At 39.0% G+C, this 144,179-nt stretch overlaps 1 protein-coding gene across 1 annotated transcript; it reads left to right on the top strand.

Moving 5' to 3' along the window:
• Positions 1 to 61,364: 61,364 nt before the first annotated feature.
• On the top strand, positions 61,365 to 126,220 carry LOC132154897 (cadherin-18-like). The gene is made up of 12 exons (XM_059563621.1): positions 61,365 to 61,502; positions 70,423 to 70,899; positions 93,759 to 94,053; positions 95,973 to 96,092; positions 103,965 to 104,132; positions 104,431 to 104,618; positions 104,766 to 105,019; positions 109,403 to 109,539; positions 111,099 to 111,220; positions 115,117 to 115,231; positions 119,788 to 120,039; positions 125,481 to 126,220. The coding sequence occupies exons 2-12, from the start codon at positions 70,669 to 70,671 to the stop codon at positions 125,984 to 125,986; spliced, it is 2,388 nt and encodes a 795-aa protein (XP_059419604.1). The 5' UTR covers positions 61,365 to 61,502; positions 70,423 to 70,668; the 3' UTR covers positions 125,987 to 126,220.
• Positions 126,221 to 144,179: the final 17,959 nt, after the last annotated feature.

Raw genomic sequence — 144,179 nt, 5'->3', positions numbered from 1 at the left:
CAGGCAAATGATACGGCCAACTGCTCACTACTACACCTGGCATAGTCTCTATATGGAGCCGAATGAGATTTGTTCGATCAGGTAGAGGCGAGAACACATCGGCAAACTCTGCCTGCAACTTGACCACATCAGTGAGCTGGGAGGGCAAGTGATGATCTCCTCCCAGGCAAGAGTGAGAGATTGAGATTTTGTCCACCTGCGTGCGTTCTTGTGAATGCCCGGCCAAAAGAAACGGGCCATCAGATGATTTGGTGTTGTAGTTTGACCTAAATGTCCCACCATGGGATTACAATGAGCCGACTGGACAAGCATTTCCCGGCGGAATTTTGGCACTAACAGCTGTGTTGCATCTTCCTTTGTCTGAGCATCTTGGGTCACTCAATACAACCAGTCTTTTATAATTGTGAAATATGGATAGGAAAGCAGACAAGCAGGTTGGAGAGGTTGACTGTCGATATAACGGACCTGTTCAAAAGCATGTTTCAATGATTCATTCTGAGACTGTTCCAGAGGAAAATTATTGCATCCTGAGAGGATCAGCCTCTCAATTTAATTCTGTTTCCCTGGCACAGATATCAGTGGTCCCAGTTCAGCCTCTCCCACCTGCACCTTCCCTGCTTTTTCTTTTCCAAAGAGACATCCGCACATAAGTATTCCAACAATTCCTTAAAAGCATCCCAATTAGTTCCCAGAATTAGTGGATGTCAGAGGTGAGGGTTAACTGTGACCTCCACACTATGATTGTATCCCCTAAATTGAATAACATCAGGCATTAAAGGATATTTCACCATGTGCCTGTGCACACACCGTACCTGAACCAAGCGACCTTTATCCAATGCTTCGGTTTGAATCAGGCTTTGATGGATAGAGGGTAGGTTACATCCTGAATCTACCAGAACCTGATAGGTACCCCCCTTAATACTTACAGGTATTTGGTACCAGCCAGCCTGACTGGGGGCATCCGGGCCTGGATCATTGTCCCCACCCCCATCACTGAACACCTGTCAATAAAATGGTCTGGGTCCCTGCAACGCCAACAAGCCGGTCCAGACCTTCCCACCACCCTAGTGGCAGGTAGTGGGTCAAATGATTGGCATGGAGAGAGCAGGGAAACGGATGTGGCATTGGTCCCAGCCCAGGCAGGGAGAGAAGGAGAAAAATTAAGGGGAAGAGATAAAGAGAAGCTGGAAGAGATTCTCCAACCCCAGGGCATGCCACTGTCTTCTTTGGCAGCCGAGTGATGAACTGCTCCAGTACCACACGGTCGATGATGTGCTCGATGTCACTTCCCTCAGCCAGTAGCCACTTGAAGCATGGGTACCGGAGCCGTTGGGCCATCACGAAGGGTCGGCTCTCACCCAGGTCCAGCAAACGGAATCGCTGGTGATGTTGCTCTGGGCTTCGCCCGACCCACTGGATGATGGCCCTTTTGAGGTGTCAAAGACTGAGCAACCACCTGCACTTCCCCCAATAACAGGGGTATCAGACGCATTGGCCATTGCTCTCTGCAGACAACGCTGAACCACACCCCCTCGTCAAAGAATAGTTGTAATGGTAGCAGAGATAATGTAGCTATTTCTGATTCTATTTGAAGGGTACTCACCACAGGGCATGGGGGACTGACTGGAAAGAAGCTGATGAAATGTCCAGGATTGCCACAGTAAAGAGTCCGGCCGCTAAATGTCGAGCACGCTCAGTGCGAGTGAGTCGGGTAGAATCCACTTGCATGGACTCTGGTAATGAGTGACAGCTGGTGGATGCGGAGGGCTGGTGTGCAGCTTTGTGGGACTGACAGGTTGATAACCTTTGCGAGATGCGAGTGTCAAGTCCACTTGGCTCAATGTAGAGTTGACATAGGGGAGACCACACTGAACTTAGTATTTAATTATAATGCTGGTTTATTAAAGATCGATATACAAAAGTCAGTAAATGGGAAGCCAAAAAGGAGAATGTTCAAGAAGTGCCGACCGCAGCCAGCCTCTCATCGTCAGGCCGGAATAGCAGAAAGAGAGACCCAAATCCACTGAAAGGCAATGATTTTAAAGACACCCTCATCGGTCCACCAATTAGCACGGAACGGCCCATCGCAACAGCTCCACCTAAAAGTGACACAGAACAGCAGCAGTAGGCAATTCAGGCTTGATTACCCACACATGGCCAAGCCAGGGAGAGACACACCCAGCACTGCATAGCCAGGCGTGACATCACTCCCCCCCAAAAAACAGAGGCCCACGTTAGTGGGACTCTGGAGATTGGGAATGTTTAATTATGAATCCAAAGTAACAAATAACTACAAAGCAAATATTAAACTAAACTCAATCACACGGGAATACCCATACACACATTCAATCGTGCACATTCACTCATTTTATCCATGTGGTCACAACTGTTACAACCCATAACCAACACTGACCACTCTCACCCCAGATCTCCACTGTATCTTACCACCCAGCAAAATCCTGGCACCTTGGATAGCTAATTAAGGGAGGACAGAGACAAGACAAAGACAGGGTAGAAAAAGGACAACATCACATCGACTCATCCGGGGCCCGAGAAAGCGCATCTGCTAACACATTGTCAGCGCCACAAATGTGTCTAATAGACAGTCGGTAGGGCTGCAAAAACAGCGCCCACCGCATGAGACGCTGATTAGCATTTTGTAAAGACTGTAGGAATGTGAGCGGATTGTGGTCTGAATAAACCACAACGGGATGTAAACCACCCCCCACATATACCTCGAAATGCTGAAGCGCCCAGATCAACGCTAGAGCCTCCTTTTCGATCATCGTATAATTAAGCTGGTGACGATTACATTTTCGTGAAAAATAACCTACTGGTCGCTCAATTTCTTGCTCATCTTTTTGTATGAGCACTGCGCCAGCCCCCACCTGACTTGCATCCACTTGAAGTTGAAAAGGATCATCTAACTTGGGTGCAGCCAGGACAGGCGCAGAACTCAACAAAAGCTTTGCATTTTCAAATGCACGCTTACAATCATCGGACCACACAAACTTAACCGCTTTTTTTAACAAATTGGTAAGTGGGGCCACAACAGTGGAAAAATTGCAACAAAAAATTCGATAAAACCCAATCATCCCTAGAAAACGCATCACTTCCTTTTGGGTAGTCGGCGAAGGAAACTGGTCAATGGCCAATACTTTAGCCCTAATTGGCCGCACTTGCCCCTGCCCCACCACCTTGCCTAAAAACACCACAGTGGCCTGGGCAAACTCGCATTTCGCAAGATTCACCGTGAGCGCTGCTGCCACCAACCTCTCAAAGAGCGAACGTATGCGCGTCAGATGCATTTCCCAGGTGTCTGCGTAACACACCACGTCGTCTATATAAACTGCACACCCTTCCAACCCCGCAATGACACGATTCATGAGACGTTGGAATGTGCAGGGGGCGTTTCGCAGTCCAAAACTCATACGGGTGTAAGAATACAACCCCGAAGGTGTAATAAATGCAGAAATTTCCTGCGCCCTAGGCGTAGGCGGTACCTGATAATAGCCCTTTAATAAATCAAATTTACTTACATATCGAACACTACCAACCTGATCCACACAATCTTCGATACGTGGTAAAGGAAAGGAATCAGCCTTTGTTACCACATTCACCTTTCTATAGTCTGTACAAAACCTAAATGTGTTGTCAGATTTTTTTACAAGTAAGCATGGTGATGCCCAGCTCGAATATGATGGTTTTGCTAAACCATTATCAAGCAGATATTGCACACTGGCATCCAAGCTTTTTCGTTTGTCCGGAGCAACACGGTAAAATCTCTGTCGAATGGGTTTTGCATCCCCCACGTCAATGTCATGTTCAATAAGATTGGTACAGGTTGGTGTGTCGGAAAATAAAGACGAAAACTCAAAAAGTAAAGATTTTAACTGATCACGTTGTTCCCCATCCAAATGCCCCAAGAGGCTATCCAAGCTAACCAACGTGTCTGAATTGTTTAGCCTAGCCTGCAGGACCGCATCATCCGGATCTCGCACCCCATCCCCAGCTGCCACCTCAGAAGCGTTGTGTGCGCCCTCCCCAATAGCCAGTCCGACAGGTCTATAAGCAGTCTTATCACCCACCACCTGCAATGGTGAGAAATAATATGGTTTGAGTAAATTAACATGAATCCGTTGTGTTTTCCTCCTCCGCTCAGGGGTGGACACCACATAGTTGTTCTCCGATATTTTCCGCACAACAGTATATGGACCAGTATATTTGGCCTCTAATGCAGAACCTGGAATTGGCAGCAACGCAACCACTCGATCACCAGGGCTAAACATTCTTACCTCTGCTTTAAGATCGTACCGTCGCTTCATTTTACTTTGCGCTTCACATAGATTTGCATTAGCCAACTTCCCAGCCAAGAGCAACCTTCGGCGAAAGCCATGCACATAATCAGCCAAATTCCCAGGTATCTCCACGCCACCATCTAAATCACCACTCAACACCGATAGAAAGGTGCGCACTTTGTGCCCAAAAACTAAGTCATTAAGGCTAAACCCCGTGCTCTCCTGTACTACCGCACGGGCCGCCAGTAATAGCCACGGTAAGCCCTCTTCCCAATCTCTCTTAAGTTCTACACAATAAGCGCGCAACAACGATTTCAATGTGGCATGAAAACGTTCCAGAACCCCCTGGCTCTGGGCGTGATATGCGCTACTTAAATTATGTTTTACTCGCAGTTCTTTTAACGCCGCCGCAAATGTCTTGGACGTAAAATTTGATCCACCATCACTTTGGATTACTTTTGGTAGACCAAAAATGGATATAAACTGAGACAAAGCCTTCACAATTGATCTTGTGGTTATAGTCCTTAAAGCATATGCCGCAGGGTAACGTGTCGCTTGGCACATCACTGTGAAAAGATAAACACTGCCAGACTTTGACTGTGGCAAAGGGCCCACACAATCAATAACTAGATGTTCAAATGGAATGCCCACGGACTGAATGGGTTGTAGCGGCGCAGGTTTAATTGAAACATTTGGTTTACCTGCAATTTGACAAGCATGGCAACCTTTTACGAAACTCGCAATATCCCTTTTTATCCGTGGCCAATAGAAATGTCCCAATACATGATTGTAGGTTTTCCTCACCCCAAAATGGCCAGACGCTTCTCCGTGCGCTGCTTTTAACACCAACTCCCGGTATTTTACAGGCATCACCACCTGCAACACCTGATCTGCCACATCATTGTCCGCCCGAGGCGACCACCTGCGCAGCAACAAACCATTTTGGATCAGATAACCATGATCAACATTATCATCACCCGAGGCCAAAGCAAAATACTTCTCAAGAGTACAATCATTCTTTTGCGCCTCAATTACCTCACTAGAAGACAATGGTGCTGGTAAATCTGGTACAAACACTTTTACTGCACTAGCCTTAGATACATCAGATGGTTTCACTGTCTGAGCACGAGCCATTGCTCGCGTCACCGCACAGGCAGTGAACACCTCTGGAAAATCTTTAAGACATTTGTCCGGCTCAACTGATGGCATAGCCACTGTTTTAACCACAGGGGACGGACATGACATCTCCGGCCACACACAACCCCCCGCCAAATTATTTCAAGGATCAGGATATTTCAAGGATATTATCAGGATCAGTTTGAGTTCCATTTAACTTAACATTCCTCAACTGCGCAGCGGGAATCGACGAGGCACAGGCAACATCTTTGACATTGCTTACTTTACTCTTATTACGGGCACTCAAGACTGGACATTCCTTTTTCCAATGACCTAATTCAAAACAGTAATGGCACTTACTGTCGGCATCACGTTCCCATGTTCTATTACGAGGCGCAGGATAAGACCTCCCAGGAAAACCTGCATTTACGCGGACGGGGCGATTTTCCTTGCGATTATCATAACGCGGAGAAAAATCCCGCATATGATTTCTATGCGTCAACACATATCCATCAGCGAGGACAGCAGCCTCGGCAGCGGTCTTCACCTTATGTTCGTTTAAATATGTACCAATCTGTTCGGGCAAAATGTTCTTAAACTGTTCCAAAATAACTAAATCGCACAAATCATTAAACGAATCAATCCCTTCCGCTGTGCGCCAGCGATTAAAAAAAACTACTAAGCTCTCTGGCCACATCAGCGTGAGTTTGTTTTTCCGACTTTCTCCAATTGCGAAAACGTCTATAAGCCTCAGGAATCAATTCGTAACTTTTTAACACAGCCTCTTTTACTGATTGGTAACTCTTTCTTTCGACAAAAGACAGTGCCACAAATGCCTCTTGTGCACGCCCAACTAATACCGTTTGTAAAAGCAACGTCTTATCTTCGTCACTCCAATTCTGGTCGGCAGCAACATTTTCAAACAAAGAGAAAAATATGTCCGGATCTCGTTCGTTGAATTTTGGAAGAAACTTTATCATATTTGCTACACCCGATTTCTGAGTGGAATTTCCACCGGCTCTACCTTCAGCCACCAGCTTAAGCCTGGTGCGTTCAAGTTCACGAGCCCGCTCCTGTTCATACTCCAAATGCTTCAGTTTTTCCCTTTCAAACAAACGATCTTTTTCTCTTTCAATAGATTCCATTCTCTTGCGTTCTAAATCTTGTTCTATTTCCAATTTCTTTTGCTCAAATTCCCATCTCTTTTGATCCAATTGCATCTGCAATAATATTTTTTGTTGCTCATAGGTTAATTCGTTACTTTTAGCCGAGGGACTTGAAACAGGCGGGTTGTCAGGAAACACTTGATTTTCTTTCAAACGATCACGAATAAAATCTATCAATTTATCTTTCTTTGCTGTTTTTGGCAGTGTCAGTTCAATCCCATAAAAATCTGCAACATTCACCAACTGCTCTTTTGTTAGCTCCACCAACAAACTCTCCGAAGGAGCAGCAAATAAATCCTCCAACACACTCATTGTACAGACTATTTTCAATACACTATTAACCAAACTAATTAAATATACCTGTACATTTTCCAATTCCTCTTAAACAACCACAAACAAACAATTTTGCAAAGTGAAAAAGCAGGTCCAGCAGCAGAGCAACTCACGGAGCTCTCCCCCTAAACATTTACCCCCCACTATACAACCCTATCTTCACACTGAGTCCAAGAATCAGGATAATTTCCTCACCAATACCGACAGAGACGTACTGCCCCGACCAAAGCCAATTCAGCCGGTTCTCTACGGCGGTGCCCTGGTCCAGACTCCAGTGACAACAACCTAAATCCCAGCGCGAAAGCGCTCTAACACGGGGATAACGATAGCTCCAAAATTTTAGTCGCCCCACTACGTAAACAGCAATCACACATTACAAACAAAGTGGCTGCACTAAATACTCTAATCTACTAAATAATGCTACCCAATTTACCTCAAATCCAAATTCAAAACCAACAAGATCAGCGCAGATCTCCCCGAAACAAAACATCGCTACACACCGCACTACGCTACCATAGCCGACAGTGGGAATCAAAGTAGACCATACGTACCAATATTCGGGATCAAAACTTATCGGACGAGCCCCCATATGTCAAGTCCACTTGGCTCAATGTAGAGTTGACATAGGGGAGACCACACTGAACTTAGTATTTAATTATAATGCTGGTTTATTAAAGATCGATTTACAAAAGTCAGTAAATGGGAAGCCAAAAAGGAGAATGTTCAAGAAGCGCCGACCGCAGCCAGCCTCTCATCGTCAGGCCGGAATAGCAGAAAGAGAGACCCAAATCCACTGAAAGGCAATGATTTTAAAGACACCCTCATCGGTCCACCAATTAGCACGGCACGGCCCATCGCAACAGCTCCACCTAAAAGTGACACAGAACAGCAGCAGTAGGCAATTCAGGCTTGATTACCCACACATGGCCAAGCCAGGGAGAGACACACCCAGCACTGCATAGCCAGGCGTGACACGAGTGGCTTATGTAGTCCGATGTTATCATCGTAGATGGCCATTTAAGTGCGAATGCGAGAATTCAAATATTGACGGTAGGCACTGGGGAGAGCAGCTTCATTCCATCCACTAGCCGCCGCTAGTGTAGGAAATTGCAATGTGTAATCACTGGTGGTGGATGAGCCTTGACGCAGAAGTTGGTTGGACATGGAAAGTTCTCCAGTAGCAGAGCCAAAAACTTCCTTGAAATGAATAATGAAAGCATCATATTAATTCATTAGGGTACTGTTAGGGTTCCATACTGCTCAGGCCCATTCCAGCGCTTTGCCGTTTAGGAGAGAAAATTAAGGAGGCTACCTTTGAATGTTCTGTAGTAAATTTCTGTGGCTTTATCTCAATAAACAGTGCCACTGGCAGAAGAAATCCACCACAGTGGAAATAACAGGTAATTATTCAGGATAGGAGTTTGGTATTGTTCAGGTAGTGAACGGTAGACCGGACAGTGTGATACTGCATTGGAATATGGAGATGTAGCTGGCTTAATGAGTGACAGGTGCATGCGATTAGAATTCCAGTGATTGGGATTGGGTGAGTGTCAAAGGAGGTGACTGCGCTGTTTTCCTGACAACTTCACTGCCCAGAGCATCCCTGATGGTTTTATAATGATTTACATTTACAATATTTGAATAGACTTTTAAACACATTTTGTCCCATGTGGGTTTTTATACAGTATATTCATGCCATGTTGTCACCACGCATACAGGTACAGAGGTGCATAGATTCAAGCATAAACATTTGCATACAATTCTTCATATTTTCAGACAAAGACATTGCACATGGAATCTGTAAAACATACATTCAGACCCTCAGATTTTGTGCTTACAGCAGAATAATAAAGTAACAATAGTCTGTTATACTGACACTAACATTTTAGACTTCTCACTATACTGTATTTGTATTTACCTATTGGTTTTTAATAATGTATGGTATATTTTGGCATTTTTCACTTTAGTATTACAGATAGTATATGACCATTTTTGTTTATAAAAAAGAACGCTTGCAGGTCATTCATATTTAATGTCTGCATCCACTAATCTTAACTTACCTATTTAAGCTCTATCTGTGTGACTGGGACTTTCGACTCTTTGCTCTCTAAATAGGTATTTCAGCATGAGGAAGGATCGAGGATCGAGTTGAAAGATAGAGAGAAAAAAGAAAACTTAAAGTAAAGTCCTTATAGATCAATTATTTTACCAGTTCATCCATTTCTGTATAGGTGACATTGGTCATGTGTTATGAAAAGCAACATTTTGCACACCCTTTATTTTACCACAAAATATATTTGTCTGGCCACCAAGCAAGAAGCTGAGCTTGACTAGGAAGAACCTGTGTACCATCTTCTCAGTTCTTATAAAAAGATCATGACGATACCTTAAGCTTCTTATCTTTGCTTGCTTCACTGTGGAAGGGAAGATTTCTTGTGTTGAAGATCTCTCACATGTTGAAATCCACATGTTCCATGACAATAATGATCAAGAGAAGTGAAAGAAGAACCAGTCACAATAGAGTAGTCATCCTTGCATGCTGGTGTAGTCACTTGAAACTGGATAAAGCATTTGCATGTTCCCAAGCACCAGTGGCACAAGCTGTCCTGAAGGAATTCTGGACTACTTTCATCTTGGTTGTTTTGTTGCATCAGTGGGAAGATTCGGTTAACTTTAGCACCATCCTTTGTAAGACCAGTACCTGAAACAAGATTTCTCATGCAGTTTACTTTTCTCTGTAATGGCTTGCTTTAATTTTTTTCTTTGAAGAGAGTTCTTTTTCTCCAGGGTTTTCTTGTTTGGATCATTATAATTTATTAGGTCATGCGACTGCACAAAGGTTATCAAGTAACATCAGTATAAACTAAATATTCATGTTCTAAGACTTCCTAAATTTGCTCGTAGGTGCCCAATGTCTGTGTTTTTTTTTTATTATTATTATTATTTTTTTTTTATCAATAGTTTGATTGGTGGACATCCTGAATTGCAGCTCATGTTGTCCTTTGGCTTAACATAACTTTTCTTATAGGCATAGTGATTTATCATCTACCAACTAGCAAATCTCCAACTCATAAGTGAAAATCATGTATGTCTAAAGAGGAGCTTGAAACTGCACTTTTTGGTTAGATTTTAAAAATATTTGGGAGCAACGGCAATTTTATTAAATTAATTTTTAAATATATAAAATGCAAGTAAATTGTTGCTTACCTTCAGCATCCAGGCCATTGAATGTAGACTTGGTAGATTTTCTCTCATGCTAGAGGTCTACACATTCATTGACAAGAACTCACTAGGATAACAGGCTACCATAGCAACAGCAGTATGCAAGCTGCACAGATGATGTAAACTCTTGCAGCATGCTATCAGAATGCACACTGTTCGATCTGGATGAAAACATGTTTGAGTCAGGATGTGTTCCAAGGTCTGACAGTCAAGAACCACTGGTCTATGACAGCCTGCAGTAAAACATTTACCACTGTCACTGATGGATGTGGTGGAGGAATACATTGAAAATGCCAACCTGTTCAGCACAGGAAAAATTTTCATGAAAATTTGAATACCACATGGAAAAATGTGCAACACGATTAAACTAAACCACACATACCCATCTCTACTTCATTCAACCGATGCACATCCATGCACAAAGCAGATGGCAAAGGCCAACAAAGCAATCAGGAGCTGTATTAGTCATAAGACCTTAAGGTTCAAAGTGTACTAAAGTGTGCGTTCATCCGCATTTCTTTCTAACTCGAACCTTCTCTGTTTTTATTGATCACCCCACTGTGGATTTATGGTCATCCAGGCACAGAACTGAAATCTAAGAATGCCTCTGATAGGCCTCTTGTTTAGTAAAATGGCTGTTGTGTAATGGAGAGAGACTACTTCTGCTTACCTTCCCAGGTAATGTGCAGCTCTGATATATCGATGCATATATCGATTATATATCGATGCATTATATATAGATGCATAATTTCCATTTAGAACATATTTAATACAACAAAAGGGTCTATAACAGGCAGTTGTCACTGGTGTATTTTTTTCTACAATTATGCATAATAATTATTAATTTCTTTATAGAAATAAATAATTGATCCTGGATTTAATTGTAAAAAAATAATAAATGCAGAGCAGTTATACCATAAAGGCATTATCCACCCAAACATTTTAATTCTCAAAAAATGAAAGCCGGTGGGGACAAAAAAAATGGACTACAATGACTTTAAGAAGAATCCCTTTAAGAAGAAGAAAAGTAGTGTTTGGTGGGGAAGGAAAATGAGAGCCATCATTCATGCAGTTATATTCAAATTATGGATTTTCCTCCATGGTTCGTTCATATTGTGAGAGACCTGGCTCACCTACATTAGCAATTTAAAAGGCTTTTTATAGTAAAGTTGGGCCTCCCTGACCTGCAATGCAGTGCGTGTGAATACAGTAGTCTTATGCACTCATGGACTCATAGTAGGCATTTTTTTTTTACATTTAACTGCTCAGTATTCTTAGTTATGCTCATAGTTCATATGCACTGACATTTATGCAATATTGTGGGACCTCTTACACCCAATTTAAATTTAAACAAACCCATCTCATCACTATGAAAGCAGCATAAGGGTGCAAAAAGAAAATTATGTCTAATCAATAATGTTTTTGCTGAAACATTATTAATGTTAACACATTATAAACATTTAATAATTCCTTGCATTTAATTCCATACATTTATATAGCACTTTTCTGGGCACTTTACATTTAAAGGGGGACTCTCCTTGACCACCAGCAGTGTGCAGAATCCACCTGGATTATTTAAGAATGTAGAGTGTCATTCTAATCTGAACCAATAATGATACACTACCATTCAAATGTTTTTAACGTATTATATATTTTAATTATGTAATTATGCATAAGTAATTCTTAAGTATGTATATGTAACATGTAACAAGGACACCTTAAATAGTGTTACAGTATTATTATTATTATTATTATTATTATTATTTTACCATATGAATTGCTTTTTAAAGAAATAAGACATTTATAATGTTAGCAAATATTTCAAAGATTTTTTTTTTTTTACTTTCTATTCGCCAAAGAGTTTTGCGATCACATAAATTGTATGTATTTTTAAAATATATAGAAATAGAAAACGTCTCAGGTTACGACTGTAACCTATGTTCCCTGAGAACAGGGAACGAGACACTACGTCAGAATGGTGCTTTGGGGAACGCCTCAGACGTGACAGGTGTCTGAAATCACTATCAAATCACGGCAATCATAATGACCGGCGACAGCCCGTGAATCATTAACGTGAATGATTAACGTGCGACCTGCAAGTATAAAAGGGAGCCTTGCAAACATGACAAACATCCTATCGTCTGAAGGGACTGTTGCAGGCAGGCCCCGAGGCATGGCAGGAAGACGTAGTGTCTCGTTCCCTGTTCTCAGGGAACATAGGTTACAGTCGTAACCTGAGACGTTCCCTTTCGAAAGGGAACTCTACACTACGTCAGAATGACGCTTTGGGGAACGATATACCAACGCCACCATGCTAAGGGGAGTGCCTGCCAAGCGGCAGTGACAACTGACAGAACTAGCAAATTCAAATGAAACGCTAGAACCACTCACCCTCAGGTCACACTGGGCTGTCAGTGACAGCACTCCCTACGGTCATAGCCCAAGCTATATGATACCACAGAAAAACCTCCATAAACATAGTTTTAGTGAAAGGTCTACCTGGGCCTGCTCAAGGGCCTAGGACCACACTTCAACTTCTTAGAAGGGGTCCCTTCTAGGGAATGTGGCTAGGGAACCTGAGGGAACCCCAGCCAGTCACTATTCAGGGGAACGTGCCACCTGAAATGCCACCAGGCAGGCCTGACCTGGTGTCACCATACAAGACACTATAGTCTGGCCACTTCCTGTCTGTCCGAAGACAGAGCCTCTGGACACTTGCCTTTAGGAAGGCATCCAACCCGAGGGACTGCGAAGCAGGCAGTGAACCACTCGGACCGGATCTCAGAGACGGGATATCCTGGAGAGTATGACTCAGCATAGTGCATTACAACCCTTGCCAGCGAGGGGAGTTTCTCTACTCGATCCACGGATCAACCCAGTGTTTGTGTTTCAAAACACTAAGGAGGCCTGTGAGGGCCTAAGGACTGATCTAACTGGGAGGCCTCATGAGAGGCCTACGACCGACTGATCAGACTCAGGAGACCACATACTCATACTGACCCTCAGTGAGGGGAGCATTAGATCTACCTGGTAGGCAACCAGGCTGTAGCAAGATAAAGAGGTTCCAGGAGGGAACCCGTAGCAGAGAATAAAAACTTGAGTCGAGCCAGGGCGCAAGCTCACCTTTGGTAGCTGCCTGATAAGGCCTGCTAAACTGAAAGTAAGCGGCCACTAGCTTACAAAACCCAGCACCACTGTGAAACTACTCAGGGAGACCTGGAGAGGCCTACTACCTGACAACCACAGTATGTGGGAGCTCACCATCAGAGAGGCCTGGTGCAGCCTACTATCTGATAACCATAAAACGTGAGAGCTCACTTTCAGAGAGGCCTGGAGAGGCCTACTACCTGAAAAACCATGCTCAGTGGAACACACAGTAAGTGGGAGCTAACCTTCCAAGGAGGCCTGGAGAGGCCTACTACATGATAACCACAGTATGTGGGAGCTCAACTTCAGGGAGGCCTAGTGAGGCCTACTACCTGATAACCACAGCGCATGGGAGTTCACTTACAGAGAGGCCTGGAGAGGCCTACTACATGACAACCACAAAACCTGGGAGCTCAACTTAAGGGAGGCCTAGTGAAGCCTACCACAGTACATAGGAGTTCGCTTACAGAGAGGCCTAGAGAGGCCTACTACCCATTACCAGAAAACCCACATTAAGTGGAAACTCAAAGTATGTTGGAACTCAACTCCAGGGAGGCCTGGTGAGGCCTACTACCAGAGAACCATGACATGAAGGAGCTTACTTTCAGGGAGGCCTGGAGAGGCCTACTACCTGAAAACCACAGCTGACAGTGGGCCAGACTGGCAGTCCAGTTGACTGTCTATGGGGCTTTGCCTTCAGGGAGGCCTTATGAGGCCTACTACCTGATAGTTCAACCTCAGGGCCACTTAGTACCACAGTATGAGGGATTCAGCCCTCAGGGAGGCCTAGTAAAGCCTACTACCTGATCTCCACAAAAAATGTGGGAGCCCATCTTCAGGGAGGCCTGAAGAGGCCTACTTCCTGAAACGGTCTAATCAGCTGGATGTGTACTGCTGCTGGGGACTCGCCTAACAGGGAGGCCCGGTCGAGCCTACTAGCTGATAGCAAGTCTTTCTGCTACTTTAATGAACACTGCTGGAACCATACTAATAAAAAACTTTCCTAAAGTTTTGACCTAGTGTATGCTCCACAATGTTGTGACCCACCTCCGAGGAGGCCTGTTAAGACCTACTACTCGGTAGTGAGTCTTCTGCCCAAACTACCAGGGCCAACCACCAAAGGTGAGCTGGCCTAGGAGCCCTATCTTAGGGGTTACCCAGTCAAGGAGGCCTGCTGGGGCCTACTACCTAACTGTGCAGCCTTCAAGGCAGAAAAACTGTTACTACAGCGCTTACAGCATCCTGGTACCTAATCACATTGCCAAAGGCAGTGTACTCAGCAAAAAGCAATACCCTCATAGCAGGGGAGTACAACATACGCCACTCTGCCTAGTGGAGGCCCCATTTTAAGGGCCTACCTACTAAACGCAAGGGCATCAGCTCATGGCAATGCTCTGGCTTCAAGGGAGCGGAGTTCAAATACCGGAATGAAATGTAGTTAGAACTCCCTGCTCAACCGGAGCCATCATGGTGTGAGGTAGATAATACAGAGCTGAGAATGGATTACTCAAAACTACCCTGCGTTAGCGGGGGAGTAACACCATATGCCCCTGAAATGTTAGACAGGGAGCGGGCCTGGAAGTGGCTCCAAAGGGTGACAGGGATTTGTCCTGTGCCCAGCCTGGGGGAGCGGAGCTTGCTTGCAAGCCAACCAACTTTCACCCATCGTCCGAGCGGTTCAGCTCAACGGGCTGAGTGGAGCCAGCTCTAGAGGCCTAAAAACAAGTAGCTCTGTTCGGCAGGGTCTGGCAAACTATCACATCGCAGAGCGAAAGACAGCCTGACCCGCCTGAAGGATCATACCTCAACTACCACCCTGCATTACTCTATCACCCCTGAATGCAGTGAAAGGGGCGGGCTTTTGCCAACAACTCCCATTTAAGAGAGGAGGCTGAAATCTCGGGGAGGAAGCCTACACATAATAAAATGCGGCAGCTATACTTAGCAAAACGCCTCCAACATCCCAAACATAGCCTAGGCCAGCTACAGAGGCGGCCCGGGTTAGGGCCGACCTACAAGCATAGATCTACCTGAGGGCTCGGAGGAGCCACAGCCTACTTGATTGAGAGGCTGTGAAACACTCAACCTACTGCCAGGGGAGCGAAGTACTCAGGATACCAATGTCACAAACCGAAAGGTAGGACATAAGATCTATCTGAAGCGCCAGCGTCAGTCTAAACCTAAAGTAAAAAAGTTTTTTTTTTTTTTTTTTTAGGAAGACCAACTACTCTACCCCTAGGCGGCTTAAAGCCCTGAGGCTAACATAGAAATGAGTGGTGGCCCACCACGCATAAAAATGTCATGACAGGAAGGCCATTACCTACTCACAGGGAGTCAAATCTTTTTTTGAGCTTCTCCCTAAATCGTTCTAGCCACAAGCTGGGGGGGGGCTTCAGGGCCCTGAAGTTCCAATACCTTACCTCATTGCTCCTCTAAGAATGACTCCCTAGGTCTATACAGGGAACAAGGTCTGTAGAGAAATACAAATCAGTGTTAGTATACACACAGAAATTATATTAAAAACCAACCAGTTCACCTGCGGCGTGCAGAGTGAAGACTCGCCAGAGAGTTCTCTATGAACCTGGGGGCCATCACTTTACATGCCTGAAAGAGGCGCTCTCACCAACCAAGCCGAGGCGGGCCATCAGGACCTTGTTCTCATCCTAGACCCAGCCCCAGGCCTGGTGTAAGAAACGCCTGGGGAGTCGGGAAAAAGAGGAGAGGGCTAGGATAGTAACAGCCCTCCAGGAGATGATCCATCACTAACGCTGTGATCGTTTGTACTGGATCACCTCCCTCAGATCCTTCTTTTTCCTGCGGGAGTCACGCCTCCTCTGTGACCTGCTCCTACATGGAGGGGGTGCACGAGAGGCGACACTAGCTCTCTGGCCCTGTCTACAGCCCTCAGGTCGTGAAGGGCCAGGCTCTCCCGCCTGTCTGGGCTCGGATCCGGATCTCAGCGGTATACAGGTCCTAAACGCCGCTGAGCGCGCCTTCGCCTCCCTGAACTTTCCAACCACCGCCTCCACGGAGGTGCCAAAAAGTTCAGAGGGCGAAACCGGTGCATCAAGGAGAAAGGCCTTCTCTTTCTCCCCGATGCCAGCCAGGTTCAACCACAGATGCCTCTCCGTGGCCACCATTGCCGCCATCGATCGACCGATCGAAGCGGCAGTCTGTTTAGTGGCCCGGAGAGCAAGATCTGTGGTGCGGCGCAGCTCAGCCACCGCCTCAGGGGACAGCCCTGCCCCCTGGTCGAGATCCCCCAGCAGGTAGGCCTGGTACGCCTGCAACACCGCCATAGTGTGCAGGGCAGCACCGGCCTGACCCGCTGCCGTGTATGCTCTGCCATTCAAACGCGCTGTGGTCTTGAGCGGTTTGGATGGCAGGGCTGGAGCATTCAGTGTCGACGCCCGCCCAGACACGAGATGGTTCGCAAACGTCTCGTCAATGGGCGGCATCGACACATACCCATACTCGCCGATCCCCTCAACATCAGCGAAACTAGCCCGCTGATGTCGGTGGATCCGAGCAGAGTATGGGTTCTTCCATGCCCTCTCGATCTCAGTATGGAGATCAGGAAGAAATGGAAGGCTCGCCTGAGCTGGTGGTCTATGGCCGGGGAGAAATCGATCGTCCAGCCTGCCACGAACAACTTCTCCCCTAACGCGCCGCCATGGCAGTTGCAACCTGTCAGTGGCGCGTTCCATTACATCCAGCAGCTCAGCATACACGGGGCAGGGTGGCTGAGAGGGTTCAGGTTCCACCTGAATGACCTCCTCCTCATCCATCACCTGCCCGTCCTGAAGAGCATCTGTTGCAGGAACAGTAGGAGAAAAATCCTCTTCGTCATCCACCTGCAACTCACCCTCGTCATCCGCCGAATCATCTGAGAGGTTAACACCCCTCTCAAGACGATCGGCGAGATCCCTCTGGGAACCCCATGACGCGAGTCGCCGCTCTGCCTCAGCGCGAGCGGGACCTGAGCCACGAGGTACAGATGGTGAGCCCTCCTCACTCAAGAAGAAGGCTAGACGAGAGCGGAGCGTTTTCAAAGCAAAACGCTCACAGTTTGCACAGACAGCTCCCTCAAGAGCCGCCTGTGCATGCTCTTTGCCCAGACAGAGAACGCACAGTTCGTGTGAATCACCCGGCGTCAAATACCTTGAGCACGGATCCGCACACTTCCTGAAGCTTTCAGCCTTCTCCGTGCGTTTCATTTTCTTTGCCGACTTTTCCAGCGATATCAAACAGACAGTCCCTGAAGACGAAAAGAGGATGTTTGTCATGTTTGCAAGGCTCCCTTTTATACTTGCAGGTCGCACGTTAATCATTCACGTTAATGATTCATGGGCTGTCGCCGGTCATTATGATTGCCGTGATTTGATAGTGATTTCAGACACCTGTCACGCCTGAGGCGTTCCCCAAAGCGTCATTCTGACGTAGTGTAGAGTTCCCTTTCGAAAGGGAACAGTTGTTTTTATTTGTAAAAATATTTGACAATGTTACTATTTTTACTTTGTTTTTAATGTGATCAATTTGTTGTTGAGCATAAGAGACTTTCATATCCTTACTGACCCCAAACTTCTGAACAGAACAGGGTACTGTAAAACTTGTCAATTCAGGTCACCTCTATTTATATAGTGCTTTATGCAATGCAATAAATAGTTTCAAAGCAGCTTTGCAGTGATAAACAAGAAAATAGTGATTCAGTGATGCAAACAAAACTCAATTCTGCTTTAAAAAGAAGCTCTAAAAAGTGTTTATTCAGTGTGATGTCCATCAGTTTTGGAATGAGCTTCATTGATCTATAAAGCAGCTCTGGAGAAAACAGTGATGTCATCATCCGGGTGACAATGGAAACCTTGAGATATGAAAGAAAATGGTCACCTACGAGTGTTTGTTTTCTCTTACAAACTGAAAAAATACATTTTTGCAGTACTGTTTTTGACTAATTTGATTCTTCAAATAAAACTCAACCCCAAACTCTATTTTAATTAACAGTTAAACAGTCTTTTAAAGTCTAAATTATATTCAGTCACATTCCTTCATTCACAATATTTATAAGCAATACTGTCTTGAACAGGCAAGCAGTGTATTGACTTTCATTCATAAAGTGGTCTGACCTATGTGAGAATTGTGACTTTGAATGCATTGTGACGTTATGAGGGAAACAAATATTGCAGGCTGTTTCTTTCTATCTTCTATTTAGCTTTTTGAATATCATTTCAATTACTGAAATACCACTGTTAATATTATTTTCCAATATTTTTTTTCTTGCTTGGCAAGTTGCCTTTGGTCAAACTGACTGACATGAGCTTATCTGATACAATTTTCAAAAGGTGCTATATATATGAGCAAACATTGATTCAAGTATCTGCCAGAGCAAACATATATATGTAAAAGGAAATAATCTTCCAGGTAGTAGTGATGAATAGCATAATTAGATTTTGCTGTGCATTTCTTTAGTATGGAATTAAAAGAGAACAAAAGATGATATAGTGGTTTAGTACTTGACCGCAGGCCATATTGAAATGTTTAAATAATATTCATGTTGCCCTCTGAAAATATAAATATTGTCAGTTTACAATTTATGGCTTTAGAGCAACCAATACACTATTCATAACAACATCAAGGAGTTTAGATGTAAAATGTTCTTGAGAAATAAGGGCTTGATTTGTTACAGAATCCCAAATCACATCAACACAATAGTCACACACCGCCTGTGCTGAGAATTGAAACATTATACCGATGGTTACTTTTGCAAAATAATAAAAAAGGAAGACAAAAATGTTCCCAAGGTTCTCATTAAATTATCTGTACAGAGATTGGACTCTAGGGAGAAAAAAAAAATTGTTTAATAAATACCCAGTTTTAGAATAAGCTCAGCTCCCAGCAGATCAGACTAACCACACAGTTAATTGGCATGTGGATGGAAGGTTGATCCACTGACTCCCATCTCTCCCCACTGACAGCAATCAGTTAATTACTACCACTGCCCTCAACAAAGGTAAATTCTGTATGCAGTTTTTCCTACATTGAAAATTTTTTGGCGTCCGCCAAAACTATTTTTTTGTCCCGCCAAAGCCTTATTTGATCTGTAATTGTTTTTATTTTGTTTTTTTTGAGTGAAGCAGGCTACTGACGTAGTGACGGAGAGAACGAGCACAGCTCCCCTCCCCCGCGCGGGCACTCTGCGTCTTCAGTTCTGTCTTTGCTCTCTCCCTCACATCAAAATCAGCTGATCCCAGGGTCGTCGCTAGTGGGGTGAAAGGTGGTGACGATTATAGGGGCACATGGCTGAGGGGGTGTCCCTGGCGATCTCAACCGTCTGGCTGAGGCCAGCCTAAAAAGACGCTCAGGACAGTTGACAGGCCACTGCTGCTTGTGGTCACAAAAGCTTACCATTTTCACGTGTTTTTAAGCCTTGCCACTTGTCGATTTAAACATTAAAAAGAGTTTAAAGCATTCAAACACAAGACGCGGAAAAGCTAAACTGATAAGCTGTTACTCGCGCACTGTGTTCGATGAGCAGGCGGAGAGAGAGCCGCGTCTCACAGACAGCAACACTGAACCAAGTTCTCCTTTGTGAATTTCTCCTCGAACTTCCTCCTTATGGAATGCCGAAGCTGCCAATTTAAAAAATAAATAAATACATAAATAAATATACAAATAACAGATAGGCTACTCTTTATTCCGGACATGGCCGTAGAACATCGTTTGGTCTGGATTTGTAAAATGTCCGGGGCTAACAAACATGAAACGGGCACTCTGCAGTGCTTAATTTGTAAATTGCGAGGTCCCGAAACAAAGCGGGGTAACGGATGCCGGATGCATGTGATTACAGGAGGGAGAGGTGACGGAGCACTCGCGCAATCACATTGGTCAGCAGTTTAAGTGATTGACTGCATGCATCAGTTGCTTTTAGGGTCTGTATGTTCATGAATAACATGGAAATGCCATGCAATTTTAAAACAACAATTTCCAGGCCTCCAAAAACCCGCTCCAACACAGACTTACTTTATTTTTTATTTTAACACCGGAGAGCACCAGGATGTTTTCCTCTGAGGTGCTCGTGCATCACAGTTGTGCTGCCGTGGTACACCATATCGGTTTTTCAAAGGGAACAAATGGCCATTTTATTTGGCCTCTGTTTGATGTATTCCCATACTTTTGATAACAGGGGTCTCTGTTTTTGTAATATAATGCAACTATCTCCATTCCCAGTATGCCATTACGCGAGATGTAAACAGTGTCGATGCATCGACAGTAGTCGACGTAATCGATGACGTCAACGATGTCGTTGCAGCACAAATTCATTATAATGAATGGTTAAAGCAATTGGTCTGCCCGTCAGTGTCTGAATTGGTGTATAACAAATCATTACTTCTTAGAAGAACATACACATCTGAAATGAGAAAGTAAGTGTGCTTACCCCATTTAGCAAGAGTGTTAAGTAAAATTAAGCCTTAATAATCAAAAGTATGTATAGGCCTATGACAATGTGTAGTAAATTACCTATAAAATAATTTAGTTTAAAGTTAGACTGGAGTGAGATGAAACTAGATCTGTTGCTAGCTAGCTGCAAAATTTATTAAATTTTATATGGTACACTATTACACCTTTTAACGTTACGTTTTTAATTGATATGATTATACTAAAATAATTATCAGGTCTATCAAAAAAGGATTTTATCTTTCTTAACTATGAAAGCCAGTCGTGGAAATATCACAGCTTTTTTTGCAAAGAGGGCAAGAAAAGATGACAGTAACCGTTTTTTCATGAATAGGATAAAAAAACAGTTTCTTTGTATTTGTTTTAAATGTAACATTTATTGTCAATATTGGATTTGTGGATCATGTGGGTACTAGGGTACTCTTTGCTGTGTGTGGATGACCATATCGGTCAGCCACCACCGAAGACCAATTTTGACCCAGGAAAAACCCTGTGTATGACATCACTGAATAATGCAAACATTTCAGATGAGATCACACTATCAGTCTAAAGTTTTAGATGCTCCTGCTTACTGGTTATGTGTGTAAGAAACCTAAACCTTTTTGGGGTTTTTTTCTTTCCCAGGGGCTTTTGCTAGAAAATAAGAATGGTGCATAATTTTACACTTTGTGGTGTTCATTATAAAATTCTTAAAATGTTACACATGAAAGGGAATTATGGGTATTTCACTGTAAGTTATAAGATTTGTACCTCCAGCGGTACACTGAACAGTATTTAAACTGTAAAACTACATGCAATGTATATATATATATATATACATATATATATATATATACATATATATATATATACACATATATATATATATACACATATATATATATATATATATATACATATATATATATATACATGTATATATATATATACATATACATATAGATATATATATATATATATATACATATATAAACCGGTGCATCAAGGAGAAAGGCCTTCTCTTTCTCCCCGATGCCAGCCAGGTTCAACCACAGATGCCTCTCCGTGGCCACCATTGCCGCCATCGATCGACCGATCGAAGCGGCAGTCTGTTTAGTGGCCCGGAGAGCAAGATCTGTGGTGCGGCGCAGCTCAGCCACCGCCTCAGGGGACAGCCCTGCCCCCTGGTCGAGATCCCCCAGCAGGTAGGCCTGGTACGCCTGCAACACCGCCATAGTGTGCAGGGCAGCACCGGCCTGACCCGCTGCCGTGTATGCTCTGCCATTCAAACGCGCTGTGGTCTTGAGCGGTTTGGATGGCAGGGCTGGAGCATTCAGTGTCGACGCCCGCCCAGACACGAGATGGTTCGCAAACGTCTCGTCAATGGGCGGCATCGACACATACCCATACTCGCCGATCCCCTCAACATCAGCGAAACTAGCCCGCTGATGTCGGTGGATCCGAGCAGAGTATGGGTTCTTCCATGCCCTCTCGATCTCAGTATGGAGATCAGGAAGAAATGGAAGGCTCGCCTGAGCTGGTGGTCTATGGCCGGGGAGAAATCGATCGTCCAGCCTGCCACGAACAACTTCTCCCCTAACGCGCCGCCATGGCAGTTGCAACCTGTCAGTGGCGCGTTCCATTACATCCAGCAGCTCAGCATACACGGGGCAGGGTGGCTGAGAGGGTTCAGGTTCCACCTGAATGACCTCCTCCTCATCCATCACCTGCCCGTCCTGAAGAGCATCTGTTGCAGGAACAGTAGGAGAAAAATCCTCTTCGTCATCCACCTGCAACTCACCCTCGTCATCCGCCGAATCATCTGAGAGGTTAACACCCCTCTCAAGACGATCGGCGAGATCCCTCTGGGAACCCCATGACGCGAGTCGCCGCTCTGCCTCAGCGCGAGCGGGACCTGAGCCACGAGGTACAGATGGTGAGCCCTCCTCACTCAAGAAGAAGGCTAGACGAGAGCGGAGCGTTTTCAAAGCAAAACGCTCACAGTTTGCACAGACAGCTCCCTCAAGAGCCGCCTGTGCATGCTCTTTGCCCAGACAGAGAACGCACAGTTCGTGTGAATCACCCGGCGTCAAATACCTTGAGCACGGATCCGCACACTTCCTGAAGCTTTCAGCCTTCTCCGTGCGTTTCATTTTCTTTGCCGACTTTTCCAGCGATATCAAACAGACAGTCCCTGAAGACGAAAAGAGGATGTTTGTCATGTTTGCAAGGCTCCCTTTTATACTTGCAGGTCGCACGTTAATCATTCACGTTAATGATTCATGGGCTGTCGCCGGTCATTATGATTGCCGTGATTTGATAGTGATTTCAGACACCTGTCACGCCTGAGGCGTTCCCCAAAGCGTCATTCTGACGTAGTGGAGTTCCCTTTCGAAAGGGAACAGTTGTTTTTATTTGTAAAAATATTTGACAATGTTACTATTTTTACTTTGTTTTTAATGTGATCAATTTGTTGTTGAGCATAAGAGACTTTCATATCCTTACTGACCCCAAACTTCTGAACAGAACAGGGTACTGTAAAACTTGTCAATTCAGGTCACCTCTATTTATATAGTGCTTTATGCAATGCAATAAATAGTTTCAAAGCAGCTTTGCAGTGATAAACAAGAAAATAGTGATTCAGTGATGCAAACAAAACTCAATTCTGCTTTAAAAAGAAGCTCTAAAAAGTGTTTATTCAGTGTGATGTCCATCAGTTTTGGAATGAGCTTCATTGATCTATAAAGCAGCTCTGGAGAAAACAGTGATGTCATCATCCGGGTGACAATGGAAACCTTGAGATATGAAAGAAAATGGTCACCTACGAGTGTTTGTTTTCTCTTACAAACTGAAAAAATACATTTTTGCAGTACTGTTTTTGACTAATTTGATTCTTCAAATAAAACTCAACCCCAAACTCTATTTTAATTAACAGTTAAACAGTCTTTTAAAGTCTAAATTATATTCAGTCACATTCCTTCATTCACAATATTTATAAGCAATACTGTCTTGAACAGGCAAGCAGTGTATTGACTTTCATTCATAAAGTGGTCTGACCTATGTGAGAATTGTGACTTTGAATGCATTGTGACGTTATGAGGGAAACAAATATTGCAGGCTGTTTCTTTCTATCTTCTATTTAGCTTTTTGAATATCATTTCAATTACTGAAATACCACTGTTAATATTATTTTCCAATATTTTTTTTCTTGCTTGGCAAGTTGCCTTTGGTCAAACTGACTGACATGAGCTTATCTGATACAATTTTCAAAAGGTGCTATATATATGAGCAAACATTGATTCAAGTATCTGCCAGAGCAAACATATATATGTAAAAGGAAATAATCTTCCAGGTAGTAGTGATGAATAGCATAATTAGATTTTGCTGTGCATTTCTTTAGTATGGAATTAAAAGAGAACAAAAGATGATATAGTGGTTTAGTACTTGACCGCAGGCCATATTGAAATGTTTAAATAATATTCATGTTGCCCTCTGAAAATATAAATATTGTCAGTTTACAATTTATGGCTTTAGAGCAACCAATACACTATTCATAACAACATCAAGGAGTTTAGATGTAAAATGTTCTTGAGAAATAAGGGCTTGATTTGTTACAGAATCCCAAATCACATCAACACAATAGTCACACACCGCCTGTGCTGAGAATTGAAACATTATACCGATGGTTACTTTTGCAAAATAATAAAAAAGGAAGACAAAAATGTTCCCAAGGTTCTCATTAAATTATCTGTACAGAGATTGGACTCTAGGGAGAAAAAAAAAATTGTTTAATAAATACCCAGTTTTAGAATAAGCTCAGCTCCCAGCAGATCAGACTAACCACACAGTTAATTGGCATGTGGATGGAAGGTTGATCCACTGACTCCCATCTCTCCCCACTGACAGCAATCAGTTAATTACTACCACTGCCCTCAACAAAGGTAAATTCTGTATGCAGTTTTTCCTACATTGAAAATTTTTTGGCGTCCGCCAAAACTATTTTTTTGTCCCGCCAAAGCCTTATTTGATCTGTAATTGTTTTTATTTTGTTTTTTTTGAGTGAAGCAGGCTACTGACGTAGTGACGGAGAGAACGAGCACAGCTCCCCTCCCCCGCGCGGGCACTCTGCGTCTTCAGTTCTGTCTTTGCTCTCTCCCTCACATCAAAATCAGCTGATCCCAGGGTCGTCGCTAGTGGGGTGAAAGGTGGTGACGATTATAGGGGCACATGGCTGAGGGGGTGTCCCTGGCGATCTCAACCGTCTGGCTGAGGCCAGCCTAAAAAGACGCTCAGGACAGTTGACAGGCCACTGCTGCTTGTGGTCACAAAAGCTTACCATTTTCACGTGTTTTTAAGCCTTGCCACTTGTCGATTTAAACATTAAAAAGAGTTTAAAGCATTTAAACACAAGACGCGGAAAAGCTAAACTGATAAGCTGTTACTCGCGCACTGTGTTCGATGAGCAGGCGGAGAGAGAGCCGCGTCTCACAGACAGCAACACTGAACCAAGTTCTCCTTTGTGAATTTCTCCTCGAACTTCCTCCTTATGGAATGCCGAAGCTGCCAATTTAAAAAATAAATAAATACATAAATAAATATACAAATAACAGATAGGCTACTCTTTATTCCGGACATGGCCGTAGAACATCGTTTGGTCTGGATTTGTAAAATGTCCGGGGCTAACAAACATGAAACGGGCACTCTGCAGTGCTTAATTTGTAAATTGCGAGGTCCCGAAACAAAGCGGGGTAACGGATGCCGGATGCATGTGATTACAGGAGGGAGAGGTGACGGAGCACTCGCGCAATCACATTGGTCAGCAGTTTAAGTGATTGACTGCATGCATCAGTTGCTTTTAGGGTCTGTATGTTCATGAATAACATGGAAATGCCATGCAATTTTAAAACAACAATTTCCAGGCCTCCAAAAACCCGCTCCAACACAGACTTACTTTATTTTTTATTTTAACACCGGAGAGCACCAGGATGTTTTCCTCTGAGGTGCTCGTGCATCACAGTTGTGCTGCCGTGGTACACCATATCGGTTTTTCAAAGGGAACAAATGGCCATTTTATTTGGCCTCTGTTTGATGTATTCCCATACTTTTGATAACAGGGGTCTCTGTTTTTGTAATATAATGCAACTATCTCCATTCCCAGTATGCCATTACGCGAGATGTAAACAGTGTCGATGCATCGACAGTAGTCGACGTAATCGATGACGTCAACGATGTCGTTGCAGCACAAATTCATTATAATGAATGGTTAAAGCAATTGGTCTGCCCGTCAGTGTCTGAATTGGTGTATAACAAATCATTACTTCTTAGAAGAACATACACATCTGAAATGAGAAAGTAAGTGTGCTTACCCCATTTAGCAAGAGTGTTAAGTAAAATTAAGCCTTAATAATCAAAAGTATGTATAGGCCTATGACAATGTGTAGTAAATTACCTATAAAATAATTTAGTTTAAAGTTAGACTGGAGTGAGATGAAACTAGATCTGTTGCTAGCTAGCTGCAAAATTTATTAAATTTTATATGGTACACTATTACACCTTTTAACGTTACGTTTTTAATTGATATGATTATACTAAAATAATTATCAGGTCTATCAAAAAAGGATTTTATCTTTCTTAACTATGAAAGCCAGTCGTGGAAATATCACAGCTTTTTTTGCAAAGAGGGCAAGAAAAGATGACAGTAACCGTTTTTTCATGAATAGGATAAAAAAACAGTTTCTTTGTATTTGTTTTAAATGTAACATTTATTGTCAATATTGGATTTGTGGATCATGTGGGTACTAGGGTACTCTTTGCTGTGTGTGGATGACCATATCGGTCAGCCACCACCGAAGACCAATTTTGACCCAGGAAAAACCCTGTGTATGACATCACTGAATAATGCAAACATTTCAGATGAGATCACACTATCAGTCTAAAGTTTTAGATGCTCCTGCTTACTGGTTATGTGTGTAAGAAACCTAAACCTTTTTGGGGTTTTTTTCTTTCCCAGGGGCTTTTGCTAGAAAATAAGAATGGTGCATAATTTTACACTTTGTGGTGTTCATTATAAAATTCTTAAAATGTTACACATGAAAGGGAATTATGGGTATTTCACTGTAAGTTATAAGATTTGTACCTCCAGCGGTACACTGAACAGTATTTAAACTGTAAAACTACATGCAATGTATATATATATATATATACATATATATATATATATACATATATATATATATACACATATATATATATATACACATATATATATATATATATATATACATATATATATATATACATACATATATATATATATACATGTATATATATATATACATATACATATAGATATATATATATATATATATACATATATATATATATATATATATATATATATATATATATATACATATATATATATATATATATACACAGTGTTGGGGAGTAACTAGTTACATGTAACGGCGTTACGTAATTTAATTACAAAATTATTGTAACTGTAATTAGTTACAGTTACTAAGAAAAAATGAGTAATTAAATTACAGTTACTTATGAAATTTTTAACGATTACAAAGGGGATTACATTTGAATATTTACACACATCCACATAAAGATTTAACTGATTTCTTTCCCAAATTGCACTGACTATTCTGAGACATACCGCCCTAATAATTTCCGGGATGCGGAAATACAGTCTGGTTCGTAGAATCCAGTCATAAAAACGAAATGCCCAACGCGGACGGAATATGCCACATTTTGGATGACTAAATCAAAAGTAAGCCATTACACTTGAATCAAAACATGACATTGACTAGTGTCTGTGAATATAAAGCCCCAAAAATGCAATATATGACTTGCACATTCTGCGTGTCTGTGGAAATCAGGCGCGGACTGGACACCGGGAGAACCGGGACAATTCCCGGTGGCCTGGCAGCCGATTTTGCCCCACTATTTAATATCATTATTGTACAATTGCCTGCCGAATGTACTAAAGCGATCATTTGCGAATCCCCCATTTGATAATTAAATCTCTAATAAGTCATGAATTGTTAGTCATGACTCGCGCGCTCTCCCCGCCTCCGCCAAACGGTTTGGAACAGACTCAGAGTAATCAATGCGAGAGAGAGAGAGAGAGAGAGAGAGAGAGAGAGTAGAGTGGACTGCTGGAGCAGAGAAGCAGAACTACTGTTCAGGGTTTTAGGTCAGTTTCATCTATAAAGATGCTTTTTTGTCTTTGTTTTTTTAATCAATCAGCAGCACGTTGCTCATCAGTCATCACTCAAAATACTATATAAAGGACATCATTATTATCTGTTGTAATGTTACAGTAGGAATTTAGCTGAAAGAAAATCCGATTTTTTATAGGTTTAGGGGGAGCTACGACAGACAACAACACAACCCTTACGAAAATTAACATTTTAATATTTAACTATAAATCCAGAGAAAATGGTTACTATTGTTAAACTGTGATAACCAAAAATGTAAAATTATTTTACAAATGGATTTATTTAAAAAAATAAAAAAATAAATAAAATAAAAACAAGGTTATTTTACTTTTATATAGGCTAATAAAAGCATGGTAATTTTTTGTAAGGGAAAAACATGACTTGTGTACAGTATTAGGATTTTTCTATAAAGAAATTGTAGTATTGTAGAGTATTGTATTGTAAAGTATAGTTTTGTTCAATTTTGAGTATTAAAGTCATAAGAGAGATGGATAACAGGGCAAAATAAAGAGACTGAAGAGAAAAATGGAAGTGAAGGTGCAGTTCAGGAGAGAACTTTTAATTATTTTGCATGTCCCCAAATTAAAGATTTAAACCTTTTTTATGTCAGGTCCATACAAAAAATAGTTTTGTCCATGAATTTGTTTGTATGAGTTTGAATATTTCAGTCTGAATTCTTTTCCCAGTCTGCCCCTCCTGTAAATTAATGGCAAAGACATGGTTTCATTTACCACACATAGGCCTACTGAAACTCGCAGTGTTTTTAACCGCTGCCATCTCAATATAGGAGTACACGAGCACATAAACATAATTTCTAGAACTGCTCTATGTCACTTCATGTGCATTTTACTTATTTTGAGAAAACTATCATCATATACAGAGACAGCAGTTTCAAAAAAACACCAATTTTTCTGGAGTTTATTACACAGGATACGACACATGCTTATTAGATAACTGTATTTAAGTTGATGCATATGCTTTTATTTATTATTCTTTAATTTTTACAAATTTAGAAAAGTAATCAAAAAGTACTCAAAAGTAATTAGTTACATTACTTTAATAAAGTAATTGAAAAAGTTACACTACTATTACATTTTAAACAGGGTAACTTGTAATCTGTAACCTATTACATTTCCAAAGTAACCTTCCCAACACTGTATGTATATATATATATATATATATATATATATATATATATATATATATATATATATATATATATATATATATTAAATGCATCATTTTTGCAATCACTGATCAGTGTGTATAAATAAATAAATAAACCTTATAATAATAAAATAACCTAATGGGGAATTGCAGACTGTGTTCCATTAAAAAAAAAAAAACTATCTTCTAGGATTAGAACAGAGGAACATAAATCAATGAGTGTGTCAGAGGTATTAATTCAAAGAAATGTGCAGCCTATTCATGAAGACTGTGGAAAACGTTTTGAAGTACTGTAGGTGGACAAAAACCTTGACCAGAGCTAAGGAACCTTTGCGCCTCATTTAAGACCACCTGACAGTGTTGTTCTTAGCCAGTGGGAAGTGCTGTTGTGAGAATCACTAAATTGTATTAGCCATGTGACCTCAGCACAGCTATCTGAGTTGGGTCTAATCCAATGCGATATAATAAGTAATGCAGGAGAGCAGAGAGCAGCAGACAGTGTAATGGGCCATTTGACCAGAGGCAGACATTTAGCTCTGAAATTGAAGAGGGCCAAGATGTAACACTGCAGTACTGATAACATGAGAACAACTGTAGGTGGAGGAAACCAAAGACAAATTAACCTGCTATGACTTGCTATATTTTATGGAATTTAAATAAGAATATTTTGAAGAATGTTACAGTGCATACTATGAATTATCTAAAATATTAAATAAAATATACTAAAATATATTATTTTGTGAATGTATTTTTGTGATTTATAATCTGATATGTTATATCAGTGAGGCCATATTAAATAAGAGTTCTGGATAAACCTTTAGCACTGAAGATGATGAAATCATTCTAAATCTAAATTAAATAAAGGTCAACATTGTGTTCATGAACATTGCACATTGACTTTAGTTGCACATGTAAGTAGGTTACATTGCATGTGATTAGAGCTGCTTATCACCTATTTAAGGTTTTCAGAAGTCTGATTTATATACCTTATGTGGGAGAAATGTAGGTATTATATATTGTTAAAAATTTAATTAACTGTAAATATATTTAGTCAAGCAATTTGATAGAACTATGAGATCTCTACTAAAAATACCACTGAATTTCATACCATATAATTAGAGACATTCATGCATTAACATAACATTAGACTAAATATTTACCTAAAGCAGTTGTTCGCCCCAAAAAAAGAAAGTTTGCTGAAAATGTACTCACCCTCAGGCCACCGAAGATGAAGATGAGTTTGTTTCTTCATCAAAACAGATTTGAATAAATGTATCATTACATTACTACAAGTAATGCACACAGCTTGATCATTTAATAACTTGTGAAGTGAATAGAAGTGTCTTTATAATAAACAAATACATCAAGATGTTTTTAGATTCAAACCATTGCTTCTGACTAAGATATCGGTCCTCTATCTAAAATTTCTTTCTCCAGTGAAAAAGTCATCTTGTCTGAATCAGGAGAGAAATCTTGAATATGACTCAGGAACATTGAGTTGTCTCAGCAAGGGAATTGTTCATTTTGTGTTGATATCAAACGCGCAACAGAAATGATTAGTTTACCTCAATAAATCCAGACAAGGTTTTGCAGTCTGTACCAGAAAGAGAACCTCCTGAGTCCTGAGAGCTTACCTCCTGAGTCCTGACTCCCAAGACAGCAGTTTTGGATACATACATTAATATTATGATACACAAATTCCCAACCTTCCTTACAAACACTTGCATAGTCAGATTGTTAACACTTAAAATTATGTGATGTCAGCAAACAGAAGGATAACTTAGAGTAGAGACTTAATAGACTTAGAAAAGGTTTCTTTGCAGGGTTAGGCATAGATGATGATGGCAGATGACTGGGAAGGCTTCAACGAACAGGTAGGTATGACAGGTAAGTAGCCAGTTAAGTTGAAGCATTCTAGTGAACAACCAGACACTGAGATGTGTCAGACACTGACACTGAGATGGGTGCAGAGAGGTGAAGTGCATCAGAATTATGGGAACTCTGAATGAGTGGGTCGAGTTGAAGGATCTGGTGTTGCTGGTGACTCAGCACGTGGTGACACATGATGCATTTCTGGTTTCAAATTGTAGCTTTTTTACTTCTTATTATTTCAATTTATACATTGGTGAATTTCTGTCATGATGATTATTTTCCATAACAGTAAATGTGGTTATAAAGAGTTGGATAATGCTTTAAATTTTACCCGCGTGAATCATTTTGTATTAGCAAAGATATCTACATACTGTATAAAAAGAGCATAGTTAATAATATGTAATGTTTATGGTTGTTACTAAGCCAGGAAGTGGGCACGTGACAAAAGAACCAACCACTCAAACCAGAATACTTGAGAGGTGAACTGTATTCCAACCAAGGCCAAATTATGAGAAACTGAAAAAAAAAAAAAATTTATTCCTTCAGGCTATGCAGGGGTGGCCAACGTTTTGGTAAATTTTGAATAAGTAGATGTGTTGGGGAATTTGGCTATTAACATTTGAATCATATTCTGCTGAAAAGAAATAAATTACTTGAAAAAGATTTGTTAATTTTCATGAATTGAGATTCAAAGTCAACATAATGATCAGAACTTCCCATTACTAATTTTCAGCAGATTTTCATTTTTTTGGATGAAATATTCCTTTGAAGGGGTTGATCACCCTAAAATAAAATTATTAATAAAACATAAATAAAATTGTTATTTTTTCACCCTTACGTCTTTACAGACCTGGATAACAACAATGGACCTCACTGACTTTGTAAAAAAAAAAAAGAAAGAAAGAAATCGACTTTAGTTTTTAAATTTAAATTTATATTTAAAAAAGAGAGCCTCCTATTATCATTGGCAGCTGAAGCAGAAATGAAAATGTATCATTTAAATTTCATCTTCAAGGCCGAGTGTATAGTGCTCGGATGATTCATTGCTATTTGTGTGACTTATCTAATGCATATAAGGCACATATTGGAGTTCCCGTGAATGTAGATTAAACATAACTAAAATTTATCTGGTTCATGATCCTACAGTGTAAAGTAGTTTAATTCAGTGGCATGCGAAGGTTTGGGAACCCCTTTGCAGAATCTGTGAAAATGTGAATAATTTTCATAAAATAAGAGAGATTATAGTAAATGCATGTTATTTTTTATTAAGTACTATCCTGAGTAAGATATTGTACATAAAAGATGTTTACATTTAGTCCTCAACACAAAAAAAAAAAAAAATGCTAAAATTATTAAAATAACCCCGTTCAAAAGTTTGGGAACCCTCTGTTCTTAATACTGTGTGCTGTTACCTGGATGATCCATGACTGTCTTTCTGTTTTGTGATGGTCGTGCATGAGTCCCTTGTTTGTTCTGAACAGTTAAACTGATAACTGTTCTTCAGAAAAATCTTTAAGGTCCTGGAGATTCTTCAGTTTTCCAGCATCTTTGCATATTTGAACAATTTCCAGCCGTGACTGTATGATTTTATGACCCTGTTAAAGTGGAATGCTGTCAAATGAATTTGCCGCTAGCTGATTTGAAGGAATTTTAAGAATCGACGATTCTGAATCGTATGCAGACATTTGACTAGAAACGTGCATATGTATGTTTCATTAGCTTCCAATTAATTTTTTTTTCTTCTTGTCCTTTCGATAGTACTTCACATAAAAGCCAAATAGAAGAATAAAATGTTCATGTTTGAAAGTGTGATAATCACCCACCAGAGCTGACTTAGTAGACTTTATTAAGAGCTTTAAAATGTGTTAAGATATACATAGCCTACACTGCTGGACTTCACGATTTATATACTATTTATAAAGGCTTCTGGGTAATCATCCCTCCATAGCTAATCAAGACAATCTTTGTTGAGTTGCATCTTGCACAATTATATCCAGATTAAAAAGAAGAAGAAAAAAACAAAACAAAAAAAAACCTTAGAACAAAATAATTCTGACATCAACTTTATAAAATCTTGACTTCATAAAATCATATCAGAAATGTGTAGAGACAACGACAACATCCTTAGGTGAGATATCATGGCAGCTTATGAATCTTAACATGGCAGGGTCAGTGAATGGTTCACTGTTGCTGCTCACAGCACAATCTCATTCACCATAGCTTAAGGCGATACTGAGGCACATCCACCAAAACAGACAAAACAATTTAGTGTCTTTAAATGGATTAAACGGGCATTCTGGCACGTGGATCTACCAAACAGCTTTAAAATGTGTTAAAGCTTTTGAAGAATTTCCTTTAAAATTATAGCAATCAAATTACTCTGCACCTAAACACTGCATGGGTCAAAAGACAAATGTAATATATATAAAAAAGTAAAATAAAAAAATATTAAAATTTAAAATTTAATAAAAATAAATAAATAAATAAATAAATAAAATGTAAAACTCTTCTTTGAACACAATAATACAGGCTATTACCTATTCAGCAAAAACGTCTAAGGTTACGTATGTAACCCTGGTTCCTCGAAGGAACGAGACGCTGTGTCGAGAACAAATGGGGAATGCATCCAGCGTGACGTCTCTGAATAACGTGTATAATCAGTCCAATGGAAGGGCGAGACGTCATAGGCGGGTTACGTCAGAGACCAGGAAGCATAATAGCATGAGCGGCGAAGCCGGTAATCAGCCTCAAAGGATGAAGCAAGCGCCGGCCAGATATGCCCGAAGTGTGGCACTGCGACGCAGCGTCTCGTTCCTTCGAGGAACCAGGGTTACATACGTAACCTTAGACGTTCCTCTTCAGGAACTCGAGCTGCGTCGAGAACGAATGGGGAACGAGAATGCCCACTCCACCAGACTTTCAAATCTCTGCCTAGTGTGGAAGAGCACAGCTAAAGCAAGAGAAGGAGAAGGAGCCTGACAGAAATCGGGGACAACCCGTCCAATGGCCAAACTTCAGAAGGAGTGAGTCTTGACCCCCAGGAGGGAGGAGATCAGAGGACTCGAGGCTTAGGATAGAAACCTGATCACCGCTTAGCATAGCTTCTTCTGGCCGGAGGCCTCAGCGCACCATAGAGGAAACATGTAACCAGAGGGTTTCTGCCGACTGACTGGCCACCGAGAGGGGTGCGGTAGGCCACCATGGCCGCCACGTAGACCTTCACGGTGGAGTGGGTCAACCCTGCGGAGTTCCCTGCAGGAACTCCAGCACTGTACCATCTGGGCAGTTAACTGGGTCGAGCTGGCGGTCTCCGCACCAAGAAGTGAAAAGCTTCCACTTCAAGGCATACAGTTTCCTCATTGAGTGAGCTCTGGATTGGAGAACGGTCTTACAACATCGGTTGAGAGACCGGAAGCTAAGAGTTGTGCCTGCTAAGAGAAAACACCTACAGCCACTAAGCTCCATGCGGGGGCACACCCTCCACCTGCGAGAGGAGATCTCTCCTGACCGGAACCTCCCATGGAGTGCCGTCAAAAAGAGAAATCAGGCCCAGGAACCATACCCGGCCCGTCCAGAACGGGGCTACTAACGGCAGGCGGACTCCGTCCCGGCGCACTCTCTCCAGAATCCCCGAGAGCAGAGCAATCGGGGGAAAAATGTACAGATGAAGCCTTGGCCATGTCTGTACCATGGTGTCCAGCCCCAGTGGAGCTGGATGAGTCAGAGGAAGCCAGAGGGGACAGTGCGATGTCTCTCGAGTCGCAAACAGATCCACCCGAGTCTGGCCAACCTCTCCAACTCTGTTTCATCACCTCAGTGTGAAGCCGCCATTCCCCGGGCCTCGGCCCCTGCCTCAACAGGATGTCTGCTCCCATATTAAGATGCCCAGGAATGTGAACCGCTCTGAGCGAGAGGAATTCGTCCTGGGCCCACACAAGGATCTAGTACGTTAGTTGTATAAATGGCGTGAGTGCAGACCTCCTTGGTGGTTGATGTAAGAGACCACCGCTGTGTTGTCGGTGCACACCAACACATGGTGACCTCTTAGGTCTGGGAGAAAATAACGAAGTGCACGAAGCACGGCTAGCATCTCCAGGCAGTTGATGTGCCATGTCAGATGGCGACCCCTCCACAGACCGCGGGCAGGGTGGCCACTCATGACCGCACCCCAGCCGGTGAGGGACGCGTCCGTCGCTAGCATCAAGCGGCGACAAGGAGCTCCCAGCACCGGGCCCTGAGACAAGAACCAAGGCTTCCTCCACATATCCAAGGCACGTAGGCAGCGTCGCGTAACCTTTAGCATGCAAAGTGGGTTTCCCCTCAGGGAGAACCCCTTGGTCTTGAGCCACCACTGTAGGGGTCTCATGTACAGCAGGCCAATAGTATTCACGTTGGACGCAGCTGCCATCAGACCCAGCAATCTCCGTGACTGCTTGACAGTGAGTGACCGGCCTTCTCTCACTCTCGCGACTGCAGTGAGGATCGACTCGATTCGAGCAGGTGACATACGTGCCTGCATCGTGGTCGAATCCCACACCATGCCCAGATAAGTGGTTCTCTGCACTGGAGAAAGCACACTTTTCTTGGCGTTAAGTCTTAACCCCAGCTCTTTCATGTGAGCGAGAACGACACCTCTGTGCTGAACCGTCATCTGCTCAGATTGAGCTGATATCAACCAATCGTCAATGTGGTTGAGTCGTGAAAGTGTGGGGTGAGAGTGCAAGGCCAGTGGAAGATCCGTATTGGTAGGCTTTTGCCCCCAAAAGCAAACCTCAGGAACTTCCGATGAAGAAGGATGGAGATAAGTGCATCTTTTGATAGATCGTGACACACCAGTCCTCGGACTTGGCCTGTGCAGGCGTGCTAAACTTCAGATGCCCTGACTGAGCGGTTCAAAAAGCACAGATCTAGAAAAGGACACAAAACCTCATCCTTCCTCTGAACAGTGAAGTACCGGCTGTAGGACCCGGACTCTGCAACCCAAGGAGGGACCACCTCGATGGTCTCCGTCCTCAGAGAGAGTCTACTTCTGTTCCATTACCAGAGCCTGCTTGGGGCCCACCAGAACTGGATTCTGTGGCCTCTCACTACAATGTGCAGGACCCACTGAGACACATTTGGCAGTAGTTTTCACGCTGAGCGAGCCTCTCAGCACCGCTACGTTTCTGGGTGGTAACAGAGAAGCGCTCGCCGGAGATCAGTCCAATGGAAGGGCGAGATGTCATAGGCGGGTTACGTCAGAGACCAGGAAGCATAAAAGCATGAGCGGCGAAGCCAGTAATCAGCCTCAAAGGATGAAGCAAGTGCCTGCCAGAGATGCCCGAAGTGTGGCACTGTGACGCAGCGTCTCGTTACTTCGAGGAAACAGGGTTACATACGTAACCTTAGACGTTCCTCTTCAGGAACTCGAGCTGCGTCAAGAACGAATGGAGAACGAGAATGCCCACTCCGCCAGACTTTCAAATCTCTGCCTAGTGTGGAAGAGCACAGCTAAAGCAAGAGAAGGAGAAGGAGCCTGACAGAAATCGGGGACAACCCGTCCAATGGCCAAGCTTCAGAAGGAGTGAGTCTTGACCCCCAGGAGAAAGGAGATCAGAGGACTCGAGGCTTAGGATAGCAACCTGATCACCGCTTAGCATAGCTTCTTCTGGCTGGAGGCCTCAGCGCACCATGGAGGAAACATGTAACCAGAGGGTTTCTGCCGACTGACTGGCCACCGAGAGGGGCGCGGTAGGCCACCTTCAGGGTGGAGTGGGTGAACCCTGCGGAGAGCCTGCATCTGGGCAGTTAACTGGGTCGAGCTGGCGGTCTCCGCACCAAGAAGTGAAAAGCTTCCACTTCAAGGCATACAGTTTCCTCATTGAGTGAGCTCTGGATTGGAGAACGGTCTTACAACCTCGGCTGAGAGACCGGAAGCTAAGAGTTGTGCCTCCTCAGAGAAAACACCTACAGCCTCTAAGCTCCATGCGGGGGCGCACCATCCACCTGCGAGAGGAGATCTCTCCTGACGGGAACCTCCCATGGAGTGCCGTCAAAAAGAGAAATCAGGGCCAGGAACCTCTCACTACAGTGTGCAGGACCCACTGAGACACATTTGGCAGTAGTTTTCACGCTGAGCGAACCTCTCAGCACTGCTACGTTTCTGGGCGGTAACTGAGAGAAACGCTCGCCGGAGATCGCTGTGCCCTGGAACACCGGCAGTGTTGGCAGAACGATCTCCTGAGGGCACTGAGGAGAGACGGGCACCGTGTAATGCGTTGTACACCACTCTTCCCCAGAGGGAGCTGGCCCTCAAAACGTCCTAGGCCTTAGGCGTCAGGACGTTATGATGTAGGCTATCCAGCGAAAACAATGGTCCTTAGAACTGCTTTCCACTAGAAGCCTTCGGCCTGGGAGCGCCACTCTGACTCTAGCGTCTGCGGAGTAAAAAAGTGACACCCACGGCACGAGGGGCTGGAACACGGTTGGGACTGCTCCGCCCAGCAGCCCCTGACCACCTCAACCTCCTCAGAGGAAGAGCGGTACACACATGTTCTTCTCACACAAGAAATTACATCCCTAGAGCCCCTGTACATCTAACTTTACATAGTCAGATAAATATGTCATTTTATTCCTTAGAATTAAATGTAGTCAGCAATCAGACGAGTCAACACGGTCTGGTGTAGAAAAAACTCACATAAAAATGAAACAATGTAATACACTCTGGTGTAGAAAAAACTCACATAAAAATGTCAAATGTAATACACGCATTGCCTCGGCAGCGCGCATGTTTTTTTTAAAAATATATATCTATATATTTTATTTTATGCTACTCAGTCACACAAACAACATCAATCTCCTCAGAGAAAGATGAATGCTGCAGCGAGCTCTGCCTCCGAGGACGACGAAACAGCAGCGCTGGTTTCCAAGCCTCGAGAACGAGCTCAAGATCTAGCGAACATGGATGGAGATAGGACGAGCCGTCTCCAACCCGTTCGCCAGATCATGTGCGATTCCCGCTGTCGCGGTCGCACCGTGCCTCAGCACCAGCGAGACTGCGACCGCAAGATCGCATGCACGGACACACTCCTCGGAGCGTGCCCGGCGAGAGAGCATGCAGCAGCAGCGAGCTGTCTCAGAGGGCGAAGAAACTACAGTGCTGGTTTCCAAGCCTCGAGAACGAGCTCTAGATCTAATGAACACGGGTGGAGATAGGACGAGCAGTCTCCAACCCGTTCGCCAGATCATGTGCGATTCACGTTATCGCGGTCGCCGCCGTGCCTCAGCACCAGCGAGACCGCGACTGCAAGATCGCATGCACGGACACACTCCTCGGAGCGTGCCCGGCGAGAGCGGAGCGCTTAACAGCGAGAAAAGCACAATCAGCCCCCCGAGAGCTGACTGCGCAAGCTCCACTCTTCATTAAGGCTGCTTATTTATTTATTTATTTATTTATTAACATATCTTTATTGCGAGGATTAATGCTTATGTTAATGTTAGGCATAATATGCTTGTGTGACTGGTGCTTGTGCAACTGGCGAGCTCTTCGACGCCTTTCCACATCAATCTCCTCAGAGAAAGACAGGCAGCGCGTCGCGCCCTCTCATCGGGGAGAAAGTACCGCAAACGCGGGCTTCCGACCCCCGAGAGCAGGCGCCGGATCTGGTGGCTAAGAAAGAAGAAAGGGACTTGCCCGTCTTACATTCCTTCCAGCAGATCCAAAAGCGAATCCCGCGAGCACAACCACCGCTCCGCCTCGGCGAAAGCAGGGCTGGCACCGCGAGAAACACCAGTGAAAGCTCTCTCCTCAAAGAGAGCCAACTGAGAGTGAAGCAAAGGCTCGCATCGCAGCCGTCAACTCCCTCAAGAGCTGACACTGCGCGCTTCTCTTTCAATCAGACAACACACGAGCTGCGTGTGTCCCTACCCTTTTTTTTTTTTGGCAGGGAAAACACACAGCCTGAACGCTGCCTGCTCTCGCCCAAAACTTCTCTTGATTGAAGCTTTGACAATGGAGTTTATCAGTGGACAAACGACACTAAATAAGACTCACAAACAGATAGCGACTGACACACACACACAGAGCGCTTGCTGAAGACACAAGACTGATTACCGGCTTCGCCGCTCATGCTTTTATGCTTCCTGGTCTCTGACGTCACCCGCCTATGACGTCTCACCCTTCCATTGGACTGATTATACACGTGCTGAGAAGATGTTTCTTCTGAGCCAATACTTAAAAAAAAAAAAATAAATAACTATTTATCATCAGACAAAATCACCACATCTGCCAATCTTCCTTGCCTCCATTAGATTAAACAGCCTCATCTGCCTGTGTCCAGGTACAACATGCACGATGTGGAGATAAGTTTAGAATCTGTTTAAAAAGTTTATTAATATATTCAATTAAAAAGTTTGTATCCAAATTGTCAAGCAAAAGTTTTATATAAAAAAGCAAGCAAATGAAAGCAAAATTCACTTAATTATTTTTAATACCATGTATTATTTTATAATATACCATTTAAAATAATTTAATATAACACAAATAATAATTTAAAACAATAGTAGTATATTTTTTACTGATAGCTTTCTACATTGCAATTGACTATTTTTTAGCAGAAGTTCTTAATGTGCTTTTTTATTATTTAAAATAATTAATCTTTAATGATGTATTAGCACTAAATGATTTGACTACATGAAATGTTGATAGACTATATTAATTGCAGGCCATTATAACGGTATGTACCAATTATCATCTGTTCTATATTAACTGTCCCTCTAATTTGAGGCTGAAAATGATAGCGAGGCTATTCATAATTTATAAGGCCAATTACCAAAGACGGTATTACAAACTTCCTTATTTGGTATTATCTGTTATGAGAATTATTATTATTATTTTTTTTTGGTAAGAGTTCTCAATATGTGCAAAATGTGAAAGGGTTTTGGAAATCAAGGTGCATGCCGGATTATGGCCACCATTAGAAGCTCTCTAATCAGTTTTTCCCTATCTCACATGAAATCTAAGTACAGTATTGCTCAATATGAAGAGAGATTAGATTGAGGCTACATCCACCCAAGCCAGAGCTTTCCCTATCTGATCTTGTTTTCCCCCTCATCTCAAGAAATATCTGCATCCACATGAAACCACGAAATCGATGCAAAACGATGTAGTATACATGCCAGCAGTGTTGAGGAAAGTTACCTTTAAAAGTAATGCATTACAATATTGCGTTACTCCCTAAAAAAGTAACTAATTACATTACATTACATTACTTTTTATGGAATGTAATGTGTTACATTACTTTTTTGCATGACCTTTGCGTTACTTATGTATGAGCAGGGCTTGATTGTTTTTAATATAAGAAGTTCTATTTATAGCAAATATAAAAGCCCTTTCACACCAAAAAGTGTAATGAATAAACCTCAGGCTGAAGGAAAAGTAACTTCAAGTCTGTACAGTAGAACACAGGAGAAGAACACACTTCAGCAATAAAAAAAAAAAACAATAAAGCACAATTGTTAATTAATTAAGTCTAATCTAATCTGAGTTTGCATTTCACTATTTTAATTCATTTTGGTGAATACTAAATCTGTTTTTGTGAGTGGGATTAATTAATCAACATTCACATTTAGTCTAGAACTGCAGTTACATTTTCACACAGCACACACAAGGCCTCTGTACCAATTTCTCCCAATATGGGGACAGGAGACTTGTCAGTCAAAAAGTGGAAAAACAAAGTAACTGGCATTACTTCTTTGACAATCGGTCAGTGTTTTTTCATGTTTTTGTTGCTGTTACATGATGTAGCGTTATCTGACTTGGGGTGAGACGTGGGCTGCTGACGTTATTGTTAAAAAAATAAATAAATACGGATTTGCTGTCCACATGCTGTCCCCAAAACAATGGAACTGTGTGGACGAAAAGCCTAGACGATACAAAATGTATGCATATACTGTAGAGCTAAACGTGTCTCCATGTGGATGGGGCCTGAGTGAGAGCTCTTTGCTCAGATTAGTGTTGGTCTGTCAGAGAGGTGATTATTTGTTTTATTCTAAATTACTGAGCTGGAGAAAATGGCTGCTCTTATCAACAGCAAAGAAGCTTTAACCATTTACCAAAGGTCTAGAGTGTATTCAGAGATTTACTCATAATAAGAGCCTCCATTGGTTCATAATGATAGTCAAAGCTGCTTTGTTCAGGGAAAACACTCATTTTCAAAGGCAAAGCTAACAGATATTGATTTTTTTAGCAATCAGAACTTTTCGTATCAGAAGTAGACGCATATCCAAGGTTTAAACATGAAAGTTCTGTGCATTACAGTATTTATTGTCTTGTGAACTGAAAAGATAGAGCGGCTGATTGGCAGGCAGACTGTAAACAGTTCCATCAGCTCTTTTCAGGAAAAAGACATTTAGAAAGTCTGTCAGTTTAGTAGTGACATATCTCTTTTTTTGTGCTTTATTGCAAATGGCAACCATAGTGTCCCATACAACATTTCAATCTGTTTGATTTGCATGAGGTTTTTCAAGAGCAGAACAAAGAGTGAGGGCAGCCACCGCCAGGCTTCTACCACGAGCCAAAGACATTGATCATGGACCTGTCCTGTTACGGTGACATAAACCTGCCGCTGCAGCCAGGGTTTAGCCTCTAGCCCAGATCAAAAAGCTCTCAGGCTGAACTCGGAGATGATTAATGCCTTTGTTACAGCATGCTCTCTGGTCACTGTGTCAATCACATGGACAGATGCTTTGGTATAACACTATAAACCCAATGCTACTGCAGAACCTTGGAATCTAAGGGTGAATTGTCTCATTTTTTGTTTGTTTGTTTGTTTGTTTTTTAAGCTGATATAATTGTGCAAAGAGAAGAAGCATTATAGGTGTAGAGTCTGGTTTATTGCAAAGTTTTCTACTCCGCTTCTAAGAGCTTTTCCTTTGCCATAAGGCACTCTTTTCAGTCAAGCTGTTTTGGAATGTATTTTGCAAAGTGCTAAACAAAAATAAAAGTAATTAGGACTGCTTGAAGTAAATTAGGGTGGGTGGGTGTGTGTGTGTGTGTGTGTGTGTGTGTGTGTGTGTGTGTGTGTGTGTGTGTTCATTACTCACTGCTGTGTGTGTGCACTCGGATGAGTTAGATGCAGAGCACATATTTCAAGTATGGGACACCATACATGGCTACACGGCACACCACTTTTTAGAATTCCTTGTGAAAATATCAAAATTACATTATGCTATAGTTGGGATTTGTATGTCTATGGTAACCCATTACTAAAGTATGGAAAACTGTCATGCCTATTTAAACTGAGACCGCATAATTCTATGGAAATATTAAAATGTTGTAGGTAAAGAAGAAATATCATCAGTCCATGAGTTGCAGCTCCCAAAGGTCTTTTGCTTAAAAGATCAAATGTGTGTGTGTGTCTGTGTGTGTGTGCGTGTGTGTGTGTGTTTATATGTATGTATATCACGGCTAATATCACGGCTAATACAATGAGTGACCTGTAGTTGTATTCTAAGCTTTCTCTATACAGCCCTTGACAGAATTGCTTTATTATCCTCTAAGTATCATCCCACAGACATCACACACTCCTCTGACATTTGGCCTGTGACAGGAGCAGAGATGAGGGCAGAAGAAATATTAACATTCTCTACCACCTCTCCATCTCTTACATATCTGACAACAGCGCCGTGGGTTAAGACAAAGTGGAGTGACAGCGTGTCGAAATGGCAATTCTTAGACAAGAAAAGAAAAAAAAGGCAAAGCATAAAAGAGGGAATGAAGAAAAGAAAGGTTTGAATGCAAGTTCTCCCCGGAGATTGGCATTCACAACAGCTTATACTCCTGCTTTGAACTTCTTGTAGGGGCAGACAGTGTGAGGACATTAACAGCGAAGAAAGGCAGAGTGAGAGACTGTGATGAAAACTCTCAGTGAAATAATCAGCACATGCTCGACGCTCCCAGCCATGGAGAGAGAAAGCAAAGAGAACAAAGCTTCAGCTCACACGGGCAGGAGAGCACGGAGGAAATGGAGTGGAAGAGAGGTCACTGTTGGTGTTTGCTTTTTCAGTGCTGAGCATGCTGTGAATTATGTCATGAATGGGTGCTGTTTAAACACAATAACATGCTGATCTTAAAATAAAAACGTTCAACACAGAGATGTTATTTGAGTTTCAGACAGTGGCGGATCTAGAAAATTTTGCATGGGGGGGCAAAGGGGTGGCAAGATGTCTTGGCAGGGTGGCAGGGGTACATGGAATCCCTATATATGAATTGCTTTAAAAAAAAAAACACAAAAACACTTTTAAACTACAGTAGTTATTGTTTAATCATGCCCTTACACACTACAACGTTTTTTAATTCACAACACACACACCAGTTATGTTTAGACTACTTAATTCTATTGTATTTGTTATTTCCCCAGTTGTAACCTGGTTTCATTGCTGTGATATCTGAGAGGAATTGGATTTAATAGGACTGCTTAGGCTTAGCTAATCAAATGATCGATCTCCTAACTGGCACTGTATTGTGTGTTGTAACATAACAGCCCAAACTAAAATTGGGTATTTTTATTTAAAGTAATTAATTAATTATTAAAGCGATTTAAGGGAATAAAGAAAAAGAAAGGCTTGTTGTATTAGTGAAATAATTGTAACTATTTGCAACTAATATTTTATTTGTAATTTACATAAATGAATCAAGGAAATTATAGCATATTTTCAATTCAAAAAGGCAAAATTTAATAAATAAATAAAAAAGTTGAACTTTTCTATTGTAAAACAGTCAAATATTAAATTATCTACTTACATTTTACCAGCCATTTGTTAACTTATTTAATAATTTTGACATTGATGAGCTAGACCGCTGAACTTTTAGTCTTCCTAACAACAAACAGAGCGTTGCGTAATGTAGTGCATCAGAGCAGCATCAATAATAATATCAAGTGAATCTCTTATCTGCATCTTAAGTTTATTGCCAATAATAATGACAGGTTTGCGAACGTGAACTCGGTGAGCTCGCGCAAAACACATCTTCAGCACAGCGACTCATTTAAACGCCTCTGATTGGCCGATGTGATCAACAGACATGTCTGTGATTGGCTACAATGCTCAACGTTGCAAAAGCACGTCAAAAGTACCTTTAATGCAAAGGGGAAAATATAAATAAAAATGTAATATGCACTGTTCATGATTAGTTAATCGCGGCCGCTGTAATCTTATTCACATTTGTTTTTCTGATGAATTGTTTTGCTCTGTGAGAAAGACAATTTAACAAAATATTCGGGGCTTTACTAAAAACTTTCGGGGCTTAAGCCCCATTAGCCCAGCCCTAGCGCTGCCCCTCAATATTTTATATTTTTTATTAAGCTGTTCTTGTCTTTACTAAAATCAAAATCAGGCTAATCATAGAGAAGAGTGCTCTTACAAATCACGAGGAAGCGATTTGACCGCTGATTTTGCCTAACGTAATAGACTCGCTGTTTTTGCTGATGCTGAATCGTCTTTAGCATACAATACATTAATTACAAATGTAACTTTAAGTTAAACGTGTGTTTAAACTACACCTGGGGAAACTCACTTCACCTTCAGAGGATCTGTCCGGGGCAGCTCAGTCTCTGGTTGCAGGGCCACCGCACCGAAGCAGACTCGCTGTGTGTATGAGCCAGACTGAGCGAACGCCGCTCTGCACGTTTGAATCAGGGACGTAACTAAGTATTTGAGGGGCAGGGGGGAAGGGCGAATAATACATTTAAAATTAAAAATTAAATTGTTCACTTTTGGTAAATGTATTGGACATAGTGGTGGGTTGTTTTTGTAAGTACAGTTTTTGGATCATTAAAGTTAGGGGGGCAGCTTGCCCCCCTGTAGATCCGCCCATGGTACATTATGTATAATGCTTTTTGGAATACATAGTTGTGATTGGTCACAACATTGAGCATATTTGAATAATGACATTTTAAATGTACATTTGACATCGGTGATTTTAAAACCTTATCAAACATTAATATCACCAATGCTGCATTTATTTGACCAGCAATACAGTAAAAAGTAATATTAATAATAAATAATTGTCAAATTATTATAATTAAAAATAACTTTTCTATCTTACAGAATTTTAAAATGTAATTAATTCCTGTGATGGCAAAGCTGAATTTTCAGCAGTCCTTACTCCAGTCTTCAGTGTCACATGATCAATGTTTGAAATGGTTTTGCTGATTCATATTTTGTGAAAACTGTGATACATTTTGATGAATAGAGAGTTCAAAAGAACAACATTTATTTGAAACTGAAATTTTTGTAACATTTATAAATGTACTTTGTATAATTTTTGATCAATTTAATGTATCTTTGCTGAATAAAAGTATTATTTTCTATCAAAATAAATAAATGTTTGAATGGAAGTTGTAATGAAATATGGAATATTTAATGTTTAATATTAATAATTTATGTTATGTTTTAAGTTATGTTCTATGCTGTCCACTGTTAAAATAAAAAAATAAAAAAATATTATGTAGAAATACAGATAATTTCCTGGGATAAAATTGGCAGTACATTTTCTGTAAAATTTACGGACATTTCAGAATACATAAAAAAAAAAAAAAAAAAAAGTTCAAAAATAAAATATTCAAATAAAAACTTTCTTTCTTTCTTTCTTTCTTTCTTTCTGAAACTCAAATCTGAAAGCAACTGCATCTGTCCTAAACATATAAAGTGTCATCATCCTATGAAATCCCACTACAAAAATAAATAAATAAATAAATAATATAAATTCATCCATAGCTTCCTGTTGGGATTGAACCAAGTTCAATAGATCTGACTAAGCAAGATAAAGTTTAGAGCATACCAGCAGACCACCCCTTCACTTTGATCAAGAGAATTACCCTTGGAAAACAAGCAGGCTACAGAAATAAAGTCTTTTTTGATCCCTGTCAGAGCAGCTGACATTAGAATCCATCACTGTCAGCAAAATGAAGGTCTGCATCAACACTATCCAAGGTTCAAGCTCAAAATAAACTGGATATTTCAGTATTTTGAGATAATACTGGGCCCACGAATGTTTCCTTTCAAATCCTGAATATTACCAGTCACTTTGATGATTCTAAATATATCAATTAAAAGGGATATTTCACCCACAAATGAACAATCTGTTAGAATTTGTTCACCCTTATGCTATTCCAAACTTGTGTGATTTTCTTTGTCTCAAACACATAGTTGATCAGGATGTTGTTGAAATCTTTAATGAAAGTGAAGAGTGACCATTGACCCATAAAGGTAGCCCATACTCTCGTGCAATATCTTAGAATTATTTATCACAATCTTCCCCTACACCAAATCTCATATAGACGATGGTTTTCATGGAGCTCTTGACATTTTTGGATCTTCATATAAAAAGTAGCGTCCACATACAGTATGTAGCCATACCTTTTCTGGCCATGTCTCATGTTTCTAAATTGGCCAAAATGTCCAGGTTTTGGCATTGTCTTCCTGTTGTTTTCATACTTGCTGAATGACTGAATGAATGAAAAGTAGTTTGACCAATAATGTGCAGGCATTGTGTATAATCAGCCACTCATGGCGTGCAAGGTGGAATCAAATGAGAATGGTCAAAGCAATTCAAATGCTAATTTATATATATACAGGTCATAATTGCATTAAAAGCATGTGAAGTGGCCTCTTTTAATGAGGCATTGTGAAATTAGACCATCTCACACTTTAGTGTCTTGAATTTGAGTTCCATACTAGGGCTGTGGTTATTGATTATGTTAGTAATCGAGTATTCTTATTCCATCGATTAATCGAGTAATAGGATAAGAATTTTTTTTTCTTTATTAAAGAGCAATATAAGATATACAAGAGAAAATAAGATAGGTCTATTAAATTCAAAACTAATTTGTTTCCTTTTTAGATTTTTTTTTTAATGCTACAATTGCATATATTAATTACCTTTAAAAGTAAAAACGATTTATTGCATTTAATTGGCAAGTTACATTCAAAATGAAAATATAAATATAACAATACAAAATAAATAAAATAAAAATATTGTTAAAAATAATCTAGTTCACGTTACTTTAGAAAGGGTAAACATAGTAACCTAAAATTGTTGCATAAATCAAGAAATATAAAAATCTATTTCACATTACTTTATACAGATAAAAAGCTACAAACTAAAATTAAGGCATAAATCAAAATAATAGAAATAAAAATAATAATACCTAAACATTGCATTTATGTAATGCAACTTAACTTTCAAGTTTCAGCCTGAATAAAGCTGAAGAATGACATAAGCCTTTATTTTTTTCTTGGAGGGCTTTGTGGCTTTTGTAAGTGGCAAAAATCAGTGGACAGGAAGGTAACTTGGAACAAGAACAAGAGTCCATACACAATTTTTAAATACATTTCTCTCAAACATGTACTACTCTCATGTACTGGTGTGGTGTATGTGTATAAAACTCATTTTTGACATTCTTAATATTCTGTGTACTGCTCAGTTAACAGCAGTGATATAAATTATTCTGTTCCAATAAGTTTAAATAGATTTTTACCTTTATGAAGCCTTTTTTTCTTCTAAAAGTGTGCATCATCTTTTGAGCAAACAGATTCACCCGAGTCTGGCCAACCTCTCCAACTCTGCTTCATCACCTCAGTGTGAAGCCGCTATTCCCCGGGCCTTGGCCCCTGCCTCAACAGGATGTCTGCTCCCATATTAAGATGCCCAGGAATGTGAACTGCTCTGAGCGAGAGGAATTCGTCCTGGGCCCACACAAGGATCTGGTACGCTAGTTGTATAAACGGCGTGAGTGCAGACCTCCTTGGTGGTTGATGTAAGAGACCACCACTGTATTGTCGGTGAGCACCAACACATGGTGACCTCTTAGGTCTGGGAGAAAATAACGAAGTGCACGAAGCACGGCCAGCATCTCCAGGCAGTTGATGTGCCATGTCAGATGGCGACCACTCCACAGACCTGCGTGTGGCCACTCATGACCGCACCCCAGCCAGTGAGGGACGCGTCCGTCACTAGTATCCGGCGCCTCCACATATCCAAGGCACGTAGGCAGCGCTGCTTGACCTTTAGCATGCGAAGTGGGTTTCCCCTCAGGGAGAACCCCTTGGTCTTGAGCCACCACTGTAGGGATCTCATGTACAGCAGGCCAATAGTATTCACGTTGGTCGCAGCTGCCATCAGACCCAGCAATCTCCGTGACTGCTTGACAGTGAGTGACCGGCCTTCTCTCACTCTGGCGACTGCAGTGAGGATCGACTCGATCCGAGCAGGTGACATACGTGCCTGCATCGTGGTCGAATCCCACACCATGCCCAGATAAGTGGATCTCTGAACTGGAGAAAGCACACTTTTCTTGGCATTTCTTGGCATCTCGCTCTTTCATGTAAGCGAGAACGGCACCTCGGTGCCGAACCTTCATCTGCTCAGATTGAGCTGATATCAACCAATCGTCAATGTGGTTGAGTTGTGAAAGTGTGGGGTGAGAGTGCAAGGCCAGTGGAAGATCCGTATTTGTAGGCTTTTGCCCCCAAAAGCAAACCTCAGGAACCCCGATGAAGAAGGATGGAGATAAGTGCATCTTTTGATAGATCGTGACACACCAGTCCTCGGACTTGGCCTGTGCAGGCGTGCTAAACTTCAGTCCCCTGACTGAGTGGTTCAAAAAGCACAGATCTAGAAAAGGACACAAAACCTCATCCTTCCTCGGAACAGTGAAGTACCGGCTTTAGGACCAGGACTCTGCAACCCAAGGAGGGACCACCTCGATGGTCTCCGTCCTCAGAGAGAGTCTACTTCTGTTCCATTACCAGAGCCTGCTTGGGGCCCACCAGAACTGGATTCTGTGGCCTCTCACTACAGTGTGCAGGACCCACTGAGACACATTTGGCAGTAGTTTTCACGCTGCCAAATAGTCTACTAAGGTTATCAGCCTCTCAAGACTGATCTCTGGTGGCATCAGAGCAATTAGCTCAGTGCCCTGAAGCGGCGCACCGGCAGGAGATGGCAGAACTAGCTGCCCTGGAAACCTCCCAGGAGGTCGCAAGCCTCTTAGCACCGCTATGTTTCCGGGCGGTAACTGAGAGAAGCGCTCGCTGGAGACCGCTGCGCCCTGGAACACCGGCAGGGTTGGCAGATCGATCTCCTGAGGGCACTGAGGAGAGAGACGGGCACCGTGTAATGAGGTGTACACCGCTTTTCCCCAGAGGGGCCTGCCCTCTGAGGTCCTGAGCCGCAGCATCAGGACTCTCGTAGCTGAAGTCTCCTAAAAACGACGGTCCTCAGACCCACATCGTCTGCTACGAAGACTAGACCAGAGCCTGCTCGGGGCAGGACCCCGTGAAGTACACTTGGCAGGGGCTCCCACACCGCCATGTGACCTCCTAAGGGAACCAGAGACTCGCGAGACTGGCCTCTGGTGCGCCTAGAGCCACTAGCTCGGTGCCCTGAAGTGGCAGACCGGCAGGGGACGACCGTACTAGCTGCTCTAGAGACCTCCGTAGAGGTAGCGAGCTTCTCAGCACCACTACGTTTCCAGGTGGTAACTGAGAGAATCGCTCACCGGAGATCGCTGCGCCCTGGAACACCGGCAGGGTTGGCAGAACGATCTCCTGAGGTCACTGAGGAGAGACGGGCACCGTGTAATGCAGTGTACACCACTCTTCCCCAGAGGGAGCTGGCCCTCAAACGTCCTAGGGCTTAGGTGTCAGGACGTTATGATGAAGGCTATCCAGCGAACACAACGGTCCGTAGAACTGCTTTCCACTAGAAGCCTTCGGCCTGGGAGCGCCACTCTGACTCTAGCGTCTGCAGAGTACAAAAGTGACACCCACGGCACGAGGGGCTGGAACACGGTTGGGACTGTTCCGCCCAGCAGCCCCTGACCACCTCAACCTCCTCAGAGGAAGAGCGGTACACATGTGTTCTCACACAAGAAATTACATCCCTAGAGCCCCTGTATATCTAACTTCACATAGTCAGATAAATATGTCATTTTATTCCTTAGAATTAAATGTAGTCAGCAACCAGACGAGTCAACACGGTCTGGTGTAGAAAAAACATAAAAAATGAAACAATGTAATACACGCGTCGCCTCGGCAGCGCGTATGTCTATATATAAGTCTTAAGTAAGTCCCAAGTATTTTTTTCTTGGGCAAGTCAAGTCAAGTCACAAGTTATGTCAAGTCAAGTCAAGTCAAGTCCTGTAGTAAGTCAAGTCAAGTCCAAGTCAAGTCACCTTATTATTGTAATTTTACCTGCAGAATCTGATCTTAATAAAGTTAAAGACGAGATATAAGTAACAGTAAATTAAAATAATTTGGATTTGCATTGTAAATACTCATGTTCAGTAAAATACATCATGGAATCAAACAAAATTGTAACTTCATAAAATTATTTATTTTTCACTTCTGCCAACAGAAATGTTTTACATTTTCAACATTGAGTCCATAAAAGATATCTCTCTCTCTCTCTCTCTCTCTCTCTCTCTATTCTCTCTCTCTAATATTTCTAATATTAATAATAGTAATTATATAGAATTAAGAATATAAAATAAAACAGTTGAATACAATAAATTATCCCTTTCGCATGGTGTGTATGGTGTATAAATATTTAGTAGCTATTGTGACTGCCGTCTCATTCTCTCTCTCTCTCTCTCTCTCTCTCTCTCTCTCTCTCTCTCTCTCGACATGACATTCGGCCAAGTATGGTGACCCATACTTAGAATTAGTGCTCTGCATTTAACCCATCCGAAGTGCACACACACAGAGCAGTGAACACACACACACACACACACACTGAGAACACACACCCGGAGCAGTGGGCAGCCATTTATGCTGCGGCGCCCGGGGAGCAGTTGGGGGTTCAATGCCTTGCTCAAGGGCACCTAAGTCGTGGTATTGAAGGTGGAGAGAGAACTGTACATGCACTCCCCCCACCCACAATTCCTGCCGGCCCGAGACTCGAACTCACAACCCTTCGATTGCAAGTCCGACTCTCTAACCATTAGGCCACAACTTCCCCTCAAACACAGTTTACATACAACATTAAACTTTCTTACATTTCTCCTCTCTCTCTCTCTCAAGTTCAAGTTCAAGTTGCTTTATTGGCATGACATTTGAGTTACAGTATTGCCAAATTTAGCATTTAGATACAGAATAAAATATGATTACAATAAAATACAATAAAAATAGCAGCAGCAGATAATATTTCTAATATTAATAATAGTAATTATATAGAATTAAGAATATAAAATAAAACAGTAGAATACAATAAATTATCCCTTTTGTATGGTGTGTATGGTGTATAAATATTTAGTAGCTATTGTGACTGCCGTCTCATTCTCTCCAAGTATATAGAGTAGTTTCTCCGAGTCATTTAGAGACAAGAATGAACGATTCAAAGCTTCAAACTGTGGGAAGAATGTTTTCTCTTGTAGTGCTGTATTTGGGACAGACAAGAAGGAAGTGTTTCTCATCCTCTGTTTGATTCAGCTCACAGTGTTTGCCTCTCTTCTCTCGGTAGCCAGGATCTTTTATGTCTACCAATCTCTATTTCCAAATCATGATCACTGAGTCGATATTTTGAAAGGATTTGTCTTTCTTTTAATTGCTTGAGTGATAAGTAATTTGCCAGTTTTGTGGTTCTGTTTAGGGCCGAATAACACTGGAGTTTGGTTTGGAGCTCAAATTCATTTTTTTCATTTTTCATCATAATTATACTTCAGATTTTTGTCAATTAGTTTCTGAATGTTGGGGTTGTGATTGGAGTCAGACTCAGTTTGGCTTTCCTTCATCAGGTGAAGCACGAGTGTGTTTCTCTCACTCTCTCTCTCTCTCTCTCTCTCTCTCTCTCACACTCACACACACACACACACACACACACACACACACACACAATCTCTCTCTCAGAGTACATCCGTAAGTCATTACCTCTATTACAAGGTATTGCACTTGCAAAATATAAGATTCCAGAGTCTTGTCTGCAAGCCGAGCACGATGTGGCCTATCCCACCATGTATGCGCCACCGGTATGCGCGCTCATAATGGAAGCAACGCGGTCGCGACGCACACGCGGTGCGACACGCTCGACGCCTCAGGGGCGCAACTGCCCGAGCGCTTTGGAAACAATGAGAAAGCGGCGCGACTAGCGATTTCCACGCGTTTTTAGGCGCAAATTATTGACGACAAAAGCGATGACCCTCAGTACCCCTCAAGCTGAGATGTTGATGTGATGTGATATCTGATCTAAGTGGGCGTGGTCTGCGTAAGGTAGAGAGGGCATGACTGATGATGTCATGACATGACAACGCGATTCTCAGCCTGCGCTCCAGGCTGAGTAAACAATTTTATTTTTTAAAAATAATTTATATATTTTATATTCAAACTGAAAACATAATGTGATTAACACTCAAGTCATTCAAGTCATCCTGTCTCAAGTCAAGTCAAGTCCCGAGTCTTTAACTTCCAAGTCTGAGTCAAGTCTCAAGTATTTTACTTTTTGTCAAGTCAAGTCACAAGTCTTACAAATAGCGACTCGAGTCCAAGTCACCAAGTCACAAGTCCCCATGTCTGATATATATATATATATATATATATATATATATATGTATATACAACAAATTGATTTATCTGGAGATAGGATGAGCCGTCTCCAACCCGTTCGCTAGATCATGTGCGAATCCCGCGATCGCGGTCGCCGCCGTGCCTCAGCAACAGCACGACCGCAACTGCAAGATTGCATGCACAGACACACTCCTTGGAGCGTGCCCGGCGAGAGAGCATACAGCAGCAGCAGCGAGCTGTCTCAGAGGGCGAAGAAACCGCAGCGCTGGTTTCCAAGCCTCGAGAACAAGCTCTAGATCTATTGAACATGGGTGGAGATAGGACGAGCCGTCTCCAACCTGTTCGCCAGATCATGTGCGAGAGCGGAGCGCTTAACAGCTAGAAAAGCACAATCAGCCCCCCGAGAGCTGACAGCGCTAGCTCCACTCTTCATTAATGCTGCTTATGTTAATATTAGGCATAATATGCTTGTGTGACTGGTGCTTGTGCAACTGGCGAGCTCATCAACACCTTTCCACATCAATCTCCTCAGAGAAAGACAGGCAGCGCGTCGTGCCCTCTCATCGGGGAGAAAGTATCGCAAACGCGGGCTTCCGACCCCCGAGAGCGGGCGCCGGTGGCTAATCTGGTGGCTAAGAAAGAGGATAGGGACCTGCCCGTCTTACATTCCTTCCAGCAGATCCGACAGCGAATCCCGCGAGCACAACCACTGCTCCGCCTCGGCGAAAGCGGGGCTGGCATCGCGAGAAACACCAGTGAAAGCTCTCTCCTCAAAGAGAGCCTTCTGATTGTGAAGCAAAGGCTCGCATCGCAGCATTGCATTGATATTTCTATTTATTTTTATAAAGAGCAAATCAACCAATTAAGAGTTCGTGTATAAAGTATACAGTCTATAAGAGAAACGTAACAGATAGACACATGTAACTTAATCATAAGAATTTATTGCAGATCTGTCAAAGAGCAGTACCACAGTAGTCCAAATGACGATGCATTTCAGTTGCAGTCCTTTATAATAGTCCAGAATATAATAGTAGTGCGAGGAGCAGGGCATAATTTACAATACTACACTTCATTAAAATGTATGCGATCATTTAACCATTATCATGCAATATTGTATTTATTTATATTGTTTATCATGGGTCACATATTATGCTGCCAGATCATAGCCTGATTTGGGCCACATATCTCTGGACTGATCTGGGCCACACTCCTCTCATCAACAATATTGTTTGCCTTATCCCAATGTGCATACTATCCACCCTATCTGTACTGAATTGTTTTGAAAATGACTAATGTCACCTAGAATTTAGCATGGATAGCATGCACATTGGGATGCAGGCATATGTCCGGCCCTGTCCCAAATAGCCACCCTAAATCCTTGCGGTCTTCTTCTGAGTGTGCACTTTCGTGACATAATGCCGCTTTGACTGTTGGGTAGAAATTTGCTGCGGAGCTCGCCCAAGTGCGGGCTCGGCAGAGGTGCGGATCAAGGGCGCATAACGGCCACAAAGGGGGTGCTCGCGAGCACCCTTCTGAACGGTTAAAATAACAAATGGGACACCCGTCGACTTAAAGGACTTGTAAGTTCGGAAGACTGCAAGTGCACAAGAAGTGTTCCATTTGGGACTGGGCCTCCAGCATTTATCAGGTTGTTTACAGAAGTTGCAGGATGTCAATGTTTGAGAAGATTAAAATAGTTCTTCTCCCCAAGACCAGTTTGATAAACAAAAACATCAAAATGTAAACATTTTTAGTAACAGCTTGTTGCTATACTTGTAGTGGTTACTGTGTTTTGGTTTAATAGACCTGCTGGTGTGCGCTTGTGTGTACTGTTTTGCCACAGAGAATATTCATTAGCGCAATAACCATTTGCAACATTGCAATGAGAGTTCATTTCCAAAAGAGGATGGGTAATAGAGGATAAAGAAGCTTATATAGGATTGTCACGGATGCTAACAGAACACCCAGCATCAAATGCAATCTCCCTTTTTGTTGACTGTGAATGTAAGCGGCAACCAGTGATACTTCAGCAGGGGTTGAGTCACTTTCCTCCCAGCACAGGTCCAAACTCTGCTGCATTTGCCTCTCTGGAAGGTATTTTATTGCTCACTGGTTCAGAATTATCACCTCAGCTGTTGGAATGAGTGAATGGATTAAGTTTACCAATACTGTACCTTAGAGTTCTGTTGTATAGCTTGACTATATTACATTACCAGTTCATAAAAATGAAAATGCTTTGAAAGCCCTTTAGAATCATGATCTTTTGTTAGTAGGCTGGAATTCACTAGTATTTTAAGCCTCGACACGTCTACTTCTTATATCTTCGAATGCAAAATAATAATAATTAAAAAAATTAAACCTGTCTTTTATAATGCCCATTTTTTTGAATGAACTTGTAACTCAAATGGCCACCAGAGTGAGTGTCCAGATTAATGTTTCCTCTTTAGTGATCTCATCTCTCAGAGCCTTTGCCCTGGCAATGAAAATAAATTATAAGTTTCCGCACCCATCTATCATGCTTAACTAATGCCAAAGTGTAGAATTTCAATGTGACACTTATCCCCAAATTCAAAAGATATGAGATGTGCGGTCTCCTATCTCATTATAAACCCTCAGGAGAACAGCAGCCATAAACACATGACAGCATTTTCTTTCAAAATTGACATTCAATCTATGTCTGAGGGTGTACTTAGGAGGAAAAAAAAGTATTAAAAATAAACACAAGCATGAGTTGCCAAACAAATTAAAACGATGAGCTGTTAACCAAGTCATTAATTCATACATTAATTAATTTATTTTATATGTTATGTTTTAAAGATTGTGTCAAGTTTTGTATAGCATAAATATTTACTGTTTTAATATACATTTATATGAATGCATCTGGACATTCATAACTCATAACATTTTTCTGAATAAAAAAAAGTGTTAGAATTATTAATTCTCTCCCCATCTGTCTTAATTAGTGAATATGGCAGCTATATTGCTATTTACCTATAAATTTTACATGCAGTAAAAATGTAAAATGGGTTACAACCATGTCTTCCTGTAACTACAAATGCCTTTTGCCAGCTACCTGAATTATAGCTTATATATTTAGATCCTCCTAAAATGTATCCGTGATTTGTCTCTATATGCCAAATGCTTGATGAGGCTATTCAGTTTCTCTCAAAGAGGCAAATGAAATGGGATTTTCCATTGCTTAACTGCAGACAGATTCTCATCTTTATCTTCTGGCTATGGAACGGTGTTCATTTTTTGGAGTCGTGCCAAAATGACAGTAAATGTGGTGAGGAAGAATCCAGGCAATAGACTGCAGCATTACAAGGTAGAAGATAATCTGCCGAGGCACAAACTCTGTGGCTGGGTCTGAAATAAAAGCTCCACATCTGGATAAAAATGTTTCTTTGTTTGTGAACATGCCATGATTGAAATTGTGTCTTTTTTCGCTCATATATATATATAAACACTGATGTGCTACACACTGATGCACATGTGCAAGATAGGCTTTGGCAGGAAATGAGAGGCTATCATGTTTTCCGCTGCTAGGCTTTACTCCATTTCACTGAGGTGTAACACACTGTTGTGATTGTCTCAGCAGAGCTTGTGTTTTGTCACAGCAGTATAGAAGCCCGCCAGTATGTCATAGCACCGCATGCACTCCGAATGTCAATAAGCTAGTGCCCTCTGACTAGCCCACTGTCTAATGGACCATTACCCTCTGTGATGAATTCTGTGGCTATGTCAACACTTTGACCCCACGCCTTGTCTTTCTGTTGCTTTTCACACTGTGTGGACTTTATTACATTTAGCAAGGATAAGAGTATAGATGTCATATCTAGAATTGTTCAATGAGAACATATGTACAATTTAGCAATAGCCTATATTCAAAGTATAATTGCTGTTATTCTGAATGTCTTCCATGCACAACATGGGATATCATGCCAACAACAATTCAATACACAAGAAGTTATTACTGAGTAATATAGTAAAAACAATATTGTCAGGCCTTTGTCCATTTTTGTTCTGCCTGTCAAAATGGTTCCAAACAAAACTATAGCAGAGCTGTTGGGTTTCTTTGAGCAACACAGTAGTGGTATTTTGTTTCTGATTTTCTGTTGAATGAATCAGTGTTTTTGAAAGAATCAGTTGGATGAATGATTCACTTGTTTCATTCCTGAGTAAATTTTATGAATCAGCGGAGTAATTTAATGACATACCCAGACAACTTGTAACTTTGCTGAATGAATCAGTGTTTTTGAAGGATTTGGTTGGGTGAATGATTCAATTATTCATTTGTCTTCTTTCCTGAATGAAGGGTCTTTTTTTTTCAACAAAAAATCAGTTGGATGAATGATTCAGTGACTCAATCTTTTATTTTGTTTCTAAATGAATCAATGTTTTTTAAGAATCACTTAAAAACACAGTCACTTGTCACCACCTACTGGTGATTAAACTTGTGTAAGAATATAACAGTTGATCATTTCTTTGACATGAACATGAACTAATAAAGAAGAATTGATCTAGTTATTAATCTTATTTTATTTAAAACAATTACTATTTTTTATTAATTAATTTTTTATTAAAATCAAAAGTTGAAGGTTATCTATTAATATTAATTAATGGACCTAAACTAGCATAAACAGCTGTAATTTCATTTACTAATGTTAACAAAGATTAATAAATATACAGCAGCTTTATATATCTTTATTAGTTAATGCATTTAGCTAAAATTAACTAATAGGACTGACAGAAACACAGTGATCTTTCAGCATTGTTGTAATGCCACTTAGCCAACCTAAGTAGCTGTGGTATAATTAATTATAAATAATTAATTATAATGGCTTATAATTAATTGCATTTTACCTTTCAGCAGAACTGTAATTAGCATATACCTTGTATAAGTTCTTATAAGAAAAGTCCTTCCACTGATTTTGTACTGGATGAAAACAAGTTTAGTATTTCATATTTTTTTATTTGCTTGAGGGATAAATGCTCTCTGGGACTGTGCAACACAGATGCCAGATTAAGAGATTGGATAATGGGCCTCTGTCAAATCTGCTCTTTTTAAATCATTGCTATGGCTGGAGGGTCTGGTTTAACTTCGCTCTAAAAGTATTGGGATGTCAGATCCCTTTACATTAAGCCTAAACACATACTCCAATTCATGCAGCTAAATGTATTTATCATCACAGGCCACAGATTAATGACATTGTCAGTCATGATGTAATTATATATAGAACTACTACATTTGTTAGGAAGTATTTGGTAGAATCCTAAATGTTAAGATTTGATTCTGCAATGAAGGCCTCTGATTAGTCAAACATGAGTTTTATTGCATGTATATTAAACCATACAGAGAGCCATTCTGTGTCTGGGAGATAGCTTAGATTATACACTGAAAGGGTTTAACTTCAGAGACGGATGTCAAGTGATTTATGAGCTGTTTGTGGCACTACAGTATCTCACACTAGTTCTGTAATGGGAAGGAATATAGTAATTAGAGGCCAAATGACTATGGTGACAAATTCCTTCACAGCAAACTGAGATTAAAATTGAGTCAAGAATCTGACCACTGCAATAAGGAGGCTTCTATCTGTGCAAAATGAAAGAAGTAGTAGTATTAGTAATAATAGTATTAATAATACATATTTTGAAACAGAAACTAAACAGCACTTGTAAGTAAGCTATTCATCCATTTAAAAAAAAAAACGGACTAAATGCTTAATCTGCTAGAGCGCTAATAGGTTCTCACTTCTGTCTTGACATCACAGGTCATTAACCAGGTACCTGTTTAATGGATTTAATGTATCAACACATACTGTTACAAATCTTGCCATGCCATTGCATTTTTATGCTTTTTCTCTTTTAATTTATTTATTTTTTGTTTTGTTTGTTATTACTATAGAGTTGCACAGTTTACAATTTTGTTGATATTAGCAAAGAAGTGCAGACGTGGCAGTGGTAAGGAGGTGAATGCTGTTACAGCTATCAGACAGAGTTCATTCCCACTTAAGAACTCAAAAATAAATGGTCTTCAGTGCTTTGTAAATAAGCTCCTAGAATAGTATCAGGTCACTAGACTTACCCATAATGCATTTACCTTTCCTGTCATTATTATTCTAACACAGTTATTACTCATAGTTGGTCATCCCAGTATAATACATCCTGTTGCGTGTCTGGATGTTTGAATAGATAAAAAGGAACAAATGATGTAACTGAAATCTTGATGGTCTTTTTCATTAAGTCTAATCTCAGGATGAACGAATAAACCCAGTCTAGAGACCACAGATCATTTTCTAAAGAATAATGGAAAAAGGGTTAGTCCATCAGTCTTGAAAATGAGGAGCCACCCGAACCTTCATGGCAAAATATATACCTTTGTTAGCAGTAAGATGTTTTCCTGTTGTATGCTATATTCATTTAAAAACATCTCTCTCTCTCTCTCTCTCTCTCTCTCTCTCTCTCTCTCTCTCTCTCTCTCTCTCGTTGTTGGAATTGACACTAGACTAATCTTAACCATTTTTAGAGTAGGACAAGTAGGGCAATGTGCAATGTGGTCTTTTGTTTTGCCACCGAGCAGCTCTGGTTGGGTTTCAGGCTTAAAGTGATATGAAAGCATGTGAGGACGGGCCTCGGAACAAATCCTCATCCCCAACCCAATTAAACATACATCTCAATGGAGCCCTGAATGCATTTCAGATATTGGACTGAGATGTTCATATCATATTATGTAAGCAAAAGCATAAAAACAGAGCTTTTCCTATTGGAATGCAGCCTGCGTTTTATTGCTATTTGCTTAGTGAATCTGAATTCAGATGCTATTTTCTGAAGGTCATAATCCTCTTGCAGGCATCTTTGCTCTCAAATTCAGTAAACAGGTATGTCAGTTGTGAAGATTCAGTCCTTGTCATTTTTTCACTAGTCCTCTTTTTCTAAATAGGGTTCACCGTGAGTTTAAGTTTATTTTGGTTCAGGGATCCTTTCAGCCTAATATGTTGTCTTTTTGGATGTCTTTGTTTTCCTTCAATGATGCACCCCAAAAAGAAATTGCAGGAAAGGTATTTTCCACAAAGTTTGCACCGCACTCTTTTGCCACTTAATACTTTATTTTGGTGCATCAATCTATTTAGGACCATGGTTACATATTCTAAGAAAAATGAAATGGTTTAAATTAGATTTATTTAAATATATTATGAATTGAGTTAGAATAATTCATGCCAATGAAAATGTTTAAAACTTATGAATTGTTTAATTTACTAAAAAAACATTTTCCCATTATTATTATTATTATTATTATTATTATTATTATTATTATTATTATTATTATAAAACTTCACATTTACTCTGAATTATTGTCTGCACTTAAAGTTTACTCACATTGTAATTCAGCTTGATGGAAATATTTTGTATTATAAATTATGAACATGATTAAGGGTGTGATCATAATGATAATAAAAATGTAAGGAATTTACTGAATATTGTTTAAATATTAAATCTATAGAAAAATAATAATAATAAACACTAAAAAATTTCAATGTCAAATCTTTGAATATATATGTGGTCATTTACCACCACTCTTGACACTCAATTATGCTTAAACTCCATAAGATTTCCATCTTCATGGAAAGATCCAAAGATCCTTTAAGATCCATAAGACATAAGATTTACTCAAGTATATAATAAATTTTTCCCTCAATTTGCTGAGCAATAATCTGGTCTATTCAATCCCATTTGCTGTCTTGTGTAAATCTTCACAGACACCATTAGTAATGTTTCTAATAGTTAGTCAGCTGTTGACCTGTCAATGTGATGTGTTTTGTTTCATTATCACTTCATAGCACTTACGATAGACAATAGTATTAACTTTACAGTTAAGAGTTATGTTTCCTAAGCAACAAGCCATTTGATTTCAGCACTCCCCCCCCCCCCCCCCCCAAAAAGAAAACATTTCTTTATGTTATATTATATTACAATTTGTGTACTTCTATACAATTACGATTTATGTAATTTAAATTTGGCATCAAAAATTATGTGCATATTTTTCATGACAACATTTAAGCATCATTTTACATAAGCCATTCTCAAGCCCACCTGCAAGGACACCAGCAATGCTGAGAATGGGGTGGAGGGAATCTAAATAAATAAAGTCGACAAGAGAAATCGTCAACCTGTGCTGAGGCTGAAAAGAAAGGGGGGACCAGGAGGTAAATGATGGATGGCCTCCGAGAGCAAGCTGAGAGTTTGATGACTCCAAGTTGCAGTACATAAAGCTCCTTCTTTTCCCTCAAGGCCTTTGTTTTATCACATTTTCCTTTTACCTTTCCACAGAGCTACTGCCTTGTTCCTGGTGCCCTCTGTTCCTGATGAGCTGACAGAGTAGCCTTCCTCCTGAAAAAAAAAAGGCCTTCAGTCTTGAGGGGCTTGGCGTACACAGGCTTCACATTCTTCTTGCTTCCCCCACGCTCCCTCTATATTATTAATTAGGTTTCCTTCTGGAGCCACATTATTGCCTTAAACCAAACACTGCCTGCACTGCTCACCATTGAGAACATGTGTGCCTCTCCTGGCTGCAGATTGAAGGGGAGAGAGAAAGAGACTAAAAGATAAAGTGAGCAAGGTAAAGTCAGAGATGTAAAGCGAGAGAGAGAGAGAGGGAGGGAGAGAGAGAGAGAGAGAGAGAGAATGGATAGGAAATATGAGGGGGGAATAAAGCAGAGCTGACTTTCTGTGTTTGTGTGTATGTGTGTGTGTGTGTGTGTGTGTGTGTGTGTATATGACAGCGTGTGTAGCCAGCCAATCAGGGCGCACCTTTTGAGCTGCAGCAGGCTGGCAGATTTGGGAGCTATAGTGGTTCTGTTCTGGACTGGATTGAGCTGCTGCACACATACTCCTTTCTATGTGACTTAAAAAATGTGGAGGAACACTGGGAGCGCTCCTCTGTATTCCAAAACCTTGTCATCTTTTAAGGAAAGACTGAGAAGGTAAGTGTGTGTGTGTGTGTGTGTGTGTGTTTGTGTGTGTGTGTGTGTGTGTGTGTGTTTTCTCTTTACTCATCTGTTGACTGAAGCTTGAGTGCTGCCTCTGTTTGTCTGGCTTGTGGTGAGGTGGTATTCAGTGAAAGTCTGAGAGTTGGTCTTGTGTATACATGCGGTCGTAGAACAAACAAAGCAGGTAGGCAAGGAAGGAAGGGAAGTGTCTGTGCATTGATCTGTGCCTTTTTCATTACTCCATCACTTTATTGTGGCCGCATGCAAATCTTCAGTCTTCAAAATCTTTAGTGCTTTTTGACTGCCTTGAGAAAAAAGGACTATAACCTTTCTTTCTTTCTTTCTTTCTTTCTTTCTTTCTTTCTTTCTTTCTTTCTTTCTTTCTTTCTTTCTTTCTTTCATTTTACAAATATTTATTTGTATTTTGACACAAATATTTGCATTCAGGCGTTCAGAGTAAACTGAGAATGCCTACATTTTCAGACACTGATGGCTGTCTGACATTGATTAAGTGATTAGACCAGCCTGTATTCAATGCATGGGGGAAGTTGTGTTGTGCTTGAGCTGATGCCTCCATGCAGTGAACACGCCAAGGTGACAAACGCACATCAATGGATCCCTGGAGTCCCTCCCCCGATATTACTAATCCTGTAGCAGGCAATCAGTCTCAGCATCACCTTCTCCTCATGCCACTGCATTGAGTAAAAACAGTAGATAGAGCTTTGAGGTTATAAAACCACTTCAGTTCTATAAAAAGAACTGCAATTTAGTGCTGTGATGTGAATAAGACATGAGAAGTAGAGGGGAAAAAATTTAAATTGAATAAAGTGGGCTGAATCAACTGTACTGGGGAAATTTTACTGCTTAGGGTCTCAAAGGTGGTCTTTGATGCATGAGCCGACTTTAACATTGAAGCAATGTTCTGGGTAAAGTCAGGTTAAGCTCAATAGACACTTGACAGCAATTGCGGTATGATTTTGATTACTACCAAAAATACTTTTCTACTCGTCCCAGTATTTTTTCTTAAAATAACAAATAAAAATCTAGGTTACTGGCACTTATAGTATGAGGGGGTGAATGGAGCCAGTTTTTGAAATGTGAATCTTAGAATTATATAAAATCATCTAAAACGTTTGTATTCTTAAGCTATATATATAGAAAACATAATTTTATGGTCATTTTATGGTTTTATGTTGCCATGGCAAGTTGCATAGTGAACATCACTCTAAAATTATGTATACTTTTTTACTATACAATTGAAAAAGAGTATATTAATGTTTACCCATTGACTTCCATTGCAAGTTCCTCATTGTGACCCAGATTTTTTTAATTTATTATAATTTTTTAGGAAAAGGAGGGGTCATTTGAAGCTAATTTTTGGTAAGTGCTCTCAATTGAGCTTGTAACTTGCACGAAACACAGGAAATATTCCTCAAATGTTATCTCACCATAAATAATGACTCCTAGATTCAATATACATGAATATTCCATCACTAACATTTCTTTTTGCATGTGTAAAAAGATTCATTCGAGCAATAAGTGGGGTATAGAGCCGACAGGAACAAACATGGAAAAATGTAATTGTGAAAAGACGCCTCTCAGCCATTGCTCCATCCGAGCCTCACTCCATTCAAATTATCATCCTAATTAGCAGCACTGGATTCTAATCAGTATTACAAATTTGTTTTGAAGAACTAGAGAAACCTGCGAGAATCAGTCAAGACCCTTTTGCTCTTGAAGTGCAGAACAAGGGTTACCACTGCCTCCTGGCCTGTTGTGGTTTCAGGTGTTGCTGGAACAGTGTTTTGTTTGCATGTGTAGCGGCATTTTCTCTTGCTCAAGACGCATTTCTTTAATCTTTAACACCAGATGGATACTGTTTTTGTGAATCTGTAATAAATTCACTTAACTAATGAATTTATTCTTTCTATATTCTGCATAAAATTGACACTGCAGCACACATCCATAAAATATCTTGTTTTTAGAAGGCTTCTGCATGGAAACTGATCATTATTTAAAACTGGTCACATTTGGAAAATTGGTCAGGATGTCTAATGTTATGGACAGATGCAGTTTGGACAGAAAATTGAGAAGATGAGTGTTCAGCAACTGAAATCTTTGACAACTGTCTGTTTTAAAATAAAACACTGAAAGAGCCCGAAAGGAAAGGGAGCTGTCGCCCAGTATTAGTCAAAATGCACTCAAAAAGACTTTCTTTTCAAGGCAACACAATAACCGTCGAAGTGTGAATAAAGGCTTTGCCCTCCACCCTCCTCTTGAAGAATCTTCGGTAAGACTCAGTAAATAAATTGTGTTTCTGATTGAGCATATGGCATTATTCTAAATGGAAAGCTAGCATATAAATTTCATCTTGAAACGAGACTCAAGCTTCTGCTTTTGTTTTGTGTAGTCTTTTTCTTTCATATGTAAACAGTAAAAAGCTATCGCATTTATATATATATATATATATATATATTAAATATGTATATTTTTAAAAGCACAACTGGCTAACATGCAAAATTTTTGTAAGAAATACAAAATACATAGACTAATTTACATAATTATACATTAATTTGTTCGTAATTAGCATACACTGATGGAACTGGGACTCGTTGACTGAGCTTTTCTATTTCGTTTTGAGACAGTAGTGTCCAATTCAACATTTAACCTCCTGCTACTACTATTCAAGGTACAAGGTGTCAGGCATGCTGAGATTCCTCATCAAAAAAATCTCAAAATACAATCCACTCCTTTGTGATAAACTCACTGTCCAGAGGCCTGATGGCAATAGTCTTTTAACTCTCATCAGACTGGTGCTTAAAGTTGCATCAAGCCAGGTGAGTTCAGTAAGGTAGGTTCACATTAATTATGTTTCATCACACAGATTAATCCAGATTCGCAGAAGTGAGTTGCTGTATTTAGAGACGTTTATTTCCTGTTTAAGTCCTGTGCTTATCATGATCATTTATATGTCAAAATGCAAAGGCTGAATTTTTCTTAATGTGAGCAAGATTGTTGGTGTATTTTTATTTATTTATTTATTTATTTATTTATATTGTATTTTTTTTTATTTTTTTATTAATATAGTTCCAGTTCTCAAATTTCACAGTTAATCTTTAAAGAAAAAAAAAAAAAAAAAAAAAAAAATGGTTTCCTCATAAATTTACAAGCCCCTGTCTTTATGTGTGATAATACATTCAACTGATTCGTGCAAAAAACTGATATATTCTGGAACAAAATATTTGTCGTTGGCCAAGTTCATACAGCAGAATATGGTTGTCAGTCATGTTTTTAAGTCCTTAAAATGGTTACGTTCACACACAGTTCGGCATGACAACAGCATTCTGTAACTGAACTCACACCTGTAAATTTTCAGTATTCATACAGTGCGAGAGAGAGACGCTCTGCTACACAAATGCTCATCTACCGTGTGTTACATGTTTTTATGTGTTTTTGGTAACTTACAGTGATGGAGAAATGAGCTGCATGTCAGACTTTTTAGATCCCTTCTGTTTTCCTCTGGAGGCGATCCGATCATATTTGTGTTCTGTACGCGAATCAAATGCTCTGCTCTCCACCCAAATATAAAAGCTGCTGTCGGTTAATGAAGATCTGATGAAAGAACTCAGTTCGGTTGGACGCTTGTTGAGTCAGAAAGTGATAAGACTTTCAGACCTGTGAAGAAAATGTGGTTGTTAATCCCAAAAATTGACAGTGTGAACGTAACCTTAAGGCCTTGATATACTTCTAACAAAAATTGAAGAATGAACTGATAAGACATAATTTCGAACAAAATCAGGCCAAAACAAAGTTCGTTTTGAGTTTGTTTTGGCAGTTCGAAACAGCTCACCAAAGCGAACTTTCTAGAGGAGTTTGTTTTGGCTCCTAAACACCTTTAAGCTACCATTGGTCCATGGCGGTTACGCAATTGGTGGGTGTGTTCTGAAACTCCACATTCTTTGACGGGCATTTTTTTTTCCCTGGTTCATTTCTCATTTTATGTCCAACCATAGAACAACATCTCCTGATTACACTGGAGTGTTGAATAGCTGAGCTGGCACAGATATATCTGTACGATCACTCGCAGAGAGACTAAGAGATTCAGAGAAAGCATTTAATTCCTAGAAAGAAATTGCAATGAAGCTTGGTGTCGACGACCCAGAGTTATGCAAAAAGTATCGTAGAGAAACATCCGACACAAGTTTTGCAAAGCCATGAGAATGAAAGGAAAGAGTAAAGATATAAGGTAGCAAGTACCAAATACATGTATCTTAAATAAAATGTTTCACCATACTGCTGCTGCTGCTGCTGCTCTTTTTTCAATAAGCGAATGTAAAGGGTATACAATAAATTTAATGCCAAAGGAATATATAATAATAAACCTTTCTTTTTATCAAAAGTAAATCATGACACCACATAAAATATAAAAAGGTATAACAATTTATAAAATATATGAACACATATATGAAAAACTCTTTTTTTTTTTCCACGTCACAATAAAGTTTTCAGACTTTGATCCATTCACACTTCCCATAAATGACTGATTATGGAAATGGAATGGTTATTTTGTGTTGCAAACATGATGCTTGACTTTGAACTGCTGCTATTCATTATTTCTTTGTCTAAAATATTATAAGCATTGGGGCCCATCTCACACCTAGATTGCCTACACGTCTTCATTTCATAATTGTTTAGTTTAGGGGATACGCAAGAGCTTTGAAACACGTTTACATTAATCTACACCCCACCTACAGCAGCGTGAGGGTGTTGGAAAGTTCTGAAACAGTATACCATCGCTTAGCCTTTTCGAACTTCTTTTTGTCCCCAAACGGAAAACGAAAATGAACTTCACTTGAAGTATATCAGTGCCTTTACCCACATGGAAAAAACCTATATAAACATATATGTTTCAATAAAGGTTTTGATATAGGTTTTTAATATATGTGACATATATAAAATTGGCCGTTTTCCTATATTATATGTACATATATGCACACACATATATATGTACATATATGCACACATGTATTTACACATATGTGTACATATATGTACACATATATATGTGCATACTACAAAATGACCAGATCCTTCCATTAGCTATATAGAAGACATATCTTGTATGTATAGGGCTTATATGTGGATATGAAGAAGCAATACAGGAGACCTATATTTCCTGTATATGCACATATATGCACCTCAATTTTGCCTATATGTGGCATATATACGCATATATGCAGCATATATATTATCATATATGTGCATATATGCAGCATATATGTGCATATACACTGCATGTAGGTTTCATATATGTGCATATATCCACATATAGGTTCTTTCCATGAGGGTAATTATGCCATTCAAAAATTATCTTTATAAGTGAGTGATTGTGTCATTCTTTTACCTATTTGTTCTGAATCACTTATTCATTCGGGAGTGAAATAAGTTAATGTTTGATTAATTCAATCAATTGATTTGTTCAAAAACATTGGCTTCATTCATAAATGTACAATTATTTGTCTTAACTCTTTCTGTGGTGAGTTTAAAATATTCTAGTGGTCACCCCAGAGTGAGTTTTTTTGTTAAGGTGACCATTATTTTAAAAATTTTCCCCTTACTGTTTCCATGGCGACGCGTCATGCTTGATACGTGACATACCGCGGCCATAATAACACTGTATGACAGATGGATTGCTGATGGATCATTTTTCTTTTTCCTTTTTTATTTAAAATATTCACAAACTTGCTTACCATGTCATGAAAAATCTTATATTCTGATTCATAAATATGTGTAAATGAGTCTGTTTTATCATTTAAAAACTGTTCGCGCAGCAGTTCAGAGTCCTGTCAATCAGATTTACAGCACGTGAATTCATCAATTTCTCCCAAAATACAAGTAATAAGTGGCCGGTGTGCTAGGTGAAGAACAGTGTGAACTTTATAGTTACTTACACTATGTCTATCTGATATGAATAAAAATTTTAATAAAAAAATGAAAAAAATAAATAAATAAAAAAAGTGTTCCTGTGGCTCAAGTGGTAGAGCATTGCGTTAGCAGTGCAAGGTTGTGGGTTCGATTCCCAGGGAACACATGTTAGGTAAAAAATGTTGGCCTGAATGCACTGTAAGTCGCTTTGGATAAAAGCATCTGCTAAATGCATACATTTTTTTTAATTTAATTTATTAATAAAACACATCCGCAAATTAAATTTGAATTGATTGTTATTGTTGCTTTCTTGACGTATGTGTGTATTTTACAAACTCAATGTATTGTTGTACTAGTATTTAAATGTCTGATATATGCATTATGTGGTTAAGAACACTGCATAGTTGTGATATGACAAGTGCAGTGCACGTCTCTCTCTGGCTCAGCGTCAGCCAACGCGTAAAACTACAGTTTGAATTTGGCCGTTATGTGACGTCACCAAACCTTCTAAATCCCATTTCTTGGACTGTACCGCTTAAATGGTTAATGAGTAATTGAATCACTTTCTAACGGATTTGTTCAAAAACACTAATTATTTCAGAAATTAAATAGTTGTGTCTTTGAATGAGACATCTGCAGTGTGTTGCTCAGAAACGTGTAACAATCGATTGTTTGTTTTCTTTTTCAGAACAAAAATGGATGAGGTAATTTGCAGTTGTGTCTGAAATGTGTAGGTTATGTATGTAACCCTCCTTCCCTGAAGGAGGGAACCTTGGCCTGCGGGATTTGCATCGCAAGCTCTGCCCCACTGTGTGGGTATATAAGCAGTGCGAGAAACTCGCATTCAAGTCTTCGGTGAGGAGCTGATACATGTGACCTGGTCGTTCAATGGACCAGCGATGTGGCAATGTTCCTCCTTCAGGGAACGCAGGTTACATAACCTAGACATTCCCTTTCAGTTGGTCACATTCAACATTACGTCAGAAAGAGACTTACAAATGGGGTCCTACAAAATGCCACATGGTGGTCTTCCAGTGACCCGTGTAAGTGATACCACCTTGTCAAGAAGCCAGCACAAGTAAGGGCCTATACCAGACACAGAATGCACTGGGTAGCATATTCCAGCTGGACGTATTCTAGCAGGATGCCTGCTCATAGGAGGACTTACAAGGGCAGGTACCAATTGCGTGGTGGTGATACACATGAATTTCTGAGGTACCCAGCCTGCAGGTTGGAATGTTTCAATGACAGAGAGGCAAGGTGGCTTGCCAAGGGCAAAACACATGCTACAAGAGACTTACTGTGGAAATATACACACGTAGGATTGCCCAAAAAGGGGAATCACAACACATGGAGGCACCTAGTCCAACACAGGGCGAACCAATCCAACAGACGAATGCGTTCGAAAATATGCTTGGCCGTTTTGAATGGAAGTCTGTGAAGAGCTTGGTTCAAAGCACGCAAGTCCAGGATTGGCCGTAACCAACCTGTTTTCTTGTGTACTATGAAGTAGGGGCTGTCGAAGCTGGACTGGAGGGATCTTTGTGCATATCCATTGTATTTTTCTTTTTCTTTTTTTTTTTTATCATATCATAAGATAATTTGAGTCAGAAGATCAGCTTTACTGTCATTTGCCTTTGCTGACCGAAATAGTAACACTTTTTATATGAAGCCCATATTTATAATACATTATAAACAGAGTTTTTATACAGAGTTTTCTTAAGACATTATAATGAATGCATAATGTATAAAAAATAAAAATGTGTTATAAAAATGGGCTTTATAGAAAGTGTTGCCACTGAAAAAATAACTTCTCACATAAATTTTCAATTATTTTTCTTCATGTATTTTCACACAGTAATATCCATAAATAGCTCAAGAGTAGGCCATCTGTTGCCAACAAGAAAAAGAAAGCAATTGAAAAATACTTTTGTGTGCAATGAATGAATTAGACAGACAACTATATATATATATATATATATATATATATATATATATATATATATATCCTTTTTTTTAATTGTCTGTCTAATTAATTAATTTAACACAAAAGTTATATTGCTCTTATTAATAAGTATTCAACATGTCATGACATTTGTAAAACTGTTTTCTAATATGCACCACTGTTTCCACAGTAACACGTCATGATGTGTTTAACTACACTCTTGTTCTGTTTTTTTTTTTTTTTTTTTTCATAAAAATTGTTTAAATATACAGTTAACCCAACAGTAGGGTCTGCAGCAATTGTGTTATATGGAAACTGACGTTTTGACTTGTAAACCAATGCATAGACTCCCTCTTCAGTCTTGAAGAACCTACCTATGACTGTTAAACCTATCTAGCTGTTTTTTATTCTCTTGTAGTCAAGCTAGAACAATAGTAGACAAGAGAATACTAGTTAGAAAGCTCTTCTTATTGTGTTGGTGGTGCAAAATTATTCTTTCGTCTCATCATTTGCTATATCAGTGGCTCTTTCATTAAGATTATATAACACCAAGCATGTTTAATGAAATGCATTCAGACTCATATTGCAGAGTTTAGATTTGTTTATTAATTCTGACTGCCTTTATTTCAGGTACTGAATTATTAACCTATGTGTACTAATGAATACACATAACAACTGCAACTCTTGAAATGGTGAATATTGCAATATATGCATTTTCTGCAAATTTCCTTCAATAATAATAATAATAAAAACAGTGTGAGGTTCTTGGGAGATTAAAGTTCCCCTTGCACCAGCAAGGTCCCTTGCACCAGCACTCATGATTCCTGCTTTTATACTAGAACAGCTGTTCCATCAAAAATGTATTAAATGTTTTGCCGAATGGCAAACAGCAAGATCACAATGGGCTTTAAGGCCAATTTTCATATCTTAGATCTTCACGGGTAATGGCTAATCCCATCTTTTCAGTGGAATTAAAATATGATTGCTGGCTGTGTTTCATTTTGCCCCCATGAAAGTACAGTCTGTCCTCTTTCCTTCAAACAGATGTTTCTTGGATATCTGCCATCGCCTCCAGTGAGTCTCCACTGGACACCGACTCCCCAGCGAATCAACGCGTCTCGCTCTCAGCCCACAATGTGAGTGCCACTCAACGAGTTTCTGCAACAACAGAATTCTAAACCATGGCCATCAGCCAAGCCCTGCAAACTGGTCCAATCGCCGTCTAGAACTGCCCACCACAAGAGAGAGACCTCTGGGTGAGCGAGAGTTCAAACGTTGCTACTCTTTAACATGAGAGCAGCCAGCAGCCCTGCCTGTCTGTCCCCTCTGCTGCTGTGCCTGTGTGTGCTCCAGAGGAGCTATGGGACCCCTTCTCCACCCACCCCCACATTCATCCACAACCAGACCAAACTGCCCGACGGCGACAAGGATTCGCACCATCGGCCTAAGCGAGGATGGATCTGGAATCAGTTTTTCGTTTTGGAAGAGCACATTGGGCCGGATGCCCAGTATGTGGGGAAGGTAAGAGCCCTGTTTTTGTTTCGATCTGTGTGCAGGTGTGGACACTGTGGTTATAACACACAGGTGATTATCTAAAACAAAATGAGCTGTTGTAATTTGTATGTTTTGTTGAGCGAATGGTTTCTCGAAAGAGTGCTGTTTTAACCAGAGACAATGGCGGTGCATCATGTTTTTGGAATTCTAATTGAAATGTGCGATCTCAACATGTTCTTGTAATCATATTGTAAGGAAATATTAGCTCATTTAGTTTGAGAAAAATAAATCTAAAGATTCTAATTGTTTTCATTGAACTGAGTCCAAATTGATTTAGTTTATACTTCAGTAACGGTTCGTCCACCGAACTTAAAATTCAGTATATCCTTAAAATTATGTTTAAGTTTACTTCATGAACATGATAATACAAACAGAAAGATAATTTATACGCTACAGGCTAGGTAGCACAGGATATGGGCAAAGTTTAATCTTAAAAATACACCACACAAGACAATACTTCTTTATAAATGAAACAAGAATTTATTGAGCTATTCTAACGCATTCTCATCCCAAGGCGTCATATACTGACCCTTTTGACATTTCGTCAACATCCTACGCATATGGCACCCTCTAGCGTCAATATGAGACACAGATTATGGGTTAAGGTTAGGGTTAGGGTTAGGGTTAGACCGCTAGGAGGCGCCTTCTGGTCCATTTTTATCTGCGCCTAATATTGACGCTAGAGGGTGCCATGTGCGTAGGATGTTGACGAAATGTCAAAAGGGTCAGTATATGACGCCTTGGGATGAGAACGGTCTGGCTATTCTATAGATTATATGGATCTAAACTAATGAACACACACAAACATACATACACATACACACACAGTTGCAACGGATTTATGAGGTGAGTTAATGAGAAAATCTCTACCAAATTCACAGGCGTATCAAGAATCAATAAAAATCAAGCACATGCAGAGGGGGGACGTTGGGTGCTTGAGCACCTGCCCCTTTGCCCCTTGGTGCCCAAATTGCCCTTTTGTCAAAGCAAAATTTCCTCAATTTTTTTTTGTCATAACATACAATTTTGTGAATTCCTGCCCATGCCCAATCTAAATATTAGTAAAATCGCTGAATAATAATTTTGCCATCAATAAAATGACCCACATGATGACCTTTCACCTGACAATGACGACCTCATCCAACTGGGACGATTCCTCACGCCGCGCGCGCATTATTTAATTGCCAGAGGATATTTTCAACAAGCTGGTAAGTGGTGTTTCATTCTCAGCGAAGTGATTTTGATGTTTATTTACTTATTATTATTTTACAAGAAAGACGTGATGTGAGAACATGCAGATATGTTGTTTATATTTCTGTGTGTAGCCTGTAGTGTAGAAGTAATGTTAGCGTGCTGTTTGAGGGAGAAACATTTCACAGGCCCATTCGAAGTGTGCTGAGCCAGAGACAGACGCGTTCGTACAACGCTTCATGATAACAAATCAGAAACTATTCTGTTGCGCTTATGGATGCAATGGCCAATCAGAGACGTCCAGAAGAGTCATCACTGAAACGCGGTGTTTTGTTCACTTGCTCGCTGACTGAATTATTTAGCAAATTCTCTCATCAGAAACAACAAAAACGCCCCTGATCGAGGGGTCTGCTCTTTTTCTGTTATTTGACTAAACTATTATTATATTACAGTATTTATTTATTTTTTAACAGGTAGAGTGCCTTAAAAATAATTATCACAACACTGGTCAGGCTTATTCTGATTTTTTCATTCTCTGAATTATCATTATGAAAATAAAAACAATTCAGAAATGAATTAAAATATAATTATATTTTAAATGTGACACAAATATTTTTTTTTTCTATAATAGCAACAGTGTTTACAACAGCAAGACCACTTTAGCCTGTAAACTCAATAATATCTCTCTGGAAATAAATGTAAAAATATCAATGTCAATATAAAATGAATAATATACCTGACATCAAAGTGCAGTGTGAAGGAGATGAATAACACTTGTAGCCTGTCATTTGTTAGCATTGCAAAGGTGTTTAATATTAGAAAACAATAGTAATAATAATATTAATCACTACATTCCAGTGTATGAGTTGTTTAATGTTTTGTATCAATATTTAAGGTGGACTTATTGATTAGGTGCAAGAGTAGTAGTGATGGTTAAAATAATAGATTAATGCTGAAATAGTAAATTGAGCCTTGTTCCTAGATGGACAGAGAGTGGAAAGTAATAGATCATATGAGGAGATAGAGATAGAGGAAGAAAAATAGGGAAATGTAGAGGCACAAGTGACAGAAAGAGAGCAGGTAACAGCAAGCCAGGAGACAGAGGCTGGTGAGAAAGAGAAAAATGTAGAGGCACAAGTGTTTTCTTTAGTTTTTACTATAACAGCTCTTCTTAATTATTCTGTAGACAGAGAAGAAAAAGCCATCAGGTTGGGACAATTTAAGACATTTCAGTTTCTAATCCCAGAGTTATTATTAGGCGGAAAGAAAATATATTTTTTTACTTTTAAATCTTAAAATTGTCTCTTCTAATCTGTTTCTTTTTCAAAACTGCATCACAGCATTTGCTGCCGTATCAATACATAATCATCCATATCGATACACGAATCAGCAAGGAATGCATCACAATATATTGCTGTATTAATATTTTGAATACATATTATACTTTGAGCACCTGCCCCTCCAAAGGTCTCTGCACGGCCCTGATAAAAGCAGAGCCCTAGTTTATCTTTACAACTTAATAATGACCTTGCAGCATTTCAGCAATAGATAGAGGTTTGTTTGCCTTTACTTGTGGTTGTGCTGCTGGCAGTGGTGTAGTTTTGTCTTCTTGGCTCGTGTTGAGCTGAAAGGGAAATTCCGGCTGGGATTCGCGGTTGTGTTGATGACGTCTGGGGATGCCCTTTGCCTTGATTGGTTGGTTGACTGCCCGGCGATTTTGAGAGATTCAACAGCTCTTGCCTTGACGGTGGACTAAGTTTCTTCTGAGTCCTCTTGTTTGCGAGGCGTGAGCTTTGGAGATTCTGTCACGGAAAGTTGAAGTTCTTTATGACTTGCAAGCACGCTGATGGCTAGAAGCCGGGTTTGACAAAGGGTAAACAAGCAAGCAAGCAAGCATGGTTTCGCTGTCACGAAGTTTAAACGGAGTGGTTTTGAGTTCTGGATGGCAAAAACGCTAGCAGCGTGTAGGTAGCTCAAGCCATGGCCAAGACAGAAGAGCAGCGTAGCGCAGCGCACCCACTGATCTATAGACGGTTTCAACGGCAACAACATAAACAAACGTTACTGCGCATGCGCGCTTTTGTGGACCTAACTTAACTTCCGGTAGACTTCCAAATAGAATCAATAACAACAGCCCCTCTAGAGTAGATATTTTTTGATAACAAACAAAATATGTTTGCTGCGTGGATCAGGCGGACATAACGTTACTCATGTTTATTCAACGAAGCCTTTTTGAAAATCAATCAGTTTTAAAATTGTGATGAGTCTGCAAAAACAATAAATGTATGGGAAACACATCCCACAGCACAACCACCTGAGCCCAACTTCAGTCTACTCATCACCTTGACTTTAACTGCGTTTGTAGAAGGCACCCAGCCAGACCGATATACACAACACAGACCGGAAGTTAACTTAGGTCCAGGCGCGTGCGCCCGATGAAACCGTCTATAATATAGAACTGGATTGCTCATGACGTCATGAAAGTGAAGCCGCCGCGCCGCCATATTGGTAATCCCTAGTGTGCGTAAACGTTCTATTGAATTAATAGGAAATTGTATGATTTTAATGAGAAAACATCACCTAACAAGTCAGCGTTTATAAATCTGAAGTATTTCTGTACATTATCACCATGCAAACACCCTAGGCATGTAAACAGTTATTTTTTTAAATGTTGCGAATTTCCCCTACTTATTAAAAAGCTACGTTCATTACAGTAGTGAGCATCATGAACAAGATAAACATCAGACGGACACAACCTCAACACATATAACAAACTACAAACTGCTGATTCTGAAATCTGAATTTATTCAAAGAAATAACTGACTATATACAGTACGGATTTTAAGACATAAAGGTTTATTTCCCAGATAGTAAGTTAAGCTTTTCATTTACAGATCAATATTAACAACATAATTGTATTATTCATTGTAATATATTCAAATCCATTTCTGATACTAATACCTTGATGTTTAATAATTCCTGAATAATTATGTTCATAAAGAAATAAGCCATTTTTTTGTGTTTGATCACTTACCTGTGTCGTCAGTGCGCAGCAGACACACCCACCTGAACGATTTTTAAAAATGTATCGCTTATCCTGCCACAAAATACCTTAAACACTGCAGATAACATCTGAAGTAAACATTAATTTACATACACATAACATAAAAACGAGTCCCGTTTGACTGATTTGCTTTAAATCGAGTTCTTTTAGGACAGCGGTTTAAATGTGACTCAATGGTGCTCTCTGCTGGTAGGGATTAGTAAGATGGCGGATCGAACACTTCTGGTGGCTTCACTGTCTGTTGGCAGTTTAGAACGCGATGAGCGATCCAGTTATATATAGATCAAGTGAGCACACCGCATTTTAGCGACACGATACACGACACGACCCTTGACAAGAGACGATGGGCATGGAGACTAGACTAGAGACTAGACTAGAGACTAGTTCAAGCATTTAGGTTTTATCGAAGCAGATTTGGTCCATCCCAAGATGCGATCTCCCAATGGGTTGCTGTTGCAGATCTTAGACACGACAATAAATAAATAAACAAAAATAATTTATTCCTGTGATGCAAAGCTGAATTTTCAGCATCATTACTCCAGCCTTCAGTGTCACATGTAACATCCAGTCTATCACATGATCAATTAGAAATCATTCTAATATTCTGATTTATTATGAGTGTTGGAAACAGTTCTGCTGTCTAATATATTTGATGAATAAAAGGTTAAAAAGAACTGCATTTATTCAAAATAAAAAAAAAATCTAAAAATATATATTCTAATATATAATAATATATTTTCTTTACTATCACTTTTTATCAATTTAACACATCCTTGCTGAATAAAAATATTGATTTTATTTAAAAAAAGAAAGAAAAAAAAAATTTACTGACCCCAAATTACTGACCAGTAGTGTATATTGTTATTACAAAATATTTATATTTTAAAAACATAGCTTCTTTTCTTTTCTTTTTTTTTTTTACTTTTTATTCATCAAAGTATCCTAAAGAAGTATCACATGTTCTGAAAAAATATTAAGCAGCAGAACTGTTTCCAACTTTGATAATGAATCATCATATTAGAATGATTTCTAAAGGATCGTGTGATTATGATCCTAAAAATTCAGCTTTGCATCACAGAAATAAATGATAATTTAAAGTATAATAAATTTAAAAACAATTATTTTAAATTGTAATAATATATCACAATATTACATTTTTTCCTGTATTTTTGATCAAATAAATGCAGGGATGATGAGCAGAAGAAACTTCTTTCAAAAACATTAAAAATATTAATGTTTCCAAACAAAGAAAAAGCAATGATTTTGCACCATATATATTTTCATGACAATAGCTACTTATTTATTTTCAACGCTGCTTTTATTTCATGTTTCAGTCAAGTGTGAGCTCGCAATATAATTTTTTCCATTTGCTTTCCACATTTCTGCACATTTCACTTTCTGCTATTTTGACATGGGGCAATTTTTAATAATAGTGAAATGATCCATCGGCATGCCTCTGCTCAAAGATGATGCCTGGATCAGTTATGATCTGCATCTCGGGTCGATGACGTAACTTCCAGGGAGGCCTATCCATCCTGTTGTACACACACCAGTCCCTGGACCTCACCCCAATGTCAAAACAATGCCAGAAAGTGAAACCCACAGAAACGTGAAGCACATAGGAAATAGAATTATATTGCGAGCTCATACTTGACTGAAACTCAAAATAAAAGTATTGTAGAATTGCAAATAAATTAGTAGCTATGGCCATGGAAAATATGAGGTGCAAAATCTTTGCATTTGCTCTGTGTGATGAGAGGGGCGGGGCTGGGAGCTGTGGGAATGGAGCGAGGTCGGTGTAGTAAATGCTAATGCGCGACACATGCGCCTCTTACTGGTCTTGAGTCCCACAGAGGAGCTCCCAAAGTATAAAAGGAGAAGTGACAACATTGCAAGACATGAGAGGACCAGGCCTGGATTTTATTTTGTGTTTTGTATCTGTTTGTGCAAGACAGTCATCCACAAGGGGCTGTCACGCTCTTTTGTGTTTATTTTATTATAAAAAAATTTAAATGTTTGCTATAGTTCCTGCCTCCAACTTCCCTTGACTACGAACGTTTGTTACACTCTGTTTCATTTATATTTTGCAATTCTCAATTTTTGTTTGCAAAACTTATTTTTTTTGCTTGCAATACTTCATTTTATTTTGCAGTTCTTAATTTTTGTTTGCAAAGGTAACTTTTTTCTCAATCCTTTAATTTTAATTTGCAAAACTTTTGCAAGTATATGTGGCATTGATTTGATTCCATACTGACCTACACTGTCAGCTCAGATGAAAACACAGTATTTCATGGGTTGGAATAATACAGGGTGACACTGACAGCTTTTGACATTGGCTCAGTGAGGTGAAGGTTAACGTGGAGATAGTAGAGTTTATGGAGAAATGGCTGAGCAGCCATCAATTGTCTACACCTACATCCCTCAGGAACTGAGCCAAGTGTGTGTGCCATGTTTCCTCAGCACCATTGGACAGGTTTGGTTTAGATCTGCTCACTTGAGTGTAAATACTATGAGTGCTAGGGCTAAAAAAATATTATCGTTATATAACGATTCCATTTATCATGAATTAGAACTTTAAAAAAATAATAAAATAAATAAAATAAAAAAATAATAATTATATGAGATAAATGATATTATAAATAAACATTATATGAGATATTTATATTTAGCTAAAAGTTGTAATTTAAAGCAGTACAGCAGATTAGTTAAGGATACAAGTTATTTGGCAATGGCAATGGCTATTTTATTTATTTAGCACTATTTACTACAACCAGAGTTGACCAATGTGCTTTACAACAGAATAACTAAAAAAAGCAATAACACAATGTAAAATAAAAACAGTAAAACCAAGAACAAGGACATGAAAAGAAAAACCTCATTACATGCTGCAAAGATATAGGACAAGGATAAAAAGTGCTTCAACCAGAATTAAAAACCTTATCTAACAGACAGGTTTTTAATTTAGACTAAAAATAGACACAGATGAAGCAATTCTAATAAAAATGGGCAGATCATTCCAGAGTCTTGGCACAATTAAAACAACAGCGTGATCACCCCTGCACTTCTGCCTAGTCTTGGGGATAAACAAGAGTCTATGGTTAGAGGACCAGAGAAATCTGGTTTTATTGTGCTCAATCAATAAATCAGAGATATATGATGGAGCCATACCATTTAGTGACTTATAGACAATAAGTCAAATTTTAAGATCTAATCTGTAATGCACAGTGCAGCTAGTGTAAAGACTGTAGAACCAGAGTAATATGATCCAGTTTATGAATCCCTGTCAAAAGTCTAGCTGCCACATTCTGAACCAATTGTAAATATATAAATAGCTGTTTGACTAATCCCAGTATACAGTGAGTTAGAGGTAAAAAAAAGAAGCATGAATCACTTTCTCAAAGTTTTTAAAAGAAAGAAAAGTCTTCGCTTTAGACAGGTACCACAACTGAAAAAAATTATGATTTGACCAAATTTGATTTGTTAGAGTGTTAATTTCAACATTTACTATTATTACTATTATTATTAAAACTACTACTAGTAGTACCGTATTTTTCAGACTATAAGTCGCACCTGAGTATAAGTAGCATCAGTCCAAAACTACGTCATGATGAGGAAAAAAACATATATAAGTCACACTGGACTATAAGTTGCATTTATTTAGAACCAAGCACCAAGAGAAAAAATTACCCTCTCCAGCCGCGAGAGGGCGCTCTATGCTGCTCATTGGTAGTCTACAGGAGCACTGAGAAGTATAGAGCACCCTCTCACGGCTGGAGACGGTAATGTTTTCTCTTGGTTCATTTCTCTCGGTTCATGTCAAATTAATTTTGATAAATAAGTCGCAGCTGACTATAAGTCGCAGGACCAGCCAAACTATGAAAAAAGTGTGACTTATAGTCCGGAAAATACAGTAGTATGATTCAGTACTGTTTTTTTAATAAAGCACTATTTTAGTTTTTGTTCAGTATCCATTATAAAAACTATCGGTTAATTAATCGGTATTGGTCAGTGTGGTCCAACCTAGCTATCGGTATCAACAAAAATCCACTATCAGTCAACCTCTAATGAAAATAAAATAGTCAATAGTAACATGCAAAATTACATCTGTCTAACTAGCACTCTAGCACACTAACTAGGACTCAAAATGGGGACGAAATATAAATATGTAAAAATATAAGTTTTAAGTCAAAACATGACTGTTAATTAAAGCTACTATCCAATGCTGGAATGCATCTTTCACCACTGAACCCTTCAGCAACGTGATTTGCGAAAGAGCATCCGCCAAATGAAAATAAACTCTTACATATTATTATTTCTTCTTTTTCGTTTGTCAAGTAGCATTATGCTCATTGTCTGATTCTTGTCATAGAAGTGATACATCAGTGGTATCCATTGGTTACACAATCTACACAATAGCAGATGATGTTTCTGGCTGAGTGAGAGACACAACACTCTCATAAGGTTCAATTCAGCTGCTCTTTGATTTATTCCACGCTCCTCTTTTATATCAAATGAATAACATGAAAATGTTGCCAGCACGTACTCGAGCACTACTTCAGTAAAAAAAAAAGAAAAGAAAAGCTAAACAGACAATATTTGTTTAGTGTATTTTTGCCCAGCAGATACAATTTGTTCTTCATAGTGTAGATTATTGCTGTGGTAAATATGCTCCCATTTCATGTGAAAAAGCACACACACACACACACACATCCAGAAAGAGATGCATACACACACAAACAGCTTAAGCTTTGAAATTTGTAATAGAGAACTAGCAAGCTGCTGGCACTCTTTGAAGGTCTCTTTCTCTGTTAATCTCTTTACCAGCAGATTGGTAGCACACATAACTAAAGAGTGTCTACAGTAACGTAAACTTTGGAGTAGAGGAAGACAAATAGAAATCAGTTCACTGCAGTTCTGTTGGAGACTGTTCGGCTGATGAATATCTATCACTGCAGCTTTTAAGATGGAGGATTACATTAAACCGCTCAGTTCCTTCTCACTAATGGCAAATTACCAAACTCAGAGCCGCCCATGCACGCTTCCTTATTCTGACGTGAAGGGCTCTTGGTGCAGTGTAAAATTGACCTTTCCATCAGCACGCCGGCTTTAATTTGCGGTTAGCAACGAAGGCTGAGCCCTGATTTAATCAGTCCTTTCCTTTTTGTAGCGTGGGCAGTTTATCAAGCCCCTGCACAAGGCAACCTGTACTCTCAGGTCTGCAGCAGCAGTTACCGCAAACCCTGCATTATGGTCATGTCTGCAGAGAGAATTGTTTTCCGTATATATGTTAACTCAGTGCATTCTTAATGCAGACATTACTATGAATATTAAAAAGACTGTCAGATTGAGGTCGGTCGAAGCAAGACACCTCTAATGAGGTGCTTGTTTTGACAATATAGGGCATTTTTTCTTCAAAGTCTCATTTATATGTTTGCACATTAATATGCACTCTTGATACTATTTACTCACCCTCAAGTCTTGAATGACTTACTTCCGTGGAACATAAAAAAGTCATGTTGGTAACCAGTTTTGGTTTCTGTTGTCTTTCATTGCATTTTATTGTATTTGCAATGAAAGTCAATGGGGACAACAACTGCTTGATTACTAAAATGTTTCTAAATACCATATTTTCCCCACAGAATAAAGTCATATAGGCTTGGAACAACACAAGGGTGAGTAAATTTTTGGGTGGACTGCTCCTTTAAAGTCAGCATGAAATGGAAGCTGCAGTATTTTCTTTCTTATTGTGAGATCAGAGTGAAACAGTTTCTCAAATGGGAAGAGGGAGGGGAAGTTATTTTGGTTAAAGATCGCAAGGGCACATGAAATTTATAAAATGATTTTCACAGATAAATAATTTATAATAAACAGTGCAATATTCCATGAATCAATAAGAATTCAGTTTTGATTTCATATGGGCTTTAAAGCACTGAAATGTTCACGCTGCAAAATTCAGTAGTGTCACCTCCTGGCATGCACACATTAAAAGGTTTCTGACCCATAATAGGTGCTCTAATGGATCTAAATGCATCACTTTCACACCATAATAAATTGTATTTGAGCTCTGAATGAAGCGTAGACAAGTGTGGGTGTGAGAATGTATGTGTTTGACAAGGTGTGCAAACACTCAGTGGTCACCATTATAATTTAATAGGACAATGTATTCAGAGCTGGATCAGTCCGCGAAGCATGCAATATGTGCATCACACCCAGTTTGTTTCAAATGGTTAATGAGTGTCATTGTGCTCAAGTGTTTGCTTTCATTCATAATCCTATTAATTGCATTTGTCTTTTCTAGGCTGGGTGCTTTCAGATTTGAGTCTATATCTGTCTGGCAGGTTTCTCAAAGCCTTTCATTTGTGTGGTAATGTTGTGCAGGCGACCAGCATCACACCTTCTGCTGGATGAGTTAAAGCATCCTACCTTCCACTCATCTGACACCCCCCTCCACTCTTTTTTTTTCTCTGGTTGTTGTTATGTTTTACATTTTAAACATTTAATTCCTCCTTTTTCTGAATTTCTAAAGGTGATGAATTTTCTTAAGGTGATGATTTCTTCTTTTTTCATTTTAATAATCATCATCATCATCATTTTGTTTTCAAACATAATTTATTGTAACTTATAATGACATTAACAGTAATATTTTATATTAATAATAATACTTACATATAAATACTATTTATTACCCCAAAATTAACTTATTTATTTATTTATTTATTTATTTAACAATTTATTGATTAGTCCTCGTAGCTTAATCAATTTTACCTTGCAAATGCTAAATATTTCCTGCCATGATACAAGTCCTCGTGGAGACGGAAAGAATGCCATCTTCTCTTGTTCCGTTGTTGTCTCCTTTTTGTAGTTTTAAATAATGATTTAATGATTTGATATTTATTTACCGCCACCACGACCGCTTCTTCGGCTTTTGTCGTGGTACTACATGTTACACCAGCAACATACCTGTGGACACTGCGGACAAGCGATCTGCATGTGTGCTGCACATCGACGTGGACGACGACGCACCTGCAGTACCACAACAAAAGCCGAAGAAAAAATGGCTTGTCGGAGAAGCATTATAGCCGTGATGGCGGCAACATCAAATCATTATTTAAAACTGCAAAAGGAGACAACAACAGAACAGGAGAAGATGGCATTCTTTCCGTCTCCATGAGGACTTGTACCAATGGCAGATCAACGCTGTTTGTCACGGACAACTAGTGATGTATAAAGCCTGTTTCACACATACTCTGTCTGCAGTGCATATGCGTTGCATATTATTTCACGCACCCATTAACGGATTAGAGCGTCACTGCACGTGGTTGCGGTCCGTCATTGCGTTCCAGGAGCAGCAGTGCAGCGATCGCTTACACACCGAGTTTATTTTTGCTTTGCTGCACGCGGTGAATTAATATTGACAGCACAATGTTTGCAGTAAAAAATTAACATGATTGACACGGAAATGTAGTAATTTCACAATAAATTGATACAATTAAAGCCCACTGTTTTATCGTCAACACGTGGCTTTTTGGCTAGATTTAAAACAAGAAAAAGTGCACTTTTAGATAAACAAGGCAATTGACGTAATAGATGCACTTGTAGAGGCAGAAAACAAAGTTCTTTAAGACCCGCGGCATTGCATGTAATAAAGATTTAAATGCAAAAGGCAGAATAATCGACTGTTTCTGTGAATGGAGAGTTTTAATTTTAAATGTTTGTGATAGCCTAACAAGAAAAGTAGGCTTAATGCTTTGTTTAAATGTGTTTAAATGCTATTTATTGAGTTTGACCATATATTAAAAAAACAGGTTTTAACGAATGTCTATGAAAGATTGTTACTCTACTGTGATAAGAGAATCACAATGCTGAAAAAGCATTTTCAGCAGTACCGCTGCCCTCTATATGTAAAGTACGCAGTTTGCATAGGGCACCAACTCCCGTGGGGGCAACATCCCAGTCGCTCATAAAAAAAAAAAAAAACATTTGTCCTATATTATTATTAGCATATACATTTAAATATAGAAATGTTAATATTAACATCAGCGCAGTCCGGCGAAGAGAAAAGAAAAAGAAAAAAGCCCAAGATCGCTTTCAGGTAGCTATGTTCATAAGCTGTTTTGACCGTTGACGTTAGTTAAATGTCTGTAATAACTTCATCACCACCAACAACACATTTGACTTAATATTCTAGTTTTCATGATTTAAAATGTATTATGTCTCAAAAATGATGCAATAATGAATGGTTGGTTAAAATAATCAGATGGTTTTATTGAATAACTATAAATATAATGTAATACAAAATAAACAATTTGCATTACAAATGCCTGCAAAGGGCGCCAATGGTCACCAATGGTAACAATTTTTAATTTTTGGCCACCTTTTATTGAGATAGAAATGCTACAGCCTCTTTCATCACAACCCTTACCAAAATTAACCATGGTTTTATTGTAGTTAAAGGAGGGGGGCACAACCATACTATTCTGCTTAGGGCACCCATTTGAACGTTTACTTTGAAATCAAAATAATTGATACATTTTGTGTTTGTTGTAAGCATCCTCGGATCAGTATCGGACTCCAAACGCCTCCTGTGTGAAATCAAAATGAGTCTGTGCTGCTTCTGCACCGCATACGTAACGCACACAGACTGCATACGCACTGCAGATGGAGTATGTGTGAGAACAGGCATTCGATTTTTTTGAGAGGTGCACGTCAGACCACAGCGTAGGCTACATTTTAGGATGTGGGTCTATGTATATGCTTCGGCGTAGGTTCGACGCAAAAGTATAAATCAGCCTTAACATTATCCAATCTTTAATAATAAGACCAGGATAGGCAGTGAATAGAGTCAATTTAGTTTGGAAAGTATTTGCAATCTTTCAATCTTTTCATCTTGTTTTATATGTGAATAATTATGGAAAATGTAAACGTATCAATGAACAACAACAGGGCATTTCCTAACAAATTTTTACTTCATTTATCCTCAGTTTAAGGAGTTATTTGCTAAGGTTAACATGATTCAAATAATCAGTCCTTCTCTTTTTGGGAAACCTGGTGTATTCAGAGAAGTGAATGCTGCTTCCATACATATCAGAGGCAAGTTCAAAACAAGGGTCACTCTTTTTTGTAGTACGTACAATGTAGGAGGATTCTCCAATCTTTCACACTGCTGGATGCAGCAGGTGAACATGAGGATACACAGCAGGGTGAAAGTGGCGGATATGAGCATCCTTAAACAGTGGTTTGGGTTCGGGTCTCAGGTTTAGCTATGTGCTTTAGGGCATATTTTTGATATGGTTTAATACTGTATATGTCCTGCTGCATTGCAGTAGTAACCAGGCATATACTCAAAGTTTTGTGGATAAAACAATGGTCTCAGAAATAGTGTGGTTGCTGGCCCTCCTGCCACATATCTGTGAAGGTGAATGTCCCTCTTAACCAGGGGGAAAAGGTGTGGAATGTGAAAGACATTCTGACTAATTACTCATTGCGGTGGGATTACACAGACTACCACAGAATTATGGGAACACAGTGGGAAAAAGAAAGCTGCTTAAATAGCAACCCAGCAACATGCAAGGGTTTTCTACAAGTAAGTTTTAATACAAGTAAGTTTTCTTCTTCTTCTTCTTCCTCTTCCTCTTCCTCTTCTTCTTCTTCTTCTTCTTCTTCCACCAAGGTCCATGCTCTGCCAATTCTTCTCAGATTTTTTTAAGGCCTCATTAGTGATAATTAGCAACTGAAATAGCAGCAATTTTTGTTGGATAAGTGGCGTGAAAGTGTTTAGCAGTGTTTCTCAGTTTCAGGTGATGGTCTCATCCAGCTTCCTGTACATCCCTAGTTGAAGCTTTCCACTGTTTTGTATGCATATCGTTTTGCAGTTACTGGCACTGTAATTGCACAAGCATAGCATATAGGATACTAATGAAGTCTGCGCCACAGATGGTTTCATATATTGATTTTACACTAAAAGCTGACACGAACAGAAGTGATCCTTCATGATGCTTCTCTGTAAACATATGGATCAATTACATACAAGTGTGTCCATGCTAAAGAAAAGGAAAAATCATGTTTGAAGCACATGTGCCTTATGCCTGTTTCACAGCTCAAGAGTGAGCTTCGCATCAGCTTCATGTTAGCATAACTAGCGCCATATCACTGCAGCTACATGCAGAGTCATGAGAGTATTCACACCTGAAGCATTTGTACAGCATTACTGCAGTGGCTCCAAGCTACATATTTATTTACAAAGACGATTATAAATTTGTTTTTAGAAGTTGGTCAGTTATACATTTTAAGTGTAAAAGCTTGTTAACATGGGGATTCGCATTTTAACGCAGCGATTCTCATGCAAAAAACAAAAACAGCTCAGATCATGTCGTTTCAGTCATACTTCGATATAGAACGTGCTGTTTTTAAAGGTTTTTTAAATTATTATTATTATTTTGTTATTTCTCCTCCTGTAATTTTTTTTATTACACCATACTTTAACACAAACTGAATAATTAAAAACAAGTTTAAATGGGAAAATCTTCTATTAGGGCTGGGACAATGCGTCGAGGTCATCGATGACGTCGACGCAAAAAATACGTCAACGCAAAATATGCGCATCGATTTGTCGACCTGTTTTTATTTCTCTAAAAAAGGTTTGCAAAACGTTTAGCCTACCTTATTTGCACTGAATATACGCGATGGCCGGATCAACATTCTGTCCAACGTTATATAACCAATCCAGGGGTTTTTCTGCATTGATCTTTTTTTTGGCGGCTGTCAAAGCCTTATTTGATCGGTGAGGGATGTAGAATAGAATGACTGCTGCGCCTGACAGGGCGCGTACGAGAGAGAGCCCCGGCTGTGCGCGCGCACTCACAGTCTTCAAACAACACGAGTGCTTCTTGCTCTCTCTCTCCCTCGTGCATATTAATCAAAATCATTAAACACGATAGAAAAAGGGCGAAACACCCAAGTTTCACGCGCGCTCGCGCACTCACAGTCTTCAAACTACACGAGTGCTGTCTTGCTCTCTCTCTCTCTCTATCTCTCTCTCTCTCTCTCTCTCGTGCATATTAACCAAAATCATTAGACACGATAGAAAAAGGGCGGAACGCCAAAGTTTCACGTGGAGCATTCGGAGATTTTTTTTTTCTACATGACAGGCTGCTGGCTCCCACTGTTAATTTTTATTTTTTATTTTTTGGAAAAGCACTCTCTGTATTAGCTTAAAGCCCTAAAGTTTACATTGGTTACTGTATTCTTTCAATTGCTCTAAACAAGTATGTTGAACTTTTTTATTGAATGCTAGACATCAAGTTGTTGTTATTTTCATCTGAAAGAAGTAAGCTAGGCCCTATGTGTTCAGTAAGCTTGTTTCAGTAAGCTTTGTGTTTTCAAGGCTTCAAGGTTTTATTGAATGCTATCTCTATACAAGTGCAAAGTAATGCATTCTTAGTCAGTCTTTTATTTTGTAATTTTAAGAGCAATAAACATATATTGCAATGTTAAGGAATTCATGTTTTTTTTCATTCAGATATGTAAATCAACATGTATAAATTGTTAGTAGTCAATTAATGGGGAGATAATCGAAATCGAATCGGTCTGGAAAAATTAATTGTTAGATTAATCGATGCATCGAAAAAATAATCGCTAGATTAATCGTTTAAAAAATAATCGTTTATCCCAACCCTATCTTCTATACATATTTTTGACTCTTCATGTTCTTTTCAGACGTGCTCAAATTCTTAAAACACACTAGAAATGCTTATTTTGTGTATTTTTTGCACTTTTTGTGTGAAATATTGATTTTGTTCATCAAAAGTGGGCTGTCACTTTAATTGAACATGAGCAGCCCAGCTAAAATGGACTCAGCTCCGAAACCATCGCTTCAGCACTGCTCCTGCTTGCGGTGTGAAACCGGCCTTAGACGTGGTTTTAAATTTTTCAGTTTTAATTTAATGTCTCTAAAATGGTATTTTATGTAACCATTGAGTAAAAATTTATAATATATCTCAATTACATTTTGAATAAATGTAATTATACTGAATCATTCTTTTCAAAAAATATATAAAGTAAAATGCTGTTTTAGAATTATTATTTTCTTTCTTAACAACATGCACAAAATCACAATAAGTAGGCACAAAAGAGTACATTTATTTGTGAAGGTCTTGTAAGATCACAACCATCTTGGTTTATGTCTGAATAATTATATGTGAATAATCTTGTGGAAGTCGCTCCACATGATTTTATTGGTAAGAGACTTTTATAAGATTGTACCAAAATTTGGGAATACTGACGTACAGATAAAAGTGGTCAGACATGGAAAAGTCAACAGACCAGTTATTTTGTTAGTGCATGAATAAATAAATTGGAAAATGTGGTCTTAGAAGGATCAGCAAAATAGCTGTAGACTGCATATTTATTTCCTTATGTAAATTCTAAATACTTGTTTGAATATTAATATTCGGCATTACAGAAAATTCTTCTTCATTTAGACTACTTTTAGCCTGTGGAAACTGTGGAAGATTGACAGTTATTTGCTCTGAAAAGTATTTCCTCAGACCATATTGGGTATCCTCATGCTAGTTTGGTACATGTAATGTGAGTTCTATTTAAAGAGCACCCTAATTACAAATCAAGAGCATTCTTTGACAGAACCTGGGACGTCACACAAATCATTATCATTAAAGATTTGTCATAAAAAATATTAAATCTTGGAATGTATGGAATGCTCTGATTACTAATGTAACCTCGGTTCCCTGAGATAAGTGAACGAGTGTTGCATTCACACGCTTAAGGGGAAACTCCTATTTACTCTGATACTGAAGTCTGATTTATTCATTTTGTGTAGCTGCATGAACCAATGGTGCTTCAACCCTCCAAAAAGGGAGGAGCTGACCTCTAAGTCAGCGCTGAGTGCCATTTCGTCAAAATCTGTTGACTGAAGCGACAGTCATCGATTTGCAGCCTTATAGCATGGCAGCCTATGCAACACTTGTTCTCTTAACTTATGGAACAAGGTTATTTTAGTAACCTTGTTGTTCCCTTTTGAACGGTCTCTCTTTCATGCTTATGAGAAACGCGTCTGATAGCACCATGCTATAAGCAAATGCAGAACGAAGTTGCTTTGTGAGTCTAGTCCTGAACCACTCTTACTGAGGGCTCCTGTAAGCATGAGCCAATAATAAGATAACCTTCTAAACTTACAAGGGGATTAGCTAAAATTAAAGACAAAATGAATGATGGCCGAATTATTAGCCAGCCACGAGTGAATGATTCGCTGCGATGGCTGCAATACACTTTGAGTTTTCCAGCAGCTCTTGTAGAAAGGTTAGCATGTGGGACACATCACAAGAGGACAGGTCCACATTCCATGCTGCACACCAGTCAGATAAGACTGACCATTATATGGCATACGGAGCTCCAAAATGCCTCCAAAATGGTCTTAGTTAGGAGCTACCTTGTCCCTGAACAGCATGTCTGTCAGGTGAAGTTTAGATGTAGTGAATGGATAGTGTTTCGCTGTCCGGAGGTGCTGCTGAAGCACAGGCACAGGTTTAGGCTGGGGCTAAAGTGACACCAGCTTGGCAGGCTACTGAGCAGATAGAGCCTTCTGGCAACTTGAACCAGCCGCCGTAATGGGCGTCACTAGGCCATTTTTAGGGGGGCTAAAAAGAGGACAAGGTGTGTGTTTAACGATAGATTGTTATAATATCTGCATCTGTGCAGTTCTGTTGCTGGGTTATTTATTTATTTACCCAAATGCTGGGTACAGGTTGTTGGGTCATTTTATTGGGTTATTTTTTATATTTTTTACCCAGGTGCTGGGTAGTTTTTCTTTAAATTAGTGCCACCTTGTAAGTTACACCTTGCACCAAATGAATGCTTGACCAGGGCTGAAACACAACGCAAACTCATTGTTATATGTAACATAGTCTTGCATAGCCATACCTTCAGACTGACTGCAGAAGGTCTGGGATGCTCTTTGAATTACCAAGGACCGCCCAAGAGACAATATGATACACATGGGTAAAGCAAATAATCAAAACCAGCCTCCCAAACACACTCGATCCCCTCCAGTTTGCATTCCATCCAAACCACTCTACAGATGATGCAATTTCCTCCACTCTCCACCGGGCTCTTACCCACCTATAGAATAAAGACTCCCATGTTAGAATGCTGTTTATCGACTTCAGCTCAGCATTCAACACAATAATACCACAACAGCTCATTAATAAACTAAACCTGCTGGGCCTTAACAATTCCCTCTGTAATTGGATCCTGGACTTTCTAACTGGAAGACCTCCGTAAGTCTGTGTTGGCCACAACACCTCGAGCACTACCACACTGAGCGCAGGTGCCCCACAAAGCTGTGTGCTCAGCCCACTGCTCTTCACGCTGCTGACCCATGACTGCACTGCCAAGTTCAGCTTCAACCACATCATCAAGACTGTGGATGACACAACTATAGTAGATCTCATCAGCAACAACAAGGAAACACACTACAGAGAGGAAGTGGCAAAGCTGTCTGAATGGAGTGGCAATAACAACCTGTCCCTCAATGTAGAGAAGACAAAGGAGGTTGTGATGGACTTCAGGAGAAACTCCACTGACCACCCCCCACTGACCATCGACAGCTGGACTGTGGAGAGAATCAGCAGCACTAAATTATTGGTGGTGCACATCACAGAGGATCTCACCTGGACCACCAACACCATATCATTCTCCAAGAAGACACAACAGCACCTACACTTTCTCCAGGAACCATAGATAGTGTGCTGACCAGCTGCATCACTGTCTGGTATGGAAACTGTAGTGAAGCAGACCGCAAGACCCTCCAGCGGACAGTGAACACAGTTGCAAAGATCATCTGTGCCCCTCTCCCCTCCATCCTGGACATTTTTCTCAAATGATGCTCCAGCAAAGCCAACAGTATCGTTAGGGACCCCACCCATCCCTCCCACAGTCTCTTCCAGCTCCTACCATCAGGAAGACGGTACCGGAGCCTCAGACCCCGCTCCGCCAGACTGCAACAGCTTTTTCCCCCAGGCTGTGAGAGCCCTGAACTCAAATCACCCCACCCTCCTCTGAAACCTCATACATACCCCCTACCTCCTGAAACATGGACCATCTCACCTCCTCCACCCCCCAACCTTTCCACATCACAGAAAAACTTTCTGAAACATTCTTTTTTTGTGTGCAATTCAAATAATTTTTGTGCAATTGTAATCCATATGCACACTAGACACTTTTCACACACACTGTTGTATATACATAATCCCACAAAAGACTCAGTAATATGTGTGTTTACTATGGAGTGAGAATCATGCCAAAACCTCACACACACACAAAACGTGTTTTACTCACACCCAACGATTCACAAACAAACTCAGTGTGGTTTACAAATACAAAACATCACTCACACACTAATGCATTTTGTTCTGCAAATAAAAACGTAGCTATCAAACAAATACAGTACGTTTTACATATACAAAGAAACGTATTTCTTCAATGACAAAAATATCCTCCAACTACAAACTAAAATCTTTCAAGTACAAAAAAAAATCCTTCAATTTAAAAAAAAATCCTTCAAGTACAAAACAAAATCCTTCAAGTACAAAACAGAATTCTACAAGTACGAAAAACTGTCACGTGACTTTTGGCACTAATTTTTCGCCTTGCTGAACCACGCAAATGCCTTCAGATCCACACACATGCCAGTAAACGGTTATGTAATTCGCACTCCACAACAGCAGGTGGCGCTGTTAGCGACTTGCTTGGTGTCGCCACCGACATGGAAACAAAAGAGAAGAAGAAACGCTAGTGTGAGGGACGTTTTGGACATGATGAGCGGCCAACAGGTGAGTTTGCAGTCATTGCTGGTGAAAAATCAGCCTGAAGGGGTTGTTATTCGCTATAACAACCGCCTCGCTATACATGATCCCACTTATTACATTGCACAAAATATTGATTTAAAAATGAGTTTATTGATTATAAAAACGATTGTATTGCTTCCACAAAAAAAAAAAAATCCGTTCCGCGTCCATAGCAACGGTCTGTTTTTCATGGCAAGGGTGTGTTTGGACCTCCAAATCAACCCTGGTCTTCTCCTGCTAGTGTCTCAAAGAATATAGAGGCTTAATTCCATGTCAAATCAGTCAGAATCCAGGAAAGTGGTTGCAGCAACATCTCAGATGAAGAGTTTTTCTATATTATATTTGGGTCCCAAAACCAAGGCCTGTAAAAATATTCATATTTTTGTCAGTCCTTGAGATTGTCATTTTTATAGCATCAAAAACACTATCAGAGAACCATGTTTGGGCATTAATATCTTAAAGTGTTATACATAGCCTCACTAAACTTTCCAGGATGGAAGACAAACATGTTCTTAGTATAACTGAATCAAAGTTTGTACTGCATGCCTATTGAGATTCTGCAAGGCCCTAGATTTGGGTTAATAGCTAAACCCCTGATACTTATGGGATTATAAACTCATTTTCTGCATCCGTATGATATCAATCATTACATTTTCTTAAAGCGCAATCTTGTATTAATCGTGTGTCAATATTTGAGGTCTCTATCACTAATGGTCATGAAGATATTAAGAATAAAGCAAAGTGTAGTTTTTGGTCACTTTACTGGTCCTGTTCAATTACACCAGTATTTTTGACCTCATACATTTTTCCTCTTTTCCCCTCTCTCTAGGAACTGCTTGCACAAACAATGTTAGAGAGAATCCACACATTGCTCCAGCATATTGTCTGTCAGCAACCCCTTGACCTGGATTACCTTGAATTTGTGTGTTTTCAGGAGGCTGTTCTTTTTAGTGCTGCCTTAACCAGGTTCTCATCCCAAAAGGCATTTTAGATGCACTCACAGAGCTGCACAAGTTGGTTAAGAAAGAGAAAACCAGGTCCCCATAGTAAAAAAAAAGAGAGAAAGATGTTGTAATTTTTTGGTTGTTCCAACCCCCCAGATGTTTTAAGATTGTATTCACACTACAATAAAAAAATAATACAATCTACATGTGTTTGGTTTGAACATTCATTACAACATTAAGAGAGCTGAAAGTCTTAAAGTCCGCTGCTAGCACTGCTTGAGGAAAGCTGACTGAGATGTTGCTGCAACCCCTTTCCTGGATTCTGACTGATTTGACACGGAATGAAGCCTCTATATTCTATGAGACACTAGCAGGAGAAGACCAGGGTTGATTTGGAGGTCCAAACACACCCTTGCCATGAAAAACAGACCGTTGCTATGGACGCGGAACGGACTATTTTCTTTAGCGGAAGCAATACAATCGTTTTTAAAATCAATAAACTCATTTTTAAATCAATATTTTGTGTCAAATTATTGATTTATTTTGTAGGTAGCAATGTAATAAGTGGGATCATGTATAGCGAGGCGGTTGTTATAGCGAATAACAACCCCTTCAGGCTGATTTTTCACCAGCAATGACTGCAAACTCACCTGTTACTACCTGCAGTTCTGGAGTGCGAATTACATGACAGTTTACTGGCATGTGTGTGGATCTGAAGGCATTTGCGTGGATCAGCAAGGCGAAAAATTAGTGCCAAAAGTCACGTGACAGTTTTTCGTACTTGTAGAATTTTGTTTTGTACTTGAAGGATTTTGTTTTGTACTTGAAGGCTTTTTTTTTTTAATTGAAGGATTTTTTTTGTACTTGAAAGATTTTAGTTTGTACTTGGAGGATATTTTTGTCATTGAAGAAATACGTTTCTTTGTATATGTAAAACGTACTGTATTTGTTTGATAGCTACGATTTTTATTTGCAGAACAAAATGCATTAGTTTGTGAGTGATGTTTTGTATTTGCAAACCACACTGAGTTTGTTTGTGAATCGTTGGGTGTGAGTAAAACACGTTTTGTGTGTGTGTGTGAGGTTTTGGCATGATTCTCACTCTATAGTTTACATGCTCATGCACTACAGATCATCTTGCACTGTTCCCAAGCCAGCTGCTTGACTTACGATGTTTCTCTTTGCACATGTACAGTACTATGTGAAGCATTTGTATAGTCTATATATTTGTCTTTTTCAGTCAATGTACTGTATAATCAGTCAACATTTATATATAATATATTCATATTCAAAATCTGTCAGTAGGTTAATTGTGTATAGGTATAGTATTATGTGAAGCATTCGTATAGTCTGTATTTTTATAGCTTATGTATAGGTAAACATTTATATATAGTATATTTATAGTCAAAATCTGTCAGTAGGTTAGTTGTGTATGGGTTTACACTGTTTTACTAAATTAGAGTATGTCTGTATATATGTAGCATCATGGTCCTGTTAGGCACGACATTTGGTTCTACTTTATGTTCACACATGTAGCGGAATTATAATAAAGCTCAACTTAAACTTGAATTGTTTCATTTTGTGCCGCATCATGTTTAGGGGCGTGGTAATGCCCCCACAATAACAGATCGGTATTTTAAAGAGTCTATGCTGTGAACTTTACATATTTCACATACTTTTGAAAATGTAGTGATTTAGTTGTTTATAGCAGTGTTTGTTTGTAGCAGTGCTACAAAAATAGAACTATCTTTTCTTTGTCACTTTCAGTTACACTCAAACTCAGACAAAGGTGATGGCTACGTCCAATATCTACTCTCTGGAGAAGGTGCCGGTAACATATTCACAATCAATGAGTTAACGGGCGATATACATGCAAAGAAAAGTCTGGACAGAGAAAAGAAGAGCCATTATGTCCTCCACGCTCGGGCTGTCGACCGCTTCACCAACAGAGCCGTGGAACCTGAGTCCGAATTTATCATCAAGGTCCAGGATGTGAACGACAATGCCCCCAAATTCCCAGATGGACCCTTTTCAGCCTCCGTGCCTGAGATGGCAGACATCGGTAAGCCAACACCGGGGGATGGGGGGTAAATGTCTGGAGGCAGTGCTCAGGGACCAGACAAACATTTTGTCAGTAGAGCTTAGGTTTTTATTATCAGGCTCATCAGGTTCAAACCGCAGAGTCCCAAATGCAGATATGAGCCTTTCTGACCTGTACTGCAGCTCATCTCATGCTGCTGGTTGGTTGTTGTGGATTTATAGTGGGATTTATTAAAGCTATTGTTTCTGATATAAAGCCTCTCAACAGGGTGCTATTTATTGTCTGTTGTAGAAAAAGTGATTTCAGGAGTAATGTCAAAATCGAACCAGTATCTCACATAAAAACCTCAAAAGTATATTCTCTCACACAAGAGGTGCAAAAATTTTAAAGTGCTTCCAAATGAATGCAGCATTCTATACACAAAAAAACAGCTGTGTTTACCTCTTTTTACACCAGTATCTCAATTGGAAACGTCAATGTTTTATAAATCTGTGCTATCCACCCTAATACATGAGTAATCCACATGCAGAGCTTGCAGTCTGCATCAGTGGCAGTGCACATCAACCCTGCAGTAAATGGACTGTCAGGAAAGTGCTAATTGTCTGCAGAGTTCTTCCTTCCTATCCGAATCAATTGGCTGGACTCAAGCCAAAGAGCTGTGAAATTTTCATTCCTCACAACCTGTCCTCACAACCTCACAATTTTCCCCTCTGGGCACAGCTAGGGTTAGGTCAAGGTTTCTTTCTCACTTTTGGCATTGACTAGCTCTTCTTCACCACTTTTAAAACATCAAGTCTTTAAAACTTGTTGATTCTTTAAAAATATATAACACAAACAGATAACACAATATGTGTATTTTCTCCCTTTTTAGTAGAATTATTAATTATTAATATATATATATATATATAAAATCAGTAATACTGTGAATTATTTATTGTATGCACTCTCATCAAATGGCTACAATTATTTGATCAAAAATACAGTAAAAACTGTAATATTGTGAAGTATTATTACATTTTATAATAGGTGTTTTCTATTTTAATATATTTTACAATTAAATTTTTTTTCTGTGATGGCAAAGATACATTTTCAGCAGTCATTACTCCAGTCTTTAGTGTCATTTATTAATTTATTCAGCACCAAATCATTTTTCAAATTCTTAATATTTAACAGTTTAGTTGCTTAATGTTTTTTTTTTTTTTGTGAAGACTGTGATACATTTTTCAAAAATAAGAAAATATGTTTGATCTAGAATACTCATTTTATTCAAGTTTTTGGAAATATCACATAAATAATAACTAAAACCTGATGATTCAAATCTTCAAGCTTCAAGCTTCAATTCAAACTGTGCAGATTTGCAATCATAAATTTCTCACTTTAATTATATTTGCTTCACAGGCATGCCATTGCATTATAATTTTAGAAATATTCATTAGAAATACCGCTTTGTTCTATGTTAAATAAGTAAGACTTTCTGCTATGGGTACAGAATAAGCACCAGCAGTCTCTGACTCCAGTTTATCGAACTGTGATGAAATAATCACCAGCAACACAGATATAGCCATACAAGCTGGATGAGGGCATATGGCCTTTCAAGAAGGGCTATACTAGAGTCTGGTGCCTTCTATTGTGTTAGTTTTTTTCTTAAACTCCGAATATGTCTCCAGCTAGAGCAGCGTTATCGCCACCATTCAAGCACCACACACTTTGTAATAGCATTAGATGCTTTAAGGCTTAGAGGAGAGAGGCTCATGGCAGGTGAATTCAACCTGGTACAGGTCAAGGAGGCATGTGATGAGTCACTTGAATTAGCAAGCTGCATATAAATACTGCCTCTGTCACAGCATGCTTGTGGCATGCATTAATGAGAGTAAATGCAAATCTGAGCATGTTAATCATTTTAGCAGTTTAACTTGGAAATTTTTTTTATGTCCACACAGGAATGTCGGTATTCCAGATCACTGCCACAGACGCTGATGATCCCACCTATGGAAACAGTGCCAAAATCGTCTACAGCATTCTCCAAGGGCAGCCTTTCTTCACCGTCGACCCCAAAACTGGTACGCAAAGACCTCGCTTTCTACAAATAACAAGTTTTATGGACATTTTGAGATGTCTTCAACTGTAGAAGGCTGCACTTTAATATTTTCTTATTGTTCCTGTCAGCTTGTGCGAAGTCACCAACGAGTGAGTCATTCCACAATAATAGGCTGTAAGAAACATGGATACATTTTCTCTGTAAAACAGCTTTCAGGCTGACAAAGGAACTCCCAATTTATTGCGCTACCCTATGTGGATAATAATTGATGGGTTCTCACATTGTTGAGGGGCTTTCATACATATTTTTCCACCTTTGAAGTGATGTTGTTTTCCACATGTTGTTTTCCGCTGAGACTGAGGTTGGGAAAAAAAACCTTCCCAAACAGTACCAGAATGCGTCTTTTGTCGCAGAGACTTCAGTCAAGCATTTAAAGAATATATTTGGATTTGTAAAATAATAATTTTCATAATATTATGAACACATGATTGAAACGTTGAAAGCATGGCACCGTGTGACCCTAGACTACACTTGTTTGGAGGCTTGAAAGCACCCGAACGGTGGCCTACTTGTTATGATGGACCTCTCGCCTGCAGTGTATATCCTAATTTAATGTCTCCCTTCCTCCCTCATTTTTCATTCTGTGCTTAGTAGCCATTTGGTTCAATTTCCACAGTGGTGGTGTTTGTTTATGTCAAGTTTAATATGCCTGGAGGGTGTTTGTCCCGGTTTGAAAGCGCCAACCTTCAGAGTGTTCATCCCATGATACACTGTAAACCCTAATGTTGTCCTGACTTAAAAAATCGAGTAATGTTGACTAAACATTACTTAAAATTTTGCGTTTTGGCCCTGTCACTTAAAAATATGAGTTAATTGAACTAATTTACCTTCAAAATGCATAAACTTAAGATTTCAAGTGTTGTGAGCTCAAAATCATGAGTAATCCTTTGGAAAAACTCAACGTCACTCTGTTCTTCCTTTAATGTGATTGGCCATGGGAGGAATTCTGCCTAGCAACAAGAGAACAAAAGCACTGATTGGTGGATTAAAAAATTCGTCCTTTTGGTCTGTTACGTTTGATGAACTACATTTCAAGAGGACGTTTTTTTTAGTGTATTATGTTAGGTCATGATTTCTACTAGTGAAATATGTTATCCTTGTGGTACGCGATTTTGATATGGTATGATTATTGAAACGACAACTTATAGTATTTGATGAAGTGGCCCAATCGTTTTCCTTTGAGAGAAAGAACATGGCAGCTAACGTTACTGCGTTAGACCCATACACTGAAAACCCTAATAAGTTGACTGAACTAAATTGATTGAGTAAACTCGTTGCCTCAATTTAATTGAGTAATGGAGTCTCCCAAAACTTACATATTTAAGTTTATTTAACTTGACGCTTTTGTAGAAAACCCTAATAAGTTGACTGAACTAAATTGATTGAGTAAACTCGTTGCCTCAATTTAATTGAGTAATGGAGTTTCCCAAAACTTACTTATTTAAGTTTATTTAACTTTACGGTTTTGTAGATTGTACTTAAATCACTCAGTTCACCAAACTTGGTGCTTATTTAATGTACTTAAACGATTATGTTCACTTAACTTGGTATTAATTTCAAGTGTACTTATATAAACTCAACATGTCAATTTAACTGAAAATTATGTTCTTATTTTTGACCGCACACTTTTTGCACACTGAAGTAAAACAAATAACAGCATATTTAAACTTTGACCTTTTAACAAAATATCACAATATTTATGAAAATACAGTAAACCCTATACTGCACTGTAAAAAAAAAAAGTTGTGTCAACTTAAATAAGGCAACTTATCGCAAGCGCTTTTTTAAATAAACTTAACTATGTTTGCGTATTTTAACATCAACCTAATCCATTGGGCAAAGTTACGTCCAGTGGACATCTTTTTATGTCTTTGCAGACGTTGAAAAGATGTCCACTGAGGAGACAGAATGTTTTATGATGTCTTTTTTAAAACGTTTTTTATGTCTTCTGTACGTCCGATATAGACGTTTACAGATCCTCCTTACAAGGTTCTGTGACTTTATTTCTGTCAGACATCTAGAGAAGCTCTTATTGAGAATTAACAGAGGTTTAAATGTTGATACTTTATACATTTGAAGTCACCATTGAGGTGGAAAATGTTTGCTTTAGTTGTGATCTTGGTCCAGTTACTTCTTGTGTAAGCTTGTATTTTGCTGCTGTAACAGTGTATTTTAAAACGCTGTTTTTGTGGTGAAGAAAGACAAACTTAAATGAGCTCAGGTCAGGTGTTATCAGCTCTTTGCTGGTGTTGGCTTGTCTCTTGCTGCTGTAACTTGTGTGTTGTAAAACACTGTTATTGTGGCAATGAGAGTTGAGATCAAACATGCACATCTTGCTTGTAATGGTGACAAGTTAAAATAAAATGTATTGCTGCAACTGTGGATTCACTTTTATGGATAGAAACCTAGTAGATAAAATAATGTACTTACTTTTTGAAAACAGATCACGTCGTCACAAACAGACATCAATATTTTGGATATGCATCACATCAATGGTGACAATCAGAACAAAAAAGGCTGTAAAATAAGGATGAGTTTGTGCTATGGAGCTCTTTTGTTTGTCACCGTTGTTGTGATGCATATGCTAAATCTAGAAGTCTGTGTGTGTGAGTACTTGATTCTTTTACTCAAAATATTTCAAATGCATTCATTTTGTCCATCTTCAAAATAAGTATTTTGCTCTTGGTGCCTGTTATAAATATAAAACAAAACTTATTTTATGATCTCAAATACGTATTATGTGATGACTTTCTCATCAACAAAAAAACATCTGATAACACCTGAGCTCATTTAAATTTGTCACACAAAACCACAAAAACAGCGTTTTAAAATAAACCAACCCAGCAGCAACTGGACCAAGATCCCAACTAAACCAAACACTTTCCACCACAATGGTGACTTCAAATGAATCAAGTATCAACATTTAAACCTCTGAGTGATTTAGGTACATTCTACAAAACCGTCAAGTTAAATAAACTTAAATATGTACGTTTTGGGAGACTCCATTACTCAATTAAATTGAGGCAACAAGTTTACTCAATCAATTTAGTTCAGTCAACTTATTAGGGTTTTCAGTGTAGAGCCTATTTGGTGCAAGATAAATTTGCTTGGCTTATATGCATTTGAGTTTGCCAGCGTGTGTGTCTGTAGATGCACAAATGTCTATATTAGCAGTGCACGAGGTAAAATGGTGAGTAGCATCTGTTCCAGCTGTTAATGTGTGCATGGTTTTCGGCAAATGCCATGTCAGCAACAGCATGAGCTGCTGACCCAAGAGACTCAGCTTAGTACCAATACATACTTCAATCCCTCCGATATCCACCATGAATCTGTGCCAATTTACACAGAATTGCTTCATGGGTACTCCACTGTGCATTTATTTATTATGTGTAATTGCTCATTCAGTCTCCCTCCCCCTGGGACCCGTGGGATTGTTGGTTTCCTCCACTGAAGCGGCAGATCACTGAGGGTGGTTTTCTCTTTTATTGGTGTCTTCGGTGCTAAAACTTTGAGATTGGATATATTCTACTCCCTCCATGGTCTGTCTTTCAACTCTTTTTACATTTCTAATGTGGCTATCATGAAGGTTTTGATGGGATTAAGAGGCCATGTGATAATATTCACATAAGGGGTTATTAGCGTAAGGCACTGGTTTTAACATTGCACTCTTGCATATCAGTGTTGCTTCCTCATTTTGGCAGGAATTGCCTATACCCTTAGCACTGAGGGCAGTGTGTGTGAGTGTTTGAAATAATCCAATTCTCCAGGTCTAGAGAGTCACTTTTGCTGTAGGAGAAAGTTAGTGCATTGACGGAAGCTTGTCTCTTCATCACAGCTATGAGACTTTTTACATATTGAGTTTCTCTGTAGATATACAGTTGGTGGTATTGGAAAAGCTACTTTTGAAAGTACTGTATGGTTTGCCAAGCTACAAGTTGAGAATTTAATGAGAAATGTATTTTCTGGTAAAAAAATAAAAATAAATAAATAAATACAAAAATAAATTTAAATATGTTAGGGTTTTTGCGTGAACTTAGTATTCAATTATTCTAATTAATATTAAATATTGTATTCAATTATTCTAATTAATATTAAATATTTAATGTGAATAATATTGAAAACTACAATATTTGTAGAATATTGAATACTACTGTAAATAATATTTAATAGAATGTTAATATTAATTTGATAATTTTTAATATTTTACTAAGAATTTTTTAACAGGTTACATTATATATTATAGAAACTATTTATATCCAAATATTATTGAACTACTGATATTTTGCATAGAATACATAGTTTAAGAATACTATTGCACACTCAACCAACTGTATTAATTACCGTATGATAAGTCATGCTATGTTATAGATATTATTGTAAACAAATTATTTTATTTGTTTGTAAGGTTATCTAAACCAGTGCAATTTTTATTCTGTTAAAATGCTTTATTTTCCCAGTGTTTTACTTATTGTAGTGTAGTCTGTCCTTGTAGAATACAGTATTTGTGATATAATGTGGAATATTATGGTATAGTAGTGTTACAGATCACTCGGGAGGCTGAGGAGTAACAGACAGAAGGGTTTATTAATAGACACATGCAGAGGAGCAGGTAGTGTTGGGTAGAGTGATGAATGGATCCATGAGAGCTGGGTGAAGAGGTCAGAGGAGGGGGGTGAACCACACACACGCACACTGGGGATCTTGATCTTCGGAGAATCGCTGGAGAGAGGTAAGTAGAGGAAGAGTTAGTCCTTTGAGTTAGCATACAGGTAAGACCTTGTTGCAAACGAGGCCGGACCCTGATTGAGTGCGTGTGTGTGGTATTTTCGGTGCTGACATGTTTGTAACAAGTAGAGTATGGTGCAGTATTGTATACTATAGTATAGTGTGATGTACATAAGAATAAAGTGTGGTATAGCGTTATGTAGTATAGTATAGCATAGTAGAATATGCTTTACCAGTTTTTTTTTCCTACTGTAGAAATAAAAAAAAAAAATTGACCAAGCTACTTTTTCTACCCATCCACCTCTAGAAAAGTACAATGACTTGCATCATTGTGTCTAATCCTCTTAACTGAGAATTACCTCTATTGCACCTTTGTGTAGTAGTTTGTTTGCCCCATTTACCGGCGGGTGATGCTTAACCTGCATGATGTTTCACACTTTCACTATAAGGCAGACTGTCTGTTGTTCTATAGGTAATCAAACTCTCAGGCTTACCCAGTTTTGCATCAGTGTCTGGTCATGTTTGCTCTATTTACTTTCTGTCTCTGTTTCGTGGCTACAAGCTGAATACTAAGAACCAGTTTAACATGAACATTTTGCTATTTTTTTTTTTTTTTTTTTGGCTGCTGAAATCCCCTGTCCTGGCAGGTGTTGTCTGCTCTCAATGGGCTGGGTGCAATCTCTATGACATTCTCTGGGGCTGAACACTGGCGTGTGTTTATTTGTTCTGGCGGTATCTGTTTGCATCTTTTTTTCTCACTCCCAATGGTCGTGTCCATTTAAAAAGGGAACACTGCGTGTTCGAATAATTAAACTGTACATCTCACGCTTTCACAACATGAAATTAATATTCTCTGCTAGTCATTCCCTCACAGGTCCTCTGTGCTTCTTGCTAACATTTTGGACTTGTTTATGCAGGTGTTTTTTTAAGGGCTTTTAAGCATTGTTTTCTATGATTTCTGGATGATGGATAAAAAAAAGTGAAAAAAAAATGTAATATATATATATATATATAATTTTTTTTGAAAATAGCAGACTTTGCTTTAGAGCTGTGGAGTAAACAGGAGATGATCCCTAGCATGTTTTGTGTATGTGTGTGTGGGGGGGGGGGTATACACATCTGGATAGGAAGGTTCATGCTAAGGGCTTAAACTGCATAGGAACAGTACTTGGAGGTGAGGGGTCAATACTCACCTGCTGGTGTGTTGTCATGGTCGAAAAGAGCCTGGTCAGGTCAGAGCAGGACCAAAACAGAGGATAACCACTTGCTGTGAACTCACTACCTCAATAACTAGGGGTCAAAAATCTGCAGTGTGTACACATGATATTCTGGACTCACACCCTTCCTGTGAACGGATTATTGCTTATTATATTCCTATTGCTGGAAATGCCATCAAAGGGCTAGCAGTTTGTTTTCAAGTGATGATTTGCCCACAAAGAAAAATAGTTCATGATCATGTCTTTCAAAACCCCATTTAACTTTCTGTCTTCTGTGGAAAACAAAAGGAGATGTTAGGCTGAATTTCCTAGCTGTTCTTTTCCACACAGTGAAAATGAATGGCGACAATGTTTCTCATTTTCTCTGAATAATGACTTCATATCAGTCTGTTCCTCATACAGATATATACTGTAATATGGCTTAAGTAGACTTAAAATACACTGCATGTGTTGTGTGGGCTGGACCTACTTATATTTTGCTTTTATTGTACTTTTCTCCTTTGTATGAGCTCCAAAGCTCCAGTCCAAAATTTTTGTGAATTGTATGGTGACTTTTAAGAGATTTTCAACCATTTTGTGGGAATTTCCATAGAAAATATTCAGTGTATCTTGACAGAAATAAATGTTTTTTTCCTTGCTTGTACATGAATATACTGTTGTGTGTTTGTAGCAATATGCCGGTATCAAATTTTCATGTTGTGGTTAATTGCTAATGCTTTTATCACGGTATACAGTATTATCACGAAATTGAAATTTAGTAAAAAAACAAAAAAACAAGTCGTCATAATACAGTATAACAGGTTTCATAACTTTATCATTTAACAAAAATAACTGAATATTTAAATACAATAAAGCAATACATAAAAATATATAAAGTTAAACGTTTTTACACAGATTAAAGTTCAAAAGAACTATAAAGACCAATAGTTATCGCTTTACAGTAAAATCTCATTAGTTAACCTTAATTAATGCATAAACACTCAATGAGCAATAGCAACATTTGCTACCGAAGTTATTTATCTTTGTTTAAAAATACAACTCTTAGTCCATATTAGCTCATTAAATAACACAGTTGGAACTTTCGATTTTAACAACGTGTTATTAAATATTGGAATACCTAAGATTTATGAATGTTCAGTTATAATGTATTAACTAATGAAGCCCTTATGTAAAGTGTGAATGAACAATAAAGAAGCAAAACACTTTCAAACAATATCTAGGGCATGCTGTAGTCCAGATTAAAATGTAGAAAATGTCTATCTGCTGTCAGAGAGTGAATGTGCTTTCATGCAGTGCATCTCTCACGTGTTCCCCCATGATCTTCTCATGTCTGCTTGTTTACATCAGAGCACACACACGTCTTTCAGGCAGCATACAGCAGTGTTGTGCATTTTGACCAGTTGATGGGAAAAGTATTCTTAACATGCATACTAAATTCTGAATAATTTATCATGTATAATTATTAACGTATTTAGAAGTGCCCATGATAAAAAAATATTGTGCATATTCATTACAGTGATATATTGCATTACCGAATACCGGCACATGTCTAATATATATATATATATATATATATATATATATATATATTGTTAGTATGTTAGTAATTCTACTAAAAAGGGCTTTTGCAGTTTAATTTTGCTGCCAAGAGAAAATAAATACCTTGCCACCTTGATAAATGTATACAAATAAGACAACCTTTTTTTTTTCATTTCATTTGGAGGGTTCCAACCTTTGCCTGTTATTGGAATATTGGCCATTTTAATATTTGTACTTTAATTTAAAACCATAATTTGCAGAAAATGGCAATACCATTTTAAATGTCCAATATGGATATGGGTTATTTAGGTCACCATGAGCTATATTTATCCTTTCTGCCCTCTGGGTTATAGGTGTCATCAGGACAGCTTTGCCGAACATGGACAGAGAAACTAGAGAGATGTACTCGATCATCATCCAAGCCAAAGACATGGCCGGCTCTGTCGGGGGTCTGTCCGGATCCACAACAGTCAACATCTCACTGACAGACGTCAATGACAATCCACCACGATTCTCTCAAAGTATGATCCTCTGCTTCTCTCAATCTCGATCACCATGGAAAAATTTTGGGATTTAAGGCATGCGTCACACCCCTTCTATAGAAACCATCTAATCTTTAAATCCTTTTGAATGTACTGTGAATTTATCTTTATAATTTACTTTGTGAACGTAAACAACTCTTTTTGAGCTTGCTCAGGTTTAACGCCCACCCCTGCAAATTAGCTGAGCATAAGCAACACTTTTTAATATTTGCATCAAAAGATTTTGAATGTTTAATAAAATTGCATCTATTCTGTTTGTATTTATTCTCCACTTCAGAAAACTATCAGCTGTATGTGCCAGAATCTGCTCAGGTAGGGAAAGCAGTTGGTAAAATCAAAGCGAACGATGAAGACCTTGGTGTCAACGCTGAGATGACTTACAGAATTACCAATGAAGAAGGAGCTGCCATGTTTTCCATCTCTACAGACAGTGACAAGAGAGAAGGAATCATCTCCCTCAGAAAGGTCTGAACTAGACGTTCACACAAAACCAATGGGTTCAACAGCGATGTAAATTCATGTCTGCTTATTCATCCATGTCCTGTCTTTTCCCAAGCCGGCTAAATGTCTTTTCTGCATCTCCCTTGATCTTATTACTGATGTCCTTTCTAGCCTCTGGACTACGAGAAGAAGAAAGCGTACTCTTTGAACATAGAAGGTGTCAACACCCATCTGGATCCTCGTTTTTCTTACCTGGGCCCTTTCAAAGACACCACCACGCTCAAGCTTATCATTGGGGATGTTGATGAAGCTCCAGTTTTTACTATGGACTACTATATCATGGATGTGTATGAAAATGCTCCGGCTGGGACAGAGGTTGGCATGGTAACTGCTCAAGACCCGGACAGCACAAGAAGTAAAGTCAGGTGAGTTTTTGACATGTGGCCGAGTATGGTGACCCACATTTGAAACCTGTGCTCTGCATTTAACCCATCCAAGTGCACATACATATATATGTATGTATGTATGTATGACTTACATAAAATTATAATTATACTTTATTTGGAGTATTTCTTACAATGCATATTTCTTAATATTATGCCTAAAATGTTTTTCTAAATAAATATTAATGAGGATTGTATGATCCTTTTATAATATCAGTGTTCAAATTCAAGATATTTAAAGTGTACCTGAAGTATACTTCACAGAAATGTTATCAATGATTTCCTCAGAGTTTGACTGTTTTGCTATTGCAGGGGATTTTAATATTCACATAGATAATGCAGAAAACAAAACTACAAAAGAAATAATAACGGTTCTAAACACTTTTGACTTGACTCAGCATGTGCAAGCACCCACACACCAAGGTGGACACACTCTAGACTTAATCATCAGTAGGGGTCTAAACATTTCATCCATTGTTATTAAGGACAAGGGCGTAGATTTGGTTTGAACATTGGGGGGGTTGAACGTTGTATGCTGCCCGTTATTTAAAAAAAAAAAAAAAATTTATGTGTATTGTTATTGGATAATTTATTTCTTCCTATCTATCTATCTATCTATCTATCTATCTATCTATCTATCTATCTATCTATCTATCTATCTATCTATCTATCTATCTATCTATCTGGCAACATGTTTTAACTGATTACAAATTCAACATATACAAATATGAAAGAGACAACATTTAGACATTTATTTTAAGATTTTTACATTCCACCTTAATGCATTTTAATTTTTTTTTCTAAAGGGAAACACATCTTTAAAACATTAAAGGCATTAATGTATACCCTAACTTTACAAAGCTGCTGTTTTTCTATACTGTTTCCTATTTTATTTTATTGCTTGAATGGCATCTTCTTTACCTGATCACCTGCTCCTCCTCTCCCTCTGCTGACTTTTCTACCCTGCAGCTATATTTACCTCAAATCTGTTATAAAAACATGTTAAGAGATTATACACCTCATAACGTTATGAAATTTGTGTATAATCATCATTCATAAAATTCTAACATAGCAGAGATTATCAAAAGAAAGAAATTAAGTATTGAAACCGCCAGTAGGCGGCAGCGTTTCACTGTTTTAATGAGTTAGCCACTTAAATCGTTAATTCATCCAATTCGTTCAAAAGTCAGATTAATTTAGTAAGAAAACAAAACCGATGTGAATACTTTTGTCATTGATAATTACAGACACTATTGAAAAATATACTAGCAAAACAGACAGCTGTTTTGGTAACTTGTTATACTGATAGTTATAGCTAAATACATTGCAATGGATTAGCTAGCTAAAATATATGTGGTGTGTACTAACTATTACACAATATTCTCATACCTCATTCTCAGTACATGCTTTATTTTTTTGCATCCCTCTCTGACCAGCAGTTAAATATAGTCTGCTGTGTGCAGCGCTTCTCTTCATTTTTGGCGTTAACATTAACCGTGTGCTCTCCCATTCAAACACCACTCGCTTGTTTTGGTGAAAGTGCGACTCATTGGTTGGGCGTTACCAATCGGTTCAATGGAGGGGGAGCATTTTTTGTCTGATTTATTATGACATACTCATATTTGATTAGGAACAAAATTATTTTTACAAAATAAATGAATTCTATTTTTTCATATTCTATTTTTCATTTGATCTACTGTGATTTTCATGTTGAAATATTGGGGGGGTTGTAACTGATGGATTTGAATATTGGGGGGGTTACCTCCCCCCCATCCCCCCCATAAACTACGCCCCTGATTAAGGACATAGCACTATCTGATCACTTCTGTATTTTCTTTGATATTTTGATGTCTGCTACAACTGAATCTAGATCGGTCTCTGTCAGAAGGAGATGCATTAACGAGAACACAAGTGTACTATTTATGGAGGCTATATCTTTAACACCAAGCATTTCTGCAGACTCTGTTGATACTCTCCTTGATTCATTTAACTCAAAAGTTAAGAATGTTATTGATGATATTGCTCCAATAATAGTCAGTAAGAAAACAGACAGAAATCAGTTTGGAGAAGATCAACAGCAGTTCAGACTATGAAAAGACAATGCAGAAAAGCAGAGTGGATGTGGCGGAAGACGAAACTTGAAATTCACTATAGCATCTATAAAGACATTCATGCTTTTAATGTGAAACTAGCCACAGCTAGACAGAATTTCTTCTCAAACCTTATAAACAGTAACTTAAATAACACTCGTACTCTTTTTGCCACTGTTGAGAGACTGACAAACCCCCCAAGTCAGATTCCCAGTGAAATGCTCTCAGACAGCAAATGCAATGAGTTTGCATCCTTCTTTTCTGAGAAGATCATCAATATCAGGAAGGCGATTGGCACATCCTCAAGAAATGCAGAGGTCAGACAGATTAGGCCACAATATCAAAAATATACTATGTCTATTTTTGAAGCAATTTATAGCAAAATTCAGGTAGACATAGTGCAGCACCTAAAATCGTCAACCTGCTATCTTGACAAACTTCCCACTTTTTTTTTTTAAAAGTGTGCTTAACTGCTTAGAAGCAGATCTTTTAGAAGTGGTGAACGCCTCACTTCTTATTGGGACATTTCCAAACTCCTTAAAAACTGCAGTTGTTAAGCCCCTACTGAAAAAGAGCAATCTTGATAACACCATTTTGAGCAATTTTAGACCAATATTTAATCTTCCTTTTATAGGCAAAACTATAGAAAAGGTAGCTGAACAAATACTTAGAGTCTAGGAGAGCATAAGTCTAAGTGGACGTCCATGACATGCGGAGTACCACAAGGGTCAATTCTGGCACTGCTCTTGTTTAGCCTGTATATGCTCCCACTAAGTCAAATAATGAGAAAGAACCAAATTACCTATCACAGTTATGCTGATGATACCCAGATTTACCTAGCCTTATCTCCAAATGACTACAGCCCCATTGACTCACTCTGCCAATGCATTGATGAAATTAATAGTTGGATGTGCCAGAACTTTCTTCAGTTAAACAAGAAAAAAACTGAAGTCATTGCATTTGGAAACAAAGATGAAGTGTTCAAGGTGAATGCATACGTTGACTCTAGGGGTCAAACAACTAAAAATCAGGTCAGGAATCTTGGTGTGATTCTGGAGACAGACCTTAGTTTCAGTAGTCACGTCAAAGCAGTAACTAAATCAGCATACTATCATTTAAAAAACATTGCAAGAATAAGATGTTTTGTTTCAAGTCAAGACTTTGTAGAAACTAGTTCATGCCTTCATCACCAGCAGGGTGGACTGTTGTAATGGGCTCCTCACCGGCCTTCCCAAAAAGACCATTAGACAGCTGCAGCTCATCCAGAACGCTGCTGCCAGGATTCTGACTAGAACCAGAAAATCTGAGCATATCACACCAGTCCTCAGGTCCTTACACTGGCTTCCAGTTACATTTAGGATTGATTTTAAAGTATTTTTACTCGTATATAAGTCACTAAATGACCTAGGACCGAAATATATTTCAGATATGCTCACTGAATATAAACCTAACAGAGCACTCAGATCACTAGGATCGAGTTAGTTAGAAATACCAAGGAATCACACAAAACAAGGGGAGTCCGCCTTTAGTTACTATGCCGCCCGCAGTTGGAATCAGCTTCCAGAAGAGATCAGATCTGTTTAGCTGTGCATTTACTGAATGAGCACTGTGCAATGTCCGAACTGATTGCACTATATTTTCAGTTTTTTTTTATTTTATTGTATGTAAAATCATTTTCTAACTGTTTTAAATTCATTTTAAATTCAATTTTTTTATAATTTTAAACGTTTTAAAATTGCTTGTTTTATTCTTGTTCTTCATTATTATTTTACTTTCTTTTATGTAAAGCACTTTGAATTACCACTGTGTACAAAATGTGCTATATAAATAAACTTGCCTTGCCTTGCCTTGCCTATACTTGCAATAGTTCCTCTTAAGCACAATCAAATACACTTAAGTATATCTTTAGGTGGACCTGCAGGGTATTATTATGTCAATTTTAGCACAGAACAAATGTGTCTCAAATACATTTTAGTGTTGTTTTTTTTTTTTTTTTCAAAAGGGTTCTAATAGCTTAATAATAAGTTACAGAATCTATACATATATTCAGTGTAAATGGGTAATCATATCAATATTGATTTTATTTAATGCTTAATAATTTTCTTAGAATTTCCATACACTGCATTGCACCTAAAGTTCGGGTGGTCATTTAGGCCAAATGCAGAAACCTTTAATACATTTAATACATAATGTACTCCTCATATGTGCATCTGAAATATCTGCCATCATAATGAATATGTTCTTTGAGCAGAATTTTTCTGCATTGCAATTTTAGGTATTCCATCGAACAAAATGCAGAAGGTGATGCACTTTTCAGTGTTGATGCTGACAGTGGACTCATTACAACCACCAGGAGTCTAGACCGAGAGGAGGTAGCCTGGCACAACATCACAGTGATGGCTTCAGAGATTGGTATGTACAACTCTGAGGCCAGAATTCTGTCTGTATGCATTGATTTTTTTATTTATTTTTTATTATTATTATTTTTAGCTAGTTTCTAAAGAAAACACAGGGAACCATTTTACCAATGATATCTTTATATTGAGTCAAGCATTCTAGACTGAGAACATTAAGTCCAAGAAGGAATCATTGGCCCTGAAGTCTGAATACTGACCAAAAACAATTGTCTCCTTGAAGGAATGTTGCTGTTGGCATGCTGATGTGGCATTGAAGGTGAACAGGGTCAATCAATTTTTCTTCTGTTTTTCCTATTGGTTTTCTTTCTCTCTCTCTCTCTCCTTGTTTTTATAGATGCTTATCTAAACAATTATCCTTCCTCTACACTTCTCTTCGCAGTGTTTTTCAGATAATGGTCTGAAACTGCCCTCTTTAAATGTTTGCTGAAAGTGGGATGATAATGTTAAGGCACTGTAGTTAATCTCAGCTCCATCATACCTTTCGACATTCCTCGCACGACTCCAAAGTGGGTGCAATGTTTCCCTCACTGATTTTAAATTCCCATCATGCTTTTGTGAATCCAATGAGACCAGGATTATTCATATATATCTCAATGTAATTATATACAATTATATAATGTCTCACAGCATATGTTTCTTCAACTTCATACTTTTCATTATTTATTTTTCAAATTTTTTGCCTAACAATAGATCGCCCCTGTGTCACAAGGCTCTTTGAAAATCAATATTTATTTATTATATATTTATTATATATAAAATCATTATTTATTTATTATATATATATATATATATATATATATATATATATATATATATATATATATATATATATATAATTTCTTTATTTGTCACAGACAAATAAATTGAAAATACATTATAGAAGTATGAATTATAATTAACTTTAAGGATCCTTTTCAACAGATATGGTGTCAAAAATAAACACACAACAGTGTCAATGAAAAGCTTGAGGTGAAATGTGAGAAATGCGATGTGGTCAGAAAAATCTACTTCATTATCACTTGTGGGAAGATTTCATTGCAGTAATTTTAGCAAACTAGTGTGAAAGCGTAAAAAATAAGATAATGATATTTAGGATACATACAAATACTAGCTGTGAAATTTGCAAGACTGATGGACCAGATATTTTGCGCTCAGAATATTTGAAATGTAATTTTCATCACAAACGATGCAATTAAACACGTATAATACATTCACACATGATGTATACATGTAACCAACCTACTGTTGGATATTACTATTGGACTTATAAACTAGTGAGGATATAAATGTTCACACAGTTAAATAACTTCAAAAAAATGGCATTTGAATTATGAATAAAGGATGTAAGGATATCTCTGTCTTGTAAATAATATATGGTATTCAACAGCAACTTTGCTGATTGAAGCTTTATGCCAACGTGTCCTGATATGGCATGATTTCAATCATGTGTAATCCCTCATACATTGAGCATTCATTGTTGGTTTGCCAGTGTATTTATTTTTTTTTTTTTACAGAAAACATCCATGATTGAATATTTGTCATATTTTTTTCCAGACAATCCAAATCTGGTGAGCTATGTGCCAGTCACAGTCCAGGTCTTGGATGTCAATGACAATGCCCCCTATATTGCCACTAACAGCGCTCTGGTTGTGTGTGAAGGCTCCAAGGCAGGCCAGGTTAGTTTTCTCCTCTCAGTCCCTTTTTCAGTGTGTCTCTATCATTCTTTTTCAACCTGCCAGCTCCAATCCGAATCCCTGAAACTGTTTTTCCTATCTGTACTCCTTTTCTCCTGTCCTTTCTCCTACCCTGTTTCTAAACCATTTCTGTTTTCTCAAACCATCTTTTTTTCATGTTTTAATTCCGTCTTTCTTTTCTGACATATGTATGAGCACACACACTCCCACGTACACTAACGCCATGGACACATGCATAAATGAGAAACACATACGCTGCCTATATTATATGTCTGACACCATCAAGGATGGATTTATCTGTGGCTCAATAGACTTTGGAGGCTCTTAAACCTATAAATAATTCAGCGTGTACCAATGAACTCACCGGCAGATAGCAGTCTGCATTAAGAGCACTAGGAATGGCTCAAAGGAAATGTTAATCGTTGCACATTGAAATCTAGGTTCATGTGCAGCAATGCACAGCAGTGCTGCGGCATAGCCGTTATATCTTTACCCTTCAATGAGATTATGATTTAAGCAGTTAGACACACACAATTTACACACAGTAGGCGGCGATGCATTTTTTAGATTAAATATCAAGTGTCTCTTTGAAAATTTTTGTGTCCGTTGTGCTGGTGGTTAACCATAAAGAGTTTTTTAAGGGATAGGTCACTCAAATGTGACAATTCTGTAATCATTTACTCACACAAATGCTGTTCCAAACCCATAAGACTTTGATTAATCTTCAAAACACAAATGTAGATATTTTTAATGAACCATGACAGGTTGTGTGTCGATCATTGCTTAGATGTACATAAAAGCCTAAATTAAATCATCATATAAAGCTTAATTTAATGTCTTTATGACATTTTCGGATCTTCTATGTTTGGTTACTACTACTTTCAATTAAGGGATTAAAAACCTCTCAGGTTTTATTAAAAATATCTTAACTTGTGTTTCGAAGTTTAACAAAAGTGTTATGGGTTTGGAACTACAGGAGGATGAGTAAATGATAGCAGAATTTACATTTTGGGTGAACTGTCTGTTTAAATAAAGATATGGTAAATTATTCTGACTGAATGATAGTGTGTGATTAATGTACATAGCTGTGTTTTCATTTTTGAGCTCTGGGGTGCGTTCTCCGAAACTACCTTAACGCTACGTCGTTCTTAAGTTGTACCTTAAGAAGTACCTTATCGTTAATACGTGGTTTCCGAAACCTTCTTAGTTAAGTATACCTTCTGTAAGTCATGCGTTCGTAAGATTGGTCTGGAGCGCTCTTAGCTATACCTTATCGCTGCTTACGGTTCATACCGCTAGTGGCCACCACTACGCAAAAAGATTTTTTACATCGCAGTTTAATTACACATAGAAAATTTTATATGAACTTTTAATATAAAATCTGATTTAGAATTAAAATTAAATTTTTACTTTACTTTAAAATTATACACATAAAATACTTAAGTTGTTATAGCCTACACCCAGTGTATGGAAGTGTTTTCATTAATAAAGTTTCCATACACTAATGGTTGTTAGCTTTTTTAATTACTATCCTAAGGCACATCAGCTGGCGAACCATTTGACAGAAAAGGCTTAGGAGTCTATATAAAGAAAGATGAGTTTACACAAACTTTATAGCTATGGCAGCGAGACAGCGAGTACTTGTTTTAAATCAAAGACGGCGGCGTCCGTGGAGCCAGTTAGTGTATGTCAACTACTTTATAAGAGAACATTTTAGTCCACTGACTACCATGTCAGAAGAGACCATTGTAAAAAAAATTTGCCTGCCACGGGAGCAAATTCTGCAGCTCTTGCATCTTGTTGGCCCAGATTTGTCAAGACAAACTCGACGGAGCTACCCCCTCAGCCCCGAAATTCAGCTGCTGGCGGCTCTTCGTTTTTATGCTGTTGGGAGTTTTCTGGAGGTTGTTGGGGATGGATATGGGCTGAGTAAGACCTCAGTGTGGCTGGGCGATCTCTTTTTGCGGACTTTTTTCCCCGACATAGTGAATGTCGGTATGTCTCTCATGTTTGCGCTTTTATTGAGGAAATCATCCAATTACACAAATGAGCGATTTACGCCAATAATGTGATACGGCTGGTGGATAATCAGCATACGTTGTGGAGAACATTAACACACTTATGGCCGTGAGGGTTTGGGATTGTACACTTGCTAAATTATAAACACATACTCATATTTATTTCTGCATGTACGTATTTCAATAAGCCCCGATAAATGCAGTTTGTACTATTTCTAAAACGCTTCTTTATAAAGAACATTGTTTTCTCAATACTTTACCTATACCGCTGTGAAGGAAAGAGCGCACAATCGATCATCGAGGCGTCGATATCAACCTATTCAGCGCCTCCACCATGGACAGCAACTGCTAAGGTCGAACTTAAGAAGGTTTACCTTAAGCTACATCCTAAGGTATAGTTCGGAGAACACACGTAGCAAAGGTATACCTGTAGTTAAGGTGTACCTTTTGAGTATTCGTAGCGCGCTAAGAGACAACGTTATCGGAGAACGCACCCCTGGTTACTTAAAGCCTTTGGGGGGGGTCATTCAAGCCCAATAAACCACGTACTGTCTATTTTAAGGAAGATGTCCATTCATAAGCGTATAAATTGTCTCTCATTTATTATGACTTCTGGTCTGCTGGGCTCAAACCGGTCCATCTACTGTAACATCTAAATAAAATCCTCTTCCCAATTACTGAAATCCATGATTGTAACTTTGTAAGATAATCAGGGATTGTTGTCATGCTGTGGCCCTTAATTAAGTGTTTCCACAGAGATAAGGCAGAACCAAATTTCTTGTACTGGCATCAATTCACAGGAAGCTCTTTTCTTTTGATCTGCTCTGCACACATTCACAAAAGTATGCTGCATAAAACAATGCACTGTAATTTGGCAGTAAATCTGTTATGCAGTGTCACAGGCTGTTTTCACACCTGGCTTGATTGCTTTCTCCAGAGTTCTATTCTACTTCCTTCTCCATGTAACGGCATGTCTTATTGAACATGTAAAGTGCATTATGTTTGCACCATCGAAATTACAAAATGATTTGTGATTGTCTTAAAACCATCAGTAAGAATGTGATGAAAACAAACAAATCTGTTTTTTATTTTAATTTTTTAAAATGTAATTTAAAGCTTATTGATGATTCCTGAATTGTCCTTTTCATATCACTACCAAAACTACCAGAACAAATGTGATCTGCTCCTAAATGCAGTTTCTTGAGGAACAGTTAGCTAATTTGCATTACCCTTTAATAAGCGTGAACGATAGCTTGCTAAGGTGCATAATCATATATCATGAATATCAGTTCACTTTCATAACATTGATTGTGTACCAATTCTAAACATGAACCATACCAAACCACCAACTAAACAATCCGAACGCCACTATCAATCCCACTTGGTACTACAAAATCTCTGGTGTGAAAGTGCCTTAAGTGAGGGAAACCCCTGGCCTAACATGGGTGGTGCAGCACACGCAGATAAAGAGCTTTATTAATTGGTCCAGTCTCTGCATGAGGGGATTCCCACTTGTAGCTGACCTGCTAGAAGGAGCCAATTAAGTTAACAAGCTGACAAAACATCATGAGGCTGAGCAATGCTTCAAACCAGCTATCTGTTCAATGACTTTGATCCAGACACCCAACTGGCCGAGGGGCTTTTGGTCAGTAGTCTGAAGTTAATGTCTTTTAAAAAGTGGAGAGGAAGAAGCCCAGGTGGTCCAATTATAATTCTGTGTTATAGGGAGTGACAAAACCTGTCTCTCAGAGAAGCAAAAATGTCTGTTTAGATATTTTTAGTGCCATTCTGTCATTCAACCTTAATTCTGGAGAGAGAAAGAACTAAGCTTCAGCTTGTTTTCTCTTGTTCTTCGTGTAGGTCATTCAAACCATCAGGACCACGGACAAGGACAACTTTGCCAATGGTCGATTCACTTTTGCTCTACCAGAAGACCTTCCGGCGAATCCAAACTTCACTCTGAAGGACAATGAAGGTAAAAAAAAAAAACATAATACAAAACCAAACTTCCACAGGATTTGTTTTGGCTCGGTAAAACATCTAATTAGAAATAGTTTGACATGTTAAGCCTTTATATTAGGAGTTGGTTACAAAAACTAATTCCAAATTCAGTACTAAAGTTGTTCACAGGTTCTTATGAAAGTCAAATAAGATCCTACTTATCTAAAAAGGCTCTCCACAGTAATGGAATCTTTCTGATGTTTTCCAAATGATTTCCTGATGTTTGTTTAGGCCAAACCATCAGCTCCTCTCCACAAACATATTTAGTACCACATGTAGTCACACAGATCACCCTCATTTCCAGCCTTCCCCTCCTCTTCTTGCTCTTATTTTTAATTTTGTTGCAAGGCCAACAGAGCTGTTTCCTTGGAAACTAGGTCTGTGTTTATATTAGCTCAAGGCTCCCTGTTGGAGATGACTGGGCTGCAATGTTTTCCTTCTAATGCTGGACCGCTGCTTCAGTGAATCAGTGCTGGAGGTGGACCGGTCGGAGTTTAACAGGGCAATCATAGAGATAAGAGGCAGACGCTAAAAGCCCAGAGTTCAGAAGAGCCAGTGCTTCAGAGCTTTATTTGAGTTTGTATCCTAGCCAAGGTCCCCTCAGACCGCTTCATCCTTAAATAATGTCCCAGTGGATGGACTGTTAGGAACCATTGTACACGTTAGGGGTTGGAGTGCTCTGTTGCACTTGCTGTGATCAGGTGGGTGTGCAGGGCTGTCATCCTTGATCACGTAGATCAGGGACCAGCAACCTTTTCGGCATGACGTGCCATTTTTTATTTTTATGGTTAACCACTGTGCCAAGTGTGCACAGCCCCCCCCCACACCCCGATATAATTCTGTATTTAAACGGTACATACACAATTTTTTATTATACGATAAAAAAAAGTTTTTTTAACGTTTAATCAACGTTAATGCACTGCTTTAATTGATGAACGTGCACACACAGACACACACACACACACAACACATACCACTCGCACACAGAGATCTGAGATCGTGCTGTGCAAAAAGTAGCATTCAGAAGCTCATAAACCTATGAGTGTTGTCACGCTACTTTTATTAATCGATACTGAATCGCTACATTATATTTCTCAAAAACAAAGGGGCAAAATCGCTTCATTGTCTGCAGAGAGAGACAATTTACCACCCCCCCCCCCCCCCCCCCCCCCCCCCCACTTTCTTTCTCTCAAAATGGCCATATTTCAGAAAAATTTTCATCACTGGATATAGCTTTAGGTCATTTAACATTTCTATGGTAAAACGTATTATTAAAAGTTGACTAATGTTAATTGATTTGCAGCTTCATCTTACCTCACTCTCTTTAACGTTAAACTGACGCTTCGCGCTCTGCTTCTGTGAAAGGTAAACCCCGCCTACTTTGATCTGATTGGCCATCTCAGTGATTTTGACATTGAGGAGTGCTGTTAGACCGAGGCTTTGATCTGAAGCACCTAGTATGTGCAGTGTTTGCACGTGCATCCATGCAAGTTAATTCTCACACTTTAATAGTATTTGTAGCTCCTAACAGGCTGTGTGACTATGAGAAGTTATTACATCAAACTGTACGTCATTATACAGTTTTCCTTATTGCTTGCGTGCCAGCGATTATCCCTCTGCGTGCCACTGTTGGCACGCGTGCCGTAGGTTGCCAACCCCTGACGTAGATGTTTCTCTCCTGGCGCTGCAGTCATTATGCCAGTGTCCACATGACCAGAATGCTTGCCATGGTGAGGCGGAAAAAATATGATGGACATTCCCTGCGAAGGTGCACTTATTTCTCGCCTGAGAAATGACAGTGAGTTCAATTGAATAATAATCAACTTGACTGTTATGTTCTTTGACATAGTTCATATTCTGAATCTAGAAAGCATATTTAATGAAGCTCTCCACTGAATGGGCGAGGGAATGCATGGTGCTCCATCCGCAAAGATAGCCTACGTCAAGTTTTACGCCTTGCCACAGTTTTGGCAAGAGTGTTTGTGTCATCTGAGATGTGGGACACATTTCATCGAGAGCATCCCTCCTGGGCCAATTCACTGCAATTCTCTCTCAGGCCATTTATCTCCCACCATTTAAACACTGTCATTAAATTACGACAGCTAGAGCGTTCAGGACTCATGCCAGAATTGCAGTATTGGCAATATTTGTTGTTGTTGTTGTTGGTATTTCCTATTTATATATTTATTTTTATATTTATTACACAACGCATCTCACGGCCAAGATTAATTATCCACAGTACATGCATGGTTCGCTCTCATGATTTTTGTAGTTCGTGTTTTTTTTTTTTTTTTCACAGGGAAAGTGTTTACGAATCACTGCTACTGAAATCAAAGTGCAACTGTGAATTGTCCACCCATGTATAATTATAGACCATGTTTTCTACATTGTTTGTGAAGATTCGCTAATGATCATTCCACCCTCTGTTGTTTCATGTTCATGTTTTTTAATAGTGTTTGGACAGATTAAATGGAGTCTACCTGCAGGCCATTTTAGAAAAACCCCAAAGCATGAAATCAAACACAAACGCGCTAAACAGAGAGGTCACTTCATGATGGGCTGATTTATGAGTAAATATTTAAGTGGTGCTAATTTTGGTAGTGTTAACCTTAACCCTGAATTTGACAATTTTTCCTTCCTGTAGTATCTAATGCATACACAATAGTTGCTGGTTCTGCTTGCATTAGACCCCAGGAGAGAAACAGCCCACTGTCGTAGACTTGGGTATATGGACAGTACAGATCCAGAGACTAGTGAATAATATCAATTAATTCTAGCAATTACAGTTAAGGAATGTGGTATATGCAAGACAGGTATGTTCTTATAAGTTGTTTGGTTTATTTCCAGCAGAACTATTTACTCAATTTTTGTAGTCTCTCTGTATATGACTTCATTTATTGACATTTTAAATGAAGGATTCATGATATTTCAATAGTATATTTAAATTTGCACACTCATCTCTTCTATTTTTTACATTTAGATTAGCTTCGTCATCTTCTAATACTCACTTAAAACCCAAATATTTTGCTAACACTATTAAATAACATTGAAAATGAAAAATGAAAATCTATTTCATACTGTACATTAGAATTATAATGTGAAATGGTTGATGTAGGCAGATGCTGTTCTTTATTTGATACATTGTACAAAATAAATGCATTTTTGTTGGTGTGGTTAAAAAAAAATACACAAAAAGTTGTGGATATATACTTATACTGAAAATGCTCTGTCTAAACCCTGATGAGTTATAACAGGGAATTTTTCCAGAGGTGTAAACATTGCACAGAGGTGCATTTGTATAGCATGGTTGATATTTAAATGTCCCTACCAATGTTTAACCCAAACCCACGCTCTTGCTCTTGTGGAAGCTGATATTCAGAGGGAGACGGAATTCGTCTTGTAACCCAAACCCCCAGGCTGCAGTGTCAGGAGACACTAGCTCAACACACATCTGCAACTGAAGAAGCAGCATGACCGTGCATACACTTATAACCTGCCTCTCTGTGGGTGTGTGCATATGTGAGAAAGGAAGGCAGTGACAGCTAGAAAGAAGGTGAAAAAAACTTGCACAAGCTTCTCAAAATTGAGAAAAGTTTGAGCACTGTATGGAGTTAATAAAGCATGACGCTTTTGTCGCTGTGTGGCAACAGACCGGCACTCCAACACTGTTTTTTAATCAGACACAAGTTATAATGGGCCATTGTGGATTAGAAAACATAAACACAATAGTTTTTTTTTTTTGTTTGTTTGTTTGTTTTTTCACTCCTGACTTAAAAATATATTTATAAAATGCATAGTTCTGTCTCTAAATTCTGATCGGATTTAAAACTATTGTAAAATGGCATTATTTATATGTTCAAATGTTTGTGGTCAGTACAATTTCTTTACAATTTTAAAAAAAGTATCTTATGATCACCAAGTCTGCCTTTATTTGATCAAAAATACAGTAATAACAGTAATATTGGGAAATATCATTACAATTTAATAAAACTATTTTCTATTTTAGATTTTAAATATTTACTTCCTCTTGTGTATGTTGCTTTGGATAAAAGTGTCTGCTGAAGGTACAAAATGTAAATGTTAAATAATTTATTCATGTGATGGCAAAACTGATTTTTTTAATATGCTGATGCTTATATTTTTGTAAAAAAAAAAACTCTGATAAATATAAAGTTAAAATCAACAGCATTTCTTTAAAAGTCATTTTTTATTTAATCAGAATGCATCCTTGATGAATGAAAATGTTAATTGATAAAAACAAAAAAACCTTTGACTGACATATATATACACCAAAATATTATGCACTGTGGAATGTCTTTTAGTATGGTGCTGTGGCTGCCATTTTTATGAACAGTCCATAACCATATAAGGCAGCTTGAAAATGAAGTAACAAATGCAATATTCAAAAAGCTGTTCTCCATTCTCAGAGGCAACTGCCGAGAATGCGGAGCGAATTGTTTTGTTGGCTTTTGTTGCATGGCGTCGTCATGCATGCAGCCAGCGAGAATAAACCTCTGCTCTCTCTGACAGATAGCAGTGCGAGTGTGTTGGCGAACAGGCAAGGCTTCAGCCAGGCGGAACAGGAGCTGTACCAGCTGCCTGTGGTTGTGTGGGATGGAGGAGAGCCCCTCCTCAGCAGCACCAGCACGCTTACGCTCAGGGTGTGCCCGTGCCAGCACGGGGCCAGGATGCCAGTGTGCAGGGCTCAAGCCTTCCTGTCCTCGGCCGGTCTCAGCACCGGAGCCCTCATTGCCATCCTGCTGTGTGTGCTCATCCTCTTGGGTAAGACTGAAAACACATCGGCCAAGAGAAGGACCTTCATTAATTTGCTATCAGTGAAAGAGCTGAAACATACAAAGGGGACCAAAGTTCTGAATCCAGATGTAAAATGATTCTTTCTTTCTTTCCTTCTTTCAATTTTAAATGATCACCATGGAAATTCTTAAAAATGGGTCTTAAAAATGTAGTATTTTTTAGTTTTTATAGGATTTTTTTTCATAATTGTTTTCTTTATTTTATTCTCATTGTTTACAGACAGTCAGACAGACATATAGATAGATATCCAATATGTTCTCTGCTGCTTTCTTTTCTGCTTGAATTTTACTGGTTGTAGATAAGAAGTTTCACCCTGCAGAATGTGTGAGAACCCCTCTCTCACTCCAGTCCACTGACAAGGCAAAATATAGACACTACTCAGGAATGCTGCACAACTGTGTGGGCTGAAACCAGGAATAATCGTACCATGCACATACCTGAACAAATAGCAAGTTAATAATACATTCAAATATACAGCAAAACAGTATTTTTCCTTGCTAGAATTTAAAGGCACTTCCCAATTTACGGCATAGTACCCAAACACAATGACGTGGCTCTATTCCAAAATCTAGTGAGGTGAGGCCTACATTGTTCAAGCCTGAGATGGTTTGCAATTCTCAATTGGTCTCCCTAACTTCTAAAGCTGATCTGTTGGCTGGTTGTAGAGGAGATTTATGCAGTTAAACCAGCTTTGCAGTGGTTGGAGTCTTAAACCAAATCTTAAACCAGCTAAGACCAACAGACCAGCTTAGGTTAGGTTAAGTGGATGTTTTCAACATTTGACAACATTTTAATTAAGTGCCATCATGAAGACTGTTGAAAGCAACATGCGTACCTTTTTTGGTAACAATTTATGGTGGCATGTATCCATGTTATATCCATCAATGTATCCTTCATGATCAAAAGCTCAGTGAACAATTCACCCAGTCAGTAATGTCAGTAATAGAGTTATATTTCACCTAATACACAAATACTATGTTACCTAATATTTACACACGTGGTCAGAATTGTTGGCACCCATGGTAAATATGAACAAAGACGGCTATGAATTTAAACATGGATTATTAATCCTTTTTATCTTTTATTTAAAATAAATGAATAATAATAAATCACAAAATATCTGACTTTCATTGAACTAAAACAATTGAAAATGGGGGAAAATCACATTTTTTTTTTTTCACAAATACACGTTGGATACAATTATTGGTACCCCTAGATCACCCTGGTATGCTCAAAATTGTAAATATGAATGGGAATATACTGTGATATTCCAATTCATATTTACAATTTTGAGCACACCAGGGTGATTATGAACATGAAATTATCCAATCATGGCTTCCTGTTTCACAGGAACTTAAAGGAACACTCCGACTTTTTGGGACTTTAGCTTATTCACAGTATCACCCAGAGTTAGGTAAGTCCATACATACCTTTTTCATTTCTGTGCGTTCTGTAAGTGTTATTTGACGCACCCACCACTAGCCTTGCTTAGCACAAAGACTGGATGTAAATGGATACTGGTAACATAGTAATCCCAATAAGTGACAAAATAATGCAAACATTTTCCTATTTACATGTTGTGATCTGTATAGTCACAGCGTGTACAAATAACAAGGCTATATGAGACAGAGACCATTTTTAATCGTATAAATACTGGGAACTATATTCTCACTAGGCGTAGGAGCACAGCTAACGTTACTTGGGCGGAGTGTCTACTTGGGCGGAGTGATTAGCGCTGCACACGAGACGCCCTGTTGATAGTTCCGTAAACAAAACAAATGTGACTAACTAGCTAGACGTGACTTGTGATCATGGCTGACTTTGAGGAATTGTCAGACTCAGAGGAATTTTACTGTGTATCAAACCAAGATCCAGAACCATATAGTTTTGAGCCAGAATACACAGACGAGGAGTTACAAACTTTGGAAGCTGTAAGACGACGGGAGAATCAGAACGAACATGGACTGGTGGTGTAAATGTGGAACATGACAACCTATGCCGACAGAAACCGAGTGCCTTTGTTGTAATGAATTGGACCGGGTATTACCATCAATGTCAAGGCTTGATGACAATCAAAATATTTGCGTCAATACCACGGAAGATTTCTCTGCCCTAATACACCCGGCAGTTGTCTTTTTTTTCCCATTGTGATAAGATCAACTGGAAGAAACGCCCCATGCCGAGTGAACCTAATGGTCAGCTATCCACCAAGTAAGTGGTTTTGTTATAATGATCATTCATAGTTCAATGAAATTTTAGTATAGCCATTGCATACAGTGTGTCACAATAATAACAATAAAGGGGATACACGGAGCCCCTATTCACGTAATAGTGTCACTACTAAGGTTATATTACATTAGCATGGCACTGTTACAGTATGGCTAATGTTAGTCATCTGAAAACATAACGGAACACTTACCGCAGCAACAGGTGATCCAATTTGTCCTGTCTTTATTATCGATGGGATGGCTGTATCCTGTAGCACACGTTTCATGGTCCGTGTGGCAACTTTCATTTTTCAAAATAGTCGTCTACAGTAAAATGTTCAGAGCAAACGAAATACTTCGTGATGGTGTTTACAGGTGTGTTTGGATCTATGTCGTTTATGAGCGTTTTTGGTTGGAAATCTATGAAACATCATAGTAATACCTGGTCTCCCCTGTTTATTGTCGCAGTTCTTTACAATACAGCGAACACCCATGATTGTACACTATAAATCTACTATCTAGTAATTGCTGACTCTATTACTCCAACTCTGAGCGAACTCTCTTCTCCTCACCACGGCGCGTCTCGTGTGCAGCGCTAATCACTCCGCCCAAGTAACGTTAGCTGTGCTCCTACGCCTAGTGAGAATATAGTTCCCAGTATTTATACGATTAAAAATGGTCTCTGTCTCATATAGCCTTGTTATTTGTACACGCTGTGACTATACAGATCACAACATGTAAATAGGAAAATGTTTGCATTATTTTGTCACATATTGGAATTACTATGCTACCAGTATCCATTTAAATCCAGTCTTTGTGCTAAGCTAGGCTAGCGGTGGGTGCGTCAAATAACACTTACAGAACGCACAGAAATGAAAAAGGTATGTATGGACTTATCTAACTCTGGGGAATACTGTGAATAAGCTAAACTCCCAAAAAGTCGGAGTGTTCCTTTAAATAGGAGGGAAAACAAATGCCAAATTCCCCTTAATCATCCATCACAATGAGAAAAACCAAAGAATATATTTCTGATGTGCAGAAAAAGATAACTGACTTTCACAAAGAGCTAGAGCAGTGAAAATTCCCATTTCCACCATAAGGGCAATAATTAAGATTTTCCAATCAACATAAAATGTTACGAATCTGCCTGGAAGAGGATGTCTGTCTATATCATCCTAATGCACAGTGAGGAGGAGAGTTTGAGTGGCTAAAGACTCTCCAAGGACCACAGCTGGAGAATTGCAGAAAATAGTTGAGTCTCAGGGTCAAAAATCCTAAAAAAAATATATAAATAATAATAATAATAAAAAAACAACTTGTTTGGGAAGGTTTGAAGGAAAAAAATCAAGAAATGAAAATGCTCTTATCCAAAAACAATCCCCAGCATATACAGTTGTCAGACACTACTGGAATTTCAAAAGGGACTGGCTTCTATGGGCAGATGTACACTTAAAAAAGAGCTTTTTAGCAGCAAACACTCAAGATGGGTTTGGTGCACACAGGGATAAAAAGTACCCCATGTGTACAGTGACATGTACTGCTGGATCTTTAATGTTGTGGACCTATTTTTTGCTGGAGGTCCTGGACATCTTGTTTAGATACATGGTATCTTTGATTGTAGCAAATACCAACAGATAAAAAATAATAAAGTAACTGATTCTTTTAGAAATCATATAATGGGCCATATTTGGATCATTCAACCGGACAATAATCCAAAAACAAACCTTAAAAACAACACAGAAATGGGTCACTGAGCCCAAAACCAAGCTTCTGCTATGGCCATTCCAGATCCCTGACCTGAACATCGTAGAAAATGATTGTGGTGAACTGAAGAGGAGAAGCACTAACATGAAGCTGGGAATTTGAAGGGTCTGGAGTGATTCTGGATGAAGGAATGTTCTCTGATCTCTTGTCAGGTGCTTTCTAATCTCATCAGGCATTATAGGAGAAAACTCAGAGATGTTATTATGCCAGATGGAGGTTTCAGAAAGCATTGAATAAAAGGGTACCATTAACTGTGTCCATTGTGTATTAGAGAAAGACATATATGTCATAATGATATTTCAACCCATTTTAAATTCTTATTCTCCAATGCAAGGTTAGATTGCCATGAATTTTTTAAATAAATATCAAAATGATTAACAATGCAGATTTATATTCACAGCCGCCTTTGATCATATTTACCATGGGAGCCAACAATTCTGACCATGTGTGTATGTATGTTATGTAATTCTAAATATTTTAAAATATTTTGTTAGCAACATGCTAATATAGAGTCTACCTTGTTTTTCACATGAGGTGACTAACTTTTCACATCAATCTAAGCATTCATTTTAATTGTTTATTAATATTTTAAATTAGTTCATATTTTTATATTCATATTTTTATATTTATTTAAAAGTGTTGTATTTTGTCATTTTTAGAATGTTTAATGGCTAGTTTTTATTCATTTTATTTCAATTTTAGTTTTACTTATTTTAGTACATCAAGTTAAACTAAATGGCAAATAACAACTAGGTGAAATAAAATAAAAGTAAATTTTTTATATTTTATTTCATTTCACATTTATAAAAAATACTTTGATTGATTGATTGATTGATTGATTGATTGATACGTCTATACAGTTTTTTTATTAATTAGATTTATTGATTTTAGTTTATTTCTAGAGTTATTTTACTTAAAGTTAAACTAAACAAAAATAAGAAATGTTGCTTCAGCTAATAGCTGAAAAAGAACTATATATATTTTATTTTATTTAAAAAAAAATTCAAGTAAGAATTTATTAGTGTTATTATTTTTATTATTATAATGAATTTATTAATGATTGCTGTTGCAGCCTTAAAAGGTTGCTGTTTGCAACAGGGCTAATCTGATTGAAGAGGCTCATGGCTGTTTATGACAAAACAATATTGATTTCACATCAGCACATGCGTAATTAAGTGAATATTAAAATATGTAAAGCACTCTGAGTACCCAGAAAAGTGCTATATAAATGTAATTAATAATTATTATTATTATTGTTATTATTTGTCCAGACAAAGCTTTCCCCCATTTGAAAAGGTCAGCAAGCAGAAAATTGCACTCCTCATTTTGTACACTGATGTGATATGTCTCATGTGATAACTCTCAATAGTAGTGAAGCTAATTCAAATCACCATTTACATGGATGAACAAACTAAGCTTGTGTCTCCTCTCTTGTAGCCATCGTGGTTCTGTTTGTCACTCTGCGTAGCAAGAAGAGCAAAAAGGAGCCTCTAATCATATCCGCAGAGGATATCAGAGAGAACGTAGTCACGTACGATGATGAGGGAGGAGGCGAGGAAGACACAGAGGCCTTTGACATAGCAGCACTGAGGAACCCTGCGGCAGCCGAGGAGATGAGGTTGAGGAAGGACCTGCAGTCAGAGGTGTGGAGAGCAATGGCCAACGAGGCTCTCAGCCCAGCTTTGATCTTACCGGACCAGGACATCCATGAAGTGATTAAGCTCAAGGTGGTTGATGCCAACCAGGACACACGCGGCCCTCCATACGATTCTCTTCAGACTTACGCTTACGAGGGCCGCGGCTCCCCATCGGGGTCCATCAGCTCACTGGACCTGCCAGAGCCTCAGACAGAGCTGGACCTCAGTGAGGTAGACAACTGGGGCCCTGAGGTACAAATACTGAGCAAAGTATTTCCAGAGAAAGGCCAGCAGCACATCCCATAATGGCTGCGCACGGTCTGTAAAGCAGAAGTTGTGTGTCGTTTCCCTGATGTCTGTTCAAATGGACCACTTTTTTCATCCAGTTTTGCTGTGGGATTATTGACTGTTTTTCACTGGCCTCTACAAGTGGAAGTTGATTTTTGAAGAAAAAGTTTACAATTAAGAAAAAAATTAGAACTCATAAAGGAAGCTATTTTCCCGGGTGTATATTTTCTATTGCTTAATAAAAATTCATGATTCCAGATAAGCAAAGCCTGCCTTTATTACATATATGTCCATTTCCAACAGCTGCAAAAGCATCCAAATCAATGTCCCGGCTGGTTTAGGATGATATCTTTCATACTAAACTGATAATTTCCCTTCTCAAAATAGAAATTCGATTTTTGTTTTCACAGCCTGTAGTTTTTAAGTTTCACCTAATATTTATACCAGACCGAAACTGAACATGGAGTGTTCAACATTTAGTATAAATCACCTCTGTTAAAAGCAAGAAAATAACTTATTATAATTCTCATGAGCAGAGGGAGTTTTAATTGGATAACAACAGCATTCTGTGAAAGATAATTGGATTCAAATGCTTGAGTGGGCACCTTTTATTACTTTCCTAGGACTTATAAATCAACTGTGAAAAGTCTATGTTGCAATCCAGTCCTGATCGATTCCCACGAGCCTCACAACATGCAGATAAAGAGCCCACGGACCGCTTTAATAGTCACCGTAATGAAGATGATGACTTCTGAGTGTCAACACGACGGCTGCTTTTACTGATCTAAATGTGCTCGGCTGTCACAAGTAGTGTTGGAATGTTTAGGAGTCTGACTTTTTGAATACTGAGGGAGTTTCAAAAGTGGGATCATTTCTGCTGACAACAGCATTAGCTAATTGGTAAGCTAGTCTGAAAACAAACGTGCTGACAGATAGATCATTGATTTTAAAGAGACCAGTTTGCTAATTGTGCAAACTGTCTTGCATCCTCAATTGTTTACACTGTGGGCCTACTGGGTATAATGTACTCAAATTATTCGAGGAAACTTATTTCTCCAAATTAATTATCTGAAATCTCAAGTCATCAGGTTCTATTTATGTGGTGTTCTAATATTCTAAAACAGTGAACTTAGACATTTAAGTTAACAAGCTGCAACTAGACTTTAAGCAGCTTATATATATATATATATATATATATATATATATATATATATGTGTGTGTGTGTGTGTGTGTGTGTGTGTGTGTGTGTGTGTGTGTGTGTGTGTGTGTGTGTGTATATCATTATTTATTTATAATTAAAAATAAAATAATTATAAAATAAAAAATATTCATAATTAAAAATATACTACATGTCCACATAATCTCCTTTGTTTTGACCAGGCAGTGATGCATAATTACCATAAGCACAAGGGTTTATGGGTTCTTCCCTAGGCTCAGTTTTATACTTGATTGTTTTGAGTTGTTATTATGATTTGAATTCTTAATTTTATGGGCTTTGAAACCAGAGAAGTTTAAGAAACACAAATATTTGCAATATTATACCAAAATGTGCAGTGTCAAATAATGTTCAATTAGGACCACCAGAGGTTTTTCATTTGTTTACAGCGTAGAGTATACATTTGAATTGATTACATCTGAGTGTTCTTTGAAAAGTCAGACAGTTACACAATGTTTAGCGCAAACTTTAATAATGCAAGAATAAAGCTAGTGCCTGTATTTGTAATATTACATGACCATGTGATGACTGGTCTTCTGTCTCTGTGTATTGTAAGCTCTACATTCTGGCCATGAAAAGAAAACCTAACATTGCTACAGCCAGCAAAGAACCACAGTATCTAAGACCCTGACATATAATTGGCCAACATAATAATAATGATGATAATTGCATAATTGCTCTTATTTTTGCCTGATACCTCAGGTCATTGTGCCTCATTCTTCATTCCTGACTGATCCACCAGTTCATTATTCTTCCTGTTTCAGCCTTCAGTGTTGATTGATAATTTTTTGTTTTTGTTTGCACTGAAAAAGTGGCTATTTTGTTGTCATTGATGATGATGATGGTGATGACAATGATGATCTAGACTGTTGATTAGCCTCATCACATAAATAGACTTTTCCTACACAATCAGCTCATCACAGCTTTGACCCTGATTATGTGAGCCGTATACATCATTATCATGCGACCAAAAGCAGATTAAATGTTTTAAGATAATTTGTAACTTTTAGTAACTGACCTCTTCAATTTGACTGATTGACACTGGATGAAGCACACATAGATTGCCATGTCACTTTTGAGTTTTCATTTGAATTCAACGTGAGTGTAGCAATTCCCCACACTGTTCAAAGCATAATAATTCTTGTATTGTGAGACTGGTCTTCTCAAAATGTATAATATAATAATAATAATAATAATAATAATAATAATAGACTTGTACTACACTTTTTGAGACTTGAGAGACTTGTCTTTGTGGCTATTACATGTGATTTGGACTCGATCTGTTGACTCTTTTGTTTTGTTTTTTACAGACTAGTTTTGACCTGTTTGTCTGATGGGTGCAGCGTGCAACAGTTAATGTAGGTAAGAAAAATCGTTAGCATTAAAAAGTAATTGCTTTTAGCAAACAATGTTTTATGACTGAGTTTTATGACTGAGATTTTTATAGAAATTCATTGCATTTAATCAAGAATTTGCTCAAAAAAATAGTTAATATTTTTAATTTTCAGATTTTCATACATTTAATTTAATTTCCCTCCTAATGGAGAATTATTTATCCCCTCAAGTTTTACAGAATACAAGTTACTAAATAGGAAAATACAGCACATTCATCTATGAAAGTTATTCTTGTTGTGATCTTTTTAAAACTTTTCCCACCCTATACACAGAAGTAAATTGTCATCATCATTTTTGCAGTCTGATTTTACTCTCCTGTTCTCTTTTGTTTCTCTTCATCTGATTAACTGAGAGCAGTGTTATTCCATTTTGACAGTTCTGTGGTACTCTCACTGCTCACGGTGTATTCTCACAAGGGTGTCCATTTCATGTCCTCTTTTTTTATGAAGAAAATAAAATGGCACTGTGATTAGAGAGGCACCTTAACAGGTCTGACCTCCTCTGTTTCTAAGATATAGTATAGTATTTTAGTTAATTTTCATATTTATGTCTCAGAAGACAAAAAAGGCCATGTAGTCAACAGATTTTCTTGATGGATTTCTCATATAATTTCCCTCAGCTTTGTCCTGTTGCCTGCACTGTTCTAATTATACAGTCCAATTAGTGTTAGAGAGGCTCATCAATGCCACAGCTGAGATGAGTGGCCCAGTTCTGCTCTGCAGTCATGCACTTAATGTTTGGACCTATCTGAACTGTGAGTCACTGTAATATAATCTAAAGAACTGCAGAAGATATAGAAAAACATGATGGTTCTAAGTGCAAATAAAATGCCTTTAATTCTGTATGATAGATTTAAAGTTAGGTTTGCCTATTTGTGCTAATGAGTGTTGCTGTTTCATGCTAGCCCACTTTAACAGATCTCTGTTGGGATAATGCTCACTGAACTTATTATGCAAATATTTGGGAAAATAAGACACCCCAACAGATCCACCAAATGTTTCTTCGTGTACAGTCATGCTCTCAAAGCAATTAAAACATCTTGACTGTAGTTTGTGATTCATTTGGCAAATTCTCTTAGAAGTGTCAGCGTAATATGAAACATTGGACGGATCAGTCGTAATTATTGCATGATTGATACATTTTCTATTCAGCAAGGACACATAAAAATTTATAAAAGGTTACATTTATAATGATAATGTTATAAATGTTCTATTTCAAATAAACGCAACAACATTTTATCTTTGTATTCATCAAAGAATACTGAAAATCTGTATCATGGTTTAAAAAAAATGTTTTCAAAATGTATAATATTAAGAAATACTTCTTACACAAAGAGCGTACTCTAAGTCACAGAAGATCATTACTGAAAGGGCTGGCTGTTCACAGAGTGCTGTATCAAAGCTAATTAAATGCAAAGTTGACTGGAAGGAAGAAATTGGGTAGGAAAAGGTGCACAAGCATCAGGGATGACCGCAAGATTGAGAATACTGTCAAGCAAAACCAATTCAAGCACTTGGAAGAGCTTCACAAGGAGTGGACTGAAGCTGGAGTCAGTGCATCAAAAAGTCACCATGCTCAGACGTCTTCAGGAAAAGTGCTACCAAGCCACTTCTGAAATAGAAACAATATCAGAAGCATCTTACCTGGGCAAAGGAGAAAAAGAACTGGACTGTTGCTCTGTGGCCCAAAGTCCTCTTTACAGATAAAAGTACATTTTGAATTTGTTTTATCAATTCCATCAGCCATCTACCAGGAGATGTCTGCTGCTGTCATCTGCTGACAAGCTTTACGGAGATGCTGATTCCCTTTTCCAGCAGGACTTTAGCACCTGCCCACAGTGCAAAACCACTTCCAAGTGGTTTGCTGACCATGATATTACTGTGCTTGATTGGCCAGTCAAAATGGCTGACCCATATGGAATCTATGGGGTATTTTCAAGAGAAAAATGAGAAACAGTCAATCCAACAATAAAGATGAGCTGAAGGTTCAATAGTGCCTCAGCAGTGCCACAGGCTGATCACCACCATGCCACACATTACTAATGCTGGAGTTTGTGCTAAAGGAGCCCCGACCAAGTAGTGAGTCATGTGTGAACATACTTTTAAACACAACATTAACTTAAACTTTTATGTTTTGCATATCCTTTTTTGATAGATTTTTGTAAATATTCTAGTATTTTGAGATACTAGATTTTAGACATTCATGAGCATGTTTACTTTACATGTAATGAATCTAGAATATATGAAAGTTTCGCTTTTTTTAAATAAGTCATGAAAACTTTTTCAGCATATACTTATTTTTTTAGATGCACCTTATATATATAAAACAGTTATATAACAGTTATGTTTTTTCGTTTTTTTTTTTACTGTATTTTTAAATCAAATAAACGCAGCCTTGGTAAGTATAAGAAAAACAGTCCTAACAACCCCAAACTTTTGGACAGTAGTATATCATAATTTAAGATATCCATATCAAAATGTGTTCAAGCATCTTAAATTAATTATTAGTAAATTTATTCATTACTATTAAGGTCTGCACAAACCCAGTCTTGGAATTTTTTTTTTTTTTTTATGTACTTGCCACAACAATGGACCTTCAATGAGTCCAGCAATGTCAAATGCATTTGATCCTGTCTGCATAAATTGCTTGGGGTATCAAACCGTAATGAGCTGCATGACACAGAGAATGCTAGTGTGCAGCAATTTTCCATGCTGCCTTTGATAACTACTTTTATGGGGCAGGAGCTAATGCTAGTGGATTCTCCACACCCCTGTTCAACATGGCAGCTTGCATTAAAAATAATGAACTACATAATTGCCCATTTCATTATTGGCCCATAGATGACACAGTCTTTTTGTGTGTAGACTGAGGGTAATTACTTCCTGGGACGTAGATGCCCTTTCCGAGACCTTACACTGTAATGCGAGACTTTTTTATTTTTGCTTTTCCGCAAAGAACAATGAGCTCTCTCTAGAAACCATTTCATCAAAAGGGCAGAGGCTTTGTGGAACTACAAATATGTCTTTCCTGGTTTTTACATTTACTGAGCAACAAGCTTTTTTAGCTATGGGAGACATCAAAATTTGGGCATAATGTGTATCAGACCGTAGGGGTGCTGGACTGGGGGTAAAACCATTACTGATTACCAGGGCCCCAAAGGAAGAAAGGGCCCTTGAAAAGTCTGGAATATATATTTTCAAGGGGAGGGGGGCCATTAGAACTGCCTATGCATAGGGCCCGGGATCTTGTGCAGCGCCCCGATCAGACGTGTAGGGCATTGCTATACAGAATATAAATAGAGTACCTTAGTATATATTGAGTATACATATTTAAGATAAAATTGTTTTCTAAAACTTTGGCCCTGTAACTCATACTATTAGTGGACACTGTTCAGTGAAAATGAACTACAGTGAACCATTAACACAACACAAGCAAAAAAATTTGTGAGTCTATAGGTATAAAAAATAATCAAACCCCTTTAAAATAATGTGATTGCTTAAATAAAATAATTGTTGCTTTGCGGCCTGAAATGAAGACAGATACAGTTTTTGTTTTATCCACTTGCATTTACTCAGTGCAACTTATAAAATCCAAGTGAAAGATATAATACCAACATCTTGGAAACAAACTAAAACAACAAAATCAGAGTTGAAAAAATTTCACCCCCTCCCAAAAATTACTTGTAAACTCAATCAGGTGTAGCTCACCTTCTCAATGTAACACAAAGCCAATTGATTTTTAACTGTGATCAGCTATGGTCATTTTGAGTAGCTCAGCATCAAAAGAGCCTTCCTGGATCGTTTCAGTACTTGATAGTTCAATTGAAGCTAACAATTAACTATGGGTGGCAAGACAATGTCAAAAGACCTCCAGAATGAAATTGTGGACAGGCACAAGTCAGGAGATGGATACAAAAACATTTAAAAGGCTTTATCAATGCCTAGGAGCATGGTGAAGTCTATTATTAAGAAGTGTAAGGTATTTGGTAAAACAAAGACCCTCCTGAATCAGGACGTCACTCCAAACTGGATGAAAGAGCCAGGAGGAAACTGTTCAGAGAGGTGACCAAGAGGCCTACAGCAACTCTGAAGAAGTTGCAGGAATTTATGACAATGAGTGTTCATTGTGTGCATGTGACAACAATATCACAAATTCTCCACAAATGTGGCTTGTATGGGTGGGTTGCAAGAAGAAAAAGCCAATCCTCAAGAAACACACCTTGAAGATTGTGAATTATTTGGCCTCAACACCAAACGAAATGTCTGGTGGAAAATCCAACACAGTCCACCATCTATAATAACACCATTCAGTACAGCATGGAGGTGGTAATATCCTGTTATGGGGATGTTTCTCTGCAGCAGGGACTGGAGCACTTGTCAGAATAGAAGGAAAAAAATGTATGGGGCAAAATACTGTCAAATTCTTTAGGAAAATCTGCTGCTCTCTGCCAGAAAGTTGTCAATAGGAAGAAGGTTTTTCTTCACACAGTGGTTGAAGAAGAAAAAGGTGAATGTTCTTGCATGGTCTAGTCAGAGCTCAGACTTCAACCCCATTGAATATCTGTGTAATGATTTGAAGACTGCAGTCCACAAACGGACACCATCAAACTTGAGCAGTTCTGTAAAGAAGAGTGGGCAAATTTAGCGGAGTCTAGCTGTACCAAGTTAGTAGAGACAGAGACATATCCCAACAGACTAAAGACTGTAATTAAAGCAAAAGGTGCTTCAACAAACAACAAAATACTGACACAAAGCGGTGATACTTTTTTCCAACTCATTGAAACTGTTTTCTTATTTATTTATTTTTTTCCCAACATGTTGGTGTTATGTCTTTCACTTTGGATGTTTGGGTGTTCACTTTTCACCACCATTCATTGTGTAGAAGACACATTAAAAAAATAATTAAATAAATACAATTATACCAGGAAAGTTTTTGTAACTACCACTGTAAACAAAACAAACAATCAAAAAAAGGTATAATTTTTAAATAAAAAGTATACATTTATGATCAAAATTATATATTATACTAAACAAGATTAAATACTTTATGTTACCATTTTGTGGATTTTTTTATAAATAAAAATAGTAACCTAATAATTTACAGTGAAAACAGGATGTAATTAGACATTCATCTGGGACAGTTTTAATTTTTTATTGAAATAATAGTGTTTCTGTGTACTTTTGCTGTCAGATATCTACAATAGGGTGTTACATTTTATATTGTTTCTTTAATTTTTACTGCATTCTTGTGTCTTTGTGTGAGTAACACTTTAAAGAATAATTCCCCCAAAATAAGTCATCATTTAGTCACCTTCAAGTCATTCTGTGAAACAAAAAAGAAGCTAATTTCACAAATGTCTATTGTCCATAAAATAATGGTCACCGAAAAGTTTTGGTTACCAACATTCTTCGATATTTATTTTGAAGTCACACAAGTTTGGAATGACATGAGTGTAATGACAGTATTTTTATCTATTTAATAAAATATAACTTAGCAGTTAATGAAATAAATGATTTATCATAACCCATGATCCTGTTTACATAGCCCAGTCCTGATGTCGAAATCCAAAAGCACTTACATAACAAAATCGAAAAGCACCTGCGCTTATCAGCTCACGTCCGACAAAAACACATAATTTAAGTCTAGACATCCCTGAGGCACACACACTAACTTTTTCAGTGATGCTATAAATGCCAGATGGCTGAATGAGACTACTTCTGCTTTTAGATGATCGAGAGAGCAGACTGCAACAGCTCAAGGCACTCTTATCAGACAATGAAAATTATGGAAACAATTAGCACTGTCCCCATGGAACGTTTGGGCAGGACACTTTGCAGCAAAAAGTGCACACCAGTGGCATGCACAGACATCCAGAGGGGCAGGGGAGAAATGGCATTATGGGGTCACAATCAACCTCATTAGTGAAAATTGCAGAAAGTGTCATAAGTGTAATTGGGCAAATTGTTCAGGCGATAATTGGATCCAACTACTTAACAAGCAGGTTCATGGCATGACTGTGGCATGCTTATGGCAAAAGTCCAAATTCTTGATGTGTTAAAAATGAAAACCGAATCCTGTAAGACAGATACTAGACCATCTGCTCAAATCTCGCTATAAACATTTTCACTAACTGAAAGCATGACCACAGGTCTCCATACTCTTGTTGATTCCTTTGGAGGCCACATGAGAAGGATGCAGTATAGTGTGTCCGCAGTAGTAATCATTTGTCAGGCTGTCATAGGTGTGGGGTTGTCTGAATGGGAAAGTGGTGCCTTCGGGCATAGCTGGGAGCAGATTTATAGATCTGATGTTTGCTCTGACACTAGAAGTCTACTCACACCAGGACATTCCTCTGTAGAGGCACTAATCCAAGGAGTTTACTATGACATGCTGTGAGGACATGTAGTATAGTCTGTAGTCATCAACCATAGCTGTCCAATCGAGTTATCTCATTCTAGGCTTCCTCTTCCATTGTTAGCATTCACATATTATTATTTCATGATTGCCTATTCGAATATTTTATTTGAAATGTCATATATAAAAATAAACATTTTGGTAACTTTTCAATCAGGTTCAATCTCTCAACATAATTATATGCATTAGGTATAGCTGTCATGAGATAATAATGGAAATCAATATTTGTAAGCATTTATGAATCTATATTATTTATAAATATACTAATGTTAATTTTTATTTGTGTACGTAATACATTTGTAATTTTATAATTTAATTTGATAGGAATTAACATCAGTCCATTTTTTATTACATTGTAATACCTGTGTATTTATTGTTACACCTTTTATAAAGTATTAAAACACAAAAAATACTTTTTTATTTTTGGTTACAATTATTTGTGAAAAATATATAATGCATTACAACGTACATGAATATTATATAAAAAAATTATAATGTATTATACTTAAAGTCTCTATAAGTAAAGTGTTACATTAATTTATTATTTTATTCAGTAAGGATACATTAAATTGATCGAATTTAACAGTAAAGACTTTTTCATTGTTACAATAAAAGTATATTTCTATTTCAAATGAATTCTGTTCTTTGAAGCTTTCTTTTCGCCAAAAAAAAATCATGAGGGGGAAAAAAGTGTGTCGTGGTTTCCACGAAAATAATTAAGCAGCACAAATGTCTTCAACTTTGATTATAAGAAATGTTATTTGAGCATCAAATTAGAGTATTTTCTAAAAGATCGTTTGACACTGAACACTTCAGTAATGTTATCTTACCCACCTCATGCACTTCTTTCCTTCCTTCCTTTCTTCCTTCATGCTTACATGCTTATGAATCTCTCAATCGGAACCTCTGTAATCAATAAAAAGATTTGCCACACAATCAAAAATGAATAAAAATTGCAAAGCAAACCGTTACCGTTAAATCTTAAATGAGGAGTGATAGAAAGCACAATGTTGAAATGGCTATGTTTACTTAATGAAGTTAATTCTGTTATGGTGAATTATTAGGAATAAGTCCATTTAGCCCATCACAATAATTCTATACAGTATTGATCAGTGCTTCAGGAAGATTGTTATTGTGCAGCACTAATGGCCTTTAATCTCTGACAAATAGCCATCAGTTTGTGGTGAAGTAATAATAGACCCTTTGTTAAGCCACTCTCACTTGGTTACTATTGCTAGGTTTGCCAAGATTTTCCATTATTCCAAATACACATAATTTATAATAGACTTATAATAGACAATAAGACAGATATTTTTAAGCTTGGGATAAGTGAAAAGTTGTGACATCACTGGTTGCTTAACAATCTGTTTTTCATTAATAAAATTGCACTAAGCATACTTGACTAAAGTCTTGAGTTTTTTTCTCACTTTTAATTCTTCTCTCTCTGACTTGGCTTCTCCTATGTTTTTGTAGCCTGTATCCAGACGGCATAGTGTTTCTTGCAGCACATACTGTCAATGTCCTCATAAGATTATTCACAGAAATTGATCGGATGCTGCTCAGTTAGTTGAGGCCACATATAATTAATCACTTGCATTTAGCACATATTTTACTCCATATGACACAATATGCTTACATCAAAACCTTTAACATTATTTTAAGTAGGTTAGAGTTCTATTCATAGACATCTAAGTGACCAATGGAGGTTTTTTGGTCAAACAGGCATGTCTAATGAGATCTAGATGAAGACTATTCAATTAAAACTTTAGTTAAATGAGGTGTTCCATCCTTAATGGAGGCATAATGAAAGACAGAATGTATTAAGCTCTTGCTTCATTTCAAGCTTTCAATAAATTGATCACATGACAAGTTAACATCTTTTCAAAGTGATCATTTTATAGGATTTTAAGAATTTCACTGATAATGTTTGCTCATAATTTGTTTGCAGTGGTTTTCACCCTTGGCCAGTTAATTTCCAGCACATTTTTAGTTTGAATGGTCAAATTAATATTTGTATTTTATTTAATTTTACATTATTATATTATACATTATTATATTATCACACGGCTCTGTGGAATAATTTATTTGTCAATTGTGGTCCGATATTTTATAATAGTCATTCAGCTATTTGAAACTGGTTAATTTTTTCTGCTAATTTATGGAATAATTTTATTGTGCTACTTGTATGTATTTTTAGTTTCCAATTTAAATAGGATTTTCAATTTAATTAAATTGATAGTTTTATTATTATTATTATTATTATTATTATTATTATTATTATTTGATTGCTAATTGTACAAAACAAGACAGGAAATGTCAACAAGGATGAAAACAATAATATATACAAAATATCATGGTAAACAATATATATATGTATAATTCTATACAAAAGGAGCAAGAAGTGAGGCAAATAGTTAATAAATAAAGACATCAAATAAGACTTAATAATATAATAAAATAATAAATAATTAAAAATGTATATTTTGACGGAGCAACAACGTTTTTAGACTTTTTGCTTTGTTTTTAAAACATATGAGAAGATTTTAAACAGCTTAAATTGTACAATCTGTAAAACGACAACTCACAGTCTATTGCCCTCTTTATTAGTTATTTTCTTGAAAATTACACTTTGCAATTCAGTTTTCTCACTCTAAAGCAGCAGGGGGTGAGAAAGTGGTGTGTTTGTTCAAATAGTGTTTTAATGCACGGTTATAATGAATAATTTTGGCACCTCAGGAGGGCCAATACAGAGCACTGAGCTTAGATGGGCGTAAAACTCAGCTCATCTCAAATGCTTTGATATGGAGGCACTGGCAACCTGCTGTTCATCTATATCCAGATTCAGGTGCTTTGTGAATGTCAGAGTAGGTTGAGTCACAGGGATTACTCTCCTGCTTGTCTACCACAGCGGGGAGGCTGACAGGCGAGGATGAGACAAAGAGGACGAGAAAATAATGTCATTCCACTGTGACACAGCACTTTGACTGTTCTGACCAACCCTAGTGTGATAAGATCACACTAAAACAGTCCCACAGAGATTCAAATGTGTTTACACAGTCAGGGTGTTTTAAAACTGACTACCTGTCATAATGAAACAGCAGAATTAAAGGCTTTAAATGTAATGTCCGAGAACATAATTGCGACTACTGTGCAGTCACAAGTGTAGTCAGTTACAGCACTTGTACAGAATTTTTTGATATTTAATTTGGTGTTTTCTTAGTTCTGTGTTTGACGTGTTGGTTTTTCAGAGTTAGGCCAACTTACGATAACGCTCCCTCCAAAAACAATTTTCCCTGGCTTGGCTTGATTGCTTCAGCGGGATGATTGATGACACTAGAGTGATGAAGGAAGTTGACATATTGCTGTCTGCCGGAGATGTCATGGGGGCATGCATCGGGAAGATGATGATATTTTGGTGACATATAAGGAACAGCAGTGGAGACAATGCTCAAAAACCTACCAAAAGGGAGGCATGTGCACGTTTTCTATACACCAAATAAATAAATGGACATAAAATATAGATTTGAGTTTAAATTAATGTAAAATTTCACCTGTATGTTAAAATAAAATAAAATAAAGTAGTCCAGTGAACGAAACACTTGGCTCAGCCAAAAGACAACAATATACATTAATATTAATACTAGGTCAGTTTCGATTTGCAATCAATAACTAAGATGCAAAATGGCACTAGGTGGATTTATGATCCAATCAGATTTTTACAGATGCGTCTCAGTTTGGACACTCTGGCTACTCAAATTGGATTTCAGTTTAATATTTAATCACTGAACATCACTAGTCTCCTCCATCAGTTTTTCTTGTGCAAACCGACAGGGCACTTATTTGGATATTGAGATGATGCACCACCACTTTTTCCACATCTGTTTTGAAAGCCTCATCAAAAACGTAGGTTTGCCTTCATCGTAACCAAAGCAACCCATGCAGATAAGTTGGTTATGTCTAGACACACAAATCTGATTGATCACTTCCAATTAATAGTGCAGACAATGTGCCTAAAAAAGACCCAAGTTAAAAAAAAATATATTAATAATTACATTTTCTGTCTTGGAAGAACAGTTTGATCTGATGTGCAGTGTTGCCTGGAACTGAAACACACCCTCAACTCAGAGTTCTGACTTGGAAACTTGGACTTGGAACCATAGCAACCCTGATTTCAGAATCCAAAATGGCTTTTCAGAGCATCAACCGTAATATATTATTTAATGGCACTTCTGTTTGTCTGTGGTGCAGACATTACTATCCAACCTCTATCTATGGGCATGATACTTTGATCAGAGTGTTTTTGTTTGTTTGTTTTTTCTCAGCTCCGACTTCTGAGGTAAATGGAATGTAGCAATACATTTGCTGAAATTTTGTGACAGTGATCACCAGTGTTGGGGAGTAACTAGTTACATGTAACGGCGTTACGTAATTTAATTACAAAATTATTGTAACTGTAATTAGTTACAGTTACTAAGAAAAAATGAGTAATTAAATTACAGTTACTTATGAATTTTTTTACGATTACAAAGGGGATTACATTTGAATATTTACACACATCCACATACAGATTTAACTGATTTCTTTCCCAAATTGCACTGACTATTCTGAGACATATCGCCCTAATAATTTCCGGGATGCGGAAACACAGTCTGGTTCATAGAATCCAGTCATAAAAACAGAATGCCTAACGCGGACGGAATATGCCACATTTTGGATGACTAAATCAAAAGTAGGTCAGTACACTTGAATCAAAATCATGAATTGAATCATGACATCGACTAGTGTCTGTGAATATAAAGCCCCAAAAATGCAATATGACTTGCACATTCTGCGTTTCTGTGGAAATCAGGCGCGGACTGGACACCGGGAGAAACGGGACAATTCCCGGTGGCCTGGCAGCCGATTTGGTCCTCTATTTAATATCATTATTGTATAATTGCCTGCCGAATGTACTAAAGCGATCATTTGCGAATCCGCCATTTGATAATTAAATCTCTAATAAGTCATGAATTGTTAGTCATGACTCGCGCGCTCTCCGCGCCTCCGCCAAACGGTTTGGATCAGACTCAGAGTAATCAATGCGAGAGAGAGAGAGAGAGAGAGAGAGAGAGAGTGGACTGCTGGAGCAGAGAAGCAGAATTACTGTTCAGGGTTTCAGGTCAGTTTAATCTGTAAAGATGCTTTTTTGTCTTTGTTTTTTTATTTATTTAATCAAGCAGTAGCACGTTGCTCATCAGTCATCACTCAAAATACTATATAAAGGACATCATTATTATCAGTTGTAATGTTACAGTAGTAATTTAGCTGAAAAAAAATCTGATTTTTTTAATAGGTTTAGGGGGAGCTACGACAGACAACAACACAACCCTTACGAAAATTAACATTTTAATATTTAACTATAAATCCAGAGAAAATGGTTAGCCTACTATTGTTTAACTGTGATAACCAAAAATTTAAAATTATTTTACAAATGTATTTATTTAAAAATAAATACAAATCCATTTGCAAAAAAACAAGGTTATTTTACTTTTATATAGGCTAATAAAAGCATGGTAATTTTTTGTAAGGGAAAAACATGACTCGTGTACAATATTAGGATTTTTCTATAAAGATATTGTAGTATTGTAGAGTATTGTATTGTAAAGTATAGTTTTGTTCAATCTTGAGTATTAAAGTCATGAGAGAGATGGATAACAGGGCAAAATAAAGAGACTGAAGAGAAAAATGGAAGTGAAGGTGCCGTTCAGGAGAGAACTTTAAATTATTTTGCATGTCCCCAAATTGAAGATTTAAACCTTTTTTATGTCAGGTCCATACAAAAAAAATAGTTTTGTCCATGAATTTGTTTGTGTGAGTTTGGATTTTCCAGTCTGAATTTTTTTCCCAGTCCGCCCCTCCTGTAAATGTCACAGTGTCTGGGTTGTGTCCCTGGGTTTCCACTAGATGTCCTCCTTTCTCACGGTGTCTGTCACCTTATCACTTCCTGTTCCCTTATTTGGTCACCTTCCTCCTTGTTTAGTTAATTGATTGTTCCCCACCTGTCTCCTGTTTCCCCTTTATCCTTCTGTGTATTTATACCCGGTCTGTCTGAGTCTGTGTTACGGAGTCCTTGTTTAATGTTAATGTTAATTCATGTCCGTCAGTTCTTGCCCTTGCCTTGCCTTGCCTTGCCTTGCCTTGCCTTGCCTTGCCTTGCCTTGCCTTGCCTTGCCTTGCCTTGCCTTGCCTTCTTGTTTAGTTTATGTTTGGATGGATGTTTTTGGTTTCGACTCATGCCTGGACTGTTTACCCTTTGGATTTGCCCTTTAATAAAGTCACATACCTGCACTTGGTTCTCTCTCCTGTGTTCTCTGTAACACCGATCGTGACAGAAGGACTCCGTCACTGCAAGAGCCAGCGGTATGTCGGCTTATGTCTCCTCCCCAGCCACAGTGCGGGAGAGGAGTGGATTTGAAGGAACTCGCCTGGTGGTTTTCCGGGGAACCAGAGGAGGTCGCCGAGGAGGGAGTGGTCGAGAGGATACTCAGCACCGCTCTCAACCAGGGCCGCCCTTCGACCCGTGGCTCGTGTGGGATGGATTAGAGCCACCGTCTCACCATGGCGGACGGAGAGGAGAGAGGAAGCGCACGTCCGCCACAGTGGCGTCACTGCCCATGATGGCCGCTAGTCCAGCGCCACGAGGCAGGATGGACGCCAACACAGCACCACAACCCAAGGCGATCACGAGTCCAGCGCCACGGTGCAAGATGGCCGCCAGCTCAGCGCCAACGCCCAAGAGGGCCGCTGACTCATTCGTGGATTATTTCGCTACGCTGTCCAAGATCCTAGAGATTCCCAAGACTGTTAACGTCATGGCTGCTGAGCCAGCGCCACAGCACAAGATGGCCGCCAGCCCAGCGCCACAGCACAAGATGGCCGCCAGCCCAGCGCCACAGCACAAGATGGCCGCCAGCCCAGCGCCACAGCACAAGATGGCCACCAGCTTGGAGCCACAGCACAAGATGGCCGACTCAACGCCTGAGTCTCCAGACAAGGTGTCACCGACTCGCCAACATAGAGGGCGGAGGAGGAGGAGACAGGCATCTACCGTTCCTCAAAGCCCAGAGGACGTTCCCGAGGCGGTGCCCGATGCTGTTCCGGAGACCGAGGCGGTGCCCGATGCTGTTCCGGAGGCCGAGGCGGTGCCCGATGCTCTTCTGGAGGCCGAGGCGGTGCCCGATGCTGTTCCGGAGGCCGAGGCGGTGCCCGATGCTGTTTTTGGTTTTGGCGGTGCACGATGCTGTTCCGGAGGCCGAGGCTGTTCCGGAGGCCGAGGCGGTGCCCGATGCTGTTCCGGAGGCCGAGGCGGTGCCCGATGCCGAGGCGGTGCCCGATGCTGTTCCGGAGGCCGAGGCGGTGCCCGATGCTGTTCCGGAGGCCGAGGCGGTGCCCGATGCCGAGGCGGTGCCCGATGCTGTTCCGGAGGCCGAGGCGGTGCCCGATGCCGTGGCGGTGCCCGATGCTGTTCCGGAGGCCGAGGCGGTGCCCGATGCTGTTCCGGAGGCCGAGGCGGTGCCCGATGCTGTTCCGGAGGCGGTGCCGGAGGCCGAGGCGGTGCCCGATGCCGAGGCGGTGCCCGATGCTGTTCCGGAGGCCGAGGCGGTGGCCGATGCCGAGGTGGAGGCCGTTCCCGATGCGGTGTCCGAGGCCGCTCCCGATGCGGTGCCCGAGACTGCTCCCGAAGCCGTGACCGAGGCAGTGCCCGAGTCCGTTCCAGAGGCGGTGCCCGAAGCCGAGGTGTCTCAAGTCTCCACAGGCAGTCCAGAGTCGAGTCAGGTTCCAGTTGACCCTCCAGAGGCGAGTCAGGGGCCAGTGAACTCTCCAGAGTCGAGTCAGGGCTAGTCACCGCTGATCCTCCGGAGTCAGGGCCAGTCACCGCTGATCCTCCGGAGTCAGGGCCAGTCACCGCTGATCCTCCGGAGTCAGGGCCAGTCACCGCTGGTCCTCCGGAGTCAGGGCCAGTCACCGCTGGTCCTCCGGAGTCAGGGCCAGTCACCGCTGGTCCTCCGGAGTCAGGGCCAGTCACCGATGACCTTCCAGAGTCAGGGCCAGTCACCGATGACCTTCCAGAGTCAGGGCCAGTCACCGTTGAACTTTCAGAGTCAAGTCAAGTCACTGGGTGGTCTGCTGCTCCGCCCTGTTGGACTCCGGCATCGACCACAGGGGCGTGGTGGTCATCTGCTCCACCCTGGAGGACTCTGGCCTTGACCACAAGGGTGTGGTGGTCTTCTGCTCCGCCCTGGGGGGCTTCCGCTCTGACCACATGGACGTGGTGGTCTTCTGCTCCGCCCTGGGGGGCTTCCGCTCTGACCACACGGACGTGGTGGTCTTCTGCTCCGCCCTGGGGGGCTTCCGCTCTGACCACATGGACGTCGTGGTCTTCCGTTCCGCCCTGGGGGGCGTTTGCCCTGACCACACGGACGTGGTGGTCTTCTGCTCCGCCCTGGGGGGCTTCCGCTCCGACCACACGGACATGGTGGTCTTCTGCTCCGCCCTGGGGGGCTTCATGTTGTTTTTTTCTTTTGTTTTTGTGTTAATGTCTGTCCCTGTCCCTTTCTGTTAGTCTGGCCCTCCGTCCCTCCCCCTGTACCTCCTCCGGTCCTCCTCCCTCCTGGTCTTTCTGTGTTGTGTTACATTCTGGTGCCTGTTCCCCATGTTTTTCTTTTCTGGCCCTCCGTCCCTCCCCCTGAGCCTCCACCTGTCCGCCTCCCTCCTGGTCTCTTTTGTGTCTGTCGTGGAGCGTCTGGGAGCCGCTCCGTAGAGGGGGGGTTCTGTCACAGTGTCTGGGTTGTGTCCCTGGGTTTCCACTAGATGTCCTCCTTTCTCACGGTGTCTGTCACCTTATCACTTCCTGTTCCCTTATTTGGTCACCTTCCTCCTTGTTTAGTTAATTGATTGTTCCCCACCTGTCTCCTGTTTCCCCTTTATCCTTCTGTGTATTTATACCCGGTCTGTCTGAGTCTGTGTTACGGAGTCCTTGTTTAATGTTAATGTTAATTCATGTCCGTCAGTTCTTGCCCTTGCCTTGCCTTGCCTTGCCTTGCCTTCTTGTTTAGTTTATGTTTGGATGGATGTTTTTGGTTTCAACTCATGCCTGGACTGTTTACCCTTTGGATTTGCCCTTTAATAAAGTCACATACCTGCAC

This window comes from Carassius carassius, chromosome 12 (genome assembly GCF_963082965.1).
Source record: "Carassius carassius chromosome 12, fCarCar2.1, whole genome shotgun sequence".
NCBI classification, from domain to species: domain Eukaryota; kingdom Metazoa; phylum Chordata; class Actinopteri; order Cypriniformes; family Cyprinidae; genus Carassius; species Carassius carassius.
Note: the sequence above shows the minus strand (reverse complement) of the source record. Positions and strands in the feature narration are given on the sequence as shown.

Excerpts from the sequence above, each read along its gene's own strand:
- LOC132154897 (XM_059563621.1), top strand. The coding sequence starts at position 70,669 with ATGAGAGCAGCCAGCAGCCCTGCCTGTCTGTCCCCTCTGCTGCTGTGC. Across the intron at positions 96,093-103,964 it reads CACCGTCGACCCCAAAACTG|GTGTCATCAGGACAGCTTTG; the intron begins GTACGCAAAGAC and ends TCTGGGTTATAG. Across the intron at positions 111,221-115,116 it reads AAGGCTCCAAGGCAGGCCAG|GTCATTCAAACCATCAGGAC; the intron begins GTTAGTTTTCTC and ends TTCTTCGTGTAG.